Source organism: Bombina bombina, chromosome 4 (assembly GCF_027579735.1).
Source record: "Bombina bombina isolate aBomBom1 chromosome 4, aBomBom1.pri, whole genome shotgun sequence".
In the NCBI taxonomy this organism is placed as follows: Eukaryota; Metazoa; Chordata; class Amphibia; order Anura; family Bombinatoridae; genus Bombina; species Bombina bombina.
Genome location: NC_069502.1, coordinates 106,941,967 through 107,086,145, shown reverse-complemented (window position 1 = coordinate 107,086,145; position 144,179 = coordinate 106,941,967). Strand labels below are relative to the sequence as shown.

Here is a 144,179-nt window from a genome sequence, read left to right as displayed (position 1 = left end):
TGGGGATTCTTTTCATTTAGTCCTGATCAGCAGTGGGGATTCTTTTAATTTAGTCCTCATCAGCAATGGTCTTTCTTTTTATTTAATCCTTATCAGCAGTGGTGATTCTTTTCATTTAATCCTTATCAGCAGTGGTGATTCTTTTCATTTAATTCTTATCAGCAGTGGTGTTTCTTCTCAATTAATTCTTATCAGCAGTGGGGATTCTTTTCATTTAATCCTTATCAGCAGTGGTGTTTCTTTTCATTTAATCCTTATCAGCAGTGGTGTTTCTTCTCAATTAATTCTTATCAGCAGTGGGGATTCTTTTCATTTAGTCCTGATCAGCAGTGGGGATTCTTTTAATTTAGTCCTCATCAGCAATGGTCTTTCTTTTTATTTAATCCTTATCAGCAGTGGTGATTCTTTTCATTTAATCCTTATCAGCAGTGGTGATTCTTTTCATTTAATCCTTATCAGCAGTGGTGATTATTTTCATTTAATCCTTATCAGCAGTGGTCTTTCTTTTCATTTAATCCTTATCAGCAGTGGTGTTTCTTTTCATTTAATCCTTATCAGTAGTGGTCTTTCTTTTATTTAATCCTTATCAGCAGTGGTGTTTCTTTTCATTTAATCCTTATTAGCAGTGGTGATTCTTTTCATGTAATCATTATCAGCTGTGGTGTTTCTTTTATTTAATACTTATCAGCAGTGGTGATTCTTTTCATTTAATCCTTATCAGCAGTGGTGTTTCTTTTCATTTAATCCTTATCAACAGTGGTGTTCCTTTTCATTTAATCCTTATCAGCAGTGGTCTTTCTTTTCATTTAATCCTTATTAGCAGTGGTGATTCTTTTCATTTAATCCGTATCAGCAGTGGTGATTCTTTTCATTTAATCCTTATCAGCAGTGGTGATTCTTTTCATTTAATCCTTATTAGCAGTGGTGATTGTTTTCATTTAATCCTTATCAGCAGTGGTGATTCTTTTATTTAATCCTTATCAGCAGTGGTGTTTCTTTTCATTTAATCCTTATCAGCAGTGGTGATTCTTTGCATTTAATCCTTATCAACAGTGGTGTTTCTTTTCATTTAATCCTTATCAGCAGTGGTGATTCTTTTCATTTAATCCTTATCAGCAGTGGTGATTCTTTTCATTTAATCCTCATCAGCAGTGGTGATTCTTTTCATTTAATCCTTATCAGCAATGGTGATTCTGTTCATTTAATACTTATCAGCAGTGGTGATTCTTTTAATTTAATCCTTATCAGCAGTGGTGTTTCTTTTCATTTAATTCTTATCAGCATTGGTGATTCTTTTCATTTAATCCTTATCAGCAGTGGTGATTCTTTTCATTTAATCCTTATCAGTGGTGATTCTTTTCATTTAATCCTTATCAGCAGTGGTGATTCTTTTAATTTAATTCTTATCAGCAGTGGTGTTTCTTCTCAATTAATTCTTATCAGCAGTGGGGATTCTTTTCATTTAGTCCTGATCAGCAGTGGGGATTCTTTTAATTTAGTCCTCATCAGCAATGGTCTTTCTTTTTATTTAATCCTTATCAGCAGTGGTGATTCTTTTCATTTAATCCTTATCAGCAGTGGTGATTCTTTTCATTTAATCCTTATCAGCAGTGGTGATTATTTTCATTTAATCCTTATCAGCAGTGGTCTTTCTTTTCATTTAATCCTTATCAGCAGTGGTGTTTCTTTTCATTTAATCCTTATCAGCAGTGGTCTTTCTTTTATTTAATCCTTATCAGCAGTGGTGTTTCTTTTCATTTAATCCTTATTAGCAGTGGTGATTCTTTTCATTTAATCATTATCAGCTGTGGTGTTTCTTTTATTTAATACTTATCAGCAGTGGTGATTCTTTTCATTTAATCCTTATCAGCAGTGGTGATTCTTTTCATTTAATCCTTATTAGCAGTGGTGATTCTTTTCATTTAATCCTTATCAGCAGTGGTCTTTCTTTTATTTAATCCTTGTCAGCAGTGGTCTTTCTTTTATTTAATCCTTATCAGCAGTGGTCTTAATTTTGTTTAATCCTTATCAGCAGTGGTCTTTCTTTTTATTTAATTCTTATCAGCAGTGGTGTTTCTTCTCAATTAATTCTTATCAGCAGTGGGGATTCTTTTCATTTAGTCCTGATCAGCAGTGGGGATTCTTTTAATGTAGTCCTCATCAGCAATGGTCTTTCTTTTTATTTAATCCTTATCAGCAGTGGTGATTCTTTTCATTTAATCCTTATCAGCAGTGGTGATTCTTTTCATTTAATTCTTATCAGCAGTGGTGTTTCTTCTCAATTAATTCTTATCAGCAGTGGGGATTCTTTTCATTTAGTCCTGATCAGCAGTGGGGATTCTTTTAATTTAGTCCTCATCAGCAATGGTCTTTCTTTTTATTTAATCCTTATCAGCAGTGGTGATTCTTTTCATGTAATCCTTATCAGCAGTGGTGATTATTTTCATTTAATCCTTATCAGCAGTGGTCTTTCTTTTCATTTAATCCTTATCAGCAGTGGTGTTTCTTTTCATTTAATCCGTATCAGCAGTGGTCTTTCTTTTATTTAATCCTTATCAGCAGTGGTGTTTCTTTTCATTTAATCCTTATTAGCAGTGGTGATTCTTTTCATTTAATCATTATCAGCTGTGGTGTTTCTTTTATTTAATACTTATCAGCAGTGGTGATTCTTTTCATTTAATCCTTATCAGCAGTGGTGATTCTTTTCATTTAATCCTTAGTGGTGTTTAATCAGCAGTGGTGTTTCTTTTCATTTAATCCTTATCAGCAGTGGTCTTTCTTTTATTTAATCCTTATCAGCAGCGGTGTTTCTTTTCATTTAATCCTTATTAGCAGTGGTGATTCTTTTCATTTAATCATTATCAGCTGTGGTGTTTCTTTTATTTAATACTTATCAGCAGTGGTGATTCTTTTCATTTAATCCTTATCAGCAGTGGTGATTCTTTTCATTTAATCCTTATTAGCAGTGGTGATTCTTTTCATTTAATCCTTATCAACAGTGGTGTTTCTTTTCATTTAATCCTTATCTGCAGTGGTCTTTCTTTTCATTTAATCCTTATTAGCAGTGGTGATTCTTTTCATTTAATCCTTATCAGCAGTGGTCTTTCTTTTATTTAATCCTTGTCAGCAGTGGTCTTTCTTTTATTTAATCCTTATCAGCAGTGGTCTTAATTTTGTTTAATCCTTATCAGCAGTGGTCTTTCTTTTTATTTAATTCTTATCAGCAGTGGTGTTTCTTCTCAATTAATTCTTATCAGCAGTGGGGATTCTTTTCATTTAGTCCTGATCAGCAGTGGGGATTCTTTTAATGTAGTCCTCATCAGCAATGGTCTTTCTTTTTATTTAATCCTTATCAGCAGTGGTGATTCTTTTCATTTAATCCTTATCAGCAGTGGTGATTCTTTTCATTTAATTCTTATCAGCTGTGGTGTTTCTTTTATTTAATACTTATCAGCAGTGGTGATTCTTTTCATTTAATCCTTATCAGCAGTGGTGATTCTTTTCATTTAATCCTTAGTGGTGTTTAATCAGCAGTGGTGTTTCTTTTCATTTAATCCTTATCAGCAGTGGTCTTTCTTTTATTTAATCCTTATCAGCAGCGGTGTTTCTTTTCATTTAATCCTTATTAGCAGTGGTGATTCTTTTCATTTAATCATTATCAGCTGTGGTGTTTCTTTTATTTAATACTTATCAGCAGTGGTGATTCTTTTCATTTAATCCTTATCAGCAGTGGTGATTCTTTTCATTTAATCCTTATTAGCAGTGGTGATTCTTTTCATTTAATCCTTATCAACAGTGGTGTTTCTTTTCATTTAATCCTTATCTGCAGTGGTCTTTCTTTTCATTTAATCCTTATTAGCAGTGGTGATTCTTTTCATTTAATCCTTATCAGCAGTGGTCTTTCTTTTATTTAATCCTTGTCAGCAGTGGTCTTTCTTTTATTTAATCCTTATCAGCAGTGGTCTTAATTTTGTTTAATCCTTATCAGCAGTGGTCTTTCTTTTTATTTAATTCTTATCAGCAGTGGTGTTTCTTCTCAATTAATTCCTATCAGCAGTGGGGATTCTTTTCATTTAGTCCTGATCAGCAGTGGGGATTCTTTTAATGTAGTCCTCATCAGCAATGGTCTTTCTTTTTATTTAATCCTTATCAGCAGTGGTGATTCTTTTCATTTAATCCTTATCAGCAGTGGTGATTCTTTTCATTTAATTCTTATCAGCAGTGGTGTTTCTTCTCAATTAATTCTTATCAGCAGTGGGGATTCTTTTCATTTAGTCCTGATCAGCAGTGGGGATTCTTTTAATTTAGTCCTCATCAGCAATGGTCTTTCTTTTTATTTAATCCTTATCAGCAGTGGTGATTCTTTTCATTTAATCCTTATCAGCAGTGGTGATTCTTTTCATGTAATCCTTATCAGCAGTGGTGATTATTTTCATTTAATCCTTATCAGCAGTGGTCTTTCTTTTCATTTAATCCTTATCAGCAGTGGTGTTTCTTTTCATTTAATCCGTATCAGCAGTGGTCTTTCTTTTATTTAATCCTTATCAGCAGTGGTGTTTCTTTTCATTTAATCCTTATTAGCAGTGGTGATTCTTTTCATTTAATCATTATCAGCTGTGGTGTTTCTTTTATTTAATACTTATCAGCAGTGGTGATTCTTTTCATTTAATCCTTATCAGCAGTGGTGATTCTTTTCATTTAATCCTTAGTGGTGTTTAATCAGCAGTGGTGTTTCTTTTCATTTAATCCTTATCAGCAGTGGTCTTTCTTTTATTTAATCCTTATCAGCAGCGGTGTTTCTTTTCATTTAATCCTTATTAGCAGTGGTGATTCTTTTCATTTAATCATTATCAGCTGTGGTGTTTCTTTTATTTAATACTTATCAGCAGTGGTGATTCTTTTCATTTAATCCTTATCAGCAGTGGTGATTCTTTTCATTTAATCCTTATTAGCAGTGGTGATTCTTTTCATTTAATCCTTATCAACAGTGGTGTTTCTTTTCATTTAATCCTTATCTGCAGTGGTCTTTCTTTTCATTTAATCCTTATTAGCAGTGGTGATTCTTTTCATTTAATCCTTATCAGCAGTGGTGATTCTTTTCATTTAATCCTTATCAGCAGTGGTGATTCTTTTCATTTAATCCTTATCAGTAATGGTGATTCTGTTCATTTAATACTTATCAGCAGTGGTGATTCTTTTCATTTAATCCTTATCAGCAGTGGTGTTTCTTTTCATTTAATTCTTATCAGCATTGGTGATTCTTTTCATTTAATCCTTATCAGCAGTGGTGATTCTTTTCATTTAATTCTTTTCAGCAGTGGTGTTTCTTCTCATTTAATTCTTATCAGCAGTGGGGATTCTTTTAATTTAGTATTGATCAGCAGTGGGGATTCTTTTAATTTAGTCCTTATCAGCAGTAGTCTTTCTTTTTATTTAATCCTTATCAGCAGTGGTGATTCTTTTCATTTAATCCTTATCAGCAGTGGTGATTCTTTTCATTTAATCCTTATCAGCAGTGGTGATTCTTTTCATTTAATCCTTATCAGCAGTGGTGATTCTTTTCATTTAATCCTTATCAGCAGTGGTCTTTCTTTTATTTAATCCTTATCAGCAGTGGTCTTAATTTTGTTTAATCCTTATCAGCAGTGGTCTTTCTTTTTATTTAATTCTTATCAGCAGTGGTGTTTCTTCTCAATTAATTCTTATCAGCAGTGGGGATTCTTTTCATTTAGTCCTGATCAGCAGTGGGGATTCTTTTAATTTAGTCCTCATCAGCAATGGTCTTTCTTTTTATTTAATCCTTATCAGCAGTGGTGATTCTTTTCATTTAATCCTTATCAGCAATGGTGATTCTTTTCATTTAATTCTTATCAGCAGTGGTGTTTCTTCTCAATTAATTCTTATCAGCAGTGGGGATTCTTTTCATTTAGTCCTGATCAGCAGTGGGGATTCTTTTAATTTAGTCCTCATCAGCAATGGTCTTTCTTTTTATTTAATCCTTATCAGCAGTGGTGATTCTTTTCATTTAATCCTTATCAGCAGTGGTGATTCTTTTCATTTAATCCTTATCAGCAGTGGTGATTATTTTCATTTAATCCTTATCAGCAGTGGTCTTTCTTTTCATTTAATCCTTATCAGCAGTGGTCTTTCTTTTATTTAATCCTTATCAGCAGTGGTGTTTCTTTTCATTTAATCCTTATTAGCAGTGGTGATTCTTTTCATTTAATCATTATCAGCTGTGGTGTTTCTTTTATTTAATACTTATCAGCAGTGGTGATTCTTTTCATTTAATCCTTATCAGCAGTGGTGATTCTTTTCATTTAATCCTTATTAGCAGTGGTGATTCTTTTCATTTAATCCTTATCAGCAGTGGTCTTTCTTTTATTTAATCCTTGTCAGCAGTGGTGATTCTTTTCATTTAATCCTTATCAACAGTGGTCTTTCTTTTCATTTAATCCTTATTAGCAGTGGTGATTCTTTTCATTTAATCCTTATCAGCAGTGGTGATTCTTTTCATTTAATCCTTATCAGCAGTGGTGATTCTTTTCATTTAATCCTTATCAGTAATGGTGATTCTGTTCATTTAATACTTATCAGCAGTGGTGATTCTTTTCATTTAATCCTTATCAGCAGTGGTGTTTCTTTTCATTTAATTCTTATCAGCATTGGTGATTCTTTTCATTTAATCCTTATCAGCAGTGGTGATTCTTTTCATTTAATTCTTTTCAGCAGTGGTGTTTCTTCTCATTTAATTCTTATCAGCAGTGGGGATTATTTTAATTTAGTCTTGATCAGCAGTGGGGATTCTTTTAATTTAGTCCTTATCAGCAGTAGTCTTTCTTTTTATTTAATCCTTATCAGCAGTGGTGATTCTTTTCATTTAATCCTTATCAGCAGTGGTGATTCTTTTCATTTAATCCTTATCAGCAGTGGTGATTCTTTTCATTTAATCCTTATCAGCAGTGGTGATTCTTTTCATTTAATCCTTATCAGCAGTGGTCTTTCTTTTCATTTAATCCTTATCAGCAGTGGTGTTTCTTTTCATTTAATCCTTATCAGCAGTGGTCTTTCTTTTATTTAATCCTTATCAGCAGTGGTGTTTCTTTTCATTTAATCCTTATTAGCAGTGGTGATTCTTTTCATTTAATCATTATCAGCTGTGGTGTTTCTTTTATTTAATACTTATCAGCAGTGGTGATTCTTTTCATTTAATCCTTATCAGCAGTGGTGTTTCTTTTCATTTAATCCTTATTAGCAGTGGTGATTCTTTTAATTTAATCCTTATCAGCAGTGGTGATTCTTTTAATTTAAACCTTATCAGCAGTGGTGATTCTTTTCATTTAATCCTTATCAGCAGTGGTGTTTCTTTTCATTTAATTCTTATCAGCATTGGTGATTCTTTTCATTTAATCCTTATCAGCAGTGGTGATTCTTTTAATTTAAACCTTATCAGCAGTGGTGATTCTTTTCATTTAATCCTTATCAGCAGTGGTGATTCTTTTCATTTAATCCTTATCAGCAGTGGTGATTCTTTTCATTTAATCCTTATCAGCAGTGGTGATTATTTTCATTTAATCCTTATCAGCAGTGGTCTTTCTTTTCATTTAATCCTTATCAGCAGTGGTGTTTCTTTTCATTTAATCCTTATCAGCAGTGGTCTTTCTTTTATTTAATCCTTATCAGCAGTGGTGTTTCTTTTCATTTAATCCTTATTAGCAGTGGTGATTCTTTTCATTTAATCATTATCAGCTGTGGTGTTTCTTTTATTTAATACTTATCAGCAGTGGTGATTCTTTTCATTTAATCCTTATCAGCATTGGTGATTCTTTTCATTTAATCCTTATTAGCAGTGGTGATTCTTTTCATTTAATCCTTATCAGCAGTGGTCTTTCTTTTATTTAATCGTTGTCAGCAGTGGTGATTCTTTTCATTTAATCCTTATCAACAGTGGTGTTTCTTTTCATTTAATCCTTATCTGCAGTGGTCTTTCTTTTCATTTAATCCTTATTAGCAGTGGTGATTCTTTTCATTTAATCCTTATCAGCAGTGGTGATTCTTTTCATTTAATCCTTATCAGTAATGGTGATTCTGTTCATTTAATACTTATCAGCAGTGGTGATTCTTTTCATTTAATCCTTATCAGCAGTGGTGTTTCTTTTCATTTAATTCTTATCAGCATTGGTGATTCTTTTCATTTAATCCTTATCAGCAGTGGTGATTCTTTTCATTTAATTCTTTTCAGCAGTGGTGTTTCTTCTCATTTAATTCTTATCAGCAGTGGGGATTCTTTTAATTTAGTCTTGATCAGCAGTGGGGATTCTTTTAATTTAGTCCTTATCAGCAGTAGTCTTTCTTTTTATTTAATCCTTATCAGCAGTGGTGATTCTTTTCATTTAATCCTTATCAGCAGTGGTGATTCTTTCATTTAATCCTTATCAGCAGTGGTGATTCTTTTCATTTAATCCTTATCAGCAGTGGTGATTCTTTTCATTTAATCCTTATCAGCAGTGGTGTTTCTTTTCATTTAATCCTTATCAGCAGTGGTGTTTCTTTTCATTTAATCCTTATTAGCAGTGGTGGTTCTTTTCATTTAATCATTATCAGCTGTGGTGTTTCTTTTATTTAATACTTATCAGCAGTGGTGATTCTTTTCATTTAATCCTTATCAGCAGTGGTGTTTCTTTTCATTTAATCCTTATCAGCAGTGGTGATTCTTTTAATTTAAACCTTATCAGCAGTGGTGATTCTTTTCATTTAATCCTTATCAGCAGTGGTATTTCTTTTCATTTAATTCTTATCAGCATTGGTGATTCTTTTCATTTAATCCTTATCAGCAGTGGTGATTCTTTTAATTTAATCCTTATCAGCAGTGGTGATTCTTTTCATTTAATCCTTATCAGCAGTGGTGATTCTTTTCATTTAATCCTTATCAGCAGTGGTGATTCTTATTATTTAATCCTTATTACCAGTGGTGATTCTTTTCATTTAATCCTTATTAGCAGTGGTCTTTCTTTTATTTAATCCTTGTCAGCAGTGGTCTTTCTTTTATTTAATCATTATCAGCAGTGGTCTTAATTTTGTTTAATCCTTATCAGCAGTGGTGTTTCTTTTCATTTAATCCTTATCAGCAGTAGTGATTCTTTGCATTTAATCCTTATCAACAGTGGTGTTTCTTTTCATTTAATCCTTACCAGCAGTGGTGATTCTTTTCATTTAATCCTTATCAGCAGTGGTGATTCTTTTCATTTAATCCTTATCAGCATTGGTGATTCTTTTAATTTAATCCTTATCAGCAATGGTGATTCTGTTCATTTAATACTTATCAGTAGTGGTGATTCTTTTCATTTAATCCTTATCAGCAGTGGTGTTTCTTTTCATTTAATTCTTATCAGCATTGTTGATTCTTTTCATTTAATCCTTATCAGCTGTAGTGATTCTTTTAATTTAATCCTTATCAGCAGTGGTGATTCTTTTCATTTAATCCTTATCAGCAGTGGTGATTCTTTTCATTTAATTCTTATCAGCAGTGGTGTTTCTTTTCATTTAATTCTTATCAGCAGTGGGGATTCTTTTCATTTAGTCCTGATCAGCAGTAGGGATTCTTTTAATTTAGTCCTTATCAGCAGTGGTCTTTCTTTTTATTTAATCCTTATCAGCAGTGGTGATTCTTTTCATTTAATACTTATCAGCAGTGGTGATTCTTTTCATTTAATCCTTATCAGCAGTGGTGATTCTTTTCATTTAATCCTTATCAGCAGTGGTGATTCTTTTCATTTAATCCTTATCAGCAGTGGTGATTCTTTTCATTTAATCCTTATCAGCAGTGGTGTTTCTTTTCATTTAATCCTTATCATCAGTGGTCTTTCTTTTATTTAATCCTTATCAGCAGTGGTGTTTCTTTTCATTTAATCCTTATTAGCAGTGGTGATTGTTTTCATTTAAACATTATCAGCTGTGGTGTTTCTTTTATTTAATACTTATCAGCAGTGGTGATTCTTTTCATTTAATCCTTGTCAGCAGTGGTGTTTCTTTTCATTTAATCTTTATCAGCAGTGGTGTTTCTTTTATTTAATACTTATCCGCAGTGGTGATTCTATTCATTTAATCCTTATCAGCAGTGGTGATTCTTTTCATTTAATCCTTATCAGCAGTGGTGATTCTTTTCATTTAATCCTTATCAGCAGTGGTGTTTCTTTTCATTTAATCCTTATCAGCAATGGTGATTCTTTTAATTTAATCCTTATAAGCAGTGGCGATTCTTTTCATTTAATCCTTATCAGCAGTGGTGATTCTTTTCATCTAATTCTTATCAGCAGTGGTGATTGTTTTCATTTAATCCTGATCAGCAGTGGGGATTCTTTTCATTTAGTCCTTATCAGCAGTGGTCTTTCTTTTTATTTAATCCTTATCAGCAGTGGTGATTCTTTTCATTTAATCCTTATCAGCAGTGTTGATTCTTTTCATATAATCCTTATCAGCAGTGGTCTTTCTTTTCATTTAATCCTTATCAGCAGTGGTGTTTCTTTTCATTTAATCCTTATCAGCAGTGGTCTTTCTTTTATTTAATCCTTATCAGCAGTGGTGTTTCTTTTCATTTAATCCTTATTAGCAGTGGTGATTCTTTTTATTTAATCATTATCAGCTGTGGTGTTTCTTTCATTTAATCCTTATCAGCAGTGGTGTTTCTTTTCATTTAATCCTTATCAGCAGTGGTGTTTCTTTTCATTTAATCCTTATTAGCAGTGGTGATTCTTTTCATTTAATCCTTATCAGCAGTGGGGATTCTTTTTATTTAAACCTTATCAGCACTGGTGATTCTTTTCATTTAATCCTTATCAGCAGTGGTGATTCTTTTCATTTAATCCTTATCAGCAGTGGTGTTTCTTTTCATTTAATCATTATCAGCAGTGGTGTTTCTTTTATTTAATACTTATCAGCAGTTTTGATTCTTTTCATTTAATCCTTATCAGCAGTGGTGATTCTTTTCATTTAATCCTTATCAGCAGTGGTGATTCTTTTCATTTAATCCTTATCAGCAGTGGTGATTCTGTTCATTTAAAGGGACAGTCTAGGCCAAAATAAACTTTCATGATTCAAATAGAGCATGTAATTTTAAACAATTTTCCAATTTACTTTTATCACCAATTTTGCTTTGTTCTCTTGGTATTCTTAGTTGAAAGCTTAATTTAGGAGGTTCATATGCTAATTTCTTATACCTTGAAGCCCACCTCTTTCAGATTGCATTTTAACAGTTTTTCACCACTAGAGGATGTTAGTTAACGTATTTCATATAGATAACACTGTGCTCGTGCACGAGAAGTTATCTGGGAGAAGGCACTGATTGGCTAGACTGCAAGTCTGTCAAAAGTACTGAAAACAGGGCCAGTTTGCAGAGGCTTAGATACAAGATAATCACAGAGGTTAAAAGTATATTATTATAACTGTGTTGGTTATGCAAAACTGGGACATAGGTAATAAAGGGATTATCTATCTTTTAAAACAATAAAAATTCTGGTGTAGACTGTCCCTTTAATCCTTATCAGCAGTGGTGATTCTTTTCAGTTAATCCTTATCAGCAGTGGTGTTTCTTTTCATTTAATCCTTATCAGCAGTGGTGATTCTTTTCATTTAATCCTTATCATCAGTGGTGATTCTTTTCATTTAATCCTTATCAGCAGTGGTGATTCTTTTCATTTAATCCTTATCAGCAGTGGTGTTTCTTTTCATTTAATCCTTATTAGCAGTGGTGATTCTTTTCATTTAATCCTCATCAGCAGTGGTGATTCTTTTCCTTTAATCCTTATCAGCAGTTTTGTTTCTTTTCATTTAATCTTTATCAGCAGTGGTGATTCTTTTCATTTAATCCTTATCAGCAGTGGTGATTCTTTTCATTTAATCCTTATCAGCAGTGGTGATTCTTTTCATTTAATCCTTATCATCAGTGGTGATTCTTTTCATTTAATCCTTATCAGCAGTGGTGTTTCTTTTCATTTAATCCTGATCAGCAGAGGGGATTCTTTTCATGTAGTCCTTATCAGCAGTGGTGTTTCTTTTAATTTAATCCTTATCAGCAGTGGTCTTTCTTTTCATTTAATCCTTATCAGCAGTGGTGATTATTTTAATTTAATCCTTATCAGCAGTGGCGTTTCTTTTCATTTAATCCTTATCAGCAGTGGTGTTTCTTTTCATTTAATCCTTATTAATAGTGGTGATTCTTTTCATTTAATCCTTATCAGCAGTGGTGATTCTTTTCATTTAATCCTTATCAGCAGTGGTGATTCTTTTTTTTAATCCTTATCAGCAGTGGTGTTTCTTTTCATTTAATCCTTATCAGCAGTGGTGATTCTTTTTATTTAATCCTTATCAGCAGTGGTCTTTCTTTTCATTTAATTCTGATCAGCAGTGGGGATTCTTTTCATTTAATCTTTATCAGCAGTGGTGATTCTTTTCATTTAATCCTTATCAGCAGTGGTGATTCTTTTCATTTAATCCTTATCATCAGTGGTGTTTCTTTTCATTTAATCCTTATCAGCAGTGGTCTTTCTTTTCATTTAATCCTGATCAGCAGTGGTGATTCTTTTCATTTACTCCTTATCAGCAGTGGCGATTCTTTTCATTTAATCCTTATTAGTGACGTCACAAACTTAAAAATTTCGGTTCGCGAGCAGCGGACTCGAACTTCCGCTTCTGTTCCCGAACCGGCGAACCGCGTGAACCGCCATTGACTTTAATAGGCAGGCAAACTTTAAAACCCACAAGGACTCTTTCTGGCCACAATAGTGATGGAAAAGTTGTTTCAAGGGTACTAACACCTGGACTGTGGCATGCTGGAGGGGGATCCATGGCAAAACTCCCATGTAAAATTACATAGTTGATGCAGAGTCTGCTTTTAACCCATAAAGGGCCTAAATCACCCTAACATTCCTAAATTGTTTGGAATAACGTGCTTTAAAACATCAGTTATGATGTTGTATCGATCAGGTAGTGTAAGGGTTACGCCCGCCTTACAGTGACAGACCAAACTCTCCGTGTAACGCACCGCAAACAACCGCAAACAGTCCATTTGCACAACCACGAGATAGATAGATTTGATAGATAGATACATAGATTACATAGCTCAATAGATGCAATATACATTTGATAGATACAAATTACATAGATCAATAGATGCAATATACATTTGATAGATACGAATTACATAGATCAAAAGATGCAATATACATTTTATAGATACGAATTACATCGATCAATAGATGCAATATACATTTGATAGATACGATTGATAGTTAGATAGATTTGATAGATAAATAGATAGATTTGAAAGATATATAATTTCCCTGACAGAGTATAACAATAAGACATGTGGTTTGGGACCCGTGGTGTGTTAAGTAGTACTATTCTTTTCAGTTTACTACTACCTGTTACTCCCCCTATCGGGGGAGGTCTATATGGCCTGCATTTTTGGAACAGGGAGATGGAAGAAGATGATTGGTCTGTCCTCCTACTTTAAATTTGTCCTAAACACAAGTGGCTGTCTCAAAACAGTCCGGCCACGAGATACATAGATTTGATAGATAGATATACATAGATTGATAGTTAGATAGAATCGATAGAAGATAAATAGATAGATTTGATAGATATATAATTACCCTGAAAAAGTATAATAATAAAACATGCGGTCTGAGACCCATGGTAACTAGGCTGTGTTAAGTAGTACTATTGTTAGCACTTTAATCCCTGTTACTCCCCCTATCGGGGGAGGTCTATATGGCGTGCATGATTACCCTGACAAAGTATAACAACAAGACAGGCGGTCTGGGACCCATGGTAACTAGGTTGTGTTAAGTAGTACTGTTCTTAGCAGTTTAATCCCTATTACTCCCCCTATCGGGGGAGGTCTATATGGCCTGCATGATTACCCTGACAAAGTATAACAACAAAACATGCGGTCTGGGACCCATGGTAACTAGGTTGTGTTAAGTAGTACTATTCTTAGAACTTTAATCCCTGTTACTCCCCCTATCGGGGGAGGTGTATATGGCCTGCATGATTATCCTGACAAAATATAATAATAAGACATGCGGTCTGGGACCCATGGTAACTAGGTTGTGTTAAGTAGTACTATTCTTAGCACTTTAATCCCTGTTACTCCCCCTATCGGGGGAGGTCTATATGACCTGCATGATTACCCTGACAAAGTATAACAACAAAACATGCGGTCTGGGACCCATGGTAACTAGGTTGTGTTAAGTAGTACTATTCTTAGCACTTTAATCCCTGTTACTCCCCCTATCGGTAGAGGTGTATATGGCCTGCATGATTATCCTGACAAAATATAATAATAAGACATGCGGTCTGGGACCCATGGTAACTAGGTTGTGTTAAGTAGTACTATTCTTAGCACTTTAATCCCTGTTATTTCCCCTATCGGGGGAGGTCTATATAGCCTGCATGATTAACCTGACAAAGTATAACAACAAAACATGCGGTCTGGGACCCATGGTGGTACTGGTATAACTAGGTTGTCTTAAGTAGTACTATTCTTAGCAGTTTAATCCCTGTGATTGGTCTGTCCTCCTACTTCAAATTTGTCAGAAACACAAGTGGCTGTCTCAGAACAGTCAGGACACGAGATAGATAGATTTGATAGATAGATATACATAGATTGATAGTTAGATAGAATCGATAGAAGATAAATAGATAGATTTGTTAGATATATAATTACCCTGACAAAGTATAATAATTAAACATGCGGTCTGGGACACATGGTAAGTAGGTTGTGTTAAGTAGTACTATTCTTAGCACTTTAATCCCTGTAACTCCCCCTATCGGGGGTGGTCTATATGGCCTGCACGATTACCCTGACAAAGTATCACAACAAGACATGCGGCCTGGGACCCATGGTAACTAGGTTTTGTTTATATTAGTACTATTCTTAGCACTTTAATCCATGTTACTCCCCCTATCTGTGTAGGTCTATGTTGCCTGCATGATTACCCTGAGAAAGTATAACAACAAGACATGCGGTCTGGGACCCATGGTAATTAGGTTGTGTTTAGTAGTACTATTCTTAGCACTTTAATCCCTTTTACTCCCCTTATCGGGGGAGGTCTATATGGCCTGCATGATTACCCTTACAAAGTATAATAACAAGACATGTGGTCTGGGACCCATGGTAACTAGGTTTTGTTTATATTAGTACTATTCTTAGCACTTTAATCCCTTTTACTCCCCCTATCGGGGGAGGTCTATACGGCCTGCCTGATTACCCTCACCAAATATAACAACAATACATGCGGTCTGGGACCCATGATAACTAGGGTGTGTTAAGTTGTACTATTCTTAGCACTTTAATCTCTGTAACTCCCCCTATCGGGGGAGGTCTATACAGCCTGCCTGATTACCCTAACCAAATATAACCACAAGACATGCGGTCTGGGACCCATGGTAACTAGGTTGTGTTAAGTAGTACTGTTCTTATTAGTTTAATACCTGTTACTCACATTATCGGGGGAGATCTATACGGCCTGCCTGATTACCCTGACCAAATATAACAACAAGACATGCGGTCTGGGACCCATGTTAACTAGGTTGTGTTTATATTAGTACTATTCTTAGCACTTTAATCCCTTTTACTCCCCCTATCGGGGGAGGTCTATACGGCCTGCCTGATTATCCTAACCTAATATAACAACAAGACATGCGGTCTGGGACCCATGGTAACTAGGTTGTGTTAAGTTGTACTATTCTTAGCACTTTAATCCCTGTAACTCCCCCTATCGGGGGAGGTCAATACGGCCTGCCTGATTACTCTCACCAAATATAAGCACAAGACATGCGGTCTGGGACCCATGGTAACTAGGTTGTGTTAAGTAGTACTGTTCTTATTAGTTTAATACCTGTTACTCACCCTATTGGGGGAGGTCTATATGGCCTGCATGATTACCCAACCAAAATATAATAATAAGACATGCGGTCTGGGACCCATGGTAACTAGGTTGTATTAAGTTGTACTATTCTTAGCACTTTAATCCCTTTTACTCCCCCTATCGGGGGAGGTCTATATGGCCTGCCTGATTACCCTCACCAAATATAACAACAAGACATGCGGTCAGGGAATCATGGTAAGGTTACTTCCTTTTGCACAATCAAGTATACCAGTTGCAGACAGAGGTTCTGACCCTGCATTATGGCTGCACCTCTCCCTAAAAGAGGGATCTGTTACAGAGTCTGTGGGCCTGTATGCAAAGAGCTGGCCTGCCTGAAAGGAGCAGCAAGGCAGTACAGGTCGTTCTCCTTCAGCCTTTTTATACAATGGCCCATGACCCTCAACAGGCACAACAGCATGAAACACCACCTATGCCATCCTTTTGCACAATAGAGTACAGGTATGGCATCCATTTTAGGAACCCAGAGATAATTTTTAGGAACTGGGAGATGGAAAAAGATGCTTTGACATCCAGTACAGGTCGTTCTCCTTCTGCCTTTGTAGACGAGGGTCCAGGACCCTCAACAGACACAACAGCAGGAAACACCACCTATGCCATCCTTTTGCACGATAGAGTACAGGTATGGCATCAATTTTAGGAACCCGGAGATAATTTCTAGGAACCGGGAAATTAAAAATAAAACATGATTGGACACCCAGTACACTTCGTTCTCCTTCAGCCTTTTTATACGAGGGTCCCGGACCCTCAACAGAAATAACAGCAGGAAACACCACATATGCCATCCTTTTGAATAATCCAGTACAGGTATGGCATTGATTTTAGAAACCCAGAGATAATTTTTAGGAACCGGGAGATGGAAAAAGATGCTTGGACAGTACACCCAGTACAGGTCGTTCTCCTTCAGCCTTTTTATAAGAGGGTCCAGGACCCTCAACAGAAACAAAAGCAGGAAACAGCATATATGCCATCCTTTTGAACAATATAGTACCGATATGGCATTGATTTTAGAAACCCGGAGATAATTTTTAGGAACCGGGAAATTTAACAAAAAAATGATTGGACACCCATTACACTTCGTTCTCCTTCAGCCTTTTTATATGAGGGCCCCGGACCCTCAACAGAAACAACAGCAGGAAACACCACATATGCCATCCTTTTGAATAATCCAGTACAGGTATGGCATTGATTTTAGAAACCCGGAGATAATTTTTAGGAACCAGGAGATGGAAAAAGATGCTTGGACAATACACCAATTACAGGTCGTTCTCCTTCAGCCTTTTTATAAGAGGGTCCAGGACCCTCAACAGAAACAACAGCAGGAAACAGCACATATGCCATCCTTTTGAACAATAGAGTACAGGTATGGCATTGATTTTAGAAACCCGGAGATAATTTTTAGGAACCGGGAAATTGAACAAAAAAAATGATTGGACACCCAGTACACTTCGTTCTCCTTCAGCCTTTTTATACGAGGGTCCCGGACCCTCAACAGAAATAACAGCAGGAAACACCACATATGCCATCCTTTTGACTAATCCAGTACAGGTATGGCATTGATTTTAGAAACCCGGAGATAATTTTTAGGAACTGGGAGATGGAAAAAGATGTTTGGACAGTACACCCAGTACAGGTCATTCTCCTTCAGCCTTTTTATAAGAGGGTCCAGGACCCTAAACAGAAACAACAGCAGGAAATAGCACATATGTCATTCTTTTGAACAATAGAGTACAGGTATGGCATTGATTTTAGAAACTCGGTGATAATTTTTAGGAACCGGGAAATTGAACAAAAAAATGATTGGACACCCAGTACACTTCGTTCTCCTTCAGCCTTTTTATACGAGGGTCCCGGACCCTCAACAGAAACAACAGCAGGAAACACCACATATGCCATCCTTTTGAACAATCCAGTACAGGTATGGCATCCATTTTAGGAACCCAGAGATAATTTTTAGGAACCGGGAGATGGAAAAAGATGCTTGGACAACCAGTACACTTCGTTCTCCTTCAGCCTTTTTAGACAAGGGTCCAGGACCCTCAACAGAAAAAACAGCAGGAAACACCACATATGCCATCCTTTTGAATAATCCAGTACAGGTATGGCATCGATTTTAGGAACCCGGAGATAATTTTTAGGAACCTGGAAATTTAAAAAAAACCATGATTGGACACCCAGTACACTTTGTTCTTCTTCAGCCTTTTTATACGAGGGTCCTGGACCCTCAACAGAAACAACAGCAGGAAACACCACATATGCCATCCTTTTGAATTATCCAGTACAGGTATGGCATCGATTTTAGGAACCTGGGGATAATTTTTAGGAACCGGGAGATGGAAAAAGATGCATGGACAGAACACCCAGTACACTTCGTTCTCCTTCAGCCTTTTTATACGAGGGTCCAGGACCCTCAACAGAAACAACAGCAGTAAACACCACATATGCCATCCTTTTGAACAATAGAGTACAGGTATGGCATCCATTTTAGAAACCCGGAGATAATTTTTAGGAACCTGGAAATTGAACAAAAAAACATTCTTGGATACCCAGTACAGGTCGTTCTCCTTCAGCCTTTTTATAAGAGGGTCCAGGACCCTCAACAGAAACAACAGCAGGAAACACCACATATGCCATCCTTTTGAACAATAGAGTACAGGTATGGAATCGATTTTAGGATCCCGGAGATAAATTTTAGGAACCGGGAAATTGAACAAAAAACCATGCTTGGACACCCAGTACAGGTCGTTCTCCTTCAGCCTTTTTATAAGAGGGTGTAGGACCCTCAACAGAAACAACAGCAGGAAACACCACATATGCCATTCTTTTGCACAATAGAGTACAGGTATGGCATCCATTTTAGAAACCCAGAGAAAATTTTTAGGAACCGGGAGATGGAAAAAGATGCTTGGACAACCAGTACACTTTGTTCTCCTTCAGCCTTTTTAGATGAGGGTCCCGGACCCTCAAAAGAAACAACAGCAGGAAACACCACATATGCCATCCTTTTGCACAATAGATTACAGATATGGCTTTGATTTTAGGAACCCGGAGATAATTTTTAGGTACCGGGAAATTGAACAAAAAACATGCTAGGACACCCAGTACAGGTCGTTCTCCTTCAGCCTTTTTATATGATGGCTCACGACCCTCAACAGGCACAACAGCATGAAACACCACATATGCCGTCCTTTTGCACAATAGAGTACAGGTATGGCATTGATTTGAGGAACCCAGAGATAATTTAGAGGAACCGGGAATATTGAACAAATAACGTGCTTGGACACCCAGTACAGGTCGTTCTCCTTCAGCCTTTTTATACGATGGCCCACGACCCTCAACAGGCACAACAGCATGAAACACCACATATGCCATCCTTTTGAACAATAGAGTACAGGTATGGCATCGATGGAACCCGGAGATAATTTTTAGGAACCGTGAGATGGAAAAAGATGCTTGGTCGGTCCTCCTACTTCAAATTTGTGGCACTGCGCATGCAATGTACTGTGCCACCAGATATGAGTGGTGTGTTAAGTACTACTATTCTTAACAGTTTAATCACTGTTATGTGCCTTTTTTTTTGTTTTTTGTTTTGTAGCCACAGTGCAGCACCAGAGGCCAGAAAAATTAGGCATGTACAAATGCCTGAAAAATCCGGTATTGTTGCAGCCGTTGCTGTAGCAGCGGCCAGAAAAATTGATGTTTGTAAAACAGTTAGAAAGTGCCCTAAAACCTTGCGGCTTGAACACTAGTTGTTGGCGGATAAGTCACGCAAGTCATCGTGCATTATAAGAAAAAAAAAGCCAGCGTGTGTACCATTTGTAGCCCAAGGAAGCTCATCTCATCAACAGGCCTTTTTTTACTCAAATGTATCGCCCAATGTCAGTCCCTTTGGGATCCATCCCTCATTCATTTTAATAAAGGTGAGATAATCAAGACTTTTTTGACCTAGGCGACTTCTCTTCTCAGTGACAAAACCTCCTGCTGCACTGAAGGTCCTTTCTGACAGGACACTTGAAGCGGGGCAGGCCAGAAGTTCAATTGCAAATTGGGATAGCTCAGGCCACAGGTCAAGCCTGCACACCCAGTAGTCAAGGGGTCCATCTCTCCTCAGGGTGTCGAGATCCACAGTTAATGCGAGGTAGTCTGCTACCTGTCGGTTGAGTCTTTCTCTGAGGCTGGATCCCGAAGGGCTGTGACGATGCATAGGAGTTAAAAAGGTCTGCATGTCCTCCATCAACAACACGTCTGGAAAGCGTCCTGTCCTTGCCGGCGTGGTCGTGGGAGGAGGAGGAGGAGGAGGATTACTTTCATCTCTTCCCCTGTTAGATTCCCGTTGTACTGTGACATCACCCTTATACGCTGTGTAAAGCATACTTTTTAATTTATTTTGGAACTGCTCCATCCTTTCCGACTTGTGTGAATTCGGTAACATTTCCATAACTTTATGCTTATACCGGGGGTCTAGTAGCGTGGACACCCAGTACAGGTAGTTCTCCTTCAGCTTTTTTATACGAGGGTCCCTCAACAGGCACGACAGCATGAAAGACCCCATTTGCACAAGGTTGGATGCCAAGCTAATCATGTCCTGTTCCTCATCCTCACTGATGTCACTAAAGGTATCTTCTTCCCCCCAGACACATACAACACCATGGGTACCAGATAGGTGACAACAACGAGCACCCTGGGATGCCTGTTGTGCTTGGTCTTCCTCCTCCTCCTCCTCAAAGCCACATTCCTCCTCTGACTCCTCTTCCTCACAATCCTCTTCCTGCGTTGCCGCAGGTCCAGCAAGCGATGCTGATAAGGCTGTTTCTGGTGGTGATGGACACCACAACTCTTCCTCTTCACGCTCATCTACGGCCTGATCCAGCACTCTTCGCAGGGCACGCTCCAGGAAGAAAACAAATGGTATGATGTCGCTGATGGTGCCTTCGGTGCAACTGACAAGGTTTTTCACCTCCTCAAAAGGACGCATGAGCATACAGGCATTGCGCATGAGCATCCAGTAATTTGGCAAAAAAAATCCCAAGCTCCCCAGAGGCTGTCCTAGCACCCCGGTCATACAAATACTCATTAACAGCTTTTTCTTGTTGGAGCAGGCGGTCAAACATTAGGAGTGTTGAATTCCACTGTGTCGGGCTGTTGCAAATCAAGCGCCTCACTGGCAGGTTGTTTCGACGCTGGATATCGGACAAGTGCGCCATGGTCGTGTAGAAATGCCTGAAATGGCCACACACCTTCCTGGCCTGCTTCAGGACGTCCTGTAAGCCTAGGTACTTATGCACAAAGCGTTGTACAATCAGATTACACACATGTGCCATGCATGGCACATGTGTCAACTTGCCCAATTTCAATGCCGCCACCAAATTACTTCCATTGTCAGAAACAACCTTGCCAATCTCCAGTTGGTGCGGAGTCAGCCACTGATCCACCTATGTGTTCAGGGCGGACAGGAGTGCTGGTGCGGTGTGACTCTCCACTTTTAGGCAAGTCAACCCCAAGACGGCATGACACTGCCATATCCGGGATGTTGAAAAGTACCAGGGGAGCTGGGGGGGTGCCGTTGATGTGGAGCAAGATGCAGAAGCAGAAGAGGACTCAGCCGAGGAAGAGGTTATGGAAGAGGATGGAGTAGGAGGAGTAAAGGAGGTAGCAGCAGGCCTGCCTGCAAATCATGGCAGTGTCACCAACTCCTCTGCCGAGCCACGCATTCCATGCTTGTCAAACGTCAGCAGGTTTACCCAATGCACAGTGTAGGTGATATACCTGCCCTGACCATGCTTTGCAGACCAGCTATCAGTGGTCATATGGACCCTTGCCCGAATGCTGTGTGCCAGACATGCCATAACTTCCTTTCGCACAATCGAATACAGGTTTGGGATTGCCTTTTGTGAAAAGAAATTTCTGCCAGGTACCTTCCACTGCGGTGTTCCAATAGATACAAATTTTTTGAAAGCATCAGACTCCACCAGCTTGTATGGTAAAAGCTGGCGGGCTAAGAGTTCAGACAAGCCAGCTGTCAGACGCCGGTAAAGGGGGTGACTTTGGGAAATTGGCTTCTTACGCTCAAACATGTCCTTGACAGACACCTGACTGTGGGCAGATGACCAGGAACTGCTACGTAAGAGACACTCAGTGGAGGATGGTTGAGAGGGGGCAAGGAGGACAGCAGTGGCTGACGTGGCTGAAGATGCTGGAGCAGGAGGAGGATGGCGGCTTTGAGTTTGTGTGCTGCTTCTACTCCTGTGTTCATCCCATCGGCGTTTGTGATGTGAGACCATGTGCCTTCGCAAAGCAGTTGTACCTAGGTGGGTGTTGGACTTCCCATGACTCAGTTTCTTTTGGTGAAAAAGTTATGGAGATTAGGCGCTTAATCTGCAAAAGGGATAAAGGTGTGTATGGAGGTCGTTAGCTAAATATGTAGAAAAAACTGGACCTTGGACAGAATAAGTGAAAAATTCTTCTACAATTTATTTTCAAAATAAAAACATGATAATACCAAGATAAAATAAATCACAATCCCTAAGTGTTGCAACACTATATCGATCAATTCATAAAATTTCTAAAATTCAGATATATAAAGAAGCAGAGAAGGCGCCACATAGCATAATTCCGTATGGTATACCAAATATTATATTGCAGCTCAATTGCACTCACGTGTAGGAAAGCACCAACATGTTTCGCCAGGGTTGCTGGCGAAACATGTTGATATCTGTGTGAACACCAAGAAAGAAAAAGCCTGTTTTTTTTCCTGCCTACAGAAGTACTTAAGTGCAGGAGATTGAGGAACTACAAACACAAAAGCTAACTTGCGCAAGTTACAGAAACAAAAGGATTATCTACAGTTTGGTGCTGTAATCAGAGCACTTCTACAAAGACCAGTGACAAGGTAACACAAAGAAAATTACCTACCGGAACCCCTTGTCTGAGAGTCAAACTGAGGACACATAGGAACCGCTGGGAAGCCGTGAGTAGTAACAGCTCACAAGAGAGGGTAAGAAAATCACCCCTAAACACTGTTTGGAACATTCCTTTTCTACAAATTAAGCTCACTGAGGATACAAAGAGGTAACTGTGAAACCGTAATATATCACAACATAAATATAAGGATAAAGAACACAGCCCTCAGTAATTTATCTCCAATTACTTACAAATGCTTTGATGAACTTTTTAGATACACAAAATTACAACCAATATAAGTAAACAGCCATTGTGGGGACACCATTTATAATCAGTCTTGCATTTAAATTGTTTTAACTAATTGTTAGTTTTTGCTACATATTTGTAATTTTAAAGTTGATGAAATATAGATATAAAATATCAAATAGAGACAAATATTATTAATTGTGTTGAAATAAAAGAATACATTCTATCTAAAATCTTTGAACAAAGGATACAAAAGAGCAGATAAATCCTTTTATTTGTGTATGAAACAAATGTATATCTGAATTTTAGAAATTTTATGAATTGATCGATATAGTGTTGCAACACTTAGGGATTGTGATTTATTTTATCTTGGTATTATCATGTTTTTATTTTGAAAATAAATTGTAGAAGAATTTTTCACTTATTCTGTCCAAGGTCCAGTTTTTTCTACATATTTTGGTAACGACCTCCATACACACCTTTATCCCTTTTGCAGATTAAGCGCCTAATCTCCATAACTTTTTCACTTTATACACCTTTCTATCTGGGAAGTAGATAGTAGGAGAATAGGGCAAGGGATATTAACTCTTAAGCGCTAGTTTATTTAACCCCCTTTTTTTGCTACATATCTATCAGTTTCTTTTGGCACAGGTTGCAAATGGCATCACTGTGGTCAGAGGCAGACACACAAAAAAATGCCACACTGCTGAGCTCTGCGATGACGACATTCTGGTGTTGGCAACAGCATGCGTTGATTGGCGTTGGCGTGCTGTCTGGCTGACCCCGGGTGCTGATGCATGCTGTCTGACTGTGCCACTAGCTCCTTGCGACGACCTCCCCCTGCTTCCAACTTGTCTCCTCCTCCTCCACTCTGTCTCCCCATCTGAACTTTCCCCCTCTTCTTCTTCTCTTCTAGCAGGCACCCACGTGACATCCACCGACACATCATCATCAACCGCTTCACTTGTATCTGACACATCAACAAAGGAAGTAGCAGCAGGTACAACATCATCATCATCATCACACTGTACCTCCATGTCTGTAATCCTCTGTTAATGATGATTGCGCATCACTCATTTCTTCCAACTGATGTGTCAATAACTCCTGTGACAGATCAAGTGAAGCGGCTGTGGTGCTAGTGTTGGTGGTGGCAACAGGCGGGCGAGTGGCACTGGTCACTTGAGAGGTGCCCAAAGCACAGCTGGAGGTGGATGGTGCATCAAGGTTAGGAGGACTAGGAGCGGAAGCTGTAGAAGATTGGGTGTCCTGTGTTAGCCATTCAACTAGGTCCTCCTCAGAACTTTTCGCGCCCCCCTTGGCACCTGGCCTCTGAACAATGTGCATATTTGTAGGGTCTAAAGGAATCACAGCACCACGACCACGACGGCACCTGCGGGGTGGCCTGCCTCTGCCTGTAATTTTTTTTAAAATGTACACTTACAATACTATTAAACAAATTTTGAGTGGTGGCACTGGGCAAGTGGGCACAGTATACGCTGCGAGCCTGACACTAAAAAACAGACTGATGTTTCAAAGTAAATAATGTTTATTTTTTAAATATTAAAAGTACTGTGACAACAAATATGATTGGTGGCACTAGTTGGCAAGTGGGTCTAGCTGGCACACATGCTGGGAGGAAGGCAATACACTAGCTGACTGATGCTTCACAGTCCAAAAAGTTTTTTTAAAAAATTTTTTACAATACTGTTAGAACAAATATGATTGGTGGCACTAGTTGGAAACGGCAAGTGGGCCTGGCACACACGCTGGCAGGCAGGCAACTGCAATTCAATGGCACTAGCAGACTGATGATTTACAGTAAAAAAAGTTTTTATTTTAAATATTTTCAAACCTGTTAGAACAAATTTGATTGGTGGCACTAGTTGGCTTGGCAAGTGGGCCTGGCACACACGCTGGGAGGAAGGCAACTGCAATTAGATTACACTAGATGACTGATGTTTCACAGTCAAGAAAGTTTTTATTTTAAATATTTACAATACTGTTACAACAAATATGATTGGTGGCACTAGTTGGCTAGTGGGCCTGGCACACACGCTGGCAGGCAGGAAACTGCAATTCAATTGCACTAGCAGACTGATGATTCACAGTCTAAGAATTTTTTATTTTAAATATTTACAATACTGTTAGAACAAATATGATTGGTGTAACTAGTTGGCAAGTGGGCCTGGCACACACACTGGCAGGCAGGCAACTGCAATTCAATTGCACTAGCAGACTGATGATTCACAGTCAAAAAAGTTTTGATTTTAAATATTTTCAAAACTGTTATAACAAATATGATTGGTGGCACTAGTTGGCAAGTGGGCCTGGCACACACGCTGGGAGGAAGGCAACTGCAATTAGATTACACTAGATGACTGATGTTTCGCAGTCAAGAAAGTTTTTATTTTAAATATTTACAATACTGTTATAACAAATATGATTGGTGGCACTAGTTGGCAAGTCGGCCTGGCACACACACTGGCAGGCAGGCAACTGCAATTCAATTGCACTAGCAGACTGATGATTCACAGTCAAAAAAGTTTTTATTTTAAATATTTACACTACTGTTATAACAAATATGATTCTTGGCACTAGTTGGAAAGTGGGCCTGGCACCAGATAGGAGTGGTGGACTGACACTGAGGATGGAAGTAGGCACAGAATATGCTGGCAGTCTGACACACAGGCTGGCACTAATGGCAGCCAGGCTGGCCTGGCAACTAATATTAAATAACTCTAGAAGAGGACTGATGTAAAAAAAAAAATAAAAAAAAAATACACTAATGTTACACCAGATATAAGTGGTAAAAAAAGAGCTATTAATCACACTATATGATGTGGGCCTGACACACAGGCATGATGGAAAATGAAATTAGATTACACTAGCAAAATGATTTAATTTTTTTTTTTTTAATTTACAATAATGTTTATGAGTGGTGGATGGAGTGGTGGCTGGCACAGCAATTAACCACAGTATATGCTGTGTGAGCCTGAGACACAGGCCTGATAGAAAATGAAATTAGATTACATTAGAAAAATGATTTAAAAGTTTTTTTTTTTTTAAATTTACAATAATGTTAAGCAGATATGAGTGGTGGCTGCTGGCACAGCAATTAACCACAGTATATGCTGTGTAAGCCTGACATACAGGCCTGATAGAAAATGAAATTAGATTACACTAGCAAAATGATTTAAAAGTTTGGTTGTTTAAATTTACACTAATGTTAAGCAGATATGAGTGGTGGCTGCTGGCACAGAGCAATTAACCACAGTATATGCTGTGTGAGCCTGAGACACAGGCCTGATAGAAAATGAAATTAGATTACACTAGCAAAATTATTTAAAAGTTTTTTGTTTTATTTTAAAATAATGTTAAGCAGATATGAGTGGTGCCTGCTGGCACAGCTATTAACCACAGTGTATGCTGTGTAAGCCTGACACACAGGCCTGATAGAAAATGAAATAAGATTACACTAGCAAAATTATTTAAAAGTTTGGTTGTTTAAATTTACACTAATGTTAAGAAGATATGAGTTGTGGCTGCTGGCACAGAGCAATTAACCACAGTATGCTGTGTAAGCCTGACACACAGGCCTGATAGAAAATGAAACTAGATTACACTAGCAAAATGATTTAAAAGTTTGGTTTTTTAAATTTAAAATAATGTTAAGCAGATATGAGTGGTGGCTGCTGGCACAGCAATTAAACAACGTTGTATGCTGTGTAAGCCTGACACACAGGCCTGATAGAAAATGAAATTAGATTACACTAGCAAAATGATTTAAAAGTTTTTTTTTTAAAATTTAAAATAATGTTAAGCAGATATGAGTGGTGGCTGTTGTCACAGCAATTAAACAACCTTGTATGCTGTGTAAGCCTGACACACAGGCCTGATAGAAAATGAAATTAGATTACACTAGCAAAATGATTTAAAAGTTTTGTTTTTTTAAATTTACAATAATGTTAAGCAGATATGAGTGGTGGCTGCTGGCACAGCAATTAACCACAGTATATGCTGTGTAAGCCTGACATACAGGCCTGATAGAAAATGAAATTAGATTACACTAGCAAAATGATTTAAAAGTTTGGTTGTTTAAATTTACACTAATGTTAAGCAGATATGAGTGGTGGCTGCTGGCACAGAGCAATTAACCACAGTATATGCTGTGTGAGCCTGAGACACAGGCCTGATAGAAAATGAAATTAGATTACACTAGCAAAATTATTTAAAAGTTTTTTGTTTTATTTTAAAATAATGTTAAGCAGATATGAGTGGTGCCTGCTGGCACAGCTATTAACCACAGTGTATGCTGTGTAAGCCTGACACACAGGCCTGATAGAAAATGAAATAAGATTACACTAGCAAAATTATTTAAAAGTTTGGTTGTTTAAATTTACACTAATGTTAAGAAGATATGAGTTGTGGCTGCTGGCACAGAGCAATTAACCACAGTATGCTGTGTAAGCCTGACACACAGGCCTGATAGAAAATGAAACTAGATTACACTAGCAAAATGATTTAAAAGTTTGGTTTTTTAAATTTAAAATAATGTTAAGCAGATATGAGTGGTAGCTGCTGGCACAGCAATTAAACAACGTTGTATGCTGTGTAAGCCTGACACACAGGCCTGATAGAAAATGAAATTAGATTACACTAGCAAAATGATTTAAAAGTTTTTTTTTTAAAAATTTAAAATAATGTTAAGCAGATATGAGTGGTGGCTGTTGTCACAGCAATTAAACAACCTTGTATGCTGTGTAAGCCTGACACACAGGCCTGATAGAAAATGAAATTAGATTACACTAGCAAAATGATTTAAAAGTTTTGTTTTTTTAAATTTAAAATAATGTTAAGCAGATATGAGTGGTGGCTGCTGACACAGCAATTAAACAACGTTGTATGCTGTGTAAGCCTGACACACAGGCCTGATAGAAAATGAAATTAGATTACAATAGCAAAATGATTTCAAAGTTTTTTTTTTAATTTAAAATAATGTTAAGCAGATATGAGTGGTGGCTGCTGTCACAGCAATTAAACAACCTTGTATGCTCTGTAAGCCTGACACACAGGCCTGATAGAAAATGAAATTAGATTACACTAGCAAAATGATTTAAAAGTGTTGTTGTTTAAATTTACACTAATGTTAAGCAGATATCAGTGGTGGCACTAATCACAGTATATGCTGTGAGCCTCACACACAGGCTGAAAGCCAGGCAAATGCAAATAAAATTACAAATAAAAAAAAAAAAATGACTGAAGTTATAGCCCTAAAAAGGGCTTTTTGGGGTGCTGCCCTTACAGCAGAGATTAGATGAGTCCTTCAGGACTGAAGTGGACACTAAATACACTAGCCTAGCTATCTATTTCCCTATAATGTCAGCAGCAGCAACACTAAAGCTCCTCTCACTAAGAAAGCAAGATCGTAATGAATCTAAAATGGCTGCTGCCAAGGAGCTGGGAGGGTCTGTGAGGGAGTGTCTGCTGCTGATTGGCTCAAATGTGTCAGAAGGCTGTGAGATACAGGGTCAATGTTTCCTCAATGATGACACATAGGGGCGGATCGAACATCGCATATGTTCGCCCGCAGCAGTGAACGCGAACAAGCTATGTTTGCCGGGAACTGTTCTCCGGCAAACAGTTCGCAACATCACTAATCCTTATCAGCAGTGGTGATTCTTTTCATTAAATCCTTATCAGCAGTGGTGATTCTTTTCATTTAATCCTTATCAGCAGTGGTGATTATTTTCATTTAATCCTTATCAGCAGTGGGGATTCTTTTCATTTAATCCTTATCAGCAGTGGTGATTCTTTTATTTAATCCTTATCAGCAGTGGTGTTTGTTTTCATTTAATCCTTATCAGCAGTGGTGATTCTTTTATTTAATCCTTATCAGCAGTGGTGATTCTTTTATTTAATCCTTATCAGCAGTGGTGTTTGTTTTCATTTAATCCTTATCAGCAGTGGTGTTTCTTTTCATTTAATCCTTATCAGCAGTGGTGTTTCTTTTCATTTAATCCTTATCAGCAGTGGTGTTTCTTTTCATTTAATCCTTATCTGCAGTGGTCTTTCTTTTCATTTAATCCTTATCAGCAGTGGTGTTTCTTTTCATTTAATCCTTATCTGCAGTGGTCTTTCTTTTCATTTAATCCTTATCAGTAGTGGTGATTCTTTTCATTAAATCCTTATCAGCAGTGGTGATTCTTTTCATTTAATCCTGATCAGCAGTGGGGATTCTTTTCATTTAATCCTTATCAGCAGTGGTCTTTCTTTTCATTTAATCCTTATCAGCAGTGGGGATTCTTTTCATTTAATCCTTATCAGCAGTGGTGTTTCTTTTCATTTAATCCTTATCAGCAGTGGTGTTTCTTTTCATTTAATCCTTATCTGCAGTGGTCTTTCTTTTCATTTAATCCTTATCAGCAGTGGTGTTTCTTTTCATTTAATCCTTATCAGCAGTGGTGATTCTTTTCATTTAATCCTTATCAGCAGTGGTGTTTCTTTTCATTTAATCCTTATAAACAGTGGTGTTTCTTTTCATTTAATCCTTATCAGCAGTGGTGTTTCTTTTCATTTAATCCTTATCAGCAGTGGTCTTTCTTTTCATTTAATCCTTATCAGCAGTGGTCTTTCTTTTCATTTAATCCTTATCTGCAGTGGTCTTTCTTTTCATTTAATCCTTGTCAGCAGTGGTGATTATTTTCATTTAATCCTTATCAGCAGTGGTGATTCTTTTCATTTAATCCTTATCAGCAGTGGTGATTCTTTTCATTTAATCCTTATCAGCAGTGGTGTTTCTTTTCATTTAATCCTTATCAGCAGTGGTCTTTCTTTTCATTTAATCCTTATCAGCAGTGGTGTTTCTTTTCATTTAATCCTTATCAGCAGTGGTGTTTCTTTTTATTTAATCCTTATCTGCAGTGGTCGTTCTTTTCATTTAATCCTTGTCAGCAGTGGTGTTTCTTTTCATTTAATCCTTATCAGCAGTGGTGTTTCTTTTCATTTAATCCTTATCAGCAGTGGTGTTTCTTTTCATTTAATCCTTATCTGCAGTGGTCTTTCTTTTCATTTAATCCTTATCAGCAGTGGTGTTTCTTTTCATTTAATCCTTATCTGCAGTGGTCTTTCTTTTCATTTAATCCTTATCAGCAGTGGTGATTCTTTTCATTAAATCCTTATCAGCAGTGGTGATTCTTTTCATTTAATCCTGATCAGCAGTGGGGATTCTTTTCATTTAATCCTTATCAGCAGTGGTCTTTCTTTTCATTTAATCCTTATCAGCAGTGGGGATTCTTTTCATTTAATCCTTATCAGCAGTGGTGTTTCTTTTCATTTAATCCTTATCAGCAGTGGTGTTTCTTTTCATTTAATCCTTATCTGCAGTGGTCTTTCTTTTCATTTAATCCTTATCAGCAGTGGTGTTTCTTTTCATTTAATCCTTATCAGCAGTGGTGATTCTTTTCATTTAATCCTTATCAGCAGTGGTGTTTCTTTTCATTTAATCCTTATAAGCAGTGGTGTTTCTTTTCATTTAATCCTTATCAGCAGTGGTGTTTCTTTTCATTTAATCCTTATCAGCAGTGGTCTTTCTTTTCATTTAATCCTTATCAGCAGTGGTCTTTCTTTTCATTTAATCCTTATCTGCAGTGGTCTTTCTTTTCATTTAATCCTTGTCAGCAGTGGTGATTATTTTCATTTAATCCTTATCAGCAGTGGTGATTCTTTTCATTTAATCCTTATCAGCAGTGGTGATTCTTTTCATTTAATCCTTATCAGCAGTGGTGTTTCTTTTCATTTAATCCTTATCAGCAGTGGTCTTTCTTTTCATTTAATCCTTATCAGCAGTGGTGTTTCTTTTCATTTAATCCTTATCAGCAGTGGTGTTTCTTTTTATTTAATCCTTATCTGCAGTGGTCGTTCTTTTCATTTAATCCTTGTCAGCAGTGGTGTTTCTTTTCATTTAATCCTTATCAGCAGTGGTGATTCTTTTCATTTAATCCTTATCAGCAGTGGTGATTCTTTTCATTTAATCCTTATCAGCAGTGGTGATTCTTTTATTTAATCCTTATCAGCAGTGGTGTTTGTTTTCATTTAATCCTTATCAGCAGTGGTCTTTGTTTTCATTTAATCCTTATCAGCAGTGGTCTTTCTTTTCATTTAATCCTTATCAGCAGTGGTCTTTCTTTTCATTTAATCCTTATCTGCAGTGGTGATTCTTTTCATTTAATCCTTATCAGCAGTGGTGATTCTTTTCATTTAATCCTTATCAGCAGTGGTGTTTCTTTTCATTTAATCCTTATTAGCAGTGGTGATTCTTTTCATTTAATCCTTATCAGCAGTGGGGATTCTTTTTATTTAAACCTTATCAGCACTGGTGATTCTTTTCATTTAATCCTTATCAGCAGTGGTGATTCTTTTCATTTAATCCTTATCAGCAGTGGTGTTTCTTTTCATTTAATCATTATCAGCAGTGGTGTTTCTTTTATTTAATCCTTATCAGCAGTGCTGTTTCTTTTCATTTAATCCTTATCTGCAGTGGTCTTTCTTTTCATTTAATCCTTATCAGCAGTGGTGTTTCTTTTCATTTAATCCTTATCAGCAGTGGTGATTCTTTTCATTTAATCCTTATCAGCAGTGGTGTTTCTTTTCATTTAATCCTTATAAGCAGTGGTGTTTCTTTTCATTTAATCCTTATCAGCAGTGGTGTTTCTTTTCATTTAATCCTTATCAGCAGTGGCCTTTCTTTTCATTTAATCCTTATCAGCAGTGGTCTTTCTTTTCATTTAATCCTTATCTGCAGTGGTCTTTCTTTTCATTTAATCCTTGTCAGCAGTGGTGATTATTTTCATTTAATCCTTCTCAGCAGTGGTGATTCTTTTATTTAATCCTTATCAGCAGTGGTGTTTCTTTTCATTTAATCCTTATCAGCAGTGGTCTTTCTTTTCATTTAATCCTTATCAGCAGTGGTGTTTCTTTTCATTTAATCCTTATCAGCAGTGGTGTTTCTTTTTATTTAATCCTTATCTGCAGTGGTCGTTCTTTTCATTTAATCCTTGTCAGCAGTGGTGTTTCTTTTCATTTAATCCTTATCAGCAGTGGTGATTCTTTTCATTTAATCCTTATCAGCAGTGGTGATTCTTTTCATTTAATCCTTATCAGCAGTGGTGATTCTTTTATTTAATCCTTATCAGCAGTGGTCTTTGTTTTCATTTAATCCTTATCAGCAGTGGTCTTTGTTTTCATTTAATCCTTATCAGCAGTGGTCTTTCTTTTCATTTAATCCTTATCAGCAGTGGTCTTTCTTTTCATTTAATCCTTATCTGCAGTGGTGATTCTTTTCATTTAATCCTTATCAGCAGTGGTGATTCTTTTCATTTAATCCTTATCAGCAGTGGTGTTTCTTTTCATTTAATCCTTATTAGCAGTGGTGATTCTTTTCATTTAATCCTCATCAGCAGTGGGGATTCTTTTTATTTAAACCTTATCAGCACTGGTGATTCTTTTCATTTAATCCTTATCAGCAGTGGTGATTCTTTTCATTTAATCCTTATCAGCAGTGGTGTTTCTTTTCATTTAATCCTTATCAGCAGTGGTGTTTCTTTTCATTTAATCCTTATCAGCAGTGGTGTTTCTTTTATTTAATCCTTATCAGCAGTGGTCTTTCTTTTATTTAATCCTTATCAGCAGTGGTGTTTCTTTTCATTTAATCCTTATCAGCAGTGGTGTTTCTTTTCATTTAATCCTTATCTGCAGTGGTCGTTCTTTTCATTTAATCCTTGTCAGCAGTGGTGTTTCTTTTCATTTAATCCTTATCAGCAGTGGTGATTCTTTTCATTTAATCCTTATCAGCAGTGGTGATTCTTTTCATTTAATCCGTATCAGCAGTGGTGATTCTTTTATTTAATCCTTATCAGCAGTGGTGTTTATTTTCATTTAATCCTTATCAGCAGTGGTCTTTGTTTTCATTTAATCCTTATCAGCAGTGGTCTTTCTTTTCATTTAATCCTTATCAGCAGTGGTGTTTCTTTTCATTTAATCCTTATCAGCAGTGGTCTTTCTTTTCATTTAATCCTTATCCGCAGTGGTGATTCTTTTCATTTAATCCTTATCAGCAGTGGTGTTTCTTTTCATTTAATCCTTATCAGCAGTGGTCTTTCTTTTCATTTAATCCTTATCAGCAGTGGTCTTTCTTTTCATTTAATCCTTATCCGCAGTGGTGATTCTTTTCATTTAATCCTTATCAGCAGTGGTCTTTCTTTTCATTTAATCCTTATCAGCAGTGGTCTTTCTTTTCATTTAATCCTTATCAGCAGTGGTCTTTCTTTTCATTTAATCCTTATCAGCAGTGGTCTTTCTTTTCATTTAATCCTTATCAGCAGTGGTCTTTCTTTTCATTTAATCCTTATCAGCAGTGGTCTTTCTTTTCATTTAATCCTTATCTGCAGTGGTCTTTCTTTTCATTTAATCCTTATCAGCAGTGGTGTTTCTTCAGGAGTGCGTAGAGAAAAACACTCCCCATTTTCCTGAAGTGCAGTGGCAAAACACACCCTGCTAGATCCGCCCATAATTGCCCAGTCATGCATCTAATGCCCTGAAACTGCTCAACTCCACCCAGGGATCAAGTCATGTCCCACACCTTACATATTCTGCTCCCTTTAGACCCTGCACATTACGTCCCCCCCACAATTTATTGCTCGCAAGAACCTCCACTGCTTATCCACACACCTTAAAGGGACAGTAAAGTAAAAAATAAACTTAAATGAATTTGATAGAGCATAACATTTTAAACAAGTTTCCAATTTACTTTTATCATCAATTTTGCTTAGTTCACTTTGTTAAAGAGTAGTTGTAGGCAAGATCAGGAGCGTGCACGTGTCTTTAGCCATGTGGCAGCAGTGTTTGCAACAATGCTTATTGCAATATTATACTTACAAAACCTGCTGACATAGAATGCTACAGACACACCATGGCAGCAGAGTTTGCAACTATGTATAATGTGGCTATAACCATTGTTGCCAACACTGCTGCTAGATGGCTAAAAACCCTTGCACACTCCTGAGAATACCTAGAATTGCTCTTTTACAAAGGATACTAAAAGAACTAAGCAAAATTGATAATAGAAGTAAATTGGAAAGTTGGTTAACATTGCATACTGTACCTGAATCATGCACATTTAATTTTGCCTTTACTGTTCCTTTAACTGTTAGTAAGGTAAGCATGAATTAATGTAGTTTTTCCCTAAATATAAATCATAATCTTATTTTAAAATCTGATACTAAGTAATGATCTGAATATTATTTGTTAAAAAAAAACTAATTTTCAGTATCAACAAAAAAGTTCTTGAGTTTAAATTTGTACTTTGGATAATATTATCAAAATAACTCAATAACTATTTTCTAATGTGTCATTCTATAGGTAGTTTGGGGGAAACACATACTTAGATTAAAAATGACAGCTATGTAAACAAAACATTGTATTAATACCTATGAGGCATATGAGTAATGAACGTGATGCTACATAGCTAACAGTTATTTTCCCTTTCCTCAAATAGTGGAAACAACAGAGCTAGAATATATAAACCTTACAATACTGGAAAAGCCTGTGCCGAATGTCAACATGGCTGTGACAGAACCCTTTGCAGTAAGTATCATTTTTAAATTATTTTTTTAATATATATTTATTTTCAAACATGACTAATAAAGATGCAGATGAACTTAATTTAGTGTGTGTTTTTAAATAGGCCAACTTAGCTGATGTTCTGGAGATAATCACCTGATACTAATCTTTTCATCTACAGTTATTGTCTACAGATCATTATATATTTCCACAAAATTCGAACCTAAAATCAAACAGAGCTATTGGTGAAGGGGAAGCTGGAAGTAGGATAGGCAGCGGAAACGCTAAATAAAATTTGCTCCGTCAAACTATATAAAGATCTCATTACATCATTTATATACTTTGAAACACATTTTTTCATTCTTTGTTTGTTTTGCTTGTTTTTCTTTACGTTAACAAATAAATCAACTCTTGATTAACCAATCCCAACTGTACAATCAATTTATTTCCAAGGGGTCAGTACATTAAAAGCTTGCATCATAACATTTTTGTTCATTAATATAATAGAAAAACCATAAAATAACATACATCAGCTAGTACTGTGAGGTGCTAAGCCATTTCTTACCTTTAGTATTCACAATAGAGAAACCAATGGGAGAGACATTGAAACAAACTCAGGGCCGGATTGGCCTACCAGGATACCAGGAGATTTCCCGGTGGGCTGCAGCAGCTGGGGCTGGAAAGCTACAATTTAAAGGGCTGACTAATGGATGCAACTGGGTTGTAGAGTGCCTATATAACTTAAATCTGACATTTTTATTTAATACAAAGTAATATTATTTAATTCTGAAAAAAATACTGGGGAAGGAGTGTCCCAGTAACCCCCTTTGAAAAAAATGGTGCATGTGCATTCTACCGACTCAACGGAAAATAGGGCTGGTCTTTATATTTTTCCAGGGCTGCTTTTTATTCCCAATCCAGCCCTGAACAAACTAGAACACGCAAGCCCATACCAATAACATGATTATCTCCAGATGATATCAGAAAAAAGTATAATATGAAGATAAATAAGGCTCCAGGTCCAGATGGAAGATACCCAAGAATTATAATAGAACATAGCACTGTCATAGCCAGAAATCTACTCTTAATGTTTCAGTACTTGTTATCCTTAGGTATAGTACCCCAGGACTGGTGTAAAGCTGATGTGGTTCCACTTTTAAAAAGGGAAGCAGGGCTGATCCAGTTACTTATAGACCAGTTAGTCTGACATCAGTAGTGGGAAATATACTGGAAGGGATTATAGGGGATTATATTCAAGAGTATATTTGTGAAAACAAGACTATGGGGCCTATCTCTCAAGCTCCTTATGGAGCTTGAGAGCCCGTGTTTCTGGTGAGCCTGCAGGCTCACCAGAAACACCAGTTATGAAGCAGCGGTCTAAAGACTGCTGCTCCATAACCCTGTACGCCTACTCGATTGGCCGCGAATCTGCAGGTGGCGGCATTGCACTAGCAGCTCACAAGAGCTGCTGGTGCAATGCTGAATACGGAGAGTGTATTGCTCTCAGCATTCAGCAATGTCTGTTGGACCTGATCCGCACTGTCGGATCAGGTCCGACAGACATATGATAAATAGGCCTCTATGAGTTCAAATCAGCATAGTTGTATGAGTTATAGATAATGACAAATAAATAGATTATTTGTCAAATTATTACATTCTATGAGGGGGTAAGCTAAGATATAGATAAGGGTGAATCAGATGATGTGCTTTACTTGGGTTTTGGAAAGGCTTTTGATACAGTGCCACATGAGAGATTATGGATAAATAATTGGATAAAAGACAGGGAGCAATGAGTTGTAGTAAATTAATCATACTAAGAATGGAAGGTAATCACTTGGGTCCCCCAATGATCAGTACTGGGTTCTGTTCTTTTTAATAGACAATATTTTTATGAGTGTAAATGTATTTTTGATGTGTTTTGTGCATAACTTCGAGCATAGCAGTTAACCAGAGCTCTGAAGTCAAGCAATCATATTTACCTTCACCTTGGAATGCAAAGAGCAGCGAAAAACCCTTTTTCACTTGAGTGCAACAGTTAGCGCAACACTTGTAATCTAGCCCTCAGTTGCGGAATCAAAACATCAATGTTACTTTTTGATCAAAGAAAATAAAGATTTAAAGAAAAAAAAGAAAAGATTGGCTTGTTGTATTCCTCATTGATTAGGACATCAGTACCATCTACATAAACATAAACACAGACACACATACTGTATATGTGTTATATACTCACACATGCACAGACACACATACTGTATATGTGTTATATACTCACATATGCACAGACACACATACTGTATATGTGTTATATACTCACATATGCACAGACACACATACTGTATGTATATGTGTTATATACTCACATATGCACAGACACACATACTGAATATGTGTTATATACTCACACATGCACAGACACACATACTGTATATGTGTTATATACTCACACATGCACAGACACACATACTGTATATGTGTTATATACTCACATATACACAGACACACATACTGAATATGTGTTATATACTCACATATACACAGACACACATACTGTATATGTGTTATATACTCACACATGCACAGACACACATACTGTATATGTGTTATATACTCACATATACACAGACACACATACTGAATATGTGTTATATACTCACATAAACACAGACACACATACTGTATATGTGTTATATACTCACACATGCACAGACACACATACTGTATATGTGTTATATACTCACACATGCACAGACACACATACTGTATATGTGTTATATACTCACACATGCACAGACACACATACTGTATATGTGTTATATACTCACACATGCACAGACACACATACTGTATATGTGTTATATACTCACACATGCACAGACACACATACTGTATATGTGTTATATACTCACATATGCACAGACACACATACTGTATATGTGTTATATACTCACATATGCACAGACACACATACTGTATATGTGTTATATACTCACATATGCACAGACACACATACTGTATATGTGTTATATACTCACATATGCACAGACACACATACTGTATATGTGTTATATACTCACATATGCACAGACACACATACTGTATATGTGTTATATACTCACATATGCACAGACACACATACTGTATATGTGTTATATACTCACATATGCACAGACACACATACTGTATATGTGTTATATACTCACATATGCACAGACACACATACTGTATATGTGTTATATACTCACACATGCACAGACACACATACTGTATATGTGTTATATACTCACACATGCACAGACACACATACTGTATGTATATGTGTTATATACTCACACATGCACAGACACACATACTGTATATGTGTTATATACTCACATATACACAGACACACATACTGTATATGTGTTATATACTCACATATGCACAGACACACATACTGTATATGTGTTATATACTCACATATACACAGACACACATACTGTATATGTGTTATATACTCACATATGCACAGACACACATACTGTATATGTGTTATATACTCACATATGCACAGACACACATACTGTATATGTGTTATATACTCACATATACACAGACACACATACTGTATATGTGTTATATACTCACATATACACAGACACACATACTGTATATGTGTTATATACTCACACATGCACAGACACACATACTGTATATGTGTTATATACTCACATATACACAGACACACATACTGAATATGTGTTATATACTCACATATACACAGACACACATACTGTATATGCTTTATATACTCACATATACACAGACACACATACTGTATATGTGTTATATACTCACATATGCACAGACACACATACTGTATATGTGTTATATACTCACATATGCACAGACACACATACTGTATATGTGTTATATACTCACATATACACAGACACACATACTGTATATGCTTTATATACTCACATATACACAGACACACATACTGTATATGTGTTATATACTCACATATGCACAGACACACATACTGTATATGTGTTATATACTCACATATACACAGACACACATACTGTATATGTGTTATATACTCACATATACACAGACACACATACTGAATATGCTTTATATACTCACATATGCACAGACACACATACTGTATATGTGTTATATACTCACATATGCACAGACACACATACTGTATATGTGTTATATACTCACATATACACAGACACACATACTGTATATGCTTTATATACTCACATATACACAGACACACATACTGTATATGTGTTATATACTCACATATACACAGACACACATACTGAATATGTGTTATATACTCACATATGCACAGACACACATACTGTATATGTGTTATATACTCACATATGCACAGACACACATACTGTATATGTGTTATATACTCACATATACACAGACACACATACTGAATATGTGTTATATACTCACATATACACAGACACACATACTGTATATGTGTTATATACTCACATATGCACAGACACACATACTTTATATGTGTTATATACTCACACATGCACAGACACACATACTGTATATGTGTTATATACTCACATATGCACAGACACACATACTGTATATGTGTTATATACTCACATATGCACAGACACACATACTGTATATGTGTTATATACTCACATATGCACAGACACACATACTGTATATGTGTTATATACTCACATATGCACAGACACATACTGTATATGTGTTATATACTCACACATGCACAGACACACATACTGAATATGTGTTATATACTCACATATGCACAGACACACATACTGTATATGTGTTATATACTCACATATACACAGACACACATACTGAATATGTGTTATATACTCACATATACACAGACACACATACTGTATATGTGTTATATACTCACATAAACACAGACACACATACTGTATATATGTTATATACTCACATATGCACAGACACATATACTGTATATGCTTTATATACTCACACATGCACAGACACACATACTGTATATGTGTTATATACTCACATGTACACAGACACACATACTGTATATGTGTTATATACTCACATATACACAGACACACATTCTGTATATGTGTTATATACTCACATATGCACAGAGACACATACTGTATATGTGTTATATACTCACATATGCACAGACACACATACTGTATATGTGTTATATACTCACATATGCACAGACACACATACTGAATATGTGTTATATACTCACATATACACAGACACACATACTGAATATGTGTTATATACTCACATATACACAGACACACATACTGTATATGTGTTATATACTCACATATGCACAAACACACATACTGTATATGTGTTATATACTCACATATGCACAGACACACATACTGTATATGTGTTATATACTCACATATGCACAGACACACATACTGTATATGTGTTATATACTCACATATGCACAGACACACATACTGTATATGTGTTATATACTCACATATGCACAGACACACATACTGTATATGTGTTATATACTCACATATGCACAGACACACATACTGTATATGTGTTATATACTCACATATACACAGACACACATACTGTATATATGTGTTATATACTCACATATGCACAGACACACATACTGTATATGTGTTATATACTCACATATGCACAGACACACATACTGTATATGTGTTATATACTCACATATGCACAGACACACATACTGTATATGTGTTATATACTCACATATGCACAGACACACATACTGTATGTATATGTGTTATATACTCACATAAACACAGACACACATACTGTATATGTGTTATATACTCACATATGCACAGACACACATACTGTATATGTGTTATATACTCACATAAACACAGACACACATACTGTATATGTGTTATATACTCACATATACACAGACACACATACTGTATATGTGTTATATACTCACATAAACACAGACACACATACTGTATATGTGTTATATACTCACATATGCACAGACACACATACTGAATATGTGTTATATACTCATATGCACAAACACACATACTGTATATGTGTTATATACTCACATATACACAGACACACATACTGTATATGTGTTATATACTCACATATACACAGACACACATACTGTATATGTGTTATATACTCACATATGCACAGACACACATACTGTATATGTGTTATATACTCACATAAACACAGACACACATACTGCATATGTGTTATATACTCACATATACACAGACACACATACTGTATATGTGTTATATACTCACATATACACAGACACACATACTGAATATGTGTTATATACTCATATATACACAGACACACATACTGTATATGTGTTATATACTCACATATGCACAGACACACATACTGTATATGTGTTATATACTCACATATGCACAGACACACATACTGTATATGTGTTATATACTCACATGCACAGACACACATACTGTATATGTGTTATATACTCACATATACACAGACACACATACTGTATATGTGTTATATACTCACATATGCACAGACACACATACTGTATATGTGTTATATACTCACATATGCACAGACACACATACTGTATGTATATGTGTTATATACTCACATATGCACAGACACACATACTGTATATGTGTTATATACTCACATATACACAGACACACATACTGTATATGTGTTATATACTCACATATGCACAGACACACATACTGTATATGTGTTATATACTCACATATACACAGACACACATACTGTATATGTGTTATATACTCACATATACACAGACACACATACTGTATATGTGTTATATACTCACATATGCACAGACACACATACTGTATATGTGTTATATACTCACATATACACAGACACACATACTGTATATGTGTTATATACTCACATATACACAGACACACATACTGTATGTATATGTGTTATATACTCACATATACACAGACACACATACTGTATATGTGTTATATACTCACATATACACAGACACACATACTGTATATGTGTTATATACTCATATATACACAGACACACATACTGTATATGTGTTATATACTCACATATACACAGACACACATACTGTATATGTGTTATATACTCACATATGCACAGACACACATACTGTATGTATATGTGTTATATACTCACATATACACAGACACACATACTGTATATGTGTTATATACTCACATATACACAGACACACATACTGAATATGTGTTATATACTCACACATGCACAGACACACATACTGTATATGTGTTATATACTCACATATACACAGACACACATACTGTATATGTGTTATATACTCACATATACACAGACACACATACTGTATATGTGTTATATACTCACATATACACAGACACACATACTGTATATGTGTTATATACTCACATATACACAGACACACATACTGTATATGTGTTATATACTCACATATACACAGACACACATACTGTATATGTGTTATATACTCACATATGCACAGACACACATACTGTATATGTGTTATATACTCACATATGCACAGACACACATACTGTATGTATATGTGTTATATACTCACATATACACAGACACACATACTGTATATGTGTTATATACTCACATATACACAGACACACATACTGTATATGTGTTATATACTCACATATGCACAGACACACATACTGTATATGTGTTATATACTCACACATGCACAGACACACATACTGTATATGTGTTATATACTCACATATGCACAGACACACATACTGTATATGTGTTATATACTCACATATACACAGACACACATACTGTATATGTGTTATATACTCACATATGCACAGACACACATACTGTATATGTGTTATATACTCACACTTGCACAAACAGTCCATTGATCCTTGGAAATTGTTATTCATTATGTATGACCTTGCAAATCTCACCCCTTTGAGTATTTTAGTGACACAACAATGATAACATCCACAGCCAGAAAACTCAAAAATATGTATTTGTTTATTTGATATATTTTCTATAATGGTTCATACTTATAAACGGTCCAATACTCAGGATTGTAGAATTGTCTTGTTTAAATGTATGCACTGTTTGCAATTCAATTAAAAAAAAAAAAAATACAAAGCTAGTTTGTATGTTAATTCTATTTTTATTTATTTTTTTCTTTTATTTGAATTTTAAGATCTAGATATGTGACAAATATTATACAAAGGTATATACAATTCATAAAAAAAAAACGTTACATACAAAAATATTTAAAATATTGCAAATAAAAGCAAGGCTAAAATAAAAAAGACAACTAAAAAAAGCTCTATGACTTCTTTATATGCTCTAATTGCGAGACACGGCACACATGAGATATGGCTTAGGCCCCCTTGTGAGTCCTACTGCAGGGGATATATCAACATCTGAAACACCTGATGGAAGTTGGAATGTGAATTTTTGCAGCAATCTTGTGAAAAACAGGAAAAGCTCCATCTTGGCTAGATTTTCCCCAGCACATACTCTTCGACCTACAAAAACAAACACAGAAAAAAGGCCATTATTTTACCTGTAATCTACTTATTTAAATTGTTTGGCTGCATACTATTTAGTTGAGTATGCAGCACTTTTCCTTACCAAGCAACATGCTATTGTGATTGCTTAGGTCAGTGAAGGAGCGGGTTTTGGCATTTGACAGCAAATTAAACTAAATGCTCAAAATACTTTTTGAGAAGTGTTTCTGTAGTCTGCTCTAGATCTAGGATTGCCACCTCAGCCTTGTTTTCCTGGACAATTATGAGTTACACATGCTGCAGGGTATGTAGGCAGGAACATGAATAGTGCTGTCCAGAATCACTATTTGTGTGCTATCAAGGGGTGCAATTCATAATCCCCTCTGCACATCCTGCAGCATGTATAACTCATAAGTGTCCAGGAAAACATGTCCAAGGTAGTACCCTTTTCTAGATCTGAAAATAAACTATATATATGTAAACAAAATCAGTGTTAAAAAACTATGAAGAACTTTTGCACTGCATACTTGTATTTGCAATATGTACTATACACACATACAGTATATTTCCATACATAAATATTCCTTTATGAGTCAAGCCTTTGAGAGATTATGAAGCAATAGTACAGAAAGAGGGAGCGCCAAAAAAGGCTAAAGTACCACTCTATTCAACTTAACACTATTGAAATTCTAAAATACAATTGGGTATTAAAAATCAACATTTATTAGAGTAAAAATAGGGTACCCTATGTAGGACAAAATTATAAACAGTGAAATAACAATGATCTCAATGTCTCTAATGAGAAATGACCAAGTTGCCACCATCATGGATGGAAATCAAACATACCAAAAGGGCAACTACTAAGAGTTAAGAAAAACCATTGAAACTGTGAACAAGATAGAGATTCGCTTTTGCTGTATAAAGAAAAACAAACTCATAGTAAAGATAAACTCATTGTTCCATTCATCACTAAATCGAGTGAAAATTGCAATCTGATTGAAAATATTGTTAAAAGGAACTGGTATTTGTTAAAAAAAAGATCATATCTTGGGTGAAAAGCTTAGTTATGTCCCTAAATTCATTTATCGAAAATCTGAAAATCTAAAAACCATATTGGCACCGAGTTTACAAAAAACAAAAACAAAATTGATTGAATCTAATATTAAAGGGAAGCGACTAAAAGGTTTCTTCCCTGTGGATAGTGTAAAGAGTGCCAACATGGTATTAAAAGTGACACTTTTTTATCCAATAATAGCAAAGCGACTTTCAGAATAAATTACATTATCCGCTGCCAAGATAAAGGGGTAATTTATTTAATTGAATGTGGTTGCGCCCTCCAATACATAGGCCAGACCTCACGCAAGGTGTAAAAGATAGAATTAGGGAACATCTACTAGCTGTTCAACACAATAGGGACGATGACCCACTATATAAACATTTTAAAGAAAAACATGGAGATAACAATACAAGTCTGAAATATATAGGTATCTGTAAGGTACCAAAACAATGAAGAGGTGTTAACTATGGCAAAAAGCTATTACAGGCTGAAGCCAAATGTTTTTTTTTTTATATAGATTTCACATATCCCAAAGGTTTAAATGCTGATCAGCCAATAGGAATTAAGGTTGAAAAAAATCCTATAGACTGATGCAATCAGCCAATAGGATTGAACTTCAATCCTATTGGCTGATCCAATCAGCCAAAAGGATTGAGCTCACATTCTATTGGCTGCTCTAATCAGCCAATAGAATGCAAGCTCAATCCTATTGGCTGATTGGATCAGTCAATAGGATTTTTTCAACCTTAATTATGATTGGCTGATAGAATTCTATCAGCCAAACGGAATCTAAGGGACGTCATCTTGGATGACGTCATTTAAAGGTACCTTCATTCAGCAAGAAGACGTCGATTGAAGAGGATGCTCCCCGCCGGATGTCTTGAAGATGGAGGCACTCCGCGACGGAAGGATGAAGATAAAAGATGCTTTGGGCAAAAAGGGCTTTGGGCAGCAATAGAGCTAAATGCCCTTTTAAGGGCAAAACTCATCCAAATGCCCTTTTCAGTGCAATGGGGAGCTTAGGTTTTTTTTTAGTTAGGGTTTTATTTGGGGGGTTGGTTGTGCGGATGGTGGGTTTTACTGTTGGGGGGTTGTTTGTATTTCTTTTTCAGGTAAAAGAGCTGATTTCTTTGGGGCAATGCCCTGCAAAAGGCCCTTTTAAGGGCTATTGGTAGTTTAGTTTAGGCTAGGGTTTTTTTTTATTTTGGGGGGGGCTTTTTTATTTTGATAGGGCTCTTAGATTAGGTGTAATTAGTTTAAATATCTTGCAATTTGTTTTTTATTTTCTGTAATTTAGTGTTTTTTTGTAATTTAGCTAATTGTATTTAATTTATTTAATTGTATTTAATTTAGGTAAGTTATTTAATTGTAGTGTAAGGTTAGATGTAAGTGTAAGACCGGTTAGGTTTTTTTTTACAGGTAAATTTGTCTTTATTTTAGCTAGGTAGTTAGTAAATAGTTAATAACTATTTAGTAACTATTCTACCTAGTTAAAATAAATACAAACTTGCCTGTAAAATAAAAATAAACGATAAGCGAGAATCAATGTAACTATTAGTTATATTGTAGCTAGCTTAGGGTTTATTTTATAGGTAAGTATTTATTTTTAAATAGGAAACATTTAGGTTTAGGTAATGATAGTAATTTGTATTTAGATTTATTTAAATTATATTTAAGTTAGGGTTAGGGTTAGACTTAGGTTTAAAGGTTTAATAACTTTAGTATAGTGGCGGGGACATTGGGGATGGCAGATTAGGGGTTAATAAATGTAGGTAGGTTGGCGGCGATGTTGGGGCAGCAGATTAAGGGTTAATAAGTATAATGTAGGTGGTGGCTATGTCCGGAGCGGCAGATTAGGGGTTAATAAGTATAATGTAGGTGGCGGCGATGTCCGGAGCGGCAGATTAGGGGTTAATAAGTATAATGTAGGTGGCAGCGATATTAGGGGTGGCAGATTAGGGGTTAATAATATTTAACTAGTGTTTGCGAGGTGAGTGTGCAGGCAGTTCAGGGGTTAATATGTTTATTCTAGTGGTGGCGATGTCTGGAGCGGCAGATTAGGGGTCAATAATTTTCTTTTAGTGTTTGCGATGCGGGAGGGCCTCGTTTTAGGGGTTAATAGGTAGTTTATGGGTGTTAATGTACTTTTTAGCACTTTAGTTATGAGTTTTATGCTACGGCTTTGTAGCGTAAAACTCATAACTACTGAATTTAAAATGCATTAGGAATCTTGGCGGTAGAGGGTGTACCACTCACTTTTTGGCCTTCCAGGCAAACTCGTAATACCAGCGTTATGCAAGTCCCATTGAAAAAAGCCTTTACGAAATTTACGTAAGTTGGTTTGCGGTAAGGCCAAAAAAGTGTGCAGTACACCTATACCTGCAAGACTCGTAATACCAGCGGCCTTAAAAAAGCAGCGTTAGGACCTGTTAACGCTGCGTTTTTACCTTAATGCAAAACTCGTAATCTAGCCGATTGTTTTTTAACTGTACCTTTATGTCAATGCAATGATGATAAATGGTTACGTGTCATATACAGATATTAATGTGTCTAGTTTACTCTTACTGAACAACAGCAGCTCGTAATACTTTATTTGGCTAACAAAATTACATGGAGTAATTTATAAGGGAAATGTATTTAAAGGGACATGAAATCCAATATTTTCCTTTCATGATTCAGATAGAAAATAACATTTTAAACAGTTTTTTTATTTACTTCTATGATCTATTTTGGTTCATTCTCATGGTATCCTTTGTTGAAGAAGCAGCAATGCACTACTGGGAGTTAGCTGAATGCATTCGGTAAGCCAATAACATGAGGAATGTATGTGCAGCTACCAATCGGCAGCTCTTGAGTCTACCTAGGTAACCCTTACAAGAAAGGATATCAAGAGAGCAAAACAAATTAGATAATAAATTAGAAAGTTGTTTAAATCACATCATCTATCTGAATCATGAAAGAAAAAAAAATGGTTTTATGTCCCATTATGGTATAAATTGCAGCCAATAGCAGAACAGAAATATAAATCCCACCCTTTTAGCGCTCCAAACTGTCCAAATTCAATATTTTCCATTAACAGAGACATCCAGCAGTGTTATTTAGGTGCTGCTCAGGCACCAATCAAGAAGAGGACTCCTTTGTATAATTAAATATAATGGGAAATCTGGCCCCAGGTATATTCTAATGCCTTAGACATGCTTTTCTAATTTCTATTTAATTTTGTAGAAAGAAAGCATTTAATTTTTTTTTCTAAAGGATTAGAAAAGAATCCCCATCCTGTCTCTGACAGTTTAAGAAAAAATATTAAAGTGATATTAAATAATATGAAATTGTAATATAAAATGTTTAATTATGTTTATTGAAAACACTTTGCAATATACGTTCATTATTTATTTTGTCCCCCTTTTCAGTCATTTCACTTTGAAAATTGTCGGTTTTCTAAACTTTGTAAAGTAATGGACGAAGCCATGTTTTGTCACTTATCTCACTCTCCTGATGAAAAAATTAGGAACAGATATAAAAACAGGCATTAAAAGAAACTGTCCAAACAAGGCTTTGTGGAACATATGATTATCTAGCAGGGTTTCCACATAGGCATCTACTTATCAAGCCGTCAACTTACTTGCATTCGCCGGCACCAATACGCTCGCCTAAGATCATCTAACTTTGCTGCCATGGACCTGAATACGTTCTCCAAAGTTACCAAAAAAGTTGTCAAAAAGCCACTCACCAAGTACGGTGCGATGAGCAGTGGACTGTTGTTAACTGACAGTCATCGATCTCGCTGCTCTTCGCCTTTTTCCCAGCTTTATTGGTATACTGTCACCAAACACCCACACTATACTACACTGTTTTACCCCTATCCCGCTACTCACGGACCCAGCCGCAACTAAATAAAATTATTAACCCCTAAACCGCCGCTCCTGGAGCCCACCGCCACTCTAATAAACATATTAACCCCTATCCTGCCGCTCCCAGAGCCCACCGCCACTCTAATAAACGGATTATCCCCTATCCTGCTGCTCCCGGAGCCCACCGCCACCTACATTATGTAATTAACCCCTAATCTGCTGCCCCCTACACCGCCGCCACCGACATTATACTTATTAACCCCTAATCTGCCGTCCCCAATGTCGCCACCACTATATTAAATGTATTAACCCCTAAACCTAAGTCTAACCCTAACACCCCTAACTTAAATATAATTAAAATAAATCTAAATAAAACCAACTATTAATAACTAAATAATTCCTACACTACACTATAATTAAATAAATTAACTAAATTAACAACAATTACCTAAATTAAATTAAATAAGCTAAAGTACAAAAACAAACAAACACTAAATTACAGAAAATAATAAACAAATTACAGAAATTTAAACTAATTACACCTAATCTAATAGCCCTATCAAAATAAAAATAAACCCCCCAAAATAATAAAAACCCCTAGCCTAAACTAAACTACCAAAAGCCCTTAAAAGGGCCTTTTGCGGGGCATTGCCCCAAAGCTCTTTTACCTGTAAAAGAAAATACAAATAACCCCCCCAACAGTAAAACCCACCACCCACACAGACAAACCCCCAAATAAAATACTAACTAAAAAAACCTAAGCTCCCCATTGCCCTGAAAAGGGCATTTGGATGGTAATTGCCCTTTAAAGGGCAGTTAGCTCTTTTGCGACCCAAAGCCCTAACCTAAAAATAAAACCCACTCAATACACCCTTAAAAACCCCTAACACTAACCCCCTGAAGATCGACTTACTGTTCTGAAGACCGGACATCCATCCTCAAGGAGGCGGCAGAAGTCTTCATCCAACCGGGCTAAAGTCCTCAACGAAGCCGGGAGAAGTCTTCATCCAAGCCGGGCGAAGTGGTCCTCCAGACGGGCAGAAGTCTTCATCCAGACGGCATCTTCTATCTTCATCCATCCAACGCGGAGCGGCTCCATCTTCAAGACATCCGACACGGAGCATCCTCAATCAGCCAATAGGATTGATCTTGCATTCTATTGGCTGATTGGATCAGCCAATAGGATGAAAGCTCAATCCTATTGGCTGATTGCAACAGCCAATAGGATTTTTTCTACCTTAATTCCGATTGGCTGATAAAATTCTATCAGTCAATCGGAATCTAAGGGACGCCATCTTGGATGACGTCATTTAAAGGAACCTTCATTCATCGGTAGTCGTCGGAAGGAAGAGGATGCTCCACGTCGGATGTCTTAAAGATGGAGCCGCTCTGCGTCGGATGGATAAAGATAGAAGATGATGAAGACTTCTGCGGGCTTGGATGAAGACTTTGGCCGCTTCGTTGAGAACTTCTCCCGGCTTCTTGGAGGATGGATGTCGGATCTTCAAAACTGTAAGTAAATCTTCTGGGGTTAGTGTTAAGATTTTTTAAAAGCTTTATTGGGTGGGTTTTATTTTTAGATTAGGAGTTTGGGCTGCAATAGAGCTGAATGCCCTTTTAAGGGCAATGCCCATCCAAATGCCCTTTTCAGGGCAATGAGGAGCTTAGGTTTTTTTTAGTTAGTATTTTATTTGGGGGGTTGGTTGTGTGGGTGGTGGGTTTTACTGTTGGGGGGTTGTTTGTATTTTTTTTTACAGATAAAGAGCTGATTATTTTGGGGCAATGCCCCGCAAAAGGCCCTTTTAAGAACCATTTGTAGTTTATTGCAGCCTAGGTTTTTTTTTATTTTGGGGGGGCTTTTTTATTTTCATAGGGCCCTTAGATTAGGTGTAATTAGTTTAAAACTTTGATAATTTATTTTTTATTTTTTGTAACTTAGTGTTTATTTTTTTGTGTAACTTAGTGTTTGTTATTTTTTTTTAACTTAGTTTTTTGTAACTTTGTAATTTTTAAGTGTAGAATTAAATAATTTGAGTAGGGTTAGGTGTTTAAATATATAATACAGTTATTTTAATTTGTAGTTTAATGTAATTTTAGTATAACAGGTTAGATTAATTTAATATAGTTTAATGTAATTTTAGTATAATAGTTAGAATAGGTTAATTATTAGTTTAATATAGTTTAATTTAAATCTAAAGGTAAGTTTAAATTTATTATATAAGATAGGGATGAGTTAATATTTAATGTACAGTTAGCGGGTTGTTAGGTTTAGGGATTAATAGGTTAATTTAGTTTATGGCGATGTGTGGGGCAGGCGGTTTAGGGGTTAATACATTTATTTAGTTGCGGTGGGCTCCGGGAACGGCGGGATAGGGGTTAATACTTTTATGTAGGTGGCGGCGGTGGCGGGGCGGCAGATTAGGGGTTAATAAGTATAATGTAGGTGGCGGCGGTGTAGGGGCGGCAGATTATGGGTGTTTAGACTCTGGGTTTATGTTAGGGTGTTAGGTGTAAACATAACTTTCATTCTACCATAGGAATCAATGGGATATCGGGCAGCAGCGAATATAAGCATTCGCTGCTTTCAGACTCCCATTGATTCTTATGGCATCCGCCGACATTGAAAGCCAGGTACGCTGTGCCGGAATACTGCCGAGCGTACCTGGTAGACATTTGTTAACTAGCAAAAGTAGTCAGATAGTGTCGCATTCGGAACATCTCTAATGACGTAACCATCGATCTGTGTCTGACTGAGACCAGCGGATTGTATGTTACGTCACAAAATTCTACTTTTGCCGGTCTGTAGGCTTTGATAACTAAGGCAAATCAAGCTCGCCACAATTACGCTGCGGAATTCCAGCGCATTTGCGGTTGACGGCTTGATAAGTAGATGCCATAGACTTGTTTCAACAAAATCTATTTTATTGTGTGATTTTTATCTGTCCCTAGTTGTTCTCAGCAGAAGACAGAGATAAACAAAACACTAGCTCAAATATTGCAGCATCCATTGCTTTATATAAACTATATATAGACAATATTTAAGCAAGGTTTGTTGAAATGTTTTTGTATATTTATTCCTAAATGAGTAATGCATATCTTGTGTACTAAGCATTAAATATAGTTTTCCATTCACTGAATAGGTATTAAATATTGTATATAATATTTTATAAATCATCAAATGTAGAAAATAAAAGTATGAAAATAAAAATAATATATATAACATTGCTACAGACCTTTGGAAGAAAATAACCCTTTAAAGTAACATCCTGGGTAACCTCACGTGGGATACTGGCTGGTACAATGTTACCAAATCTTTGAATTTCATGGATAACAGCATCAGTATATGGCATTTTTTTACGGTGCTCCATTTGAGGCTGTGCTGATCCAATAACTTTTTCAATTTCATTTTGGACTTTTTCTGCAAGTTTAAAATATACAGTATATAAATTTTAAGCTTTTTATTAAAATGAAATATACGATCATTGCTAATGTTTGAAAAGCAGCAGCATTTTAATTATAGTTTTATTTATAAACATTTTAATAAATTGTCAGTTTCCCAAGGAATAATGGAGGCCCCCTGGAAGGGTTGTCTAGTGTAGGCATATGGCAAAAAATGTTTTATTGCATTATCTAGTTATTGACTGGCAAAGGAAAAAAAATATATTTTAGAATAACATTGAATTCTATCCATTGGGCATGAGTTCTGAAGAGGGTTGATTATTAGTATATTTTATTATGTTGGTATCGATGGATCAGCAAATGTTATGGAGGATTTCTATGGAAAAGTATGTTTAATGTAGAGTAGTATTAGCTAATGGTTGTTCTGAAAAACTGAATTTAAGTGGCAAAAAAATGTATACATTTGTCTTTGGATTATATGTAAATATTGATTAAATTACAATTAAATTGTTTAAAAAAAACTAAGAATATCTTGAAAAAAACCCATAAAATAATCTTACTTTGTATCTCTGGGTATTTCAACATGAGCACAAACCCCCATCGGAGAGTCGTGGATGTTGTCTCCATTCCAGCACCAAATAAATCACCAACAAGATGCAATAGATTTTCATTGTTAAAATATTGTCCAGGAATTGGCTTTTCCTAAATTTGATATTTAATAAAATGAGTTCAGAAACAAACACATAAATTAAATATTTATTTGTTTAACCAACCAACTACAACCTATACCTATACCTATATTAATCCCAGGCATAAATATTATAATAGAACACACTAAATTCTAAGCAATTGGACATTAAGAGACCAAACATGTTAGTCCTTGGGGATACTGGGGGCACTTTGCACCCTTATTCATTAATGTAGAACCCATGAAATTCATAGGTGCTACAGTATATGCCGTACATTTTCATTCTCAGTGTGCAGTGGAAGAAGAGTGGAAAATACCAAAAAGTACGGAAGGGGGTTAAAAATGAAAGTAGGAATAAGAAGATGAAGTTTCACCCTTCTCCAGAGGCTTTTTCAGCAATCTTTGAAAAAGCCACTTAAAGGGACATTCAGTCGTATGCAAAAGTTTAGGCACCCCTGACAATTTCCATGATTTTCATTTATAAATAATTGGGTGTTTGGATCAGCAATTTCATTTTGAAATATCAAATAACTGAAGGACACAGTAATATTTCAGTAGTGAAATTAGGTTTATTGGATTAACAGAAAATGTGCAATATGCATCAAAACGAAATTAGACAGGTGCATACATTTGGGCACCCCAACAGAAATATCGCAATAATATTTAGTAGAGCCTCCTTTAGCAGACATAACAGCTTCTAGACGCTTCCTATAGCCTGTAAGGAGTGTCTAGATTCTGGATGAAGGTATTTTGGACCATTCCTCCTTGCAAAACATCTCCAGTTCAGTTAGGTTTGATGGTTGCTGAGTATGGACAGTTTGCTTCAAATCACCCCACAGATTTTCAATGATATTTAGGTCTGGGGACTGGGATTGCCATTCCAGAACATTGTACTCGTTCCGCTGCATAAATGCCAGAGTAGATTTTGAGCAGTGTTTTGTGTCGTTGTCTTGTTGAAATATCCAGCTCCGGCGTAACTTCAACTTTGTGACTGATTCCTCAACATTATTCTCAAGTATCTGCTGATATTGAGTGGAATCCATGCGTCCCTCAACTTTATCAAGATTCCCAGTACCGGCACTGGCCACACAGCCCCATAGCATGATGGAACATCCACCAAATTTTACTGTGGGTAGCAAGTGTTTGTCTTGAAATGCTGTGTTCTTTTGCCACCATGCATAACGCCCCTTGTTATGACCAAATAACTCAATCTTTGTTTCATTAGTCCACAGCACCTTCTTCAAAAATGAAGCTGGCTTGTCCAAATGTGCATTTGCATACCTCAAGGGACTCTGTTTGTGGCGTGTGTGCAGAAACTGCTTCTTCCACATCACTCTCCCTTACACTCAATTGTTGAACAATGTATAGTGACACCATCTGCAGCAAGATGATGTTGTAGGTCTTCGGAGGTGGTCTGTGGGCTGTTTTTGACCGTTCTCACCATCATTTCCCTTTGCCTCTCCGATATTTTACTTCTGACCTTAACAAAAACTGTGCATGTGGTCTTCCATTTCCTCACTATGTTCCTCACAGTGGACACTGACAGCTTAAATCCCTGCGATACCTTTTTATAGCCTTCTTCTAAACCATAATGTTGGACAATCTTTGTTTTCAGGTCATTTGAGAGTTGTTTTGAGGCCCCCATGTTGCCACTCTTCAGAGGAGAGTCAAAGAGAACAACAACTTGCAATTTGCCACCCTAAATACCTTTTCTCGTGATTGGATGCACCTGTCTATGAAGTTCAAGGCTTAATGGGCTCACCAAACCAAATGTGTGTTCTAATTAATCAGTGCTAGGTAGTTACAGGTATTCAAATCAACAAAATTACAAGGGTGCCCAAATTTATGCACCTGTCTAATTTCGTTTTGATGCATATTGCACATTTTCTGGTAATCCAATAAACCTAATTTCACTACTGAAATATTACTGTGTCCTTCAGTTATTTGATAGATTGAAATGAAATTGCTGATCCAAACACCCAATTATTTATAAATGAAAATCATGGAAATTGTCAGGGGTTCCTAAACTTTTGCATATGACTGTAATACTCATATGCTAAATCACTTGATTGAAACTGATGCAGTATAACTGTAAAAAGCTGAAAGGAAAATATCACCTGAGCATTTCTATGTAAAAAAGGAAGATATTTTACCTCACAACTTCCTCAGCTCAGCAGAGTAAGTTCTGTGTAAAACGTTATACTCAGTTACTGCCCGGCTGCAGGTAAAAAAACAAAAAACAAACAAGAAATGAACAGCAGCCAATCAGCATCAACACTGCTGAGGTCATGAACTCTTTTACTGTGATCTCATGAGATTTCACTTAACTCTCATGAGATTTCATTGTAAACTTCCTTACAGTGAATAGGGAAATAAGATGAGTGTGCATGAAAGCTCGCTCCTTCCGCTGTCCCAGGACAGATATACTGATTTGTTGCTTAGAAGTCCTTTACAATGGTATATGGTTACTGAGAAACTTTTGAGGTAAAATATCTTTCTTTTTTACATAGAGATGTTCAGGTGATATTTTCTAGTCAGCTTTTTACAGATATACTGCATCATTTTTAAGTGTTTAAACATTTGGGTATTATGGCCCTTTAAGAATGGTGAAACCTGCATTGGAGATTTTATGCTGACACATCACAGGGAAGGCATTTGCCTGATAGACTGATACAGCGCCCCCTATAAGAGATGCTAAAGTACTGTCACAGGTGGATTTTATTGTTATATACACGGTACCTCAATGGGCATTATGCTGTTTGGGCTTGCCCTATGTTACTTCTCATTTTTAATTGTTTACATTTTGTAAGAGATTACCACAGGTTATTATAAAAGGCATATTACTAAGAGCTTTAGCAGCTCTTCCCAATGTAAGTAGTATTGTTTGAGGGCACAAGTCCTATTTTATTTTTAGCAGAATAATGCTATGCTTGAAACTGTTTATCTCTTTCTGGGAATTTTAATGCAATAGACATAAGAACTTGTAATCAATTAAAGTGAATATATTATATATAGTGTGTTTAGGGAGCACAGCTTTTAATACAAATTTGGGACAATTATAAAGATAGAGATGTTGCTATCTAATCTAAATGTATATATATATATATATATTCACACACACAACCAATACTGATCATTAGAGGGAACCCACTTCTTTATTTTGTCCCATTTGTGTATGATCCATTTACAGCAATTATGTGTTCCCTGTCTTTCAACCATTTGTTTATTCATACACTAATATATAATATAACCCCAGTCCCTTCATTTTGGTAAACAGTCTATGTGACACTGAATCAAAAGCAAAATCCATGTTTTGTATTTAAACACCTGTTCTAGGGTAAGGATGTATTTTGTTTTATATGTCACATTGACACTTATTGGTTTTTCATATGTAAATGCCAAGATACATTGGAAAAATATATAACAATGGTAGCATTTCACAATATGTCTATGTATTGTACTAATTCTCCTTTTATAGAGATTTTAGCTGTTTTTGACACAGCTAGATTTTGGTGAATTGGTGAATATGTGAGACATTTTTCTTTACAACTTGTTCTAAATTTCTCCATCAATGTTTATAAAAAGTTAGGATATATGATGTCTCACGTTATCTCTTTTTCACTTTAGTTTTGCTGACCTGTTGGATCTTTTTACCCTTCTTTAATATCAAGTTATGCTTTTTTTTTTTTACATACTACCATTTGCAATTGCATATATTTTTCATGTTTAGATATATAAATTATGACCGGTAAAGTAATTTAATGACTATTTGACACATGGGGGTATATTTATGTAAGTGTGAGCGGACATGATATGATGTAGCGTATCATGTCAGCTGCACATCGATAAATGACCAGCAGTTCTTGTGAACTGCTGATGCAATGCTGCCCCCTGCAGATTCAAGGCCAATCAGCTGCTAGCAGGGGGTGTCAACCCGATCGTATTCGATCGGGTTGATTTCTGTCCGCGGCCTCAGAGCACGCTGACAAGTTTTTACCCTTCTTGAATATCAAGATATGCATTTTTTTTACATACTACCATTTGCAATTGCATATATTTTTCTGTTGATTTCTGTCCGCGGCCTCAGAGCAGGCTGACAAGTTATGGAGCATAACTTCTGTTTCCGGCGAGCCTGAAGGTTTGCTGGAAACAAGGGGCATCAAGCTCCATACGGAGCTTGTTAAATTGACCCCAACATCAAGACATCAATGTTAAAAAACAAAACAAAAATCTCTCTCTTTCTCTCTCTCTCTCTCTCTCTCTCTCTCTCTCTCTCTCTCTCTCTATCTTGCTCTCTCTCTCTCTCTCTCTCTTGCTCTCTCTATCTCTCTCTTGTTTTCTCTCTCTCTCTCTCTCTCTGTATATATACCAGGGAACAAGGGCTAGGAATAGGCCTGAAACATGTTTAGCACTGTTTTAAACCAGACCACAGAATCTTTCTAATGTTTTTCTGGCTCTTCTGCACTGTCAGAATTTTCAAAAATTGTAACTTTAGGGGTACAACAGCTTGTCACTGGGGCAGTACCCTCAAAGGTACATCCGCAGTACCCTTTAACATGGGTACAAATTGGTACCTTTGCAGATTGTACCTTTCAAAGGCAAATATGTACATTTGGTGACTAAATTGGACCTCAGTGCTATGGTACCATAATGTACCCTTAAAAAAATGGTACAAATCTGGCCTTTTAAGGATACTGCCCCAGTGACAAGCCCTTTGTACCTCATGATGGCAAATGTGCACTCAGCACAGCATATTACAATTACAAATGTTGTCCCATTAAATGTATTATATAACATTCAAATATGCATTCATTGTGTACTTTTCAAGACTGTATTACAAGCCACATTGCAGTTTTAAAAAAGTTTGGATACTGTTGTCAAATAGCAAATCCAAAGACTGCTACAGAACCACCTGAAAGAACCAGGATAAACAATCAGTTCCAAAAAGAGCTACTCAATGTGTTTTATATCACTCTGTACTAGACTCTAAACACACCCCAAATTTATTAGGGTGACATGCCACATAAAACATAAATATATAGAAAACAACATAATAATAAAATATAACTCTATAACGAAAAGAAGGGGGATTCGGGGGAGGGATAAACGATAAAACTCACAACCATACATTAAATTGTCACTCTATGCAAAATATATGCAAATGAGTTTATTTCCCCAGTACACATTTTGGTGATGAACCTACTACCAATAGATGGAGCTGTGTAACACATGTCAAGGAACTTTCAACCAACAGATGGCGCTATGGCATGTTACACAATGTCCATGTATGTGACTGGGAAACTGTTACAATTTTATTTAATTTTTTAAAAAACAGGTTCTTAAACAGCTCTTGTTTATTTTATAGAGTTTAAAACAATTTTTTTCTTGGTAATTTAAGTTAATGTATTTGCTTTATGTTTAAGAGTTAACATCTTGATGCTCTGAATATAAACATTAAAATGTTAAGTGCTTGTTTGCTATTTAGAACCAGCAACACATTGAAGATTTGGGTTAATAAGTATTTTTTTTTGCTTTGCCCACTTCTTGCATATTACCAACAACGATTGAACATAATTATTTTGCTGTACAACATGTATGTTGCATTCATTTCGGGTGACTGCCAGTTATGTGAATATGAATAATTGAGTTGTACAAATGATATATACTTGCAGGGTTTGGCAGCCTTGAACCACCCATCCCCCTCAACCTTTTAGTCACACAAGTGATTGTACCTTTTTGGGGGGATTAAATGGTACAGACATGGACCCTTTGACAGTTGGAAACATATTTGTACCCTATTTACTACTAAATGATACAGTACATATTAGTTCCTTAAGGTGTAATTATGATCCACTGAGGGTACAACCACAGCAGTTGTACCCTAAGTGTTCACAAACGGACCCCAACCTTACCCTTTTTTCTGACAGTGTTATTTTTAATCATGTTTAAATAATAATGTTATTTTTTTACTATTTTTGATTTCCCTTCATCCCTGAGAGGTGTGGATGATACCTGCTTCATATATGTATATTTATTTTTTTTACTGTACCTCTTTCTGTTTGACAAGAAATGCATCAATAAGGTTCCTCTGATCATTAACATCCAGATGTTCCTTATGCTTTGCAAAAGTCTCTTTAAGAAAATCATAATACTCATTCGTATTTTTCTTAATAGTTTTATGAATTCCAGGTATCCAGCGAATCAGTGATGGGTAGGTGTTGTACAACTTGTAACAGAGAAAATGTTTTTAAATATTATTCTGTAATTATTAATGCATTGTCAAGCCCTTTAATTAAAATATCAACATGACATAAGGAAACAAAGTTTTGATTAAAGAAACAAAATATTAAAAAAGTTTAAAATAGCAATAAAATTAAACTCACTCTATTTCCAGTAGCTCTATAACGCATTTGAGAAAGCAGTTTCTAAACATCTTGGGTCAGATTGCAAGTGGCTTGCTAACATTGCTCAAAGTAAATGGGTAAATGAGTACGGGCGAATTAGCGCGCATATTACAAGTTGAAAGTAAATAGGTAGCGCGCGAGCGAAAGACCAACATGCTAATTTCAGGACTTCTGATAGCGCATCCACACCAACTCCTCCTCACAGACTTTTATGGGACATGCTCAATACATGCAGGCGCGCTAACCCGACACTCTGCCAAATCAACTGTGCTAAACATGAAGGTGAGTTAGGAATTCTTAACATTCATATGTTCTTTACATAAAAGAAAATGTGTATACATATATAATAATCTTTTGTGTGCACAATATTAGATAGATAGATCGATGATTGATAGACAGACATACAGATAAATAGATAGATAGATGATAGATAGATGGATAGATAGATAGATGATAGCTAGATAGAAAGACAGACAGACAGATAGATGGATAGATAGATGATTGATAGACCAACAGATAAATAGATAGATAGATGATATATAGATAAATGATTGATAGAAAGACAGATAGATAGATAGATAGATAGATAGATAGATAGATAGAAAGATAGATAGATGATAAATAGATAGACAGACAGATATAGACAAACAGAGATAGACAGACAGATAGATGATTGATTGATAGATAGATAGATAGATGATAGATAGATAGATAGATAGATAGATAGATAGATAGATAGATAGATAGATGACTGATAGAAAGACAGACAGATAGATAGATAGATAGATAGATAGATAGACAGATGATAGATAGACAGATGATAGATAGATAGATAAACAAATAGGATTATAAATCCAATATAAAGAGGAGCTAATACGAGGCAGGATGAACCTTACTACAACTATGATGTCAAATTATAGAATTTTCCCATTCTGAGCAACTTTAAGGCAGACACTTACCATGATCATTGGACTTCCCATAAGCCTTATGTTTTCATTCATTATTCTTATTAGCCTGAGCAATACTGGATCTTCATAATCAAATCGATCATCAAGTAATATGGAAACAATTATGTTGGAAACAGCAGCATTCATGATTATAGTGTTCTCGAATGGCTGTCCTGAAATTAATTAAAATAAATAACATTTATTTGTAATCTGCTTCAGTGGTTCCAGTCATCCCCTTTATCTTGATTATTTAATTATAAATATTTTCTTTTTTTCAACTAATAAAAACATCAGTTAGGTAAAGGATTACATATTTAATCCCACTTACTTTGATTTTTAAACAAAGTTTGCTTCAGAATAAAAATTATATTTTTATTTCTCTCCAAACGGCACTAATGCCCGCCCCTAAATGTAGGCTGGGTTTTCTCATTACCTATGCAATTCCATTACCCAATAGCAGGGCAGCAAGGATAATCTAATTTGCATATTTAGAACTGTGTCTTTTGGGCTTGTCCTGTATGTACAAGACAAGTTATTCTCCTATCTGACCTGTGTTCATGAAAGTGCCAGAAAACTGCCTGAAGCTCAGTGAGCAGCCAGCTGCTGCATGCACACTACTGTGCACCACTCCTCACACTAACGCTGTGTGCTCGATGCTGCAAACAGCCCACTGTCTAGGAGCTACTGCAGCGGAGATGGCTCGTTTGTCATAATGCTCAGATGTACCAGAGCCGGCACTCTTCCACATAAAAGGTATATGGACAATAAAGGTAATATGTTTTGTATGGAAGAAGTGCCGGCTCCACTATCATTTGTAATATGAGGGCAATCACGTGATCTGTTTCTATTAAAACCCCGCACTCTATGTTTTTTTATCTGCTCTGGCGCATGATGCATGACACGCCAACAGGCTCCTAAGCTTGACAATGAGATTTGCGCATGGGTGGGTCATAGAGAAGACAGAATGCGCATGTGGGCCGCCATAACTGTTCTACCTAGGTAGAACAGTTTGATTCGATATACACAATGAGGATCCGGAGGGATTTGGCAGCATAAAGGTTTATTTTGGTAAATTGCAGGTAAACAAAGGAAAATTGCTTAAAGATGTTATTTGCAAAGTAAAAGTTTATGTCACAAAGTTTGCAATCGTATAAAGTTTTTTTTTAGGTTTACTATCCCTTTAAGGAAACGCTAGCAAAATGATAAATTAAGATACTTTCACTGGGACCTCAGATCATTGTGAAAAAGGTAATTTTAGGGGTCTGTTTGCCTTTTTCTATGGGCCAAGCATAATGCCTATGACCTAAAGGTAATAAGACTTAGTGGAAAAGCTATTTTTAAATAGCAGGCAGCAGCTTCTAAAGCAAGTAAGATTTTATCATATACACATGAATACAAAAGAAGAAAGCATAATTATGCACTAAATCCATAGAAAGCACTTACTTTGAGGATCAATTTTTAAAATGAAGAATTAAAAAGTAGAAAGGGTTCAGAGAAGCATTTTAAAATTAATAAGTACATTGGATGATAGAAGCTATGACAGCATAGTCAAATTAGGTATATTTACTCTTAAAAAAGAGACACACAAGAGGTAATTTCATGATTCAGATAGGGCATGCAATTTTAAACAATTTGAAAGCTTAACCTAGGTAGGCTCATATGCTAGTTTCTAAGCCCTTGAAGATCACCTCTTATGTTAATGCATTTGACAGTTTTCACAGCTAGAGTGCATTAGTTCACGTGTGCCATATAGACAACATTGTGCTCACGCACGTGGAGTTTACCTAGGAGTCAACACTGATTGGATAAAATGCAAGTCTGTCAGAAGAACTTAGATTAGGGGGCAGTGAGCAGAGGCTTAGAGACAAGGTTATTACAGAAGTAAAAAGTATATTAATATAACTGTGTTGTTATGCAAAACTGGGGATTGGGTAATAAAGGGATTATCTATCTTTTTTAAACAATAAAAATTCTGTTGCAGACTGTCCCTTTAATTACGTTATATAAAAACATTCATGGCCCATAGAGAGTTAGCAGGGGTACTGTTTATTCTAAGAATGTGGTTTGTGACATGAGGTCTCAATTTAACTGTAGGAACAATCATAACACTACCTGCCTAAGGCCGAAGATATATTTATGGCTAAAAATATAATCCAGTGTTATGATAATTTGGCTTCAATTGGTAGACGTCAGTTTACTTGACAGTTTTTTTTACAGTAAAAATGGCCAAACATGTCCTGTAAACAATGAGCTCAAGGGTTTATTTGTCTTCTACAATGTTAATATATAACTCAGCAGGCTAGTGGTGATATTTTATTGCTTTCATGCTTGACCATGCTCTCTGTATTAATGGACCCTTCCATGCAATTAAACATTGCATGTTAGATACAGAAAAAAACAGTAAATGTGAGTGTCTACTGTAAACCAGTGGCTAAAGATCTAAAAGAATGGCAACATTATATTATTTCAACAATATCAATGTGTTTTCTTTACAATAAATCTGTTAATAAAAATATATTAAAGAAAAAATCTTTATTTTTTCTTAAAAAAATCCTTTTCTATATTCTATATTAATATTTAAGAATTTGTCTCAAACAGCCTAATAAAATGTATCCATAAACCGCTATGTATATTGGTACCAATATATTTGTTGATGCTAAATGTGATAATAATCTAACAAAAATCTCCAAAAAAAGAGAAAGTAGTACAGGTCGTTTGAAAATAAAAACACAATTAATCTTTAAAATGCAGCATAAATTTACCTAGAAAAGGCTATATCGATTAAAAATCTGTTAACATACTAGTTGCAAATTAGTTACAAATGTATATTACAAATGTTCACAATCAACCTTTTAAGGTCTCTATAGTTGTTGGTTTAAATAATGGTTAAAAGTTTGTAACTGAAACAAAAGAAAAATGAGTAAGCTCAACCATGCATTATACTAAATCATTGTAATAAATCTAAATATTAGGATGTGCAACCTGGTAGAGAATTATACAAAGCTAGTAAATAGAAAAGTGGATGTACCGTTGTAAGGTATATCCAAAAAGACCAGGATACCTGCACCTTCCTTACATAAATAACTAAACAACAAATATTTATATTGCCAAAAGTTTTATAAATGAAATCATAATAAATACATTTATAATAAATACCTATACAAATATATATACAAATACAAACAGGACACAGAAACACACATAAAGAAGACAACACATGGGCCCCTCATGCAGCTCAAACAGAGACTAAGCCGGCTATAATACATTATTATTATTATTATTATTATTATGTAGCAGATAACAAGAAAATCATGTAGAAGCTAGCCAGTCATGCAGTGTCAAAGCAATGATGCTGAAACAGACATAAAATATGCAAAGTCACTGTAAGAGCTGGTGATGGATTCCACTATAACCCTGTGTGGGGTATCCACATGAATGATGTAAGTGTACCGGAGAGGGTTAAACTTCATGTAAACATCCATAAGTGGACAAGCAAAAGATCCATACCATATCCAGGAGTATTAAATGTTACCTCTCCCTCCTGGTTTGAATGATAGAATAATGCAGTCTAACTCACTACTCCACCACACAGGGAAAACAGTAATAGCGGGATGTCTAGATGGAAATGACAAGTGGGGGGATCCCACGGATGCTGTGCTGCGCACCGATGTGTCCTTCTGCGCGTTTTGCTCCGAAATAGAGCAGCACGGAGCTTCTTCCAGGTAATGACGGTGCTCAAAAAGGTTCCTCTAATTGGTTGTGGAAGTCATGTGATTATTACGTGATGGATAGAACTGAATCCTTAAAGCGGCACTTATTTACTCTGTATTTAACTACCCAATATTACACGTAAATTACATATATCCTACACTTTTCTTATCAAACGAGCACCATACCACAAACACAGGACTAGACGAACAACACAGAACAAACAAATTAAATACTTAATCTAGTTTAAAATTGAATTTTATTACTAACAATACCTAAATATCTAAACAAATAATTGTTGAATATCTCAATTAAAAAATCATTCTTTATATAAATGGTGGTCTGTGTCAAATAGTACATACAAAAAATAATAAATAAAACATATTGTAATAAACGCTTTTATATTAATCAAAGGGTTCTTTAAATACAGTTAGTGAGGACAGTGGGGTCCACCAAGGTCTCAGAATAGCCACAACCTCTGAGAACAGTGTAATTCAATGAGGATAACATATGTTTAATTTCACAATGTTAATTTTTAATTTTTTGGTAAAAAAGAAGCAAACTCCAATTTATCGTTAAATCCTGTAGGGGACAAGGTTTTAAGATTAAAGATCTATCTTGTTTCCTTCTGAAGTAGGATGGTATCAATGTTACCACCTCATCTATGCTGTTTAAACTGCTCAATTCCTATGAACTCCAACCCATCAAGTTTAGATTGATGAAACTATAATGCCTAGCAATTGGGCTGTCAATATTTAAATGTTTAATATCATCTCGATGCTCATAAATCCATGTTCTAAACTCCCTATAGGTTTTACCTATATAGAAGCAAGGGCATGAGCAAGATAATAAGTAGATGACTCCAGTAGTGGAGCAATTAATGAAAGATTTTATACGAAAAGTTTTTCCAGTGGTTGTTTCAAACGTTTTAGTTCTCTTAACATAAGTGCATGCCACACAGTGACTGCATGGAGTACAACCTACTATGTGTTATGCGTGGTCTGTTAACCAATCTTTTTGTGTTGTTCTTACAAACTCACTTTTTACTAAAAGGTCTTTAGGATTCTCAATTTTTCAAAAAACAAAAAGTCCTGCACACTCTGTGATAAACTAGATATGTTGTATGATGATAATGTCTGTTCTTGAGCTCTTAATGCTCCGTAAATCACATATAACCCAAAGGCAAATATATATTCAGGTACACTCAGTAGAACCATAAGGATGGAGGCTGACTTACCGCGTCCGGCCCTGGGGTGCAATCTGATGCGAATCCGGCCTTTCGACACAGGATCTTACTAGTCCATACTTGTAAAGGACCCCTTTTGAACCTATGATACCTTGTCGCCCGTGGTGATGAGTTCTCCGTGAACCAGCCAGCAACATCACCGCATAGATCACGCCCTCCTCAGACGTGTGCAGCTCACTCCATTGGCTGTAGTTGCCAGGGCGTCCCTCCCTGGTTTGCCTTCTGATCCAATCCAGATTGGAGGGGGGAGGAGGCACTCCACCATTGTAGGTGCCTACGTCCGTGCTCACTGTGGGGGAATACTCGGTTAATACAAAACAAAGTGAGAGACAGGAGCACCGGTTGATGTGTGAGTAGCGTTTATTCTCCAAAATAACGCTACATATATAAAAGCTATAGGTTCATGCTGAAAAAGTGTGTAAATTATCAGCGTATATCACAATGCTTTTTAAACATTGACAGCAGCTGGTTGGTCAATGGTGAGAAGAAGTGTAGTAACAGCTGATGCGTTTCGGCTTCCCAGTCCTGGGAGAGCATGGCTTAGTTGGTGTCAGGCTTCATACGGATACACACGGAACCAGGAGTGTAGAGAGCCCTATTAGCATGCTCTATACTTTTTTAGATAGTGTAGGGAGCCCTATTAGCATGCTCTATACTTTTTCTAGATAGTGTACAGAGCCCTATTAGCATGCCCTATACTTTTACTAGATAGTGTAGGGAGCCCTATTAGCATGAAAGGAAAAGGACGGTTCAATGCAACAGAAGAACAATTTACTGCTTTAAATTAAAGTCCAGATATAGAAAAGCATATAAACTATTTTTGTAATCCCAGTGGTAATCAGAGTTTCAATGTTATGCCTCCCTCTCTCTTGGAAATGATAAAGATCAAAAATATGTAAGCGTTACAATTCATGTATTTTCCTTTTGCATGATACGCTAATCAATTTCTGTGTCACTGTGTTCAGCATATATCCAGTTTACGACATATGTCCCAATATGGCTAATTAGCCAGTGGCACTCTAGGAAAATCCCACAGATATAACAAAGTCAGGTAAGTAATCAATCGAGTAGCCTGTAATCAATTATTGCCCATGTACACTATGCGTACCTCCGCTCCCTCCGTGCCCCAGTACCTCAGACCTGAACTCCTTGGTTCTTCTATGCGCTGTTCCGGACCCTCGTCCGTCCACACCATGCGGATTCAGCGTCTTCCGTATCACCCACGTGTGGCGTGATGTCACTTCCGGATCTTCCTGTCTGTTTGCGGTACTCGATAGGTGTACAGTGGAGGGGGCCTGAGGGAGCGCGGACCAATCGGCAAGTTCCTCCTGGTTACCTTGCAAATCCCACCGTATGTTGACAAATGGGAACAAAACGTTGTATCCAACGATGTCTTCCAAGTGCTTTACAAATGCTGTTGTATCGTGACTATGGGGAGCCGTAGAAACTTTATCCAGAGAGAGTATTTAGGCAAATCCGGACTGCAGTGCAGCTTAAGTTTTATTTAAATAACAGCAACTGACATTTTGATTTATTTTTGAGCTGAATTTTTTGCCCAGGTCAGTTGCTGTTGCATTAGTCTATTTCTCTTGTCTATAGGGTATGCACCCTCCATGTTTTAATATATTTTTCAATAAAAGACTTTTTATTTAAATAACAGCAACTGACATTTTGATTTATTTTTGAGCTGAATTTTTTGCCCAGGTCAGTTGCTGTTGCATTAGTCTATTTCTCTTGTCTATAGGGTATGCACCCTCCATGTTTTAATATATTTTTCAATAAAAGACTTTTTATTTAAATAACAGCAACTGACATTTTGATTTATTTTTGAGCTGAATTTTTTGCCCAGGTCAGTTGCTGTTGCATTAGTCTATTTCTCTTGTCTATAGGGTATGCACCCTCCATGTTTTAATATATTTTTCAATAAAAGACTTTTTATTTAAATAACAGCAACTGACATTTTGATTTATTTTTTAGCTGATTTTTTTGCCCAGGTCAGTTGCTGTTGCATTAGTCTATTTCTCTTGTCTATAGGGTATGCACCCTCCATGTTTTAATATATTTTTCAATAAAAGACTTTTTATTTAAATAACAGCAACTGACATTTTGATTTATTTTTTAGCTGAATTTTTTGCCCAGGTCAGTTGCTGTTGCATTAGTCTATTTCTCTTGTCTATAGGGTATGCACCCTCCATGTTTTAATATATTTTTCAATAAAATACTTTTTGTTTAAATAACAGCAACTGACATTTTGATTTATTTTTGAGCTGAATTTTTTGCCCAGGTCAGTTGCTGTTGCATTAGTCTATTTCTCTTGTCTATAGGGTATGCACCCTCCATGTTTTAATATATTTTTCAATAAAAGACTTTTTATTTAAATAACAGCAACTGACATTTTGATTTATTTTTGAGCTGAATTTTTTGCCCAGGTCAGTTGCTGTTGCATTAGTCTATTTCTCTTGTCTATAGGGTATGCACCCTCCATGTTTTAATATATTTTTCAATAAAAGACTTTTTATTTAAATAACAGCAACTGACATTTTGATTTATTTTTGAGCCCTATTAGCATGCTCTATACTTTTACTAGATAGTTTAGGGAGCCCTATTAGCATGCTCTATATTTTTACTGGATAGTGTAGGGAGCCCTATTTGCATGCTCTATACTTTTACTAGATAGTGTAGGGAGCCCTATTAGCATGCTCTATACTTTTACTGGATAGTGTAGGGAGGACTATTAGCATGCTCTAAGCTTTTACTAGATAGTGTAGGGAGCCCAATTAGCATGCTCTAAGCTTTTACTGGATAGTGTAGGGAGCCCTATTAGCATGCACTATGCTTTTACTGGATAGTGTAGGGAGCCCTATTAGCATGCTCTATACTTTTACTAGATAATGTAGGGAGCCCTATTAGTATGCTTTATACTTTTACTGGATAGTGTAGGAAGCCCTATTAGCATGCTCTATACTTTTACTGGATAGTGTAGGAAGCCCTATTAGCATGCTCTATACTTTTAATGGATAGTGTAGGAAGCCCTATTAGCATGCTCTATACTTTTACTGGATAGTGTAGAAAGCCCTATTAGCATGCTCTATACTTTTACTGGATAGTATAGGGAGCCCTATTAGCATGCTCTATACTTTTACTAGATAGTGTAGGGAGCTCTATTAGCATGCTCTATACTTTTACTGGATAGTGTTGGGAGCCCAATTAGCATGCTCATCGCATTTGTTTTACAAATGTAAGTATGTGTTTTAAATTACCACTGTAAAGTTTAGTGCTTTTTGAGACCTGAGATAAATTATTATTGCTCCATTGTTTGCAAACTAAATGCTATCGCCAGATTACGTGTTTTGCAGTAACAGGGGTGCGTTGCAAACCCAGCGTTAACAGGCAAGAAGTTAGCGTAGAGCAAAATTGAGCTCCATATTGCACTCCAATACCAGCGCTGCTTAAGTCAGTGGTGAGCTGGTTGTACGTGCTCATGCACGATTTCCCCATAGACATCAATGGGGAGAGCCGGCTGAGAAAAAGTCTAACACCTGCAAAAAAGCAGCGTCAAACTCAGTAACGCAGCCCCATTGATTACTATGGGGAAACACATTTTATGTTTACACCTAACACCCTAACATGAACCCCCGAGTCTAAACACCCCTAATCTTACACTTATTAACCCCTAATCTGCCGCCCCCAACATCGCCGACACCTGCATTATACTTATTAACCCCTAATCTGCCGCTCCGGACATTGCAGCCACTATAATAAACCCTAAAACTACCTGTAAAATAAAACCTAACCTAAGTTACACTAGCACCTAACCTTACACTACAATTAAATAAGTTACCTAAATTAAATACAATTAAATAAATTAAATAAAATTAGCTAAATAAAAAAAAAAACACACTAAATTACAGAAAATAAAAAACAAATTGCAAGATCTTTAAACTAATTACACCTAATCTAAGAGCCCTATCAAAATAAAAAAGCCCACCCTAAATAAAATAAACCCCTAGCCTAAAATAAACTGCCAATAGCCCCTAAAAGGGCCTTTTGCGGGGCATTGCCCCAAAGAAATCAGCTCTTTTACCTGAAAAAGAAATACAAACAACCCCCCCAACAGTAAAACCCACCACCCACACAACCAACCCCCCAAATAAAAGCCTAACTAAAAAAACCTAAGCTCCCCATTGCCCTGAAAAGGGCATTTGGATAGGCATTGCCCTTAAAAAGGCATTTAGCTCTATTGCTGCCCAAAGCCCTAACCTAAAAATAAAACCCACCCAATACACCCTTAAAAAATGTTAACACTAACCCACGAAGATCGACTTACCGGGAGAAGGCTTCATCCAAGCGTCAAGATGTCCTCAACGAAACCAGCAGAAGTGGTCCTCCAGATGGGCAGAAGTGGTCCTTCAGACGGGCAGAAGTTTTCATCTAGACAGCATCTTCTATCTTCATCCATCCGGCGCGGATCGGGTCCATCTTCAAGACATCCGGCATGTAATATGTAAAGGGGGGGGGCTGTAAAGTGGCTAAAGGTGTGTGTTATAAGCTTTCTTTATGGCTGGAATAGGACTGTTTACAAAAATGTCCCTTTAGCATTTATTGGAAGTTTGCATCTCATAGATAAGAAAGAACCCTATAAAACTTTATGTATATTTGTGTGTGTGTGTGCATGAGTGAAGTGTTTTTCATAGTAAACTTCCTTAAACTGAATAGGGAAATAACATGAGTGTGCATGAGGCTTACTCCCTTGCCGGTCCCAGGACAGACATACTGATTTGCTGCTTAAAGTCTTTTTCAATGGGGTGTGAATACTTAGGACATTTTGAGGTAAATTATCTTTCTTTTTTACATAGAGATGTTCAGGTGATATTTTCTAGTCAGCTTTTTACAGCTATGCTGCATCACTTTCAACAGCATATTATAGTTCAGAACTAAAGAAGGAACTCCTCTGCGTGTGCACCATAAGTTTAGCACTTGAACAATATTGCATGAATTTTGCTTTGTATCCTCATAGAAGTCTATTATGTGACATATTTACCGCACTACTGCTATCTGACATGCCGATGTTAGTGTGCCATAGATTATCTCTCAAGCAATAAGTAATAACTGTGGACCAGTAACAGCAGTTATGAAGTAGCGGTCACAAAGACCGCTGCTCCATAACCTGTATGCCTGCTGTGAGCAGATGGACAGACATCGCCGGAAATCAACCCGATCGAGTATGATCGGGTTTATTGACACCCCCTGCTGGCGGCCTATTGGCCGCGAGTCTGCAGGGGGCGGCGTTGCACCAGCAGCTCTTGTGAGCTGCTGGTGCAATGCTGAATATATTCAGCGAGGTCTGTCGGACCTGATCCGCACTGTCGGATCAGGTCCGACAGACCTTGATAACTAGAGGCCATTGACTGTGCTAGAGCAATGTTAATGCACATTTGCGCTAATATTTTTGCAATCTACTTGTAATTTAACCCTATGTGAGCCTGGTTCATGTTTGCACAAACACATTTACAAACTTGATTTTTTAAACACTGACATTTTTTGCAAACAATTTTAAATTAATATATATATCTTACTACCAAAAAACGAAACAATATTTAATTTTTGCATATTGAATGCATTAAAAACACATTTATAAAGCATCAATGACTGTTAATGATTGCTTCAGTTATATTGTCATTAAAATCACTAGAAAATTCTTCTCAATCTGTTTACACCCTTTTGTCTTATTGTGAATTTAAAATAAAGCTACAGTGATACCTATTTGTGATGTCTATCTAAGGTTCTGGGATGCTGGCACACAGACACACACAAAAAAACACATAATTTATGTAAGAACTTACCTGATAAATTCATTTATTTTATATTGGCAAGAGTCCATGAGCTAGTGACGTATGGGATATACAATCCTACCAGGAGGAGCAACGTTTCCCAAACCTCAAATTGCCTATAAATACACCCCTCACCACACCCACAATTCAGTTTAATGAATAGCCAAGTAGTGGGGTGATAAAGAAAGGAGTAAAAAGCATCAACAAAGGAATTTGGAAATAATTGTGCTTTATACAAAACAATCATAAACCACCATAAAAAGGGGGGGCCTCATGGACTCTTGCCAATATGAAAGTAATGAATTTATCAGGTAAGTTCTTACATAAATTATGTTTTCTTTCATGTAATAGGCAAGAGTCCATGAGCTAGTGACGTATGGGATAGCAATATCCAAGATGTGGAACTCCACTCAAGAGTCACTAGAGAGGGAGGGATAAAAATAAAAACAGACATTTTTCACTGAAGAAAATTAATCCACAACCCAAAATATAAGTTTATTCTCATAAATGAAAGAAACAAACTTAAAACATAAGCAGAAGAATCAAACTGAAACAGCTGCCTAAATGAACTTTTCTACCAAAAACTGCTTCCGAATTAGCAAATATATAAAAACGGTAGAATTTAGTAAATGTATGCAAAGAAGACCAAGTTGCTGCTTTGCAAATCTGATCAACTGAAGCTTCATTCCCAAAAGCCCACAAAGTAGAGACTGATCTAGTAGAATGAGCTGTAATTCTCTGAGGCGGGGCTTGACCCGACTGCAAATAAGCTTGATGAATCAAAAGCTTTAACCACGATGCCAAGGAAACAGCAGAAGCCTTCTGACCTTTCTTAGGACCAGAAAAGATAACAATAGACTAGAAATCTTCCTGAAAGCTTTAGTAGCTTCAACATAATATTTAAGAGCTCTCACCACATCCAAAGAATGTAAAGATCTCTCCAAAGAATTCTTAGGAATAGGACACAAGGAAGGGACAACAATTTCTCTATTAATGTTGTTAGAATTCACAACCTTAGGTAAGAATTTAAATGAAGTCCGCAAAAATGCCTTATCCTGATGAAAAATCAGAAATGGAGATTCACAAGAGAGAGCAGATAATTCAGAAACTCTTCTAGCAGAAGAGATGGCCAAAAGAAACAACACTTTCCAAGAAAGTAGTTTAATGTCCAAAGAATGCATAGGCTCAAATGGAGGAGCCTGTAAAGCCTTCAAAACCAAATTAAGACTCCAAGGAGGAGAGATTGATTTAATAACAGGCTTGATATGAACCAAAGCCTGAACAAAACAGTGAATATCAGGAAGCTTAGCAATCTTTCTGTGAAATAAAACAGAAAGAGCAAAGATTTGTCCCTTCAAGGAACTTGCAGACAAACCCTTATCCAAACCATCCTGAAGAAACTGTAAAATTCGAATTTATGAGAAGAACACCATGAAATGTAAGTCTTCCAAACTTGATAATAAATCTTTCTAGAAACAGATTTACGAGCCTGCAACATAGTATTAATCACAGAATCAGAGAAACCTCTATGACTAAGCACTAAGTGTTCACTTTCCATACCTTCAAATTAATGATTTGAGATCATGATGGAAAAATGGACCTTGAGACAGAAGGTCCGGCCTTAATGGAAGTGGTCAAGGTTGGCAACTGGACATCCGAACAAGATCCACATACCAAAACCTGTGAGGCCATGCTGGAGCCACCAGCAGCATAATTGATTGCTCCAAGATGATTTTGGAGATCACTCTTGGAAGAAGAACTAAAGGCGGGAAAATATAAGCAGGTTGATAACACCAAGGAAGTGTCAACGCATCCACTCCTTCTGCCTGAGGATCCCTGGACCTGAACAGGTACCTGGTAAGTTTCTTGTTTAGATGAGAAGCCATCAGATCTATTTCTGGAAGACCCCACATCTGAACAACCTGAGAAAACACATCTGGATGGAGGGACCAGTCCCCCAGATGTAAAGTCTAAAGGCTTAGATAATCCGCTTCCCAATTGTCTCTACCTAGGATATGAACCACAGAAATTAGACAGGAGCTGGATTCCGCCTAAGCAAGTATCCGGGATACTTCTTTCATAGCTTGGGAACTGTGAGTTTCACCCTGATGATTGACATATGCCACAGTTGTGATATTGTCTGTCTGAAATCAAATGAACGGTTCTCTCTTCAACAGAGGCCAAATCTGAAGAGCCCTGAAAATAGCACGGAGTTCCGAAATATTGATTGGTAATCTCACCTCTTGAGTTTTCCAAACCCCTTGTGCTGTCAGAGATCCCCAAACAGCTCCCCAACCTGAAAGACTCGCATCTGTTGTGATCACAGTCCAGGTTGGATGAATAAAAGAGGCCCTTTGAACTATACGATGGTGACCTAACTACCAAGTCAGAGATAGTCGAACATTGGGATTTAAGGATATTAATTGTGATATCCTTGTATAATCCCTGCACCATTGGTTCAGCATACAAAGCTGGAGAGGTCTCATATGAAAACGAGCAAAGGGGATCGCGTCTGATGCTGCAGTCATGAGATCTAAAACTTCCATGCACATAGCTCCTGAAGGGAATGACTGAGACTGAAGGTTCCGACAGGCTGCAACCAATTTTAAACGTCTCTTGTCTGTTAGAGACAGAGTCATGGACACTGAATCTATCTACACTGAACCAATACGGTTCTGAGGAATCAAAAAACTTTTTGATAAATTGATCCTCCAACAATGTTTTCGAAGAAACAACACTAGTTGATTCATGTGAGATTCTGCAGAACGTAAAGACTGAGCTAGTACCAAGATATCGTCCAAATAAGGAAACACCGCAATACCCCGCTCTCTGATTACAGAGAGTAGGGCACCGAGAGCCTTTGAAATGATTCTTGGAGCTGTCGCTAGGCCAAAAGGAAGAGCGACAAATTGGTAATGCTTGTCTAGAAAAGAGAATCTCAGAAACTGATAATGATCATCTGGATAAATCGGCATATGAAGATATGCATCCTGTAAGTCTATTGTGAACATATAATGCCCTTGCTGAACAAAAGGCAGAATAGTCCTTATAGTCATCATTTTAAAAGTTGGTACTCTTACATAATAATTCAAAATTTTTAGATCCAGAACTGGTCTGAATGAATTTTCTTTCTTTGGGACAATGAATAGATTTGAATAAAAACCCCAGATCCTGTTCCTGAAATGGAACTGGCATGATTACCCCTGAAAACTTCAGGTATGAAACATACTTCAGGAAAGCCTGAGCCTTTACTGGATTTGTTGGGATGCGTGAGAGAAAATATCTTCTCACAGGAGGTCTTACTCTGAATCCTATTCAGTACCCCTGAGAGACAATACTCAGAATCCATTGATTTTGGACAGAATTTGTCTAAACATCCTTGAAAAATCTTAATCTGCCCCCTACCAGCTGAGCTGGAATGAGGGCCGCACCTTCATGTGGACTTGGGGGCTGGCTTTGGTTTCTTAAATTGCTTGGATTTAATTCAATTTGAAGAAGGTTTCCAATTGGAAACAGATTCCTTGGAGGAAGGATTACGTTTCTGTTCCTTATTTTGTCGAAAGGAACGAAAACGGTTAGAAGCTTTAGATTTACCCTTAGGTCTTTTATCCTGAGGCAAAAAAAAACTCCCTTCACCCCCAGTGATAGTTGAAATAATCGAATCCAACTGAGAACCAAATAACGTATTACCTTGGAAAGAAAGAGATAGAAATCTGGACTTAGAAGTCATGTCAGCATTCCAAGATTTAAGCCACAAAGCTCTTCTAGCTAAAATAGCTAAATACATAGATTTAACATTTATTTTGATGATATCAAAAATGGCATCACAAATAAAATGATTAGCATGTTGAAGCATGCGAACAATGCTAGACAAATCAGAATCCAATTCTTGTTGCACTAAATTTTCCAATCAAAAAGTTGATGCAGCTGCAACATCAGCCAAAAAAATTGCAGGCCTTAGAAGATGACCCGAATATAAATAGACTTTCCTTAGATAAGATTCAAGTTTCCTATCTAAAGGATCTTTAAAAGAAGTACTATCTTCCATAGGAATAGTAGTACATTTAGCAAGAGTAGAGATAGCCCCATCAACTTTGGGGATCTTTTCCCAAAACTCCAATGTAACTGCTGGCAAAGGATACAATTTTTTAAACCTTGAAGAAGGAATACAAGAAGTACCAGGCCTATTCCATTAATTAGAAATCATATCAGAAATAGCATCAGAAACTGGAAAAACCTCTGGAGTAACCACAGGAGGTTTATAAACAGAATTTAAACGTTTACTAGTTTTAATATCAAGAGGTCTAGTTTCCTCAATATCCAATGTAATCAACAAAGAACGAATATACTCCATTTTAAATAAATAAATAGATTTGTCAGTGTCAATATCTGAGGAAGGATCTTCTGAATCAGATAGATCCTCATCAGAGGAGGCTAATTCAGTATGTTGTCGGTCATTTGAAATTTCCTCAACTTTATGAGAAGTTCTTTTGTGTTTATTAGAAGGCGGGATGGCAGACAAAGCCTTCTGAATAGAATTAGCAATAAATTATTTTAAATTCACAGGTATATATTGTACATTAGATATTGAAGGAACAGCAACAGGCAATGTACTATTACTGATGGACACATTATCTGCATGTAAAAGTTTATCATGACAACTATTACAAATCACAGCTGGAGATATAATCTCCACAAGTTTACAACAAATGCACTTAGCTTTGGTAGAACTGTTATCAGGCAGCAGGGTTCCAACAGTGATTTCTGAGACAGGATCAGATTGAGACATCTTGCAAATGTAAGAGAAAAAAACAACATATAAAGCAAAATTATCAATTTCCATATATGGCAGTTTCAGGAATGGGAAAAAAATGCAAACAGCATAGCCCTCTGATAGAGTAAAAAGGCAAGAGGCATATAGGAAAAGGGTTTTAAATAATGAAAATATTTGGCGCAAAGTGTGACGCACAACACAAACAGAAAATTTTTTTTTGGTTCTAACAACATCCTGAATTGATGCACTCTCGTCATTGAAGACGCAACCTTGTGAAAGGAAGTGACGAATTTGCGTCATCTAATGTAACTTCACGCCAAAAGATCTTGCACCAAAAATGACGCAATATACTTTGGCATTTTGCGCCCTCGAGAGCCTAATTCTGCCCGTGAGCAGTGGTCTTAAGACCGCTACTTCTTAACTTCCCCTTCAGGCAGACCTGAAGCAGAGTGGGTCAGAAGCAACATCCACTGCTTCATTAATTGCCCCCCTAGGATTATATTAAGTAATGTGCTTAAATGCAAGTGCTATGGAGTGCTAACACATAATCCATGAGTTATTTGTGATACTACTGCAAGTCAATGGTGAAATTGGTTAATTTCTCCCATGTTACTACTTTGGATGCTACATTAAATACATGCTGCCCATCATGACTATAATGTGAAGAGGAAGCTTATCTTACGTTATTATCTAACTGACACCTGTATGGTATATTCTTTGACAGGGTTTTGTTGTAAAATGCGTATATTACAATAGAAAGTAAAAACAGATGCTGACCTTTGTACGATTCCAACTTTTCAGTTAAAGCATCACTTTCTTCATTAATTTTATCTTCTAGAGATTTCTTTCCCATTCCATAGTCTCGCAAAGTTGAAAGAGAAAATCTTCTCATAACTTTCCAGTTTTCTCCATTAGCAAAAACAACACCTGAATGAAAATATAATGCTGAAATGTTGAAATATACCAAGTTTAAAAAGATATTATACATATTGCAAGTTGTCCTTCATATGCTTCAAATCATGTGTGAGTTGTCATACTTAGCTTACTCATACGTAGAAACCACTATCCATAACTCACATTGATGGAGGCATATTGCTTCACATAAAACCAGAGTAAAACCTTGTCAATTTCCATGGAAAGCATTCAAATGATTCTATCTTTGTGTTTAAACTGCATAGAAGTTTGTAATTTGTCATTTTTTCAGATTTGTTATAAAAAATATGAATGAAACAGATGAAATGTTTAGCCATAAGTAATTGTTGATAGGGTGTTTAGAAATATAATAGGTGCAATTTACATATTTAAATACATTTTTTTCTCTGTGTTACGCTCTCTTGGCTAATTTTCTCCATTGTTTACAATGGATTTTACCAGATGGAAGATGTAGAACATTTTTAGCATAATTAGGTGTGGATTAGTGTGGCAGACATGTTAGTTTGTTTTTTTAATAGCAATTTCATACAATACACTTTGTGGAGTCATCAATATGTTATGCCCATTTAGTGTTCTGCAACAATCTACCCATCTGGTGATGTGAAGAGTATGAACACTATTTATGTTTCTTTGTGTGATTTTTTTTTTTTAAAGTGAGTGCCCATATTTTATGAGAAATTCAAAAAGATTTGCCAACATGCTTGATTTTGAATAGGGCTGTAAAAGGCATATGGATAGAGAATCACCACATTGAGGTCAATAAATACTCTTTAGTTCCAATAATCTTCTTTTTTTTATATTACTTCAAATGTATTTAATGGTCCATTTTTACCAAGCCAAGTGAAAAACAGAGTTTGTCTAACATAAGCCCCAGCGGGCTGCACTTTAGTGCTTGGGTCTTCTAAGGAAGCCTACAGAGATATTTAGACAATCTCAAAGTGTATACATAATCCTTAAATGGATACCAATTGTAAAATGTGTTTTCCCCTTAATGTGTTGCTAGTGACCTGTTATACCAGGTGCAAAGTTAAAAAGTATTGGGAACTGCTCCTTTAAACATTTTTTTTATTTGATATTATTTGGCTAATTGAAACCAAAACCCATTGGTATCACAATCATACCTATCGAAATGCATTGAGTCTGCAGTTTATCAGACCATCATATTTTATCTCCCACATATACGCAAATACTTATATACTGTTATTTTCATTATGGGTGGTAGTTAAAATGATCAACACCAGATATCTCATTGCAAGAATAGACCAATCAAAGCAATTTCCAATATATTTAAAACTATGCAGTAGTTTTAACAAGCGAATACATTAGGGGTAAAAATAATTTCAGTACACTGGCTCTTTAAAGCCCAGGACCAGTTAGTCGTTGATCAATTAAAGAGATATAATGCACCAAAAAAGTATTTAGTTGCATTACATGTCTCATTGATATGGAAGAGGGGAATAGGAAACGTTAAAAGAATTTTGGATGTTGTACTTTACTCCAAGGGTCTTAAATATATTTGTTATAACATTTTGGAATGAATTGTTGCATCTCAGCAAATGTTTGCATCTCTGTTTTGCCACATCAGTTTACCCATCCTCAGCTATACCCAATGGCAGTATTTGTACTAGAAGGTATAAGATGTTTAATACTTGCCAAAACTTTTTTTTTTCTTCACATTTTTGTTTTATATTGCAATTGTCATACCTTAAATTGCCCAATGGCTTTTGTCTTATTTGGAAGGCAATAAGGTAGTGAACAAATGTGTGTTAGTCTATATTGCCTTGCATAAATACTGAGGACTAGATTACAAGTGAAACACTATCTTAACATGCACCCTAAAAGGGGCAAATTTGCACATTTGCGAGCGCACATTACAATAATCAGTCATTACAAGTGCAGAGCACTTTTTGTGCTAAGCACAGTTCACCAGAGGTTAGACTTTCATGATTCAGATAGGGCATGCAATTTTAAACAACTTTCCAATTTATGTTTACATTCATCACATTTGTTTTTTTCTATTGGTATTCTTAGTTGAAAATCTTAGTTGAAAGCTAAAGCTAGGTAAGCTCATATGCTAATTTCTTAGCCCTTAAAAGCCGGCTCTTATCTGAGGGCATTTTGACAGATTTTCACAGCTAGAGGGTGTTAGTTCATGTGTGAGGGCTAAAATGCATATCTGTCAAAAGAACTAAAATAAGGGGGCAGTCTTCAGAGGCTTATATACAAGGTAATCAAAGAGGAAAAAAATATATTAATATAACTGTGTTGGTTATGCCAAACTGGGGAATGGGTAATAAAGGGATAATCTTTTTAAACAATAAAAAAGTATACTGTCCCTTTAAAAATATATGTATATGCTTATATATTCCCAAATCTGGAATGCACTCATCATTTCCTTTAGCACCAAGTTATATAGTAATAATATTCAAAAGAAAACTCAGTGTTCTATTAATTGCTTGAAAATATAATTATTAAAGGTTTCGGCCCTAACAGGGGCCTTTTTCAGGTGAGGACCAAAATGTTTAATAATGCTATTTTAAAGCAATTAATGAAACACTAAATTTTCTTTTGAATATATGCTTATCTACATATATATTTATGTGTTGATATGTGTATATACACATTTAAACAGACACACACATATATATATGTATATATATATATATATATATATATATATATATATATATATATATATATATATATATATAGTTGGTGCCCTCTGATAACAAGCGAATATATGAGTGTTATATAATCAATGATATATTATATGTTCAAAACAAAAATAAAAATAATAAAAATATGAAAAGCTCAAAATTCATCCAGGCCCAGGCTGCCCTGTGTGTGTGTGTGTGTGTGTGTGTGGGGGGGGGTGACAAACATACACAGGGATGCCACATGACCTAGCACAGTCAGGTGAAAGATGATGGTTTGAAAGCAATGGTGAATGCACTCACGTTTGGTGTTGCACCAGGAATGAAAGGTGCAATAAAGGCAGACTGGATTGGCACAGTGCAGACTAATCTCCCGCAATACAACAGCACTGCAGACAATGGTCTTCTGGCAGAACCTCTCATGAGGGGGTGGATGATTAATACAAATATATAGTAAGTGTAAGATCAAAAGCTTACATTTATTAAAACAATAAAAACAAGCAAAGTTTTTCTCAGCTCCATTGGTTGTTTCATCAGGCTTGTAAGCTTTTGATCTTATACTTGCTATATATTTATATTGCCCAACACTGCACAACTTACCCCCTGCAATACCAACTCACATTTGTGTTACTGAGTAGAGCGCAAAGATACTGCTTGTGAAAACGCAATTTTGCTCTCCACTCGTAATCTAGGCCTGAATAAGCAATAAATGATAATAAGCAGTAATGAAATACACTGCACACCCACGTGATTATCTAAGTCAGGAGCAGCATATCTGTTACAGTTCATCATAAAACTGAAGAAAATGTTACCATGTCCATTAGATAATTCATCAATAATTGGGACTTTTCCTCTCCCGGAAAACTCATCAGCATTGTTCACTAGAGCTTCCTTCAATGTCTCATATCCACACAGCATAACAACCTTTTGGGTCCCCATTTGGATGCTGTACACAGGGCCATACTTTTTAGATAGCTGAAAAAAACAAATAATATTATAAATTAAAAGCACTTATTTTAGCAATAGCGGTTTTATGATATTTTAACTTATGTTATTTACATAGTAACATAGTAGATGAGGTTGAAAAAAGACAAAAGTCCTTTGAGTTCAACCTATACAAATATTAATCTGTCTGCAATATAAACTTGAGTTGTTCTTAAGCTTGAGTATCTATGCCTAAATTACATATAATTACACACACATATATATATATATATATATATATATATATATATTACATATAATCTCAAATACCTATTACTTTTATATTATAGTACCAGTTGTGACAAGATAAATCAGCACAAATACAGATACCAGCAACACCTCCACCAGAGGGTAGCTTGACTGCATGAGCAAAAATACGGCTACCTTAGTGATCCATGAGGATCTATCGTGGGATAAACACCAGACAAAGAGGTACATATGTTGTGACAATGGTAAGCATAAGTGATAAGGGCTGTGTACAACACCTATTTCACAGGACACCACTATCATATAATAGTAAATGGCATCATGAAAAAAAATATATTAGGATCTATGTACAGCCCCAGTTTAATCAGATTGCCACCAGTACAAAGCTGGGTACAGTGTAAATAACATAATAGACATAATAAAATGCAATAAACATCCATAGCACTTAGACCATAACATTTGGAGGCTTAATAGTCCATTGTGAGACCACAACCAGCTCAGCGTAAATTGCCTGTATGCTGCAGCTGTTAGAAGGTGTAAATATAGTTACAACCTCAAGTCCTCCATCGTAAACTGGGCTCCTGAATTATTTTCAACAAGAGGGATGTCCGTGATGTATCCGGTGAGTATTGTGGATATTTATCCGCCAAAATGAGCATCCATTAGCCAGCTTTGTATAGGATCATGTTGCAAGATTTCTGTATAACTTTGTCCAGCCGTAAAGGTAAGAGACAGAGCCGCCCACTCTGGTGACGTCACTGCTGATGCGCGTTTCACCATATTAAAAACAGTTCATTGTTTTTTAAAGAAACAAATAGTTAATTTAAATCTCAAAGACTGGTTTAACAACTCCTGGCAATTTCAGCCACAACCCTCTGCCAGCGGATGAGTTGAAAAGCGGAATTCCTAAAGTCTTATACAGATACCACTTTCAAATAAAGGTTTTTCCTTTTTTAAGAATTTAGATAAATGCTGCAAACTCAACCTTTTCATTGAGCCCATTTGGAATTGCAGTATTCAGTTTATACATTCAGGCAGTCTCTTTTTTAAGAAGGATATAATCTATATTTTCTCCTCTTCCATAGAGTGAGCAAGCCTCTATTCCTATGACCTTAAAGTAATTTGTGGAGCAATTGTGGCTTTTTTCCTGAGAACCAGGAGAGATAATATGGGGGACTTTTAGGTGACCCCCCTCAAGGGAAAGTTGATGAATTACAAATTGTTAATTTATCCTCTTTCCCTCTTAATAATGCACACATTAACCTATTGAAGAAAGGCCTTTCTTTCCGTCCAGCAAATGGCCTAGATAAGTTCACAGTTATAAAAGATTTCCATTTATTTGCGAGAAAAGTGGTACTTTCACATGTAATGAAAGGTAAACCAAACCCAGAAGCATCCAAAGTTTTTCAAGAAATTAATATGTCAGGAAGACCAAGCTACTATGGACACTCTAATGCATTTGCTGGAGGAAAATTAAATTTTCAATGAATTAGTACTTGTAAGCCAACCTATTGAAACACATAGGTTAACTGAGGTGAGTATAAAAGTTAATTCTGGTTTAAAAAGAAAATCTGACTTTATGCCAGCACTAGCACTTGTACCTGCAGTACAACTATTTGTAAAAGAGGTAGAGAAGGAAATAAAAAAAACTACCTTTTGATAAAATAACACAAGATAACCTAACATGTGAGGAAACATTAGCCTTAAATGAGCTAATGAACAAGTCAGTCATCGTCATAAAACAGGCCGACATATGTGAAAACCTGGTTGTCATGAATGAGAGAAACTATGTAAATGAGGTTAAAAGACAGTTGAGAAATAAAGATCAGTATCTCCCTCTATCAAATAATCTGCTCAATAAGATACAAGCAGAATTTCTTAATTTATTAAATAAGGCAAGAAAAGATGGGTTAATCTACAATAAGTAATTTAGATATCTATGTACTGAGTTCCCCAGAGTCCAAGTTTTTTATTGCATCCCAAAACTCCATAAAAATATGAGAGACCCTCCAGGATGGGACATAATATCTGGGATAGGGAGTGTTACTGAGAACCTGGGAAACTATGTAGACAACACTTTCCTAAAACCATTCTTTCCTACACTGCCTTCATATGTAAAATATACCAGTGATATTTTGAGAAAGTTGGATGGAATAGAAGTTGAACAAGACACCATACTGGTCTTCCATGATGTAGAGGGACTCTATTCATCCATTCCTCCCAAAAATGGTTTAAAAGCAGCAAGACATTTTTTTGGATAAAAGAGGTACTCCCTTCAAAAAACATACTGAGTTTGTTTTAGAACTCTTGGAATTTGTCTTAATAAATAATCTGTGCCCCATCATACGCATGCGTCCATCTAGGTTTGTGGAGATTTTGGTGGTATTTGGAGATCTCCAAGAATGGATTGACCCAATTTGGCTACGCTATATCGACGACGTGTTCCTCCTTTGGAGGGGCATGAGCGAATCATTGAAAGAGTTTTTGAAAATACTTAATACAAATATATTCAATATCCTGTTGATTTTTTAATACAATGCAGAGGAGTTAACTTTTTTAGATGTAAAAATTAAAAAAGAGGGAAACTCTGACTACTGAAATTTACAGAAAAGATACTGCCACCAATAATATACTGGAGGCATCAAGTCATCATATGCAATTCCTAATACAAGGGATACCAGTAGGACAGTTCCTCCGGTTAAGGAAAAACTGCTCAAGTAAAAGAAAATTTGATACACATGCAGTCTAAATGTATAACAGATTTGAGAATAAAGGGTACTCTAAACGAAATTTGAGATATGCAATGAACAGGGCTAGGAAAGAAAAGAGAGATGACTTATTATACAAACAAGTAAGAACAGTTGACCAAAATGTACGGTTTGTCACTGAATATAATTGCCATTGGGAGAGAATTCATACAATTCTTTCCCAAAAATGGCAATTTTTACAAGCAGATGAAGCAATAGAAAAAAAAGTAGGAGAAAACCCCTCTTTGGTCGCTAAAAGAGCCCTGAATCTTAAGGACAAATTGGTAAGGAGCTATTTTGTGAAGAGCCCAAATGAAAAAGATTGGCTAGTGGAACATTTATTTATTTATTTATAAAATATTTTACCAGGAAGGATACATTGAGATTTCTCTCGTTTTCAAGTATGTCCTGGGATCACAAAACATTGCATTGATACAATAGGGTACAATAAAATACAAAAACAATAATAAAAATACACATTATATGCAAACATTTAACATAGAGCAGGTATGAAATATTTATCCATGACAGGAGCATTCTGTTTTGAGATATGTATAGAGGGATCTCTTAAAGGATTTTAGGCTTGGGGAAGTTTTTAAAGTGTGAGGGAGGTCATTCCATAATTGTGGCGCTCTGTAGGAAAAGGAGGATCGAGCTGCTTTTTTTTTTGTATTGAGGCAAGCTAAATAATGTGCTGTTATTGGATCGGAGGTTATAGGAGGTGGGAATAGCAGGGGAGAGCATTCTGCTCAGGTAGGGTGGGAGCTTCCCAGAAAGGCTCTTAAAGACAAGGCAGGAAAGATGGAGGGTGCGTCTGGATTCTAGCGACAGCCAGTTTAGTTCTTTTAGCATGTCACAATGGTGGGTCCTGTAGTTACATTGTAGCACAAAGCGGCAGAGCGAGTTATATAACGTATTTAGTTTATTAAGGTGAGTTTGCGGAGCAGGTGCATATACTATGTCCCCATAATCCAAGATAGGCATCAGCATTTGCTGTACAATCTTTTCCTTTACTGTAGGGCTGAGGCAAGATTTGTTTCTGTACAGGGCACCTAGTTTTGGATAAAGTTTAGAGGCAATTTTTTCTATGTGGAGTCCAAAAGATAGATTGGGGTCTAACAACATACCTAAGTATTTAAAAGAGTGGACTGCGGTCAGCGTGCAATTGGATTTTGTTTTGATGCGAAGATGGGAATTTTGTAATTTATGTATTTTAGGTCCCATTCCAAAGATCATTGTGACCGTTTTGTCAGTGTTTAGGAAGAGTTTGTTTTTCGAGATCCACTTTTCTACCTCTGTGAACTGGTCTTGGAGCACTGTTTCAAGCTGCAGCAGATCAGATTTGTTTGCATAGATTACCGTGTCGTCTGCGTACATGTGTACAGTTGAGGATTTGCAGACATTAGGCAAATCATTTATAAATAATGTGAATAGTAGGGGGCCGAGAATGGAACCTTGGGGAACACCACACGTGACTGGGAGAGGGAGGGAGTCAATGTTAGAGACAGAGACATATTGTGATCGATCCGATACATATGATTTAAACCAGGTTAACGGGTGATCAGCAATACCAGAGTTTTTTAGTTTGAGAAGTAGTAGGTCATGGTCCACTGTGTCAAAAGCCTTTGCAAAATCAAGGAAAATAGCTCCAGTTAGGTCTCCTTGTTCCATGGCAGTTTGGATGTCGTTGCAAACTTTTAGGAGGGCAGTTGTAGTGGAGTGATTCGGTCTGAAACCTGATTGATCAGGGGTCAGATAGTTAGAAAGTTGGTAATACTCGCATAATTGCGTATGGACGCATTTTTCTAGGATTTTTGACAATACAGGGAGCAGTGATATAGGACGATAGTTAGAAACCAAGGTTAACTCCCCACTTTTATGAATAGGCACTACTCTTGCAGTTTTCCAGAGTTTGGGTATGTATCCAGACACCAAGGATTCGTTAATTAGGGTTGCAACAGGCTTAGCAATTGCCGGCGCACTGAGCTTCAACAGCATTGCTGGGATTTGATCAGGTCCTGACTGGTTTTTCATTTTTAGATTATCGAGGTGTTTCTTAATGACATTGAAGGGTACAGGTCTAAAATTGAACTTTTCTATATTGGGTCTTTGCTGTTTTAGTGGGGCCTGATCCACATTTGTAGCTTCATAGAAAAATTAAAGGTTGTTTTCAGTGTGGGCATTGTGTCCTTTGTAGATACATAGTGCGAACAAAATATTTTTCAACAGGGATTCAAAATTATCCAATGAAGCAGTTTATTAACTGCAAAACCGAGAATGTAATTTATCTCCTTTCCTGCAGCTGCCTGGTTTTCTATGTAAGAAAAAGTAGACGTATGCAAAAAGCCACAATTGTTCAACAAATTACCTTAAGGTAATAGGAATAGAGGCTTGCTCACTCATGGATGTATAAACAGAATACTGTAATTCCAAATGGGCTCAATGAAAAGTTTGAGTTCGCAGAATTTCTCTAAATTCTGAAAAAGGAAAAATCTGTTTTCGAAAGTGGTATCTGTATAAGACTTTAGGAATTTGCTTTTCAACACATCTGCTAGCACAGGGTTGTGGCTGAAATTGCTATTTGTTTCTTTAAAAGACAATGAACTGTTTTAATAAGATCTTTTTTTTAAATGTTATATCAATTTACGCAAATCACAATTAGTGTTTGGGATTTAATTCACTTAATTTTGTCTTGTTAAGTTATGTATTTCTTTTCTTTTATTATTAACGTTTCTTTCTATGTCTTGGTATAAAACTACTATTGCCAAAAATGTCACCTATCCTAAAAAAAGGAGCGCCCTGGAGATGAATCTAATTGTACGTTTTAGAAATAAGGAAAGCGAATCAAGCTCTTTAAGTCTTTAAATAAGCGGGAAACCATTCCTCCAATTAACGTTTGCAATGAGGAAGCCCCAAAGACGTTGTAGTCATGTGGGGGGTGAAACATGCGTCAGCAGTGATGTCACCAGAGCGGGCGGCTCTGTCTCTTACTTTTACGGCTGGACAAAGTTATACAGAAGTCTTGCAACATGATCCTATACAAAGCTGGCTAATGGATGTTCATTTTGGTGTATAAACACCCACAATACTCACTGGATACATCACAGACATCCCTCTTGTTGAAAATAATTCAGGAGCCCAGCTTACAATGGAGGACTTGAGGTGGTAACTATATATACACCTTCCAACAGCTGCAGCATACAGGCGATTTACGCAGAGCTGGTTGTGGTCTCACGATAGACTATTAAAAATCCAAATGTTATGGTCTAAGTGCTATGGATGTTTATTGCACATTATTATGCTACAACAATTTTACACTGTATCCAGCCTTGTACTGTTGGCGATTTGATTAAACTGGGGCTGTACATAGATCCTGATATATCTATTTGTTTCATGACGCTGTTTACTACTATATTTTTTTTTTTCTTTTAAAGATTTTTATTAAAAGAAAATAATTTTACAGAGTAAGGAGATTTTACAACAACAGTAGTCATACATAGATATATTTTCTTAGCCATGCTCTGATATCTATTTAAATGAAAGAAAATGAAAAATAAATTTTCAGATAACAGCTGTCATTACATATCTTTGATGTCAGATATCAAAATCGTATCAAATATAATACAGATAATATAATCATCATATCTCCCAATGTTAATATTTGTCTAAAAGAAGAGTATAAAGATATAGAAGTAAAAAGAGAGGGGGTAAGGGGGGAGGGAAGAGGGTTAGGGCATCTATGTTTAATGGTTTTATCCTATTGAACATATTTTAATATGATTCAGTTGACCTCTTGTAATTGTACTCCACTCCACAAGTCCAACAGTCCCTGGTGAAATTGTATTTTGTTTGTTGTTAGGTAATGTAATCTTTCTAGCTGCAGCATGTCTGTAGTCTGCAAGTGCCAGTCTTGGATTGTCGGTATTGCACCAGACTTCCACCTCTTGGGTATTAATTTTTTAGCACTATTTATCATTATTAGGAGGAGGATTCTATGCAACTTATTTTGAAGTTTCGGGATCTCTTTGAACATTAGTAGATGGAAGTTAGGTTCTACCTCAACACTCAATACAGATGAAATAAATCTGAATATTTTTCTCCAGAACCCAACTATTTGTGGGCACTCCCACCATATGTGCTTTATTGTGCCTGTCTGTCCACATGCTCTCCAAAATTTGTTGCTAATATGTGATTTAGACTTATGCATCCTGAATGGTGTTAAGTACCATCTGCTGATGAATTTAATATGCATTTCCTGTGTTGTGGCTGATGCTGAGGCATTTGCCGCTAATTTAAATGAATTGAGCCATGTTTTAGTGTCAAATTCGGTATGTAATTCTGTGTTCCAAGATCTGACATAATTTGGCAAAGTTGTCTCATTTGGTGTGAGTAATATTTTATATATTAAGGATATGGTGTGACGAGGCAGGGTTTCTTGTGTACACAGTTTTTCAAAAGGTGTAAGGTCTCTTTGCATACTGGATTTTTGTCTGTGTGTGTTATATAGTGGAGTATTTGCATACGGGTTAGCCATGTGGAGAATATTTTTCCATCCCACTGTTGTAGTTTTTCTAAGGGAGCTATTGTCCCATTCTCTATTATGAAGTGTAATGTTCCCTCTCTCAGTTTATATGGCGGCCTTTGGGTGATTTTTGTGTTACTTAATGGTAAGTCAGCATTTTCTCTAATAGGGAGAAGTGGACCAACTCTGGTTGATACATACAGGTTAGTGGCAATGGTCTTATCCCACTCTTTAAATGTTTCAGATAAACCGGGTATTGGTATATAGTATCTGGGCGCTTTCTAGGTTCTGTCCATGCAAGGGAGGCCGAATTGCCCTTTTCCAATATATAGTTGTCCAGTTGGACAGTGTTATGACTCCACTCCACTATCTGCTGCAATAAGATTGCTCTTCTATATAATACCAGATTTGGCACCCCCAATCCTCCCCGCTCTCTAGGTAAAAATAACGTTCGCCTCTGTATCCTGCTCTTCCTCCCTCCCCATATGAAGTTGTCAAGTATGTTTTGTAATTGTCGTAGAAACTGGTCGGGTAGGGGGATTGGCACAGTCTGAAATAAATATAGTAACCTGGGCAAAATATTCATCTTTATAATACCCACTCTGCCCAGCCATGAAAGTGGTTTACAGTTCCATGAGCACAAATCATCAATAATCTCTTTCTTAAGCTGTGAATAGTTGTGTTTGAATAGGGAGCTTGGCTTGGCAACCAGGAATATTCCCAGATACTTTAATTTTTCTAAGGCCAGCTTCAGACCGTAGTCCGATGCTAGTTTTTGTATTAGATGTGGGGGGGGGAGGTAACGTTAAGAAGCTCTGACTTGGACAAATTTAAGTGAAAATTGGAAACTTGACTATATCCCCGTAATTCTGTTAGCAATTCTGGTATAGAATCTTCAATTTTAGTCAATGTAAATAGTATGTCATCCGCATACATCATCAGTTTACTCTCCGTCTCCCCTATCTTTATACCCTCAATTTTTGTATTGAGTCTAATTTTTTGGGCTAACATTTCAAAAGAAAGGAGAAACAACAAGGGGGGCAAATGGCAGCCCTGACGGGTTCCAATGGAGATAGAGAATGTCTCGGACAACTCACCGTTCACCTTCACTTTCGCATTGGGGCCTGAGTACAGGGAGAAGACCTTGTGGAGGAAGTTATCTCCTATGTTCATATTTATCATGGTTTCTCTTAGAAAGGACCAGTCAACCCTATCAAAGGGCTTTTCTGCGTCGGATGCGAATAGAGTCAGTGGATAATTATGGTGGTCAGTGGTCAGTGGTTCGCATATTCTATTATGCATAGTGCCCTGATGGTATTATCTTTGGCCTCTCTGTCTGGTACAAAACCAACTTGGTCCGTATTAATAAGTCTGGGTAAATATTTGTTGAGTCTATTGGCTAATATTTTAGCCAATATTTTAACGTCTGTATTCAGAAGTGAGATTGGTCTATAGTTACTGGGTCTGTCATGGGATCTTCCTGGTTTAGGTAGCACCGTGATATGCACCTCTAGCATTCTAGATGGTAATGTTTTAGTAGATGTCAAGTCGTTAAATAAAGAAAGAAGATGTGGGATTAGAATAGTCTTGTAAACTTTATAATATTTAGTTGTGAACCCGTCAGGGCCTGGGCTTCTACTCGAAGGGAGGTCTTTGATTGCCATTCCTATTTCACATTCAGTTATTTGGGAGTCCAATGCTGATTTTTCCTCTCCATTAAGCTTAGTGAAAGGAAGGTTTGTAAAATAATTTGCAATTCTTATTTGTTTATCTTGATACTGTGACTCTGAGGAAATGGGTTGAATATTTTTTAAATTGTATAAATTATGGTAGTATTGTCTGAATTCTTTTGCTATTCCCCTACTATCTTTTATTAGAGTAGTGTTCTCTCCTATCAGTGAATGTATATAGGATTTGTATTTTTTACGTTGTGTGGTTCTGGCCAAAAGTTTGCCAGGTTTGTTCCCCTGGTTATAGTACAGTTGTCTAAGATACATTGCTTGTCATTGGGATTCTTGAAATAGGAAATCTTTTAATTCCCGTCTGGTTTGTGCTAACTCAGTAAAGATTGTCAAGTTACGTGGTTCCTTTTTGTGTATACATTCCAAACGCTGTATAGTAGAGTGTAAGGGGGGTAGTTATCAAGCCGTCAACCTCAAATACGCTGGAATTCCGCAGCGTATTTGTGGCGAGGCTGATTCGCCTTAGTTATCAAAGGCTAGAGACCGGCAAAAGTAGAAATTTGTGACGTAAACTTCGATCCGACACAGATCGATTCTTACGTCACTCCAGATGTTCCGCACACAAGTGCGGCACAATCTGACTACTTTTGCTAGTTATCAAATGACTAGCAGTTACACTCGGCACTTTTCCGGCCCAGCGTACCTGGTTTTCAGGGCGGCGGATCCCATAGGAATCAATGGGAGTCTGACCATAGCGAAAGTACAAGTTCGCTGCTGCCAGACATCCCATTGATTTCTATGGGAGCTGTCTACACCTAACACCCTAACATGTACCCCGAGTCTAAACACCCCTAATATGTCCCCCCTACACCGCCGCAACTAAATAAAGTTATTACCCCCTAAACCGCCGCTCCCGGAGCCCACCGCCACCTACATAATACCTATTAACCCCTAAACCGCCGCTCCCTGACCCTGCCGCAACTATAATAAATGTATTAACCCCTAAACCGCCGCTCCCGGACACCGCCGCAACCTACATTATACCTAGTAACCCCTTTCCTGCCCCCCCTATACCGCCGCCCTCTATAATAAAGTTATTAACCCCTATCCTGCTGATCCCGCACCTCGCCTCAACTAAATAAATAGTTTAACCCCTAAACCGCCGCTCCCAAACCCCGCTGCAACCTATATTAAATTTATTAACCCCTAATCTGCCCCCCTTACACCGTCGCCACCTATAATACATTTATTAACCCCTATCCTGCCCCCCACTACACCGCCGCCACTGTAAGAAATTTATTAACCCCTAAACCTAAGTCTAACACTAACCCTAACACCCCCCTAACTTAAATATTAATTAAATAAATCTAAATAATATTTCTATTATTAACTAAATTAATCCAATTTAAAACTAAATACTTACCTTTAAAATAAACCCTAATATAGCTACAATATAAATAATAATTATATTGTAGCTATCTTAGGATTTATTTTTATTTTATAGGTAACTTTCAATTTATTTTAACTAGGTACAATAGCTATTAAATAGTTATTAACTATTTAATAGCTACCTAGCTAAAATAAAGAGAAATTTACCTGTAAAATAAAAACTAACCTAAGTTACAATTACACCTAACACTACACTATACTTTAATAAATTAATCCTATTTAAAACTAAATACTTACCTGTAAAATAAACCCTAAGATAGCTACAATGTAATTAATAATTACTTTGTAGCTATTTTAGGATTTATATTTATTTTACAGGTAACTTTGTATTTATTTTAGCTAGTTAGAATAGTTATTAAATAGTTATTAACTATTTAATAACTACCTAGCTAAAAGAAATACAAAATTACCTGTAAAATAAATTCTAACCTAAGTTACAATTAAACCTAACACTACACTATCATTAAATTAATTAAATAAATTAAATACAAATAACTACAATTAAATACAATTACATAAACTAACTAAAGTACAAAAAATAAAAAAAGCTAAGTTACAAAAAATAAAAAATAGGTTACAAACATTTAAAAAATATTACAACAATTTTAAGCTAATTACACCTAATCTAAGCTCCCTAATAAAATAACAAAGCACCCCAAAATAAAAAAATTCCCTACCCTATTGTACATTTAAAAAGTTCAAAGCTCTTTTACCTTACCCGCCCTTAAAAGGGCCTTTTGTGGGGCATGCCCCAAAGAAAACTGCTCTTTTGCCTGTAAAAGAAAAATACAACCCCCCCAACATTGAAACCCACCACCCACATACCCCTAATATAACCCAAACCCCCCTTAAATAAACCTAACACTACCCCCCTGAAGATCATCCTACCTTTAGTCGTCTTCACTCAGCTGAGCCACCGATGGAACTGAAGAGGAGATCCGGATCGGCAGAAGTGATCCTCCAAGGGGCGCTGAAGAAATCTTCCATCCGATGAAGTGATCCTCCAGGCGGCGCTGAAGAAGTCTTCCATCCGAACGATGTCATCTTCCAAGCGGCGCTGAAGAAGTCTTCTATCCGGGCAATGTCATCTTCCAAGCGGGGTCTTCAATCTTCAATCTTCATCCCGCCGACGCGGAACATCCTTCTTTCCCGACGGACTACAGACGAATGAAGGCTCCTTTAAGGGACGTCATCCAAGATGGCGTCCCTTCAATTCCGATTGGCTGATAGGATTCTATCAGCCAATCGGAATTAAGGTAGGAAAAATCTGATTGGCTGATTGAATCAGCCAATCAAATTGAAGTTCAATCCGATTGGCTGATCCAATCAGCCAATCAGATTGAGCTTGCATTCTATTGGCTGATCCGATCAGCCAATAGAATGCTAGCTCAATCTGATTGGCTGATTCAATCAGCCAATCAGATTTTTCCTACCTTAATTCCGATTGGCTGATAGAATCCTATCAGCCAATCGGAATTGAAGGGAAGCCATCTTGGATGACGTCCCTTAAAGGAGCCTTCATTCGTCGGTAGTCCGTTGGGAAAGAAGGATGTTCCGCGTCAGCGGGATGAAGATTGAAGACCCCGCTTGGAAGATGACATCGCCCGGATAGAAGACTTCTTCAGCGCCGCTTGGAAGATGACATCGCCCGGATGGAAGACTTCTTCAGCGCCGCCTGGAGGATCACTCCATCGGATGGAAGATTTCTTCAGCGCCCCTTGGAGGATCACTTCTGCCGCTCCGGATCTCCTCTTCAGTTCCATCGGTGGCTCGGCTGAGTGAAGACGACTAAAGGTAGGATGATCTTCAGGGGGGGTAGTGTTAGGTTTATTTAAGGGGGGTTTGGGTTAGATTAGGGGTATGTGGGTGGTGGGTTTTAATGTTGGGGGGGTTGTATTTTTCATTTACAGGCAAAAGAGCAGTTTTCTTTGGGGCATGCCCCACAAAAGGCCCTTTTAAGGGCTGGTAAGGTAAAAGAGCTTTGAACTTTTTAATGTAGAATAGGGTAGGGATTTTTTTTATTTTGGGGGGCTTTGTTATTTTATTAGGGAGCTTAGATTAGGTGTAATTAGCTTAAAATTGTTGTAATATTTTTTTAAATGTTTGTAACCTATTTTTTTATTTTTTGTAACTTAGCTTTTTTTATTTTTTGTACTTTAGTTAGTTTATTTAATTGTATTTAATTGTAGTTATTTGTATTTAATTTATTTAATTTATTTAATGATAGTGTAGTGTTAGGTTTAATTGTAACTTAGGTTAGGATTTATTTTACAGGTAATTTTGTATTTCTTTTAGCTAGATAGTTATTAAATAGTTAAAAACTATTTAATAACTATTCTAACTAGCTAAAATAAATACAAAGTTACCTGTAAAATAAATATAAATCCTAAAATAGCTACAATGTAATTATTAATTACATTGTAGCTATCTTAGGGTTTATTTTACAGGTAAGTATTTAGTTTTAAATAGGAATAATTTATTTAAGTGTAGTGTAGTGTTAGGTGTAATTGTAACTTAGGTTAGTTTTTATTTTACAGGTAAATTTCTCTTTATTTTAGCTAGGTAGCTATTAAATAGTTAATAACTATTTAATAGCTATTGTACCTAGTTAAAATAAATTGAAAGTTACCTGTAAAATAAAAATAAATCCTAAGATAGCTACAATATAATTATTATTTATATTGTAGCTATATTAGGGTTTATTTTAAAGGTAAGTATTTAGTTTTAAATAGGGTTCATTTAGTTAATAATAGAAATATTATTTAGATTTATTTCATTAATATTTAAGTTAGGGGGGTGTTAGGGTTAGTGTTAGACTTAGGTTTAGGGGTTAATAAATTTATTACAGTGGCGGCGGTGTAGTGGGGGGCAGGATAGGGGTTAATAAATGTATTATAGGTGGCGACAGTGTAGGGGGGGCAGATTAGGGGTTAATACATTTAATATAGGTTGCGGCAGGGTCCGGGTGTGGCGGTTTAGGGGTTAAACTATTTATTTAGTTGCGGTGAGGTGTGGGATCAGCAGGATAGGGGTTAATAAATTTATTCTAGGTGGCAGTGGTATAAGGGGGGCAGGAGAGGGGTTACTAGGTATAATGTAGGTTGCGGCGGTGTCCGGGAGCGGCGGTTTAGGGGTTAATACATTTATAAGAGTTGCGGCGGGGTCTAGGAGCGGCGGTTTAGGGGTTACTAACTTTATTTAGTTGCGGGGGGCTCCGGGGGCGCCGGTATAGGGGGTAGAACAGTGTAGTTTAGTGTGGGTGCTTAGTAACAGGCTAGCAAGAAAGCTGTAAAAAAGCCGAAGAGCAGCGAGATCGGATGAGTGATAACTCTCACAGTCCGCTGCTCATCGCCCCATACTTGGTGCGCGGCTTTTTGACAGCTTTTTTGATAACTTAGGCGAATTTTTTCAGGTCCGCGGCGGCGATGGTAGGCGAGCTTAGGCGGGCGTATTGAACCGGCGAAGGCAGGAAAGTTGACACGTTGATAACTAGAGGCCTAAGTGTTCATGTTTAGTCCGTTTTTCTATCATAAGTCTCGCTCTTATCTTTATTAACTCTCCCCTTATGACACATTTATGGTCCTCCCATGTTGTAGAGTTAGATGTTTCCGAACCTGGGTTGTGCACAAAATATTCTCAAATCAATTTCCCTATTTTCTCTGTAATTAACAGGTCTGTCAAAAGATGGTCGTCCAGCCGCCATATAAAGTCTGTGAGGGGTGTCTCTGGCCACAGTGTTGTGCATACCACTGGGGCATAGTCAGTCCATGAAATCGTGCCTATATCGCATTTGACTATCGTAGTCAAACCTATTGAATCTGTAAATACGTAATCTATTCGCGAGTATTTTTTGTGAACAGCTGAGTAATAAGTATAGAGTACGCCAAATATCATGTAGATTAACCCCTTAATGACAACTGACGTACCAGGTACGTCATGCAAAAACAACCAGTTAATGACAATAGACGTACCTGGTACGTCAGTTGTCTAACAGAGTGCTGGAAGCGATCGCAATCGCTTCCAGCAGCTCTCAGGGTATTGCAGTGATGCCTCCATATGGAGGCATCCTGCAATACCTTTTTAGAAGACTCTGATGCAGAGAGAGCCACTCTGTGGCCCTCTCTGCACCTGTAGCGATGGTGCCGGTTCGTTGGTGGGTGGGAGCGTAACAGGGAGGAGGGTGGGCGGCCCATCGCTACCCGGCATCCAGTTCCTAGAAGTGCAATGTGCACGCTGGGTGCCGGGAGCGTGCGGGGGGGCGCGCGTGCGCGTGCATGTGTGCGCGTGCGCGCGCATTAGCTGGCCACTGACACCAATGAGGAGGGAAGAGGGGGGGGGAAAAGATTTAAAAAAACTTAATATAAAAGGATCTGGGAGGGGGAGAGGGATAGGGGTATTGTGGGGGGCTGCTACACTACAGAAAACATAAAAAATTGCAAAAGAGGAAAAAATACTTTTGTTTTTGGGGCAAATTGGGTACTGGCAGACAGCTGCCAGTACCCAAGATGGCAGCAATTAGATAGGGGAGAGGGTTAGAGAGCTGGGGGGGGGGATCATGGAGGTTGGTGCTAAGGCAGGAGTCCATCACAGCTAAAATTTTTTTTTTTTTTTTATAAAACAAAAAAAAAACTCCTTTTATTTAGTACTGGCAGACTTTCTGCCAGTACTTAAGATGGCGGGGACAATTGTGGGGTGGGGGAGGGAAGAGAGCTGTTTGGGAGGGATCAGGGGGTGGGATGTGTCAGGTGGGAGGCTGATCTCTACCCTAAAGCTAAAATTAACCCTGCAAGCTCCCTACAACCTACCTAATTAACCCCTTCACTGCTGGGCATAATTTACGTGTGGTGCGCAGCAGCATTTAGCGGCCTTCTAATTACCAAAAAGCAATGCCAAAGCCATATAAGTCTGCTATTTCTGAACAAAGGGGATCCCAAAGAAGCTTTTACAACAATTTGTGCCATAATAGCACAAGCTGTTTGTAAATACTTTCAGTGAGAAGCCTAAAATTGTGAAAAATGATTTTTTTTTTTATAATTTGCTCGCATTTGGTGGTGAAATGGTGGCATGAAATATATCAAAATGGGCCTAGATCAATACTTTGGGTTGTCTACTACACTACACTAAAGCTAAAATTAACCCTACAAGCTCCCTACAAGCTCCCTAATTAACCCCTTCACTGCTGGGCATAAAACACGTGTGGTGCACAGCTCCATTTAGTGGCCTTCTAATTACCAAAAAGCAACCCCAAAGCCATATAAGTCTGCTATTTCTGAACAAAGGGGATCCCAAAGAAGCATTTACAACCATTTGTGCCTTAATTGCAGAAGCTGTTTGTAAATAATTTTAGTGGGAAACCTAAAGTTTGTGACAAAATTTTTGAAAAAGTTAACTTTTTTTTTTATTTGATCACATTTGGCGGTGAAATGGTGGCATGAAATATACCAAAATGGACCTAGATCAATACTTTGGGATGTCTTCTAAAAAAAATATATACATGTCAAGGGTTATTCAGGTTTTCCTGACAGATATCAGGGTTCCAATGTAACTAGCACTAATTTTGAAAAAAAAGTGGTTTGGAAATAGCAAAGTGCTGCTTGTATTTATTGCCCTATAACTTGCAAAAAAAGTAAAGAACATGTAAACATTGGGTATTTCTAAACTCAGGACAAAATTTAGAAACTATTTAGCATGGGTGTTTTTTGGTGATTGTAGATGTGTTACAGATTTTGGGGGTCAAAGTTAGAAAAAGTGTGTTTTTTTCCATTTTTTCCTCATATTTTATAAAAAAATTTATAGGAAATTATAAGATATGATGAAAATAATGGTATCTTTAGAAATTCCATTTAATGGCGAGAAAAACTGTATTTAATATGTGTGGGTACAGTAAATGAGTAAAAGGAAAATTACAGCTAAACACAAACACAGCAGAAATGTAAAAATAGCCTTTGTCATTAAGGGTAAGAAAATTGAAAAATGGTCTGGTCATTAAGGGGTTAATATCAATAAGAGTGTTTTTGGTTGACCTTAAGATGGATTTAGGCACACTAGAGAGTTTATTTGAAGTGTCCCATTGAGGGTCTAATGGAAGATTGAAGTCACCTCACAGTAGGAGCAATCCTTTTCGGTTGTCTATTATATTTATTGTGAGATTTTTTTAATGAAACAGTGTTGTTCTGCGTTTGGGAAGTATACATTTAGGAGTGTTATAGGCCTTCCGTATAGCAGGCCCACAATTAGTATGTACCTACCTTCCGGATCTTTGATCAGAGAGGTTATTTGCAAGGGTATAGATTTGTGAACTAGAATTCAAACTCTATTCTTTTTTTTTTAATTTGATGCAAAAAACATGTTTGGATATTTAATATTGAACCAAGTTGGTTCTTTTCCTCTCTGGTAATGTGTCTCTTGAATAAAAACTATGGAGTGGTCATTTCTGGACAGCTCTCTTGTTGCTATTGACCGTTTGCCTGGACTATTAAGTCCTTTTACATTCAGTGTCATTAACGTGATTGTGTGATCTAGATTTTTGTTTGCTTTGCGCAACCTGGTAGACATGTTTGCTATGTGTATTACTCTGGGCTGGAGTATTCAAATAGACGCAACTGCTGAGTCCTACTGACAAAATTATCTTATGGGACAGTAAGAGGGGGATATGGGAAGGGTAGATAGAAGGGGTAAGGTATAAGGTAATTGAGATAGTCAGAAAGAAACAAAGAAAAAAGAAATGAACGTGAGATAAAGATCAGGTATTAAGTTCCTGCAAAGAGAGAAGAAATACCGGGGATGTGTCCCCATGGCAGAGGCATGCAACTTATTTTATTACAGAACTAGGTGTTCCAGTAGGGTTCCTTCCATTCAATGTTCATGGGAGGAAAGGTTAACAAATACTATTGAACTATTTCTTGTTAATAACATAATTTAAAATTACTTTTATTCCACTTAAAACTTAATATTAACAATTGTATTATGACATTTTACCATTATCTAAGTTCTATAGATAATAAAAACTTGTTTTGTGTCAAATGGTAATTTTCTATCTCATTAAACTATAATATATTTTTAATACAATCTTTGTATTCCCCTATTATATATTGATATAATTAAATATATACATTTTTTTTATTTTTTTCCCCTCCCCCCCCCCACTTTTTATTTGTTTAACTTATCAGCATTTTCATTTAATATATAGCTAAGGCAAGGCTAGGAGTACGTCTGACTATCTTTGAGCTACCAACACTAAAACACGCTATTCAGTTACCTTCCACTTATATTTTAATGTTAATGAAGGTACTGTGTAAGATATGTGCCCTTTCATATACACTCCAGTCACTTCTGACCTGGATCAATCTCCTATTTACCAACATTGTACACATTCAACTATTCTGTTTACTTCCTGCAAAAAACATGAACTATTATGTGAAAACCGGAGAAAACATAGAACTATGGCAGTTTGTAGCATAAGTTCTTCTGTATGACAGATTGCTAGAAGGTGCATTCCATTAAATATCACCAATACAACATTATCAGTCCATCTTTGTCATGCTCTGATCTCAGGTCCCAATTCGTAGATCAATACATTTCAGGATACTATCTTGAATGCGTGCAAAATAAAAGTAATTTTACCTTACCTTCGGTGTTCATAGCATAGTTCCTTAGTTGTCTTACCCTTCTAGATATAGTTCTCTGTTATCTCGCTTGATCTTCTCCCTGGAGGAAGCTTAATTGGCCAAATAGCCTATGATCAAGGTTTAAACTTGTCATGACTTCTTCAGGATCGGTACCACGGAGAGTTGGAATTGTCGCGGGCCCAAAGGTCCAGCGACCACAGGGACATTGATGGAGAGTGCTTGGCAGAACTGTTCCAGATCATTTTCATTGCGATATATTGTGGTCTTGTTATCTTTAGAAGCAATAATGGATACCGGAAACCCCCATCTATATGGTATTTTTTTGGCTTGTAAGATAGATGTGATGTGTGATAGAGCCCTTCTCTTTTGTAGTGTAGTTGGGCTGATATCACTAAAGATTTGTAGCGGTATCCCTGCATGCTGGAGGGGTTGTTTTGCTCTTGCATTATTCAGAATATCTTCTTTGTCTTGAAAGTTCAGAAGTTTAATTATGATATCCCGTGGCGGAGCCTTTGGTGGTGGTTTGGCCCTTAGAGCCCTGTGGGCCCTTTTAATGGAGATCTCCGGGGAGTTAGGTTTATTTTTGATCATCCAAAACAGATCTTGTAGATATCCTCCTAATGCTGGTGTAAGAACAGACTCTGGGACTCCTCTTATGCGCAAATTATTGCGTCACCTGCGGTTATCGAGGTCTTCAATTTTATTATTTAAGGATTGAATCATATCCTCTTGTGTCTGGATTTTGTTTGTAAGATGAGTGATGCTGGAGTTAACAGTAGTCTGCTCCTCTTCTATTATTGTCACTCTGTCCGAAACCGCTGTAATATCTTTATGAAAATCTTTATATAGGGATCTGACCTCATGCATGTACATTTTCATGTCCTCTTTTGTAATTAAGGAGTTAAGGTCACTTTTTGCAACATAGTTGGAAGGGATATCGCTGGGATTTAGTGTGATATTGTCATTTTGTGACCCTCCAGAAATGGAGGAGTTAATTAGTATAGGGTCCTGTGGCTCCATTGGCTTTAAGTATTGACCCATAGTCCTGGATCTGGTTGTTTTGTCTCCTTTTGAGGATGCCTTGCTAGTCATATCTTTATTCACTCAATAGCAAAATCTTGTGCTATTAATTTTAATGTATAACTGCTGCTGCGTATGAAGGTGATTTTTTACTGCAATATGAGTTGTATAGTAGTTTGTGGCTTTTTAGTATCCTATTCAAATATTCCTCAGAAAAGCCAGTGCTGTTTTAACCATTTATTTTATAAATTGCGTAAACCGATCTCCACAATATCTTATCCAATATATTGTTCCTATGTGTCAATGCGCTGTTTAATATTACAGAGCTCTGCCCTCTCTTTTTCAGTATGTGTGTTGATGGTGACATAGTTAAATGTATTCCGGTGTCTGGGCCTGATTTAAGATGGCCGCCGTTGCGTCTTTTATGTTTGTAAGTATTACCCGGTATATTGTTCTTTTTAATATATGTGGATTGCGTGCCTCAACAAGTCTTGTTACCAGACAACAAGCTTAGTCCATATGTGGGACAGTCTGTCTGGATCTCTTACCGTGACCTTTCTGACAAGTATTGCTGAAGTGCAGAACAGTGTACTGCACTAGGGTCCGGCGTGCTGTTCTCCCTGCGATTACTGTGTGACCAATGCGCCTGCTTTAGCTGTTCTGGTGACCAGAGCTATATGCAAGGTTCCGCTCCACTGACCAGGCTTTAGCGATCTTCAGATGTCTGAAGTTGTAGATGCTATCATTGCCGGTCACCTCTTATAATGTTGAGCTCTTGTTCCTTTGTGCTCCGTGTTCTATCCTTCTCTCCTGCATTTTTTTTTTATTTATTTTTTTTATGCCGATCTGTTATGATTTGTTCTTCTCCTTCTTATATTGTGTAATAAAGATGAGTGAGGTGTTTTGACCCTTTTTTATTACATTTTGCCTGCCATGGGGCCTAGGAGCTCTAGAAACTTGCTGCCATCATCCTGCGTGGCTAGACTCTGCCCCCTGTTTACTACTATATTATAGTGGTGTCCTCTGAAATAGGTGTTGTACACACCCCTTATCACTTACGCTTACGATTGTGACAACATATGTACCTCTTTGTTTGGTGTTTATCCCAGCATAGATCCTCATGGATCACTAAGGTAGCCATTTTTTCGCTCATGCAGTGAAGCTACCCTCTGGTGGAGGTGTTGCTGGGATCTGTATTTGTGCTGATTTATCTTGTCACAACTGGTACTATAATATAAAAGTAATAGGTATGTGAGATTATATGTAATTTAGGCATAGATCCTCAAGGATCACTATAGTGACCAATTTTTGCCCTGGTTGCGAAGCCACCCTCTAGTGCAGGTGTTGCCTAATCTTTCTTCTATTTTATGGAACCAGCTTCTGTGTGTGGTCTATATTAATTATAGTTCATCTGTCTATTCATATTCGAGATTTTTTTCACTTCGTATATGCATGTTTGGATAGGCACTGCATTTATCACCACTGTTTATTATTAATAAATGAAAAAATTGTATGATGAAATCCCTGTCTTGTGTAGTTACTAATTGAGTTTCTACCTATTCACTCTCTATTTACAATAGATGAATTAAAGGGTTTGCATACATTTCCCTTATAAGGGTTAATATAACTATTGTAATAATCTTTTGGGTCTAATAATAGTAAATCTCCCAAAAATCTAAATTTTTTAAATAATATATTGCCTGCTTATTTTTACTACCAAGCTGTAGAACATTACATTTTCCAGTATTAAATCTCATTTTCCATTTACCTGTCCAATCTTCTAATTTTTGTAAATCCCCTTGTAAAGCAATTTCATCCTGCACTGACCTAATGACCTTACAGAACTTTGTATCATCTGCAAAAATAGAGATGTTGCTATTTTATCCTTGCTCAAAGTCATTAATAAAATTAACTAATGAACTTCTAATCATTCCTGAAAATTGTGAGATTGTCCTGATTTGTAAGATCTGCCCACTTTTCACCTATGTATGCCGTAATTTCAGGGAAACCTGGGACTACCTCTACCCTGCCCTAAAATACCCAGAATCCCACCCCAGATAACCAGACCTTGCCCCCAGAGTTGATATAGTCTAGACCTTCCACCACCTCACATGGTCCAGGCTCCCCCCTTGACCACATACTTTTTGATAGTTAATAATAGAGATGTGCATTGGTTTAAAACAAAAACAAAATTTGTCAGTAGTCATTCGTTTATTTTTTTTTTTTTTTTAAGGGGTTAATGCTTATCTTAACGAGCTTTGAAGAGCATGCTAAACCCATCCTCATCTTGCCAGAGTCACAGCCTTGCTAACAGGAAGCTTAGTGCACTCGGCTCCCAGGACCTGCACTAAAGTTAGTGCAGGTCCTGAGAACCAAGAGCGTTAAGCCAGGTGTTAGCGTGGTCAGGGCTCTAGTAAGAACAGGATCGAGTTATTGCACATTAAGAAAAGTATTGTAGCTACAGGTGAACTTTTAATGAAAACAAATGTAAATGTTTAACTAAAATTAAGTATTTGTTTAATTTTAAACAAAACAAATGACGAATAGTGCAGTCATAGAATATTTGAGGGAAACTAATCTCCCTTAATATTTGGAATAAACATTTTGTCCAAAGTAAAAATTTCTTGGCTGCTGTCTAGTTAATAACTCTCTTTATTTAATATGGTTATTTTAGCAACAGAGGTTTCATGAAAATAGCATATATATATATATGAGCTTCTAAGATGGTCCCGATTAGTAAGATCTGACCTCCTTTTATTTATGTTTGCCTTGATTGCAGTGAAACCTGGAACTGCATCAACCCTGCCCTTAAATACCTATCCTAGATCATATACCATATACCATGAAATAAGAGCTGAACAAATCAAGATTTCATAATGTCAAGAATTACAAGATTCATAATCTAGAGTAGAGGTAATTGGGGATTGCAGTAGAATTTAAAAAGCACATTACATGTTAAATTCTGCCAGTGTAATTTATTTTGTAATGTACTTATGTTTGCAAAAAAATGTTTCTTGCAGAATTATAACCACTTGAGTAATAACATTTACTGTGCACGTGACCTGCTTAGCATACAGCCGTAGGTTGCAACACATATCATGACATTGCTGGCATTATAAGGGCTCAAATTGGGTCTATTTACTCTGATTTCCTAAAAAAATTGCTGGAGAGGCAATATGATTACTTTATAGAAATTTATTCAAGACCCATATACAGTTAGCAGGAAGATTTGTTTATTACAACACAATTGTTTGTAACAAGAGGTCACATTTTAAGACTAGAGGAAAGGAGATTTCAAAGAGATTTCCTTTCAAAGAAAAACCTTTGAAATGAAAATGATAATGCACTTCAACTTGTTTAATTCTGGACTAAATGTGGACTCTGGATTCATAACACATTATCACATTTTTTTTGTAATGTACTTTCATTTAGTCAATTACATTGTATATTCCACATTCTTTATACATAGGTACACAGGTAAGCCTATGTCCACACTTTTGTCGTTTTTTAACTTTTGTATTCCCCCTGTATATAAAATTTCACATCTTTATAGATATTGATCCAATGTTGATATATAACTTTATGTCAGTATATGCTCTATGTATAGCTATATATTTCCCCTGTCTGTTCTCCTACACTGGACACTGTCTGCCTGTTACCTAAGCCCCCCTCACGATTTTTACGACACCTCCTCCTCTCCCTGCACTTTCTGTATTCTTAGCTATTCTGTGTTTTAAGATATAATCTGTAAATTCCATTGAATTGGTCAGTATTGCTTCAGTCTTGATAAAGGAAGGAACTCTTCCGAAAGCTTGTCAACTTATAAATGTATAGTTAGTCCAATACAAAAAGTATCATTGCTCAATGCAATACTCTTCTTATTTTGATATCTAAATCTCTGGACTAACACGGCTACTCCAATCAACGTATATATATATATATATATATATATATATATATATATATATATATATATATATATATATATATAAAATGTTTATATATACATACATGTAATTTATATTTGTAAAAATATGTTACCTCCATAAAAGTTTTAAAGGGCTCCTTCTTATCTATGAGATGCAAATTTCCAATAAATGGTAAAGGTTTTGGTCCAGGAGGGAAATTTTTGTAAACAGTCCTATTCCAGCCATAAAGAAGGCTTATCAAACACAGGCACAGAATAATTGAAAGGACTATTGTGATTGGATCAACCATGTTTGTCTTTAGCAACACCTGCAAAAGAAAAAAATATTGTTGTGACATCAATGAATGTAATACAGGTAGGGTACAGCAGTGTAGAACTATAGATAGGGTGTGACTGACAGGAGATATAGCAGGCTATGACTAACTGAAGCTATAGGCAGAGTGTAGATGACAGGTACTATATAAAGGTTGTATTTTGATACAGCTGACAGGAGCTATAGGCAGGTAATGGTTGTCAGGTACTATATAAAGGTTGTATTTGGTTATAGCTAATAGGAGCTATAGGCAGGTATAGCTGGCAGGTGCTATAAGTAGGTCATGGCTGCAGGTGCTATAGACAGGTCATTGTTTTCAGGCAATATAGGCAGGTGAAGGCTGGCAGGTGCTATATCTAGTTCATAGCTGGCAGGTGCTATAGGGCTGGTATGTGCAATAGGTAGTTCACAGCTGGCAGGTGCTATAGGCAGGTCATGGCTAGCAGATGATAAAGGCAGGTCATGGCTACAAGGTGCTACAGGCAGGTCATGGCTGAAGGGTGCTATAGGCAGGTCATAGCTGACAAGTGTTATAGGCAGGTCATGGCTAGAAGATGCTAAAGGCAGGTCATGGCTACAAGGTGCTATAGGCAGGTCATGGTTGACAGGTGTTATAGGCAGGTCATGGCTGAAAGGTGCTATAGGCAGGTCATGACTGACAGGGGTTATAGGCAGGTCATGGCTAACAGGTATTATAGGCAGGTCATGGCTGAAAGGTGCTATAGGCAGGTCATGGCTGACAGGGGTTATAGGCATGTCATGGCTGACAGGTGCTATATACAGGTCATGGGTAGTAGATGCTTAAGGCAGGTCATGGCTTAAACGTGCTATTGCAGGTCATGACTGACAGATGTTATAGGCAGGTCATGACTGGCAGGTGTTATAGGCAGGTCATGGCTGACAGGTACTATAGACAGTTAATGGCTGACAGGTGTTATAGGCAGGTCATGGCTAGCAGATGCTATAGGCAGGTCATGGCTGACAGGTGTTATAGGCAGGTCAAAGCTGACAGGTGCTATAGGCAGGACATGGCTGACAGGTGCTATAGGCAGGTGATGGTTGGCATGTTTTATAGGAAGGTGGCATGTTTTATAGGGAGGTCATGGCTAGCAGGTGCTATAGGCAGGTTGTGGCTTACAGCTGTTATAGGCAGGTCATGGCTAGCAGGTAGCAGGTGCTATAGGCAGGTCATGGCTGACAGGAGATATATGCAGGTTATGGCTGGCAGGTACTATATGTAGGTCATGGCTGGCAGGCTTTATAAGAAGGTCATGGCTAGCAGGTGTTATATGTAGGTCATGGCTGGCAGGCTTTATAAGAAGGTCATGGCTAGCAGGTGCTATATGTAGGCCATGGCTGACAGGTGTTATAGGCAGGTAATGGCTGGCAGGTGCTATAAGAAGGTTATGGGCTATGGAAAAACACTAGGCAGATATGATCAACATATCAGAACTACCTGTTGGGGTGGGAAGGAGAGGTGCTATAGGCAGATCATGAATGGCAGGAACTAGCAGATTCTATAGGCAGGTCATGGCTGAAAGGTGTTATAGGCAGGTCATGGCTGGCAGGTGCTATAGACAGGTCATGGCTAGCACTTGCTATAGGCAGGTTATGGCTGTCAGGTACTATAGGCAGGTCATGGCTGACTGCTATATTTAGGTCACGGCTGGCAGGTGCTATAGGCAGGTCGTTTTTGGAAGGTGCTATAGGAAGGACATGGCTGGCAGCTACTAAATGCAGGTCATGGCTAGTATTTGCTATAGGAAGGCCACAGCTGGCAGGTGCTATAGGCAGGTCATGGGGTGCTATAGGCAGGTCATGGCCAGCAGATGCTATAGGCAGATCATGGCTGACAGGTGCTATAAGCTGGTTATGGCTGACATGTGCTATATGTAGGTATTGCCTAACAGGTTATATAGGCAGGTCATGGCTAGCAGGTGCTATAGGCAGGTCATGACTGGCAAGTGCTATAGGCAGGTCATGGCTCATAGGTGTTATATGTAGGTCCTGGCTGACAGGTGTTATAGGCAGGTCATGACTGACAGGGGCTATGTAGGTCCTGGCTGACAGACTTTATAGGCAGGTCATGGCTAGCAGGTGCTATAGGCAGATCATGACTACCAGGTGCTATAGACAGGTATTGGCTGACAGGTTTTATAGGCAGGTCAAGGCTAGCAGGTGCTATAGGCAGGTCATGACTGGCAGGTGTTATAGGCAGTTAATGGCTGGAAGGTGTTATAGGCAGGTCATGGCTAACAGGTGTTATAGGCAGGTAATTGCTGGCTGGTGCTATAGGCAGTTAATGGCTTGTAGGTGCTATAGGTAGGTCATGACTGATAGGTGTTATAAGCAAGAAATGGCTGGCAAGTGCTAAAAGAAGGTTATGGACTATGGAAAAAAACTAGGAAGATATGATCAACCTTTCAGGAACTACCTGTACGGATAGGAAGGAGAGGAGCAAATGCTGCCAGCACATTAGGTCAGAAATAACTAAGCACCAATGCACTCTCTCTTATAGTATTTGTTCCGCACTGTGAATATAGGAATGATAATAAATCATGTTCTGTATCTACCAAAAAATGTATCAGATGATATGAGCCTCCCCACAGAAACAGTGTATGTTCTAACATTAGCAAAGGTTTGTATTTATTTAATAAAGTATTTTTATTATCTGGCTTTCCAATATACATAATATATTGTATACTTGTGAGATTCTTTAATAAATCTGCCAGTGCTATGATGTCCCCTGCTGGAATCTTGAGAACAATGTGCATCACAAAGGGCTGTTCCACTTAAGCACAGTATGTGAAGGAGATGCACACATTACAAGAAGGCTCACACAAATTGTAATTTAAAAACCACAAAGCAAATAAAAATAAAAATATTTAAATAAAAAGACACATAAAAAATTATACTGTTGAATTGCATTTCCTAACAGATTTGTTCCAGCAGTAGTATTTAATTTTAAAGTGAGCCCCCAGGTACAGGCAAAACCAGCTACTTCAATTTCAAATGAAAAAATTCAAGTAAAAAAATTACAAAATTCAATTAAAAATGGCAACATTCAATTTAATCAGGTCCAACTGATCAATGGAAACACATTAAAGTGGAGATAGATGTACAGTACATTGTCCCTTTAAGTGTCTATGCACTTACAATAAACATATTAGTGCTGAGCAGCCAAACATAGATAATAATGCTAAGCTGCATAATTCTGTATTAATCATAATAATGAGCACACTAATCTCTGTAATGAAGCTGATTATCTGTACACTGATAGTATGAACAGTGACCTGCATGATGGAATCAGCATAGTGATAATAAACACACTACTCTGTATAATTATCATAAACATCCACACACTGATAAACAATACAGACATTGTATACACTCCCTGTGCTGCTTTATAGTGGGAGTACAACAATCATACCCTGCACCCTTATTTTGTACTTACAGTATCAGCACAAGGGTCAGATGCTGTTGAATACACAGACACTGGTTGCCTCACTGTCTCATTGTGGCTAACACAGTGCTAGGTAAGAAAAATGTTCTCCTTTACAGAGGCCTCCCTTGTTCATGATGTCAAAGCTGTGCGTGAGAAGGGAGAGAATTCCAGCCCAAGCAGTAGGAGAAAGGAAATGCTTAGTTACTGTATAGCCTGCACTGTACTTATGGAACAAGTAGCAGGAAGACACATTGCCTAGAGTGTAAGTTACTGCATGGCTCATACTGTAGTGAGGGAAACGTAGTGACTGTCTCAGCACTGTACATAGTAACCTATGTGTGCTCTGATTTCAACTTCTGCAAATTTTGGGCTAGATTACAAGTGGAGCGCTAATTTATCGCACACCCGCAAACTGACAAATTTACAAGTAGCTGGTTTTTACTACTGTGAGCTAGCGGTAGCAATTAGTGCTTATAAAAATAACCAGAGATCTTATCTCTAGTTACTTTTTTAAATATACCTCAAAATACAGTGTAGTGTACTATAATAAAAAATAAAAATTGTACCATTTTTTATTTTTTAATAAAATAACTGCACTAGGCATTATTTTAAGGTAAAGTTGGCATGAATGGGGTGTTAGAAAAAAAAAAAACGGCACTGAAAAGTGCCTTTACATTGCGGTCTATGGGAACTATGTAAATATATATGTATATGCTTATATAGTAAACACACTCTGTAATCCCGCTACTCCAGAAAGAGGACTTGAGAAATTTGTTTAAAAAGTTCAAAATTTATTCATCACAAAAGTTAAAAGTTTCACAACAGTCACAGGCCTGCAACAAGATGTTCAGGACTAAAAATAGCCAAACATGTTTCGGGCCAGATCTCAGCCCTTGTTCTCTGGCATGGCCATTTTTTATTTTTTAATAAAATAACTGCACTAGGCATTATTTTAAGGTAAAGTTGGCATGAATGGGGTGTTAGAAAAAAAAAAAACGGCACTGAAAAGTGCCTTTACATTGCGGTCTATGGGAACTGTGTAAATATATATGTATATGCTTATATACATATATATGTATGTGTTAATATGTGTATTTACACATATTAACAGATAAATATATATGTATATAATCATATATGCAAAACAGAATGAGAAGCAGTCTGCCAGGAACGAACAGCAGCATCAATAGCTTGTTCTATGGCCCGGTTGCCACCTGGTAGTAGCTTCTTTCTGCCCAATTGTGCTTTTCACAGAGGAAAACTTTCCTGTAGTATATCAGTCTGATCCCGCCGACATGGTCAGTCCAGCCCCGAAATACCAGGCAATTCTCCTCTGAACAAGGCAACCCCAGATGATTGTTTCGGCCTCCTTTGGGCCTCGTCAGTGAGGTGCAGCCATATCCCTCTAAGCACATTGGGCAAGGATTCCACGTCTGGTTTCCCCCATCACCCTTAGGGAGACTATCCCCAGGGTCATATTTACATATGCAAAGCAGAATGAGAAGCAGTCTGTTCCTGGTAGAGTGCTTCTCTCTTTGTATGCAAATTAATATGACCCTGGGGAAGTCTCCAATGGATGATGGGGGAAACCAGACGTGGACTCCTTGCCCAGTGTGCTTATAGGAATGTGGCTGCACCTCACTGACGAGGCCCATAGGAGACCAAAACGATCGTCTGGGGTTGTCATGTTCCTTGTTCAGAGGAGAATTGCCTAGTATTTCAGGCCTGGACTGACCTTACTTGGCGGGATCAAACAGATATACTTACGGAAAGTTTTCCTTTGTGAAAAGCACACTGGTCTAAAAGAGGCTGCTTCCGGGTGGTAAATCGCCATAGATCTAGCTAATGAGCTGTTGTTTGTTCCTGGTAGAGTGCTTCTCTCTTTGTATGCAAATTAATATGACCCTGGGGAAGTCTCCCATGGGTGATGGGGGAAACCAGACGTGGACTCCTTGCCCAGTGTGCTTAGAGGAATGTGGCTGCACCTCACTAACGAGGCCCATAGGAGGCCGAAACGATCGTCTGGGGTTGTCATGTTCCTTGTAAAGAGGAGAATTGCCTGGTATTTCAGGGCTGGACTGACCTTACTTGGCGGGATCAGACTTATATACTTAAGGAAGGTTTTCCTTTGTGAAAAGCACATTGGTCTAAAAGAGGCTGCTTCCGGGTGGTAAATCGCCATAGAACTAGCCACTGAGCTGTTGTTTGTTCCTGGTAGTGCGCTTCTCTCTTTGTATGCATATAATCATATATACTTATATTTGCTGCCATCGCTGTGCTACTTACCCCATTTGCTGCACTTAGGTTCTGATGCACACAGTCTTCATAGATTGCAATGTAAAGGCCCTTTTCAGTGCCAGTTTTTTTCTAACACCCCACTCCCGCCAACTTTATTCCAGAATACTGAGAACGAGGCTTCCATTGCAGCCTATAGAAGTGTGCTCTCATGTGCTTCCGAGCTCGCGTTTTCATTGCCCTTAACTTATAAAACCAGCACACGTTAGCGTGTGCTGATATTAAACAGTGGAGCACACACATTTGTTATTTAGCACCTCACTTGTAATTTGACCCTGTGTGGTTTTTTTTCACCATAGAGGCTGCAGACTTCTGAACTTCTGACCTAGCTACATGCTTCAAATTGATTACTGGATCAGTGCAGGGTCTCCTATAGGCTACAGCAAATGAAGTTATATAAACATTTTCAGGTGGACAGCAAAGGGGATAAGATAAACACATTAAATAATATTTCAAGGGGTATGTCTATAAACTGCAAAACAATGCAGAAGTAGCAGGAAAAAAATTGCAGTTTTAAATGCTTTTAAAATATTTACTTTGTGCACAGATCACAGAATTTAAAGTATTCCTAACAGGTTTAAGGTTTAGCACAGTTGGTCTAGCATAGTGTCAGGTTAGCGCAAGAGTGATAACTAATAGTTTTTTTTGTAGAGTGTTTCACAGATATCTATGGGGATAATGCATTAGCGCAATTGCGATATCCAAGTCCTGACATTAGCAAGCATCAGTCTATCCGTTTTACGCAAAGTTTTTTACATTTAACTTGTATTTCGTGCTCTAATGTGGCCACAATACATTCTTACTTTGGTTAGTGCACGAAAAAATAATCTAGCTCTTTATCACTTAAGCAAAAGTCTATGGCACGCTGACATTTGGTTGTTGGATCTTGCGGGTGTTCTAAATCCTTAAAGGGACAGTCTAGGCCAAAATAAACTTTCATGATTCAGATAGAGCATGTAATTTTAAACAATTTTCCAATTTACTTTTATCACCAATTTTGCTTTGTTCTCTTGGTATTCTTAGTTGAAAGCTTAAAGTACCAGTCAACACATTAGATTTGCATAATCAACAAATGCAAGATAACAAGACAATGCAATGGCACTTAGTCTGAACTAGTAGTTTTTTTTATAACAAATTTCAAAGTTATGTATATTTCCACTCCCCCTGTACCATGTGATAGCAATCAGCCAATCACAAATGCATATACGTATAGTCTGTGAATTCTTGCACATGCTCAGTAGGAGCTGGTGACTCAAAAAGTGTAAATATAAAAGAATGTGGACATTTTTTTTAATGGAAGTAAATTGGAAAGTTGTTTAAAATTACATGCTGTATCTGAATAATGAAAATTTAATTTGACCTGAGTGTTCCTTTAACCTAGGAGGTTAATATGCTAATTTCTTAGACCTTGAAGCCCACTTCTTTCAGATTGCATTTTAACAGTTTTTCACCACTAGAGGGTGTTAGTTCACATATTTCATATAGATAACACTGTGTTCGTGCACGTGAAGTAATCTGGGAGCAGGCACTGATTGGCTAGACAAGTTCACTTCTTTAGACTGCAAGTCTGTCAAAAGAACTGAAAAAAGGGGCAGTTTGCAGAGGCTTAGATACAAGATAATCACAGAGGTTAAAAGTATATTATTATAACTGTGTTGGTTATGCAAAACTGGGAAATGGGTAATAAATGGATTTTCTATCTTTTAAAACAATAAAAATTCTGGTGTAGACTGTCCCTTTAACACAATATATTTACTGTATATAAAAACAATTAGAATTTATATAGCGCCTTTCTCCCAGTGGGACTCAAAGCACTTTTTTCAACACTTGCTCTCGGATTTAACCAAATCAGCTGAATAGTAATAGTTGCTATTATTACCCAATTTAATAATACTCAATTTATCGACCTCAGAAGGGCTGAGTCGGCCCTGCAAGGATTTGAACCTGTGACCTTGGATCTTTTAAACAGGTTTTGTAGTCAGGGCATTTACCAACTGAGCTACCTCATTTTTTATTTGCCATGTATTTTGTTACATAGACATCCACTTGTAATACCAGATTATGCAGTGTTCTTAGCCTGGGACTGAGCACAAGGTAACACAACCTAGGCTATCAATTCAGCTCCACTTTTAATCTAGACTAATATATGCTGTTTTTACTTAATATATATAGTTTTAAGTGCAAAATCCATTACCAGTTTTATTTTTCTTTAAGAATATTCCATTTTTATGTAATTACTTGTGGGTCACTTGTTTGAAAAATGAAGTTCATGATCCCCTTAGTCTCCAAAGGGCTGAGCTATCGACTGTCTTACTTCTTATCTCCAGTAGCAGACACAAGGAATATGTCCAAGTCAGGTTTTACATCTGTCTCACTACCCCCTTCTCTCTACCCACGAACATGACGTCAGTATGCTACATTAAGTATACTGCACATAAATAGCACGCATGCATATGGTACACATGATTAATAAGAAATCATTGAGGAGACATATGAGAAAAAAATAAGATATCATCACATAAAAAGAAAATCAAATGAGTGAGGGAGTTAAGTGAAGTGCAGCATTGAGGGAGATATAAAGTCACATAAGGTGTTTTATATTTTTAGAACCCAACAGTCCAAACTCATACATCTCTCAAATCCTCGGAAAGTACAATGTCGATGTCTGAACAAAATTAGAATGTTCTGGGTGGTAAAAAGTCCCCTTTCTAGTCTCTGTACACCTATGTCTTTGCTGCTCATTCAATAGCCTTACTAGAAAATAGTTAGAAGAAGGGAGTTGTTGTAAGTTTTGCCAGAAGTAGAAGTTACAGGAAGATTAGCATTGTTAAAGGGCCATAAATTATTGGAATGATCTTGATTAAAAAAATAGAATGTTTAATTCTAACCCCCTAAAAGCCTGCTTACCCGCAAATACGTCCCCTGTATCTTCTAAAAGCTCCAAAGGCACCACTACTGCTAACCATTTCCTGTACTCTCCATCATGTGTTAACCTGGATTAGCTCTGGACCTGCATCAGGTATGCTTAAAGCAATAGCAGAACCAATATTTTTAACCCCACTTGTGAACATTAATACTTTGAAGAGGAGCAATGGTATTGTTCTTCTGACAGCATGAGGAAGATGAGAAGTATGGTACTCGATCTACAGCCTTGAACAAAACTAAATGCAGAGCAATGTACTTGCAGAGTACTGTCCTTGTACCTGCTCTGGCAAATATCACATTTGAGTTCTACTTTGTCAAACAATTAAATAGTGTTATAAATAGAGACTATGGGGCCGATTTATCAAATGTCTGGCAGACAAGACACGCTGTAGCGATCATGTCCGCCAGACATGGATAAATGCTGACAGCATATGCTGTTGACATTTATTATTGCACAAGCAGTTCTTGTGAACTACTTGTGCAATGCTGCCCCCTGCAGATTCACGGCCAATCGTATGAGACAGATTAATGTCCGCAGCCTCAGAGGCAGCGGTCGAGTTAAGGAGCAGCGGTCCTAAGACTGCTGCTTCTTAACTCCTGTTTCCGACGACCCTGAAGGCTTGCGCGGAAACAGATGCATTGGGGCCGATTGACTGCTTGGTAAATCGCCCCTATATGAATAATAATAAAATGATGCAACTGTCCATAAAAGACCAATACCTTCATTTCAATATATACAGAAAAGTGAACCAAATCACATTAACATGATTAAGATTTTAAAACACTAAGGGCCAGATTATAAGTGGAGCACAATATATCGATTTTGCGAAAGCGATATTAGCACTCCAGTGAGTAATACCAACGCACGCTAATGTGCACTGGTATTACAAGAGAGGTTGTTTGCATTGCACGGAAGTATTGCTCTCACGAGAACGCATTTCCATAGGCTACAATGGGAGCCTCGCTCTGATGCCATCAGAGACAGCACAGAACTTAAGCGCAGCAAAGGGTGTAAGTACCTCAGCGATGGCAGCAGTTTGTAAACATTTATGTATATATTATACACGTTAACACATAAAGATATATGTATAGAAGCATAAACATACATATTTACTGGGAACAAACAGTTCCCATAGACTGCAATGAAAATGCACTTAAATGGACTTTCTAAAGATACCATTATTTTCATCATATCTTATAATTTACTATTTTTTTTATATAAAATATGATGAAAAAATGGAAAAAACACACTTTTTCAAAATTTGACCCCCAAAATCTGTTACACTTCTACAATCACCAAAAAACACCCATGCTAAATAGTTTCTAAATTTTGTCCTGAGTTTAGAAATACCCAATGTTTACATGTTCTTTGCTTTTTTTGCAAGTTATAGGGCAATAAATACAAGTATCACTTTGCTATTTCCAAACCATTTTTTTTTCAAAATTAGCGCTAGTTACATTGGGACACTGATATCTTTCAGGAATACCTGAATATCCATTAACATGTATATATTTTCTTTTAGTAGACATCCCAAAGTATTGATCTAGGCCCATTTTGGTATATTTCATGCCACCATTTTGCCGCCAAATGCAATCAAATAAAAAAAATCTTTCACTTTTTCACAATTTTTTTTCACAAACTTTAGGTTTCTCAATGAAATTATTTACAAACAGCTTGTGCAATTATGGCACAAATGGTTGTAAATGCTTCTCTGGGATCCCCTTTGTTCAGAAGTAGCAGACTTATATGGCTTTGGCGTTACTTTTTGGTAATTAGAAGGCCGCTAAATGCCGCTGCGCACCACACATGTATTATGCCCAGCAGTGAAGGGGTTAATTAGGGAGCTTGTAGAGGGCTTGTAGGGTTAATTTTAGCTGTAGTGTAGTAGACAACCCAAAGTATTGATCTAGGCCCATTTTGGTATATTTCATGCCAAATGCGATCAAATAAAAAAACAAAAACGTTACATTTGTCCCAAACTTTAGGTTTGTATTATTTACAAACAGCTAGTGCAATTTTGGCACAAATGGTTGAAAACGCTTCTCTGGTATTCCCTTTGTTCAGAAATAGCAGACATATATGGCTTTGGCGTTGTTTTTTGGCAATTAGAAGGCCGCTAAATGCCGCTGTGCACCACACTTGTATTATGCCCAGCAGTGAATGGGTTAATTAGGTAGCGTGTAGGGAGCTTGCAGGGTTAATTTTTTATTTAGTGTAGAAATCAGCCTTCCACCTGAAACATCCCACCTCATGATCCCTCCCAAACAGCTCTATTCCCTCCCCCACCCCACAATTGTCCCCGCCATCTTAAGTACTGGCAGAAAGTCTGCCAGTACTAAAATAAAAGGCATCTTTTTTTTTTTTTTTTAAATCATATTCTGCTGTGTAGGAACCCCCTTAGCCCCCAACCTCCCTGATCCCCGCCCCAAACAGCTCTCTAACTTTCCCCCTCTAACTTACTGTGCGCCATCTTGGCTACTGGCAGCTGTATGCCATTACCCATTTTGCCATAAATATATATATATATTTTTATATTTTTCTGTAGTTTAGCTGCCACCCCCCTTAATAGCCAACCCCCACCCCCTCCCAGATCACTTAGATAACCCCTCTCTCCTCTCTCACACCTTACCCACAGCTCACTAGATTTGTCACTAGTGTAGAGTTCCCACCCGCTCCCGCCCCCGTGCTCGTGCCAGCAGATTGTGCACACACGCACACCCATGACTCCCCCCATGCGCGACCCCGCCCCCTGCGATGACTTCCTCCCATCGATGGCTGCCCACCCGCCTCCCTGCAACGGCTCCCACCCACCAACGATCATGGCCATTGATGTCCGATGCAGAGAGAGCCACAGAGTTGCTCTCTCTGCATCAAATGGCTAAAAAAATGTTATTGCAGGATGCCTCAATATCGAGTCATCAATGCAATAACATGAAAGCGGCTGGAGGCGATCAGGATTGCTTCCACCGCTTGAAGATACCAACGACATACAGGGCACGTCCTTGGTCATTAAGGAAATTTTTTTGTAGGATGTACCCTGTACGTCGTTGGTCGTTAAGGGGTTAAAGTCCCAAAACTACCTAGTGCAGTTGTTTTTTTTTTTAAATAAAAAACGACAATGCCCTCTATTTTGAGGGCATTTTGGGCATTTTTAGAAAATTAACCAGAGATCTAATCTCTGGTTAATTTTATGAGTGCCCATTGCTACCACTAACTCATGGTAGCAAAAACCATCCAATTTGCGGGTGCGTGAAAAATTAGCGCTTCACTGGCCCTAACATGTAAATAATAACTACTTAAATATAAGTACATGAACAACATGTAAATAATAACTACTTAAATAATAACTACTTAAATATAAGTACATGAACAAGTTGCATAAATAACATGTAAATAATAACTACTTAAATATAAGTACATGAACAAGTTGCATAATCTTTTACAAATGATATGAACGCTCTTACCTAGACTATGTGCTGGAGCTTTTTTCAGGATTTCCCTTTGCTGTGGAGATTACAGTTTGCTGCTTTCCTTTTTGTGAAGACTGATATTTATAAATCAGCCTGTAAGGGTGTCACAGACGTGTAGCAGCCTTCTTAAGCTGACAAACCAATAGCAATGCGTTTGATTTCTGTGACAAAGGTTCATGCAACAAAGTTTAAGCGAGTTTATAAATCAATTGAAAACAAGCAAAGGTTTAACAATCATAGTCCTTAAAGGGACATTTTCTTGTTTTTACTTTATTGTAGACAGGCAGCATTCCAAAGTAATCATTGCAAAAGCTGTTTATATGATTTCTGTGACAGAGTCTAGCAGTACAGTTCAAACAAGTTTCTAAATTAATAATGCACAATAATCTTGGGGTATGTGATTTATGTGATAAGTATAGTTCAAGCTAGTTTCTAAATGAATGAATAATGTATAATAATCTTGCTGTATGTGATTTCTGTGACAAACCGCTGTCACTAGTTCAAGTGAGTTTTTTAAATGAATAATCCATAATAAATGTAGTTCATAAAGGAGCATTATGCTGCATTTTCTTAGTTCCAGACTGACAACTTATAGAATACTAGTCCTGAAGCCCTTTCACACGGGACATTTTTTGCAGTACAGCGGTTCCACCCCTTGCTCTCTCTCCCCCCATCTCTTTTGCTTTCTCTCTCCCCTCTCTTTTGCTCTCTCTCCCCCCTCTCTTTTGCGCTCTCCCCCTCTCTTTTGCGCTCTCTCTCGCTCCACCTCTCTTTTGCTCTCTCTCCCCCCTCTCTTTTGCTCTCTCTCTCCCCTCACTTTTGCTCTCTTTCTCCCCCCTCACTTTTGTTTTTTCTTTTTCCTCTCTCTTTTGCTCTCTCTCTCTCCCCCCTCTCTTTTGCTCTCTTTCTCCTCTCTTTTGCTCTTTACCCTCTCTTTTGCTCCCTCTCTCCCCCCTCTCTTTTGCTTTCTCTCCCCCCTCTCTTTTGCTCTCTCTATCCACCCTCTCTTTTGAGCTCTCTATTCCCCCTCTCTTTTGCGCTCTCTCCCCCTCTCTTTTGTGCTCTCTCTCCCCCTCTCATTTGCGCTCTCTCCCCCTCTCTTTTGCGCTCTCTTTCTCCCCCCTCTCTTTTGCTCTCGCTCTCCCTTCTCTTTTGCGTGCTCTCTCCCCCCTCTCTTTTGCTCTCTCTCTCTCCCCCTCTCTTTCGCTCTCTCTCCCCCCTCTCTTTTGCTCTCTCTCTCCCCTCTCTTTGGCATCCTCTCTCCCCCCTCTCTTTTGCCCTCTCTCTTTCCCCCTCTCTTTTGCTCTCTATCCCCATCTCTTTCGCTCTCTCTCTCCCCTCTCTTTCGTTTTCTCCCCCCTCTCTTTTGCTCTCTCCCCCTCTCTTTCGCTCTCTCTCCCCCTCTCTTTTGCTCTCTCTCTCACCCCCCTCTCTTTTGCTCTCTCTCTCTCTCCCCTCTCTTTTGCATCCTCTCTCCCCCCTCTCTTTTGCCCTCTCTCTTTCCCCCTCTCTTTTGCTCTCTATCCCCATATCTTTCGCTCTCTCTCCCCTCTCTCTTTCGCTCTCTCCCCCTCTCTTTTGCTCTCTCTCCCCCTCTCTCCTCCCTCTCTTTTGCTCTCTCTCCCCTCTCTTTTGCTCTTTCCCCTCTCTTTTGCCCTGTACCCCCTTTTTTTCTCTTTCCTCTCTCTTTTGCTCTCTCTCTCCCCCCTCTCTTTTGCTTTCTCCCCCCTCTCTTTTGCTTTCTCTCTCTCCCCCTCTCTTTCTCCTCTCTTTTACTCTTTACCCTCTCTTTTGCTCCCTCTCTCCCCCCTCTCTTTTGCTTTCTCCCCCCTCTCTTTTGCTCCCTCTCTCCCCCTCTCTTTTGCATTCTCTCCCCCTCTCTTTTGCTCTCTCTCTCTCTCCCCTCTTTTTTGCACTTTCTCCCCCTCTCTTTTGCGCTCTCTCTCCCCCCTCTCTTTTACGCTCTTTCCCTACCTCTCTTTTGTGCTCTCTCTCTCTCCCCCCTCTCTTTTGTACTCTCTTTCTCCCCCCTCTCTTTTGCTCTCTCTCTCCCCTCTCTTTTACGTGTTATCTCCCCCTCTCTTTTGCACTCTCTCTCTCCCCCCTCTCTTTTGCTCTCTCTCTCCCCCTCTCTTTCATTCTCTCTCCCCCCTCTCTTTTGCTCTCTCTCCCCCCCCTCTCTCTCTCTCTCTCTCTCTCTCTCCCCCTTTCTCTCTCCCCCCTCTCTTTTGTTCTCTCTCCCCCTCTTTTGCTCTCTCCCCTTCTGTTTTGCTCTTCTCTCTCCCCCTCTCTTGTGCGTTCTCTCTCTAGCCCCCTCTCTCTCCCCCTCTCTCTCCCCCACTCTATTGCTCTCTCTCCCCCCTTTCTTTTGCGCTCTCTCCCCCTCTCTTTTGCTCTCTCTCCCCCCTCTCTTTTGCACTCTCTCTCTCCCCCTCTTTTGGTCTCTCTCTCTTCCCCTCTCTTTTGCTCTCTCTCCCCCTCTCTTTTTCTTTCTCCCCCTCTCTTTTGCTCTCTCTCTCTCCCTCTCTCTTTTGCTCTCTCTCTTCCCCCCTCTATTTTTCTCTCTCCCCCTCTCTTTTGCTCTCTCCTCCCCCTCTATTTTGCTTTCTCTTCCCTCTCTTTTGCTATTTCCCCTCTCTTTTGCTCTTTCCCATCTCTTTTGCTTTCTCTCCCCTCTCTTTTGCTCTTTCCCCTCTCTCTTTTGCTCTCTCCCCTTCTCTTTCTCTCTCTCTCACCCCCTCTCTTTTGATCCCTCTCTCTCAAGTGAGCGACTGCGCCTGTGCCCGCCCCTTCACACCCGGACCACCACGTCCGGCCACGCCCGCTCACGTCCGAACACGTCCACTCCTGCCCACTTTTGTCACACCGCAGACAGCAGATCAGGTAGACTCTAAGGCCAGGCGTGTTTGTCCTCATGCTGTCTCTACTGTGCATGACATCTTTGGACAAACACACTTGGCCTTTTATATTATAGGACTAGTCCTAAAGCCCATTCACATGGGCCATTTTTGGCAGTACAGTGGTCCCACCCCTTGCTCTCTCTCCCTCCCCCTCTCTTTTGCTTTCTCTCTCCCCCTCTCTTTGGCTCTCTCTCCCCCCTCTCTTTTGTGCTCTCTCACCCTCTCTTTTTGCTCTTTCCCCTCTCTTTTGCTCTTTCCACTCTCTTTTGCTCTTTCCCCTCTCTTTTGTTCTCTCCCCCTCTCTTTCGCTCTCTCTCCCCCCTCTCTTTTGATCTCTCTCTTGCACGTGCACGACTGCGCCCACGCCCGCCCTGTCACACCCGGCCCACCACTTTGGCCAAGCCCACTCACGTCTGGCCACGTCCACTCCCGCCCATCGTTGTCACGCCGCGGACAGCAGGTCAGGTAGACTCTAAGGCCATGTGTGTTTGACCTTTTATATGATAGGAATAGTCCTTAAGCCCATTCACACGGGCAATTTTTTGCAGTACAGCTGTCCCACCCTTGTTTTCTCTCTCTCCCCCTCTCTTTTGCTCTCTCTCTCCCCCTCTCTTTTGCTCTCTCTTCCCCTTCTCTTTTGTGCTTTCTCACCTTCTCTTTTGCACTCTCTCTCGCTCCACCTCTCTTTTGCTCTCTCTACCCCCTCTCTTTGCATCTCTCTCTCCCCCCTCTCTTTTGCTCCCTCTCTTTTTCTTTCTCTCCCCCCTCTCTTTTGCTCTCTCTACCCCCTCTCTTTGCCTCTTTCTCTCTCCCCCCTCTCTTTTGCTCTCTCTCTCCCCTCTCTTTTGCTCTCTCTCCCATCTCTTTTGCTCTTTCCCCTCTCTTTTGCTCCCTCTCTTTTGCTTTCTCTCCCCCCTCTCTTTTGCTCTCTCTAACCCCCACTCTTTTGTGCTCTCTCTCTCCCCCCTCTCTTTTGCTCTCTCTCCCCCTCTCTTTTGCACTCTCTCTCCCCTCTCTCTTTTGCGCTTTCTCTCGCCTTCTCATTTGCACTTTCTCTCACCCCCTCTTTTTTGCGCTCTCTCCCCCCTCTCTTTTGCTCTCTACCCCTCTCTCTCCCCCCTCTTTTGCTCTCCCTCTCTCTCTCTTTCTCCCCCTCTCTCTCTCCCCCCTCTCTTTTGTGCTCTCTCTCCCCCTCTCTTTTGTGCTCTCTCCCCCTTCTCTTTTGTGCTCCCTTTCTCCCCCCTTTCTTTTGCGCTCTCTCTCCACTCTTTTGTGCTCTCCCCCCCCTCTCTTTTGCTCTCTTTCCCCTCTCTCGTTTGTGCTCTCTCCCCTCTCTCTTTAGTGCTCTCTCCACCCTTTCTTTTGCGATCTCTCTCTCTCCCTTTCTCTTTGCACTTTCTCTCTCCCCCTCTCTTTTGCAGTCTCTCTCTCCCCTCTCTTTTGCTCTCTACCCCCCTCTCTCCCCTCCTCTCTTTTACTCTCCCCTCTCTCTATCCCCCCCTCTCTTTTGTGCTCTCTCTCTCCCCCCTCTCTTTTGCACTCTCTCTCCCCCCTTCTCTTTTGCGCTCCCTTTCTCCCCCCTTTCTTTTGTGCTCTTTCTCTCTCTCCCTCTCTTTTTGTGCTCTCTCTCGCTCCACCTCTCTTTTGCTCTTTCTTCCCCCTCTCTTTGGATCGCTCTCTCCCCCTCTCTTTTGCTCTCTCTCCCCTCTCTTTTGCTCTTTCCCCTCTCTTTTGCTCCCTCTCTTTTGCTTTCTCTCCCCCCTCTCTTTTGTTCTCTCTAATCCCCTCTCTTTTACGCTCTCTCCCCCTCTTTTTCTCTTTCTCCCCCTTCTCTTTTGCGCTCTCTCTCCTCTCTTTTGTACTCTCTCGCTCTCCCATCTCTCTTTTGCGCTCTCTCCCCCCTCTCTTTTGTGCTCTCTCCCCTTCTCTTTTGCACTTTCTTTCACCCCTCTCTTTTGTGCTCTCTCTCCCCCTCTCTTTTGTTCTCTACCCCTCTCTCCCCCCTCTCTTTTGCTCTCCTCTCTCTCTCTCTCTCTCTCTCTCTCTCTCTCCCCCTCTCTCTCTCCCCCCTCTCTTTTGTGCTCTCTCTCTCTCCCCCTCTCTTTTGTGCTCTCTCTTTTTTTCCCCCTTCTCTTTTGTGCTCCCTTTCCCTTTCTTTTGCGCTCTCTCCCCTCTCTTTTGTGCTCTCTCTCTCCCCTCTCTTTTGCTCTCTCTCCCCCCTCTCTTTTGCGCTCTCTTTCTCTCCCCTCTCTTTTGCGCTCTCTCCCCTCTCTCTTTTGCGCTCTCTCCCCCTCTCTTTTTGCGCTCTCTCTCTCCCCTTCTCTTTTGCACTTTCTCTCTCCCCCTCTCTTTTGTGATCTCTCTCTCTCCCCCTCTCTCTCTTGCTCTCTACCCCTCTCTCCCCTTCCCTCTCTTTTGTTCTCCACTCTCTCTCCCCTCTCTCTCCCCTCTCTTTTGTGCTCTCTTCCCCCTCTCTTTTGCGCTCTCTCTCTCTCCCCTTCTCTTTTGCGCTCCCTTTCTCCCCCCTTTCTTTTGTGCTCCCTTTCTCCCCCTTTTCTTTGTGCTCTCTCTCTCCCCCTCTCTTTTTCTCTATCTCTCTCCCCTCTCTTTTGCTCTCTCTCCATCCCTCTCTTTTGCTCTCCATCCTTCTCTTTTGCTCTCTCTCCCCCCTCTTTTTTTTGCTCTCTCTCTCCCCCCTCTCTTTTGCTCTGTCTCTCTCCCCTCTATTTTGCTCTCTCTCTCTCCCCCTCTCTATTGCTCTCTCCCCCCCTCTTTTGCTTTCTCTCCTCCCCTCTCTCTATCTCCTCCTCTCTCTCCCCCTCTCACTCTCCCCCCTCACTCCCCCCTTTCTTTTGCTCTCTCTCTCCCCCTCTCTTTTGCCCTCTCTATTTCCCCCTCTTATTTTCTCTATCCCCCTCTCTTTTGCTCTCTCTCTCAGCCTCTCTTATGCTCTGTATACCCTCTATTTTGCTCTTTCCCCTCTATTTTGCTCTCTCTCCCCCTCTCTTGCTTCCCCCCCTCTTTTGCTCTCTCTTACCCTCTCTTTAGCTCTTTCCCATCTCATTTGCTCTCTCCCCCTCTCTTGCACACGACCGTGCCCGGACACGCCCCCACCACACCCGGCCATGTCCCAGCCACGCCCTGCTCACACCCGGGGACACGCCCACTTCTGCCCACACCGTGCCGCAAACAGGAGCAGATCAGGTAGACAGACTCTAAGGCCAGGTGTGTTTGTTCTTGTGCTGTCTCTACTGCGCATGACAGCTTCGGACAACACACACTTGGCCTTTTATATTATAGGATGTATTTTATGAGACCATCTAAAATGGCGTGCAAAAAGAGTAACTGAAGCCAAAGCAATGTCACAGCGTGGCTATCAATAACACTTTTGGAAGTTTCACTATGTTAGTGCTAGCTATTATTAAATGTAATTGTGTTAAACTCTCCTGCATAGTGTATAATATTCTGTATAAAGTAATATTTATATATACAAGGTGTGGTGGGTGAGGTTACACCAAATGGTCAAAGTTATGCTCTGCAGCTTTACCCCATGCTGTGAGGTTCTTACTCTCTCTAGAAGACAAAGGCATCTGTGGTGCATATAATAAAAGACATTTACCAGAAAGCCTTTGTCATGTGAGAATATTCTCCAGGTAGTTAAGAGTGATTGGCTCATTTTTTTCAGTGCTCTGGTCTTGTATTACTAGGCTTACCATACGTCCCGTTTTGACCGGAATTGTCCCTGTTTTGAGCCCCTGTCCAAGTGTCCCACCCGATTTGACATTTTGTCCCGGCCGCCGACAAATACTGAATTACTTTTGCTCTGCCACTGCTTCACAATTTAGGCGCCTTTAAGGAGAAAGCATTGTGTGGCTGCATACTGTGACTGTTGAGCATTAGCAATACATTGCAAGGCGCTGATAGATAAGTACGTTGGTTTTTCACATACTTGGTCTTTTCTCCTACCACATATCTAGGCTGCTATGTCTGTGTTGTTATATTATTATATGATATCGCCGTTATATAATATATAATTGTGCTGCTGGGGTCATCATCTTTATTGTGTTAATATAATTGTGCTGCTGGGGTCATCATCATTAATTTAATGATGATGACCCCCAGCAGCACAATTAAATTAACATAATTAATGATGATGACCCCAGCAGCAAAATAATTTTAACATAATTAATGAGGACCCCAGCAGCACAATTATATTAACATAATTAATGATGATGACCCCCAGCAGCACAATTCAATTAACATAATTAATGATGATGACTCCAGCAGCACAATTATAATTAATGATGATGAGTGACCCCAGCAGCACAATTATATTAACATAATTAATGATGATGACCCCAGCAGCATAATTAAATTAACATAATTAATGACATTAATTAATTTAATGATGATGACCCCAGCAACAAAATTATATTAACATAATTAATTATGATGACCCCAGCAGCACAATTAAAATAACATGATTAATTACATTAATTAATTTGCTCTCTACCCCCCTCTCTCCCCTCCTCTCTTTTACTCTCCCCTCTCTCTATCCCCCCTCTCTTTTGTGCTCTCTCTCTCCCCCCTCTCTTTTGCACTCTCTCTCCCCCCTTCTCTTTTGCGCTCCTTTTCTCCCCCCTTTCTTTTGTGCTCTCTCTCTCTCCCTCTCTTTTGTGCTCTCTCTCGCTCCACCTCTCTTTTGCTCTTTCTTCCCCCTCTCTTTGGATCTCTCTCTCCCCCTCCCTTTTACGCTCTCTCCCCCTCTTTTTCTCTTTCTCCCCCTTCTCTTTTGCTCCCTCTCTCCTCTCTTTTGTGCTCTCTCGCTCTCCCATCTCTCTTTTGCGCTCTCTCCCCCCTCTCTTTTGTGCTCTCTCCCCTTCTCTTTTGCACTTTCTTTCACCCCTCTCTTTTGTGCTCTCTCTCCCCCTCTCTTTTGTTCTCTCCCCCTCTCTCCCCCCTCTCTTTTGCTCTCCTCTCTCTCTCCCCCTCTCTCTCTCCCCCCTCTCTTTTGTGCTCTCTCTCTCTCCCCCTCTCTTTTGTGCTCTCTCTTTTTTCCCCCTTCTCTTTTGTGCTCCCTTTCTCCTCCCTTTCTTTTGCGCTCTCTCCCCTCTCTTTTGTGCTCTCTCTCTCCCCTCTCTTTTGCTCTCTCTCCCCCCTCTCTTTTGCGCTCTCTTTCTCTCCCCTCTCTTTTGTGCTCTCTCTATCCCCTCTCTCTTTTGTGCTCTCTCCCCCCTCTCTTTTTGCGCTCTCTCTCCCCTTCTCTTTTGCACTTTCTCTCTCCCCCTCTCTTTTGTGATCTCTCTCTCCCCTCTCTCTCTTGCTCTCTACCCCTCTCTCCCCTTCCCTCTCTTTTGTTCTCCACTCTCTCTCCCCCCCGCTCTCCCCTCTCTTTTGTGCTCTCTTCCCCCTCTCTTTTGCGCTCTGTCTCTCTCCCCTTCTCTTTTGCGCTCCCTTTCTCCCCCCTTTCTTTTGCGCTCCCTTTCTCCCCCTTTTCTTTGTGCTCTCTCTCTCCCCCTCTCTTTTTCTCTATCTCTCTCCCCTCTCTTTTGCTCTCTCTCCATCCCTCTCTTTTGCTCTCCATCCTTCTCTTTTGCTCTCTCCCCCCTCTTTTTTTTGCTCTCTCTCTCCCCCCTCTCTTTTGCTCTGTCTCTCTCCCCTCTATTTTGCTCTCTCTCTCCCCCTCTCTATTGCTCTCTCTCCCCCCCTCTTTTGCTTTCTCTCCTCCCCTCTCTCTATCTCCTCCTCTCTCTCCCCCTCTCACTCTCCCCCCTCACTCCCCCCTTTCTTTTGCTCTCTCTCTCCCCCTCTCTTTTGCCCTCTCTCTTTCCCCCTCTTATTTTCTCTATCCCCCTCTCTTTTGCTCTCTCTCTCAGCCTCTCTTATGCTCTGTATACCCTCTATTTTGCTCTTTCCACTCTATTTTGCTCTCTCTCCCCCTCTCTTGCTTCCCCCCCCCCCCTCTTTTGCTCTCTCTTACCCTCTCTTTAGCTCTTTACCATCTCATTTGCTCTCTCCCCCTCTCTTGCACACGACCATGTCCGGACACGCCCCCACCACACCCGGCCATGTCCCAGCCACGCCCCGCTCACACCCGGGGACACGCCCACTTCTGCCCACACCGTGCCGCAAACAGGAGCAGATCAGGTAGACAGACTCTAAGGCCAGGTGTGTTTGTTCTTGTGCTGTCTCTACTGCGCATGACAGCTTCGGACAACACACACTTGGCCTTTTATATTATAGGATGTATTTTATGAGACCATCTAAAATGGCGTGCAAAAAGAGTAACTGAATCCAAAGCAATGTCACAGCATGGCTATCAATAACACTTTTGGAAGTTTCACTATGTTAGTGCTAGCTATTATTAAATGTAATTGTGTTAAACTCTCCTGCATAGTGTATAATATTCTGTATAAAGTAATATTTATATATACAAGGTGTGGTGGGTGAGGTTACACCAAATGGTCAAAGTTATGCTCTGCAGCTTTACCCCATGCTGTGAGGTTCTTACTCTCTCTAGAAGACAAAGGCATCTGTGGTGCATATAATAAAAGACATTTACCAGAAAGCCTTTGTCATGTGAGAATATTCTCCAGGTAGTTAAGAGTGATTGGCTCATTTTTTTCAGTGCTCTGGTCTTGTATTACTAGGCTTACCATACGTCCCGTTTTGACCGGAATTGTCCCTGTTTTGAGCCCCTGTCCAAGTGTCCCACCCGATTTGACATTTTGTACCGGCCGCCGACAAATACTGAATTACTTTTGCTCTGCCACTGCTTCACAATTTAGGCGCCTTTAAGGAGAAAGCATTGTGTGGCTGCATACTGTGACTGTTGAGCATTAGCAATACATTGCAAGGTGCTGATAGATAAGTACGTTGGTTTTTCACATACTTGGTCTTTTCTCCTACCACATATCTAGGCTGCTATGTCTGTGTTGTTATATTATTATATGATATTGCCGTTATATAATATATAATTGTGCTGCTGGGGTCATCATCATTATTGTGTTAATATAATTGTGCTGCTGGGGTCATCATCATTAATTTAATGATGATGACCCCCAGCAGCACAATTAAATTAACATAATTAATGATGATGACCCCAGCTGCAAAATAATTTTAACATAATTAATGATGACCCCAGCAGCACAATTATATTAACATAATTAATGATGATGACCCCCAGCAGCACAATTCAATTAACATAATTAATGATGATAACTCCAGCAGCACAATTATAATTAATGATGATGAGTGACCCCAGCAGCACAATTATATTAACATAATTAATGATGATGACCCCAGCAGCATAATTAAATTAACATAATTAATGACATTAATTAATTTAATGATGATGACCCCAGCAACAAAATTATATTAACATAATTAATTATGATGACCCCAGCAGCACAATTAAAATAACATGATTAATTACATTAATTAATTTAATGATGATGACCCCAGAAGCAAAATTATATTAACATAATTAATGATGATGACCCTAGCAGCATAATTAAATTAACATAATTAATGAGATTAATTAATTTAATGATGATGTTGACCCCAGCTGCAAAATTATATTAACATAATTAATGATGATAACCCCCAGCAGCACAATTATATTAACATAATTAATGATGATGACCCCAGCAGCACAATTATAATTAATGATGATGAGTGACCCCAGCAGCATTATTATTATTATTATTATCGGTTATTTGTAGAGCGCCAACAGATTCCGCAGCGCTATAAACAAAGGGGGAGTACAACAAAACAATTATAGGGTAGAGGGCCCTGCCAAGAGTTGCACTGTTGTAGTCAGCTCTTAAGAAGGTGATCTACAAACAGCAGGACTTTTAGGCTTACATGCTAAGAGGGTTCATGGGATTGCAGTGGAGGAGAGGAACTGGTATTAGGAAAGGTTAGCGTAGGTTGTATGCGTCCCTGAACAGTAGAGTCTTTAAGGAGCACTTGAAGCTTTTAAAACTAGAAGAGAGTCTTGTGGAGCGAGGCAGAGAGTTCCACAAGATGGGAGCCAGTCTGGAGAAGTCCTGTAAACGGGAGTGTGATGAGGTGACAAGAGAGGAGGAGAGTAGGAGGTCATGAGCAGAGCGAAGGGGACAGGAGGGAGAGTATCTGGAGACAAGGTCTGAGATGTAGGGGGGAGCAGTGCAGTTGAGGGCTTTGTATGTAAGAGTGAGAGTTTTGTGTTTGATCCTAGAGGCAAGAGGAAGCCAGTGAAGGGAATGGCAGAGAGGCGCAGCAGATGAAGAGTGACGTGTAAGGAAGATGAGTCTGGCAGAGGCATTCATTATGGATTGTAAAGGAGCTAGGCGGCAGGTGGGGAGACCAGAGAGGACAGAGTTGCAGTAATCAAGGCGGGAAAGAATGAGAGAGTGGATTAAAATCTTAGTTGTGTCTTGTGTAAGGAAGTGTCTAATTTTAGAGATGTTTTTAAGGTGGAAGTGGCAGGCTGTAGCCAAGGACTGAATGTGAGGAGTGAAGGAAAGATCTGAGTCAAATGTGACCCCGAGACATCGGGCATGCGGGGTAGGGGTAATGATGGAGTTGTCGACAGTTATAGAGATATTGGGGGTGGAGATTTTGGAAGAAGGGGGGAAAATGAGGAGTTCAGTTTTGGAGAGATTTAGCTTGAGGTAGTGAGAGGACATCCAGGAAGAGATGTGAGAAAGACAGTTAGTGATACGGGTTAGCAAGGAAGGAGATAGTTCTGGTGCAGAGAAGTAGATTTGGGTGTCATCGGCATACAAATGATATTGGAAACCGTGGGACTTAATAAGGGAACCTAGTGATGACGTATAGATTGAGAAGAGAAGGGGGCCGAGGACAGAGCCTTGCGGTACTCCGACAGAAAGTGGTGACGGGGCAGAGGAGGCCCCAGAGAAGGCTACACTGAAGGTACGGTTTGACAGGTAGGAGGAGAGCCACAAAAGGGCTGTGTCACAGATACCGAAGGATTGGAGGGTTTGGAGCAAAAGAGGGTGGTCGACAGTGTCAAAGGCTGCGGACAGATCAAGGAGGATAAGCAGAGAGAAGTGGCCTTTTGATTTAGCTGTAAGTAGGTCGTTGGTGACCTTAACAATAGCTGTCTCTGTGGAGTGATAGGGACGAAATCCAGATTGCAGCGGGTCAAGAAGGGAGTTTAACGTAAGGAAATGGGATAGGCGTGCATATACTAGTTTTTCGAGAAGCTTTGAAGCAAGAGGGAGGAGGGAAATTGGGCGGTAGTTGGATGGGGAGGTAGGATCAAGGGAAGGTTTTTTGAGGATAGGTGTGACCAGTGCATGTTTCATTGATGAGGGAAATGTACCAGTGCTGAGGGAGAGGTTGAAAATGTGTGTTAGTATAGGGGTAAGGGTAGCAGAGAGAGAGGGGAGCAGCTGTGAGGGGATAGGGTCAAGGGGACAGGTAGTGAGGTGAGAGCGCAGTATAAGTGCTGAAACTTCGTCCTCAGTTACAGGGGAGAATGAACTAAGTTTCAGGTTATGAGGGTTGTGGTTGAGTGAGAGTATTTGAGGGGGGGGAGAGAATGGAATTGTGTTGAGAGCTGATTTCATGTCTGATGGAATCAATTTTGTTAATGAAGTGACTGGAAAAGTCTTGAGCTGACAGAGAAGTTGTATTAGGAAGTGGGGGAGGGCGGAGGAGAGTATTGAAAGTGGAGAACAGATGTTTTGGGTTTGAAGAAAGATTAGAGATAAGAGTAGAGAGGTAGTGTTGCTTGTGGAAATTAAGGGCAGAGTAGTAGGAGTTCAAGATGAATTTGTAATGAAGAAAATCAGCTGAACTGAATTTTCTCCAATGCCGTTCAGCAGTACGGGAACATCTGCGTAGGTACCGTGTCAGAGGAGTATGCCAGGGCTGGGGATGAGTGTGTGATTTCCTAGCAGTGGTAAGAGGGGCGAGATTGTCAAGGACGGATATAAGGGTGGAATTATAGTGGCAGATAGATTGTTCAGGGCAGGAAAAGGAGGAGAAGGATGAGAGGAGCGGTTGAAGGGAATTAGCAAGTTGTTGCTGATCTAAAGACCTAATGCTTCTGTGAAGTTTGGTGTGAGGAGTAGAAGGTGGGAGAGTTGTAGGAAGGGATGATATGTTGCAGGTAAGGAGATGGTGGTCAGAAAGAGGAAAAGGGGAGTTTGAGAAGTTTGAGAGAGTGCATCGATAGCTAAAGATCAGGTCAAGGGAGTGACCGTCTTTGTGAGTGGGAGAATCAGTCAATTGTGAGAGACCGAAAGAGGAAGTGAGTTGCAGAAGTTGTTTAGCAGATGAGGCAGTGGGATTGTTAAGGGGGATGTTGAAGTCACCAAGAATGAGGGCAGGGGTGTCTGAGGAAAGGAAATAAGGAAGCCAGGCAGCAAAGTGATCTAAAAATTGAGTTGGGGAGCCAGGGGGGCGGTATATGACTGCAACACGTATAGAGAGGGGAGAGAATAACCGAATCATGTGTGCTTCAAATGAAGAAAATGTGAGTGAAGAGAAGGGCTGTATTTGTTGGAAGGTGCAACGAGAGGAAAGTAAAATACCGACACCACCTCCTTGTCTATTGCCAGACCTAGGAGTGTGGCTGAAATGGAGACCCCCATGTGACAGTGCAGCAGTGGATGCTGTGTCTGAAGTAGAGAGCCAGGTTTCTGTAAGAGCCAGAAGGTTAAGAGAGTGGGAGATAAAGAGATCATGGATAGAAGTTAGCTTGTTGCAAACAGAGCGAGAGTTCCAGAGTGCACAAGTGAAGGGGGAGGGGTTTTTAGATGTAAGAGGAATGTGATTAAGGTTACCAGCACAATTATATTAACATAATTAATGATGATGACCCCAGCCGCACAATTATATTAATATAATTAATGATGATGACCCCCAGCAGAACAATTAAATTAAAATAATTAATGATGAGGACCGCAGCAGCACAATTAAATTAACATAATTAATGACATTAATTAATTTAATGATGATGACCCCAGAAGCAAAATTATATTAACATAATTAATGACGATGACCCCAGCAGCACAATCATATTAATATAATTAATTTAATTAATTATAGATGGTAATATAATTTTGCTGCTGGGGTCATCATCATTAATTATGGATGGTAATATAATTGTGCTGCTGGGGTCATCATCATTAATTATGGATGGTAATATAATTGTGCTGCTGGGGTCATCATCATTAATTATGGTAATATAATTGTGCTGCTGGGTTCACCATCATTAATGATAATAATATAATTGTGTGCTGGGGTCATCATCATTAATTAAGGTAATATAATTTTGCTGCTGGGGTCATCATCATGAATTATGGATGGTAATATAATTGTGCTGCTGGGGTCATCATCATTAATTAGGGTAATATAATTGTGCTGCTGGGACCACCATAATTAATTATGGTAATATAATTGTGCTGCTGGGGTCATCATCATTAATTATGGTAATATAATTGTGCTGCTGAGGTAATATAATTGTACTGCTGGGGTCATCATCAATAATATATTAATTATAATTATAATTAATTATGGTAATATAATTGTGCTTACACACAAGGTAAAAGGTAGTGCTAAAAAAGCTATTAAAGGACCCACTTAAGGGACCCACTATGTACTTGGATAAGAATGCTATTATATTGTGGTGAGTTAATATATCAATACCTAAAGGCTTAATTCAGTCTAATAATCTTATGTTAGCTAAACACATCCTTAATAATTGGATACAAGTTACTCAAATAACAGGACAGTCTAAATGTTCTGTATAAGCACACGTCTATATACAGGTTATACCTCTAGAAAGGTGTACACTGTACAACAATATGTTATATATGTAATATAGGAAATAGAAGCAAGTATATTAAAATAAATATTTATTAAGTAACATCAAAAAATATATTATACTATAATAGGTGAGTTGTGGTTATATCCGGATATATCTGTATTAATTATTCTGATGCTTTACCATAAAATTACCTCTATTATAGAGGTGCAGCTATGAAATTAAAAATAAAAACAATTTAAAGTACAATATATTTCTTTAACTTTAAAATACAATCAGCGAGATTACGAGTTTTGCGGTAACAGGGGTGCGGTGCTAACGAGCGTTTTTTTCTCACCGCTCACTTAAGACAACGCTGGTATTACAGGTTTTTTTAAACCCGGCGTTAGCCGCAAAAAGGTGAGCGTAGAGCAGAATTTAGCTCCACATCTCACCTCAATACCAGCGCTGCTTAAGTCAGCGGTGAGCTGGCTGAACGTGCTTGTGCACGATTTCCCCATAGGAATCAATAAGGCAGTTTCGGCTGAAAAAAAAACAAACACCTGCAAAAAAGCAGCGTTCAGCTTCTAACACAGCCCCATTGATTCCTATGGGGAAATACATTTTATATCTACACCTAACACCCTAACATGAACCCCGAGTCTAAACACCCCTAATATTTCACTTATTAACCCCTAATCTGCCGCCCATGACATCGAAGACACCTGCATTATATTATTAACCCCTAATCTGCCGCTCCGGACACTGCCGCCACCTACATTATCCCTATGAACCCCTAATCTGCTGCCCCCAACATCGCCGACACCTACTTTTTATTTATTAACCCCTACTATGCTGCCACCAATGTCGCCGCCACCTAACTATATTTATTAACCCCTTATCTGCCGCCGCCAACGTCACCGCCACTATATTAAAGTTATTAACCCCTAAATCTAAGTCTAACCCTAACCCCCCTAACTTAAATATAATTTAAATACATCTAAATAAAATTACTACAAATAAATAATTCATTCCTATTTAAAACTAAATACTTACCTATAAAATAAACCCTAAGATAGCTACAATATAACTAATAGTTACATTTGTATCTATTTTAGGATTTATTTTTATTTTACAGGCAAGTTTGTATTTAATTTAACTAGGTAGAATAGTTATTAAATAGTTATTAACTATTTAATAACTTCCTAGTTAAAATAAATACAAATATACCTGTAAAATAAACCCTAACCTAAGTTACAATTACACCTTACACTACACTATAATTAAATAATTTACCTAAACTAACTACAATTAATTGCAATTAAATTAAATAAACTAAAGTACGAAAAAAACAAACACTAAATTACAGAAAATAATAAAATAATTACAAGATTTTTAAACTGATTACACCTAATCTAATCCCCCTAATAAAATAAAAAAGCACCCGAAAATAATAAAAATCCCTACCCTAAACTAAATAACAAATAGCCCTTAAAAAAGCTTTTTGCTGGGCATTGCCCCAAAGTAATCAGCTCTATTACCTGTAAAAGAAATACAATACCCCCCCAACATTACAAGCCACCACCCACACACCCAACCCTACTCTAAAACCCACCCAATCCCCCCTTAATAAAACCTAACACTACCCCCTTGAAGATCACCCTACCTTGAGACGTCTTCACCCAACCGAACAGAAGTGGTCCTCCAGAGGGGCAGAAGTCTTCATCCCACCCGGGCAGAAGAGGTCCTCCAGACCGGCAGAAGTCTTCAACCATGCGGCATCTTCTATCTTCATCCATCCGATGAGGAGCAGCTCCATCTTGAAGACATCCAACGCGGAGCATCCATCCAGACCGACGACTACCCGACGAATGACAGTTCCTTTAAATGACATCATCCAAGATGGCGTCCCTTGAATTCCGATTGGCTGATAGGATTCTATCAGCCAATCGGAATTAAGGTAGGAAAAATCCTATTGGCTGATTCAATCAGCCAATAGGATTGAGCTTGCATTCTATTGGCTGATTGGAACAGCTAATAGAATGCAAGCTCAATCCTATTGGCTGATTAGATCAGCCAATAGGATTGAACTTCAATCCTATTGGCTGATTGCATCAGCCAATAGGATTTTTCCTACCTTAATTCCGATTGGCTGATAGAATCCTATTAGCCAATCGGAATTCAACGGACGCCATCTTGGATGACGTCATTTAAAGGAACCGTCATTCGTCGGGTAGTCGTCAGTCTGGATGGATGCTCCACATCGTATGTCTTCAAGATGGAGCCGCTCCTCGTCGGATGGATGAAGATAGAAGATGGCGCATGGATGAAGACTTCTGCCCGTCTGGAGGACCTCTTCTGCCCGGATCGGATGAAGACTTCTGCCCCTCTGGAGGACCACTTCTGCCCAGTTGGATGAAGACGTCTCAAGGTAGGGTGATATTCAAGGGGGTAGTGTTAGGTTTTATTAAGGGGGGATTGTGTGGGTTTTAGAGTAGGGTTGGGTGTGTGGGTGGTGGGTTGTAAATTTTGGGGGGTATTGTATTTTTTTTAACAGGTAAAAGAGCTGATTACTTTGGGGCAATGCCCTGCAAAAAGCCCTTTTAAGGGCTATTTGTAATTTAGTATAGGGTAGGGATTTTTATTATTTTGGGGGGCTATTTTATTTTATTAGGGGGATTAGATTAGGTGTAATTAGTTTAAAATTCTTTTAATTATTTTATTTTTTTCTGTAATTTAGTGGGTCAGCACAGGGGTCAGCCAATGGTAAACTGGCTTGGTTCTTCTGCAGAAACGGAGGGTTACATGGTATGGTGATTGAGATCGAAAGTTTCCATCTACCAGGACACAAAGAAGGGCACAAGCACCTAATAAAGAAAGAAAGTTTCATCTGCCAGTTACTGTATATCCAAGAAGCGACATCCTTGTCCAGCATTATTGAATCATCCTTACCTCATTCGATTGAGGGTTTTTAATGTAAGTGCATACCCTTAGGGGGATACATACAAGATTGGAAGAAGATTAAGTCTGAATTTTCCATTTGCCTGCTACTTTTTGACACATTAAGGAACTTTTTACAGCCTTATGAACATATAGGTCCTACCCTTGTGTACTTCCTAAATCAGTGTCAATAATTGCTATATTTTCAGTAATTCATATTTATGTGCAGTACTATTTTTGGACCAATTGTCTGAACATATGCGACACTCTAGTATTTAACTATATATTGCCTATAGCCCTAAATAGGCTATTATACTCATCACCTTACTCACACAGTGCCATCTCTATACATCTTGTGTACACCTATTTCTTTGGGAGGTATTGGGAACTCCTCCAACTTTTTGGAGACTGGCAGCTAGTTTGAGATTATAGGTGCATACCAATGTATATAGGGGTATTTAAGAACTGCAAGTACGTGCCTCTAGACCTTAGGAGCGCTGTAGGGTTAGCTAGAGGCGTTATTCCTAATAGCTTTCTGTCTTTCATACCATATATATATATAGTGGTTGAAAAAAGAAAAAGAGGAAAAAAGGAAAAAAGAAAAATGGAAAAAATGGAAAAAAAAAGCAAAAAAGGGAAAATAGAAAAAAAGGAGAAGAATAATAATTATGAATTTCAAGTTTAATTGCTCAGTTCCAAGGTACTGAAATAGTGTTGAAAAAGTTATAAGAAGCAAAGTTCCAAGTGTTAGTTTGAATGATGTCATTGCAAAATTAATTATAGAGTCAAATAATGTGTGCCAATGTGAGTTGATTTCTAATGTGAGTTGATCTCTAATGTGAGTTGATCTCCAATATGTAGTGATATTTGCAGTGATATTTGCAGTTAATTGCAAGTGTAATAAAAAAGTTGTAGTTTTGTGATAAAACTTGGTGTTTAAATATATGTTGATGTATTTGACCTCTGGTCCTGTAGTGCAAGCTCTTACTTGTAGTTCACCTTAAACCGCTAAATGATAGCGTTACCCTCCTTCTGTGTCCTGTGTGTTAGGTTCCTCTGTTTCTTACAGTTCCGCAATCACACCTAGATCAGAGTGAGTGATGTAGAAAGTTTATTTGTTGCTCTATTCAAAAATAGAGATATTTCCTTTAAATAGAGTATCCCTCTGTTTTAAAGCCTAGAAATATTTTTCTTGCAGCTGGTGTTCAATAATCATTGGTGCCTGTGTATACTATCCTTACCCCTTGTTGTTGGGGTTATATACCGGCTTTCTGGGTGTCCGTAGCGATGTTCAATTGTTCAGCTGTCTCCTTAGTGCATGAACATATGATTTCCAATCAAGGTCCGCCTCTACGCATTTCAGCTGTGTAGGCCTTTATCAAGAGTCCAATATAATTGTGCTGCTGGGGTCATCATCATTAATTATGGATGGTAATATAATTGTGCTGCTGGGGACATCATCATTAATTATGGTAATATAATTGTGCTGCTGGGGTCATTATCATTAATTATGGTAATATAATTGTGCTGCTGGGGTCATCATTAATTATGGTAATATAATTGTGCTGCTGGGGTCATCATTAATTATGGTAATATAATTGTGCTGCTGGGGTCATCATTAATTATGGTAATATAATTGTGATACTGGGGTCATCTTCTTAAATTATGGTAATATAATTGTGCTGCTGGGGTCATCATTAATTATGGTAATATAATTGTGCTGCTGGGGTCATCATTAATTATGGTAATATAATTGTGCTGCTGGGGTCATCATTAATTATGGTAATATAATTGTGATACTGGGTTCATCTTCTTAAATTATGGTAATATAATTGTGCTGCTGGGGTCATCATCATTAATTATGGTAATATAATTGTGCTGCTGGGGTCATCATCATTAATTATGGTAAAATAATTGTGATACTGGGGTCATCTTCATAAATTATGGTAATATAATTGTGATACTGGGGTCATCTTCTTAAATTATGGTAATATAATTGTGCTGCTGGGGTCATCATCATTAATTATGGTAATATAATTGTGCTGCTGGGGTCATCATCATTAATTATGGTAATATAATTGTGCTGCTGGGGTCATCATCATTAATTATGGATGGTAATATAATTTTGCTGCTGGGGTCATCATCATTAATTATGGAAATATAATTGTGCTGCTGGGGTCATCATCATTAATTATGGTAATATAATTGTGCCCATATGGGCCGATTATTAAAGCGTCAATCTAGACGCATTCGATGCGGTCAATATGCTTTCCATACATCTCTGATGCGAATCTGCATTCAATGGTCTTATTTATCAACATGTCTGTCAAACTCACGCGCGTCAAGTCCGGCTTGAATAGCATCGGACAGTTGATAAATAAGAAGCATTGATGTTGCGGATATCCTTATTTATCAAATCATCTACCCTGAATGTCCATCAAATGAAGACATTTATTTTATTTATACCATTTCATTCCTGTCCATGAACAAACACATTTATTCAAAGCTAATCTTTTCGTTTTCATCTGCTAATGTCCTTGAAATAGCTAGATTTCTTCCTGAACAAACAATAAACATCATAAAATGTACTTTTCTTTCTTTTTTAGACGAAAATCTGATAAATGATATTTTCACATAAATTAAAGTTTATTTGTATTTCTAAACATCATGATATGATTATCTCATGTTTTTTTTTTAAAGAATTATTAATGCTAATTAATGCTAGTGACTGTTTGCGACAAGAAACAGCATTGAATTCACCTTTCTGTGTTATCACACACCCTTTTCTAATACCATAACATCCCATTGATTTCTATTTCATTTGCATGCTGAAAGGTGGCAGATCTAAAGTTAGGTACGCTCAGCGCTGCATCGGCATAGACACGAGCGTATTTGTTGAATGGTTGATACATTTCTAATTTGGGGGGCACATAGAGTCATATGTGAGGGTGGATTACCAGTGATACACTCAAATAACGCAAGCATTAATTGCGTCAAAGTGATCTCCCGGGAGCGAATGTTTCGTCGGACTGTTCTACATTTTACAATGTTGACGCTGTGTTAACTATGGCAGATAAATTTAGCGTCTAATTTGACACGGAATTACAGCATATTCACAGTGAAGATCTGAATAAAGAATACACTGTTTGCACTCTCAACATTGGATTAAACATGTTGTGATCAAAACTTAACTTTTATTGAAAGTTTTTTATAAAAAAAAAAAAAGAAGAAAAAATTATAAACACAATAATGGGTGTAGAAGTGAACTTGAAAGGACAAAAATATACAAGGGGTAATCTGAAGTGAAGTCCTGATATAATGGTTTATAAATGAACATAATAGGAAATTGATAGACGCAGTATAAACAGTTGGTCAATACTAGGTTCACTAATTATGCAGCATCTGAGGGTTTACTGTATACGCACTTTCTTATGCTGTATAACAATCAGGTAAATAGAACCTTATTGTTAAAGGGACATGAAACTCAAACATTTTCTTTCATGATTCAGATAGATAATACAATTTTAAACAACTTTCCACTTTACTTCTATTATTTAATTTGCTTCCTTCTGTTGCTATCCTTTACTGAAAGGTTTATCTAGGCAACCTCAGTGGGAGCAGAGAACCTAGGTTCTAGCTGTTGATTGGTGGCTGCATATATATATTGATTGTGATTGTCTCACCCATGTGTTCAGTTAGAAACGATAAGTGCATTGCTGCTCCTTTAACAAATGATACCAAGAGAATGAAACAGATTAGATAATAGAAGTAAATTAGAAAGTTGTTTAAAATTGTATTCTCTATCTTGTGACTTCTCAAACATAGATTGTTCCTTTTAATTCCCCTTTGTGTCATTCTAACTATTGTCATGTTTTTCTCAAAGGGCGCTTCACCATGATTCTCGTGAGAATTTATAGGATCTTGCTTGCATAGATTGGCTGATGAATCTGTCAATCACCTACATGATGATGTTATTGGTTAAAGATCAGTAATGTTGGTATAATGAAGATCTCCCACTATTCTCATCTCTTTAAAGTGGTATAACTTTCTTCATAATATTATTTCTTATTATTGATGATCAATATCGGCAATAAATTGTAAGATATACAAAATGAATTAGGGAGTAAAGATTGGTCGAGACAGCTGTCAATAACCATTATGCTATTCTAAATGGAGAGCTTAGTTGTCACTCATTTATTGTGGCCAAACATAATGACAATTTGGCATGTTTTGGATAAGTTATGTGTTGAAATAAAATTACCTATCTAAATTACTAACAATAATATTGTGGATTGTATTAATATTATACCAGTGTGTTTTGGGGGGAAAATTAAACAGTGTGGAGAAAAAATGGGGGAAAAATAAAAAAAATGTAAAAATGTAAACCAAAATTAGAATAGGATGATTGCAATTGGTGCTTGCAGCTGTCAGTTAAAGTGTTGGAGAATGTGTAACATACATAGTATATTTAATAAAAATCATAATAATAATAGCTTGATTAAATAAATAATTTCATAAATAATGTATCTTATAAGCGTGCTTGTAAAGTGATGGAATAAATGTGTTCAATTGTGTTAATTGTTGAAAGTGCCCAAATATGCTTAGTTAATGTCATAAAGGGTTTATTTTCACTGAGGTCTTGTATTTCTGGTTGCAGCAAATAATGTTTGAGGACTCCATTAGCTAAAATATATTGTTTAACTTAAAAGGACATGAAACCCCAAATTTTTCTTTCATGATTCAGTCAGAGAATACAATTTTAAACAACATTCCAATTTACTTCTATTATCTAATTTTCTTCTTTCTTTAGATATCCTTTGTTGAAGAAATAGCAATGCACATGGTTCAGCCAATCACACGAGGCATCTATGTGCAGCCACCAATCAGAAGCTACTGAGCCTCTTTAGATATGCTTTTCAAGAAGGAATATCAAGAGAATTAAGCAAAGTAGATAATATAAGTAAATTAGAGAGTTGTTTAAAATTGTATTCTCTATCTGAATCCTGAAAGAAAAATTTGGGGTTTAATGTCCCTTTAAGTGTCCAGCGGGAACGCATGTGAATGGATTTCCTGCACTATTTTTACAGGTAGAACTAAGTTCCCACTGGACAGAGAACAGAAATGCTTCAGTAAACAGTGCTGCTGTTGGTAGGAGCTGGGCCACAGTCTGGTTAGAGGGAAAGTGAGATCCTCTAGTAATGAACATTAACACTTCCTACAATACACTAAATGCAAGCTTGTCAGCGGGCCTGCTGTGTGATCACCCCGCACAGTCTGGAACACATGGTGCTTACATTTCTATGTGGCTAGCTCTGGGGTTATTAAGCTCCCCTCAGCAGAAATATGCCTATTGCATCTTAAGTGGGGGAAAGACTCTCTGACAGAGGAAAAGTCTGGAGTTGATGTCAGAAACAGAGGTCTCAGCCCACACTGGAAAGGAAGGAGGGGGGAGGAAGGAGGATTTTAGAAACTGAAGCTAAGCTGGCTATGCACCATGTGAGTTAAAAATAAAGTATGGACACTCTGGATCTTGACATTTACACACAAGCAAGAGCTGTCAATCTCCCTGGTCAGAAAAGACCGGGGAGATTTAAATTCTTCACCTAAGAGGTAGAGAACAGGGCAGGGAAGCAGTGGTCTGATGACCGTGAAAAGGCAAGGATGGGGTAAACTAGTCTAAAAACTGCATGACCCAAACACTGCCACCTAAAATTAGACAAATTATCCCAAACTAAATTGCAAAAAAGGCTTGTATATTTAGTTACACAAGGTGGCGCAAAAGAATGCTGGTTCAGGTATATTATTACACAATGATCTTTACTTTATGTGTTAAAAAAAGTATTACTGTAATAATATTGGCTAGATAATACATTCAGATATGAATGGTAAGTATAGTTCAATAGCAAATTCTTAACCCCTTAACAACCAGCGTCGTACCCTGTATGACGCTGGTCGTTATGCCCTTAAGAACCAGTGACGTACCCTGTACGTCGCTGCAGTCCTGGGCTTCTCTCTGCTGTGATCTCTCTCAAAATTGTGAGATTGTGCTATATCTGCATGCCCCACGAGTGGGGCACTGCAGAAATAGATTTGCAGAGTTACCAATGCAGAGAGGGCCACTCTGTGGCCCTCTCTGCATTGGACAGTGGTGGTCTGATCATTGGTGGGAGCAATAGCAGGGAGGCGGGTGGGCAGATCATCGCTGGTGTGGGTGTCCAGATCATGTCCGTGATCGTACATGGAGGCGAGCTGCGGGGCTCTGGAGCGTTCACACGTTTGTGCGCGCTCGCGCTCACAGTGCTCAAATACTTCATGTGAGTGTACCTGAAGGAGGGAGAGGGGAAAGGGATCCGGGAAGGAGGAAAACATTTTTGCAAAGGGATCCTATACGGGGCGGGGGGTAGGGTATTGAGGGGGTGGAAGCTACACTACAGAAAATATGGGATTATATTATTTTCCAAAAAAAAATGGCCAAATTTGTTAACAAACTAGGTACTGGCAGACAGCTGCCAGTACCTAAGATGGCGGCCAATAGGTAAAGGGGGGAGACTTAGAGAGCTGTTTGGGGGGATAAGGGGGGTTGGGGAGTAATGGGGGATCATATACTTCATAAAAAAATATATTAAAAAAACACCTTTATTTTTATACTAGCAGACTTTCTGCCAGTAATTAAGATGGCAATGACAATTGTGAGGTGGGGGAGGGAAGAGAGTTGTTTGAGAGGGGTTAGGGAGGGATCAGGGGGTGGGATGTGTCAGGTGGAATGCTGATCTCTACACTAAAGCTAAACTTAACCCTACAAGCTACCTAATTAACCCCTTCACTGCTGGGCATAATATAAGTGCGTGCACAGCGGCAATTAGCGGCCTTCTAATTACCAAAAAGCAATGCCAAAGCCATATATGTCTGCTATTTATGAAAAAAGGGGATCCCAGAGAAGCATTTAAACCATTGGGCCATAATTTCACAAGCTGTTAGTAAATAATTTCAGTGAGAAACCTTATGTTTGTGAAAAAGTTAATGATTTTTTTTTATTTGATCGCATTTGGTGGTAAAATGGTGGCATGAAATATACCAAAATGGGCCTAGATCAATATTTTGGATTGTCTACTACACTACACTAAAGCTAAAATTAACCCTACAAGCTCCCTAAAAGCTACCTAATTAAGCCCTTGACTGCTGGGCATAATACAAGTGTGGTGCACAGCAGCATTTAGCGGCCTTCTAATTACCAAAAAGTAATACCAAAAGCCATAAATATCTGCTATTTCTGAACAAAGGAGATCCCAGAGAAGCATTTACAACCATTTTTGCCATAATAGCACAATCTGTTTGTAAATGATTTCAGTGAGAAACAAAAGTTTGTGAAAAAGTTAGTGAAAATGTTAACGATTTTTTTTATTTGATCGCATTTGGCGGTAAAATGGTGGCATGAAATATACCAAAATGGGCTTAGATCAATACTTTAGGATGTCTACTAAAAAAAATATATATATACATGTCAAGGGATCTTTAGGGATTTCTGACAGATATCAGTGTTCCAATGTAACTATCACTAATTTTAAAAGAAAAAAAATAGTTTGGAAATAGCAAAGTGCTACTTGAATTTATTGCCCTATAACTTGCAAAAAAAGCAAAGAACATGTAAACATTGGGTATTTCTAAACTCAGGACAAAATTTAGAAACTATTTAGCATGGGTGTTTCTCTTGTAAGGTGTATCCAGTCCACGGATCATCCATTACTTGTGGGATATTCTCATTCCCAACAGGAAGTTGCAAGAGGACACCCACAGCAGAGCTGTAATATAGCTCCTCCCCTAACTGTCATAGCCAGTCATTCTCTTGCAACTCTCAACAAGCTAGGACGTTGTAGGAGAGAGTGGTTAAATATTGCTAGTTTATTTTCTTCAATCAAAAGTTTGTTATTTTTAAATAGTACCGGAGTTGTGCTATTTTATCTCAGGCAGTAAATAGAAGAAGAATCTGCCTGAGGTTTCTATGATCTTAGCAGGTTGTAACTAAGATCCATTGCTATTCTCACATATGTCTGAGGGGATTACACTGATGAGGTAACTTCAGCGAGAGAATGGCGTGCAGTTTATTCTGCTATCAGGTATGTGCAGTTATATTTTTTTCTAGAGATGGAAAACACTAGAAAATGCTGCTGATACCGGATTAATGTAAGTTAAGCCTGAATACAGTGATTTAATAACGACTGGTATCATGCTTACTCCCAGGGGTAATACCCTTATGATATTTACAATATAAAACGTTTGCTGGCATGTTTAATCGTTTTTATATATGCTTTGGTGATAAAACTTTATTGGGGCCTAGTTTTTTCCACATGGCTGGCTTAAATTTTGACTAGAAACAATTTCCACTGTTGTAGTATAAAAGTTACAGTTGGTGCAGTTAAAATTACAAACTGTGACATCCAGCTTCCCTCAAAGGCCCTCTGAATGCTATAGGACATCTCTAAAGGGCCCAAAGGCTTTCCAAAGTCATTTATTGGGGAAGGTAGGGCCACAGCTTGCTGTGGCAGTTGGTTGTGACTGTTAAAAAATGTCTATTTCGTTTTTTTGATCCGTTTTTTGAACTAAGGGGTTAATCATCCATTTGCAAGTGGGTGCAATGCTCTGTTAGCCTATTATACACACTGTAAAAATTTCGTTTGATTTACTGCATTTTTTCACTGTTTTTCAAATTCTGACAAAATTTGTTTCTCTTAAAGGCACAGTACCGTTTTTTATATTTGCTTGTTAACTTGATTTAAAGTGTTTTCCAAGCTTGCTAGTCTCATTGCTATTCTGTATAAACATGTCTGACATAGAAGAAACTCCTTGTTTATGATGTTTAAAAGCCATGGTGGAACCCCCTCTTAGAATGTGTACCAAAGGTACTGATTTCATTTTATGCAATAAAGATCATTTTCTGTCTTTAAAAAATTTATCACCAGAGGAATCTGACGAGGGGGAAGTTATGCCGACTAACTTTCCCCACATGTCAGACCCTTTGACTCCCGCTTAAGGGACTCACGCTCAAATGGCGCCAAGTACATCTAGGGCGCCCATAGCGTTTACTTTACAAGACATGGCGGCAGTCATGGATAATACACTGTCAGCGGTATTAGCCAGACTACCTGAACTTAGAGGTAAGCGAGATAGCTCTGGGGTGAGACAAAATGCAGAGCATACTGACGCTTTAAGAACCATGTCTGATACTGCCTCACAATATGCAGAAGCTGAGGAAAGAGAGCTTCAGTCAGTGGGTGATGTTAATGACTCAGGAAAGATACCTGATTCTAATATTTCTACATTTAAATTTAAGCTTGAACACCTCCGTGTGTTGCTTAGGGAGGTTTTAGCTGCTCTGAATGACTGTGATACCATTGCAGTACCAGAGAAATTGTGTAGACTGTTTAAATTCTTTGCAGTGCCGGTGTGTACTGATGTTTTTCCAAATACCTAAAAGGTTTACAGAAATTATTAATAAGGAATGGGATAGACCAGGTGTGCCGTTCTCTTCCCCTCCTATTTTTAGAAAAATGCTTCCAATAGACGCCACCACATGGGACTTATGGCAGACAGTCCCTAAGGTGGAGGGAGCAGTTTCTACTCTAGTAAAGTCGAGGACAGTTTTGCTTGCTTTTTTTTTTAGATCCAATGGATAAAAAAATTAGAGGTTACCTTAAGAAAATATTTATTCAACAAGGTTTTATCCTACAGCCCCTTGCATGCATTGCCCCTGTCACTGCTGCTGCGGCGTACTGGTTTGAGTCTCTGGAAGAGGCATTACAGGTAGCGACTCCATTGGATGACATACTTGGCAAACTTAGAGCACTTAAGCTAGCCAATTCTTTTATTCTGATGCCATTGTTCATTTGACTAAACTAACGGCTAAGAATTCTGGTTTTGCTATACAGGCGCGCAGAGCGCTATGGCTTAGATCATGGTCAGCTGACGTGACTTCAAAATCTAAGCTACTTAACATTCCCTTCAAGGGGCAGACCCTATTCGGGCCTGGTTGAAGGAGATTATTGCTGATATCACTGGAAGAAAAGGTCATGCCCTTCCTCAGGACAGGTCCAAATCTAGGGCCAAACAGTCTAATTTTCGTGCCTTTCAAAACTTCAAGGCAGGTGTGGCATCAACTTCCTCTAATAATAAACAAGAGGGAACTTTTGCTCAATCCAAGACGGTCTGGAGACCAAACCTGACATGGAAAAAAGGTAAGCATGTAAAAAAGCCTGCTGTTGCCTCTAAGACAGCATGAAGGAACGGCCCCCATATCCGGGAACGGATCTAGTAGGGGGCAGACTTTCACTCTTTGCCCAGGCGTGGGCAAGAGATGTTCAGGATCCCTGGGCGTTGGAAATTATATCCCAGGGATATCTTCTGGACTTCAAAGCTTCCCCCCCAAAAGGGAGATTTCACCTTTCACAATTATCTGCACACCAGATAAAGAGAGAGGCATTCTTACACTGTGTACGAGTCCTCCTAGTTATGGGAGTGATCCATCCAGTTCCAAAGGAGGAACAGGGACAGGGTTTTTACTCAAATCTGTTTGTGGTTCCCAAAAAAAGAGGGAACCTTCAGACCAATTTTGGATCTAAAGATCTTAAACAAATTCCTCAAAGTTCCGTCGTTCAAGATGGAAACTATTCGTACCATCCTACCACTGATCCAGGAGGGTCAATGACTACAGTGTATGACTACAGTGGATCTAAAGGATGCTTAGCTTCACATTCCGATACACAAAGATCATCATCGGTTTCTCAGGTTTGCCTTTTAAGACAGGCATTACCAGTTGTAGCTCTTCCCTTGGGATTAGCTACAGCCCCAAGAATCTTTACAAAGGTTCTAGGGTCACTTATGGCGGTCCTAAGGCCGTGGGGCATAGCAGTAGCCCCTTATTTAGACGTCATCCTGATACAGGCGTCAAACTTCCAAATTGCCAAGTCTCATATGGACGTAGTACTGGCATTTCTGTGGTCGCATGGGTGGAAAGTGAACGAGGAAAAGAGTTCTCTATCCCCACTCACAAGAGTTTCCTTTCTAGGGACTCTGATAGATTCTGTAGAAATGAAAATTCACCTGACTGAGTCCAGGTTATCAAAGCTTCTAAATTCCTGCCAGGTTCTTCATTCCATTCCGCGCCCTTCGGTGGTTCAGTGTATGGAAGTAATCGGCTTAATGGTAGCGGCAA

At 38.0% G+C, this 144,179-nt stretch overlaps 1 protein-coding gene across 2 annotated transcripts; it reads right to left on the bottom strand.

Moving 5' to 3' along the window:
• Positions 1 to 42,752: 42,752 nt before the first annotated feature.
• Positions 42,753 to 115,521, bottom strand: LOC128655965 (cytochrome P450 2C5). 2 transcript variants are annotated; one of them, XM_053709582.1, is made up of 9 exons: positions 115,367 to 115,521; positions 103,037 to 103,231; positions 79,569 to 79,731; positions 75,947 to 76,096; positions 59,623 to 59,783; positions 58,309 to 58,485; positions 52,132 to 52,273; positions 51,406 to 51,590; positions 42,753 to 43,282 (listed from the first exon to the last, which is right to left on the bottom strand). In XM_053709582.1, exons 2-9 carry the CDS (start codon positions 103,211 to 103,213, stop codon positions 43,253 to 43,255), a joined length of 1,185 nt encoding a protein of 394 aa, XP_053565557.1. In that variant the 5' UTR covers positions 103,214 to 103,231; positions 115,367 to 115,521; the 3' UTR covers positions 42,753 to 43,252. The 2 variants fall into 2 exon arrangements, with proteins under 2 accessions (XP_053565557.1, XP_053565559.1); XM_053709584.1 differs by lacking the exon at positions 115,367 to 115,521 and adding an exon at positions 106,691 to 106,822.
• Between the last annotated feature and the right edge of the window lie 28,658 nt (positions 115,522 to 144,179).

Coding starts and splice junctions, on each gene's coding strand:
- LOC128655965 (XM_053709582.1), bottom strand. CDS start 103,213: ATGGTTGATCCAATCACAATAGTCCTTTCAATTATTCTGTGCCTGTGT. Junction 59,784..75,946: donor AAAGTTGGAATCGTACAAAG/GTCAGCATCTGT, acceptor AATTAATTTCAG/GACAGCCATTCGAGAACACT. Junction 58,486..59,622: donor TGGGAAGTCCAATGATCATG/GTAAGTGTCTGC, acceptor CTCTGTTACAAG/TTGTACAACACCTACCCATC.